The 132940-nt window shown below is 46.3% G+C and overlaps 2 protein-coding genes across 2 annotated transcripts; one reads left to right on the top strand and one right to left on the bottom strand.

Moving 5' to 3' along the window:
* Window positions 1-2170: 2170 nt before the first annotated feature.
* On the top strand, window positions 2171-24202 carry LOC116967436 (MOB kinase activator 1A). Its single transcript, XM_033013993.1, has 6 exons — window positions 2171-2382; window positions 11788-11954; window positions 13305-13398; window positions 15710-15843; window positions 17588-17751; window positions 19512-24202. The coding sequence occupies exons 1-6, from the start codon at window positions 2369-2371 to the stop codon at window positions 19587-19589; spliced, it is 651 nt and encodes a 216-aa protein (XP_032869884.1). The 5' UTR covers window positions 2171-2368; the 3' UTR covers window positions 19590-24202.
* Window positions 24203-36029: 11827 nt separating this feature from the next.
* LOC116967435 (methylcytosine dioxygenase tet3-like) lies at window positions 36030-115841 on the bottom strand. Its single transcript, XM_033013992.1, has 11 exons — window positions 115738-115841; window positions 88886-91198; window positions 88351-88843; window positions 74189-74279; window positions 59212-59305; window positions 53153-53361; window positions 50387-50537; window positions 46420-46509; window positions 44514-44651; window positions 41847-42180; window positions 36030-38828 (listed from the first exon to the last, which is right to left on the bottom strand). The coding sequence occupies exons 2-11, from the start codon at window positions 91151-91153 to the stop codon at window positions 37009-37011; spliced, it is 5688 nt and encodes a 1895-aa protein (XP_032869883.1). The 5' UTR covers window positions 91154-91198; window positions 115738-115841; the 3' UTR covers window positions 36030-37008.
* Window positions 115842-132940: the final 17099 nt, after the last annotated feature.

Genomic DNA, 132940 nt, shown 5'->3' with positions numbered 1-132940 from the left:
AATAGGTGCAGTAGTCGGCCATTCGGCCCTTCGAGCCTGCACCATTCGCCATTCAATATGATCATGGCTGATCATCCAACTCAGTATCCTGTACCTGCCTTCTCTCCATACCCCCTGATCCCTTTAGCCACAAGGGCCACATCTAACTCCCTCTTAAATATAGGGGGGTTGCACGAAAGGTCACTGGGTCATAGGGCTCGACGCACGGAGCCGCTAAATCCAACTGGAAGACATCCGTCACTTCCGGTATATGTTATTAATGCTAGAAACGCGTACCTTCCTACCTGTTTAAAAACCGCCAAAATGTTGCATTTTTGCGCTGAAAAAAAATTGTGGGAGTCGGGGTAAGTGTGAGAGACATGTACCCAACTTCAGAATTCCAAACGTGAAGCGAAATGAAGGTATAGAGAAGCGAGAACTGAAGGGACTACAGCAGCTACAGTGCTTGGTAAACATTGAAAATATTGGGAATTATCGCGTTTGCTCAATGCATTTCATCAAGTAAGGCATTATTTGTGTTTTTTCTTGATTTCTTTGGTATCTAAAAATTCTCAGAAGTGATAAATCTGGCTGTAAATTTTTCTTCAGATGCGTTTTCATTTTGTATGTAAAAACCCACGAGAACCACTTTAAAAAATTACAGCCAGATTTATCACTTCTGAAACTTTTTAGATGCCAAATGTCCCATAATTATTTACAGCGCAAAAATTGACAATTTCAGCGGGTTTTAACGGGCCCGCTACGCTGGAAACAATGGTAAGTACCTACCTGCAGTACATCACGTGTAATCCATTTGGAGTAGCGTAGCAACAGTACGGGTCATGGGTCGTGACCCAACTGCCGTGAAACCTTCCTATAGCCAATGAACTGTGGCCTCAACTACCTTCTGTGGCAGAGAATTCCACAGATTCACCACTCTCTGTGTGAAAAATGTTTTCCTGATTTCGGTCCTAAAAGATTTCCCCCTTATCCTTAAACTGTGACCCCTTGTTCTGGACTTCCCCAACATCGGGAATAATCTTCCTGCATCTAGCCTGTCCAACCCCTTAAGAATTTTGTAAGTTTCTATAAGATCCCCCCTCAATCTTCTAAATTCTAGCGAGTACAAGCCGTGTCTATCCAGTCTTTCTTCATATGTAAGTCCTGACATCCCAGTAATCAGTCTGGTGAACCTTCTCTGTACTCCCTCTATGGCAAGAATGTCTTTCCTCAGATTAGGAGACCAAAACTGTAACAATCTCCAGTCTGGTATCACCAAACCCTGTACAACTGCAGTAAAAATCCCCTGCTTCCGATACGCAAACCTCTATGGCAATAATGTCTTTTCCTCAGATTAGGAGACCAAAACTGTACCATACTCCATTGGGTCTCACCAAGACCCTGTACAACTGCAGTAGACCTCCCGCGCCTATACTCAAATCCTCTCGGCAGAATTTCCTTTCCTCAGATTATATACCAAAACTGTACACTACTCCAGGTGTGTCTCACAAGACACTGTACAACTGCATTAAACCTCCCTGCTCCTATACTCAAATCCTCTATGGCAAGAATGTCTTTCCTCAGATTAGGAGACCAAAACTGTACACAATACTCCAGGTGTGGTCTCACCAAGACCCTATACAACTGCAGTAGAACCTCCCTGCTCCTATACTCAAATCCTTTTGCTATCCTTTTTATTTAATCTTATTTATCCAGACCCAGAACCTCACAAAAACACACCGACCACCCTTTCTATATAAAATATTACTATTCTCTGAAACATTCCCATTAAAGCCCGCCTCTCCCCACCGCTGATAGGTTGAAGCGTTCAAGCTCCCTATTAGTTCGCCAACATGGCAATCAAAACCTATATATATATTTTTTAATTTTAAAAAAAAAATAAAGACGCTCATTTTTTGTGTTTTTTTTGCCTCACGTTTACAGAGTAAAAAAAACGAACCCACTGGGAATTAAATAATTTAACTAAAGTGTAGCTTGTTTCCTCGAGGCCGCCAGTCCCCGCCCCCGCCCTCTTCCCATTGGTGGATCTTGAGCCCCGGGCCGTGAATGGGGGGGCTCCGATTGGCGCGGATGGGTGTCGATCAGTGGGGGTGATTTGCATAGTGGATTTGCATAGTCGCGGTCCCTCCCCCCCCGGTGGGGGGTGGGGGAGGTGGAGTCTCGCGAGGTTTGGCGGCCTGAGGCGGAGAGAGTTGGTCAAGTTGTGACGGGAGAGACTCGGAGTCGTCGCTGCCGCCGCCGCCGCCGCCTGAAGGCGCCTCCCGTCTCCCTAAAGTGGATCGGATTGTAATGTCTACGCTACTTAACACCTTTAAAAAATAACCCCAGACTTTTCCTGCCGATTTCGAGTGGAACAAACTAGCAGAAAATGAGCTTCCTATTGTAAGTATGTGTGTGTGTGTGTCTCTCTCTCCTCCATTCTTCCTGTTTCACTGCTGAACTGTGCTGACTCTGGGCCTGCTCCTTCTCTCCACCTCACCTCTTGTTTTATTTTTCGTTGCTGTCTGTACTGAAGCTGCACCTTCTTCTCCTAGAGCAGAGCGCCACACGACAATTCACCGCACCAATCTTCTGTTGGATTGATTGATTGATTGAAAATACTGTTTTATCAGCAAAAAGAATAATCCCACAATTGGGGCAGACTTCCCTATTTATTTATTTTTTAAACCTCGAGTTACCTTTGATCCCAATTTCTTTCATAGAACAAGTATTGTTTATTTAAATTTTAAAAAAAACACCAAGTGCTGGAGTATTATGGTTTATTTTAATCACTACCTTCATTTGGCAATAAACCGATTCTTTAAACCTCGAGTTATCTTTATCTTTGATCCCAATTTCTTTCATGGAACAAGTATTGTTCATTTAAATTAAAAAAACACACCAAGTGCTGGAGTATTATGGTTTATTTTAACCACGACCTTCATTTGGCAATAAACCGATTCTTTAAACCTCGAGTTATCTTTATCTTTGATCCCAATTTCTTTCATGGAACAAGTATTGTTTATTTAAATTTAAAAAAAAACACCAGGTGCTGGAGTATTATGGTTTATTCAAAAAATAAAGGATTCAATTCAATTATTTTAACCACGACCTTCATTTGGCAATAAACCGATTCTGTGATGTTCGATCTGTTCTGATCGATTGTTGTACCCACAACCCAGAACGTGGTTTGCAATCTCAATTTTTCTCAATTTTTGGGGAAGATGTGAGCTCTACTCGTGAAGCATCGTGTTTGATTACTCCATGTGGGTTCCTTGGTTGTTGTCTGTATTTTTGGTCATATGTTTGCAAGAGTCTTTCCCCACCCTCACCCACCCCCGAATCCCACATCCCCAGCAATAGTATGTTTGCCAGCTGCAACTACCCATGTGTGTTTCATGTTGAATGAATAGACTTCAAAATAATTTACCTCTCTCCTTCATTTTCTCTCTGCCTCCACCAGGAAGGAAAACTGTAGGTTTCAATTATCTTCCTTCATTATTTTCTGCTGTGTTTGCTTCCTGACGTTTACAAATCTTGACTACTTTACAATGACCTTTGCCTGTTACCCATTTTCCTTCGTTATGGTGTTTGCAATTGTTGAAAATAACAACATTAAGCTTTTGATGGTATGGAATGACCGATTGCTCCATGCATTATTTAGAATTTTATATCATAGCAAGTGTACTTGTGTGTTGCAATAACAATTTTGAGATCATATTGTGTCCGAATCTTGATCAGTTTATTTGAAACATTATAGGAATGCCATGGTTTTGGTTAATACATATTACTTTTGCGGGAAAATTATAACTTGTGATGTTTGTCTCGAATGACATACTCTGAATTACCTTCTCGATTTCCTTCTCGATCTCACTGTTTATCATGGCGACTGCTTGCCAATAATAATTGCTTAAATAACTGGTGGCAAGACATGCTTTAATGGAAACGAGATGGCCATTTTAAAGATTGTGCCTCTAAAAGCTTGCTTGTGTGGTTTTATGGTTGCAGACTGTTCCAACTTAGTTCAGGTGAAGTCTCTAAATTTACCAGTAGTTTGCTTTTTTGTGATAGATGTTTGTCTGAATGTGCGTGGGGGAAGCAGGTGTGTATTCTGCAGCTACAGTTTTGAATGGAGATCCCCTCCTCGTGGCAGCCATCATCCGCCTTCGCAGCAGTTGAAATCTTAATTTTCATTTATTCTACTTTTGAGACTTTGGATGACATTTCGTCCAGGGCTGCACCTAGGCCCACGGTCAGTCTGATTTAGCTGAGCTGTACGGCTTCTGAATCTGATTCTGCAGGATAGTACCCGTGACCTTGCCACATTCTCCGCTCATTTATCAGATCACTTTCTCCTCTTTATGTCCTATCCTCACTGCCAATATATTTTTTCTGGAATGAAAGGGTAACCGATGCAGTAAATTACTTCAGTGCATGTCATTGGTAAAGCAACCAGTTCCTAGATTCACCTGACCAACTTGTGTTGCTAGTCTTCTTCCATGTGAAGATTTTGCAAACTGATTATGAAACGTTTGATTTTGAATAGTCAGGCTTTGTTTTCTCACTGGAGATGTATTTAGTAGGAAGGAACTGGAGATGCTGATTATACACAGAAGACAGACACAAAATGCTGGAGTAACTAAGCAGGATAGGCAGCATCTCTGATCCGAAGAACGGTATCGACCCTTTCCTTCTCGCCAGAAATGCTGCCTGGCCTGCTGAGTTACTCCAGCATTTTGTGTGTATCTTCAGTAATTAGTACTTGACTTTCAGCATTGGAATAGAGGTTAAATATTTTCATTCATTGATACCATCTAGGTGTCACAGGCTTCATTGCCATTAACAAGGTGGTGGTGTTGCATTGTAAAATCACTGCAGTCCTTCTGGTGAAGTACTCCCATAGTGAAATAGGCTGGAGAGTCAGGGATTTAGACTTGGTGATAATGAGAAAACATAAGGTGGAAAGTGGTGTTTGGCTTGGCAGTAATTTAGTTAAATTTAGAGATCCAACATGGTCCACCGAGTTTGAGCTGACCAGGAATCGCCCTTGCAATAGTTCAATCCTACACACTAGGATCAATTTACAGAAGGCTATTAACCAACAAACCTGCATATCTCCGATTGTGAGAGGAAACCGGAGCACCAAGGGAAAACCCACGCGGTCACAGGGAGACCGTACAAATTCTGTACAGACAGCGCCTGTAGATAGGATCTAACCGGGGTCTCTAACACTGTAAGGCAGCACCTCAACTGCTGCGCCATCCTGCCATAGGTGTTCCCAAGCACCTGCCTACCTTGTCCTTGGTGCTGGATCTTGTGGGCTTGGGAGGAAGCATGATTGAGAAACTGCAGCTCTTTGTGTAGGTGTACTGTCGTTTGCTGGTTGCAGAGGATGCATGTTTGGGTTGGTGCGTGAGGTGCAGGTCAAGCAAACTACTTTGCCTTGGATTGTGTTGACCTTTGTGGGTGTCATTGGAGTTGAATTTCACCCAGGCCAGTATTCCATCAGTTTCCTTAACTGCTCTTTGTATATTTTGAAGACACTTTGGGGAATTGAAAGTTGAGTCACTTCCTGCAGGATTTATGATGCTGCAGATGTGGCTGATAGTTAGTTATTAGATTATTATGTTGGTATATTCTGCGATCAATGGTTTTTATTGTCCATGCTAGGTAGACTTTCATGACTTTGTCAAGCACTTGAGTAACAGAAGCAGAAGGCCTATGATAAGGTGACGCATGTGAGGGTGCTAAACAAGATAGGAGGCCACGGTATCAGAGGCATGTATAGAAAATTAGTTGACAGGCAGAAGGCTAAGAGTGGGTATATAAGGGCCCTTTCTGGTCGCCGTACGGTGACTGCTGGCGTTCAGCAGCAGTCTTGTGTTGGTCTGTTATTTTTTGCATTATATGTTAATGATCTGATAATGGAATTGTGTCGGAAGGAACTGCAGATGCTGGTTGACACTGAAGATCGAGACACAATGTTGGAGTGACTCAGATGTTTCGGGTCGAGACCCTTCTTCACACTCGGTCTCAGAAACGTTGCCTATTTCCTTCGCTCCATAGATGCTGCCTCACCCGCTGAGTAACTCCAGCACTTTTATCTACCTTCGATTTTCCAGCATCTGCAGTTCCTTCTTGAACATATAATCCTTCAACATTTTCATCACCTCCAACGGGATCCCACCACTGGCCACATCTTCACATCCCCACCCTTTTCTGCTTTCCGCAGAGACCGTTCCCTCTGAAACTCCCTGGTCAACTCGTCCCTTCCCACCCAAACCACCCCCTCCCTGGGTACTTCCCCTGCAACCGCAGGAGATGCAACAACTGCCCCTTTACCTCCCCCCTCGACTCCATCCAAGGACACAAACAGTCTATCCAGGTGAGGCAGAGGTTCACTTGCACCTCCTCCAACCTCATCTACTGTATCCGCTGTTCCAAGTGTCAACTCCTGTACATGGGCGAGACCAAGCACAGGCTTGGCGATCATTTTGCTGAATACCTCTGCTCAGTCTGTCTTAACCTACCTGATCTGACATTTCTGTCCTGGGCCTCCTCCATTGTCAGAGTGAGGCCCAGCGCAAATTGGAGGACCAGCATCTCATATTTCGCTTGGGTAGACTTTGCTAACTTTAGATAGCCCTTGCTTTCTCTCTCCATCCCCTTCCCCTTCCAAGTTCTCCCACTAGTCTTACTATCTCGGTCTACATTCTATCTTTGTCGCGCACCCTCCCCTGGCATCAGTCTGAAGAAGGGTCTCGACCCAAAACATTGCCAATTCCTTCTCTCCAGAGATGCTGCCTGTCTCGCTGAGTTACTCCAGCATTTTCTGTCTATCATTGATGTCGCTGTTGTTTCAATGTTTCCTCAATGTCTAATAATTCTAACTTGTTGCTTTGAAAGTAATATTTTAATTTGTACTTCTTTATAACTTGGCCCAAGTATTTTAATCTGCAGATGAAATATCGAGACTTTTCTTATGATGAGCATAGTTTATTTATCCTGTTCAAAGAGCCTATTCTTCACCTCAGCTTCAGTAGTAACTAATATTCTGTTTTACTTTGGATTGGAATGAGATTTGTTTTTTCTACATTTCTCAATATAAAGTGCGTGCGTTTTGGCAGCAGAGGCTATTGGGTAATCGGGACAGGAACCTGCTGTAGTTTCTTTTTCTCTTGAACATAAAGGTTTGAAGGGCCCCATTCCACTGCTGCCTGCCTGAACTTGCATACGTGCCGAACAACTTTGTCACCTCAGTTCATTTCGTACTCATAGAGTTTTGCTCTAAATTGTGTAAGTCCAACCTAGTCCTGTTCTTGTGTAGTCTGTGTGGATATCTAACTATAGTTTATGCCGTTTCCTGTTGTCACCCATGTGACTACAAGTTTTTTTTAGTGTGTTTTGTCCCTGTGGGTTTTCTGTGAAATTCTATTCCACCCTTCTGGTTGTAGAAACAAGGAACTGCAGATACCAGTTTACCAGGGAAAGATACAAAAACTCAACAGATCAGGCAACATCTTTGGAGAACATGGATAGGTGACTTTTGGGTTGGGGTCAGTCTGAAGCGTGGTCTCCACCCAAAACATCACCGGAGATGCTGCCCAACCCGCTGAGTTTCTCCAGCATTCTGTGCTTGTTTTCCTTTCCTTCATGCACGCATATCCTATTCCTGGGTCCATTTCGCTTTCACCCCCTGACCCCTTACACCTACATAACCATCCTCTGGCTTTACATCCCATTCCTCGTCTCATCTTTTAGCTTCTTTGTCACTTATTCCACCCACCTTTTGCTTGCCAGGCTTTGTCCTACCCCCGCCTTGCCTTTGTAGCTATCTTCCCCCCATTACATGCAGTCTGAAGAAGACCTGAAATATCTCCTGTCCGTTCCTTCCACAGATGCTGCCTGACCCACGGACTTCCTCCACCACTGTTTTCGTCTTTTCCTCCCCCCCCCCCCCCACTATGCTCTGCAGCGTATTCACTTGTAGCATTGTGCTTCACATATGCCTTTTCTCATTGCTCTGCTTCGTTCATTATTGGAGGGTGATTATTTCTCGTCTATCTAATCCACAGTTCAACCAAAGCCTTCTCTTTCTGGCAATCTATCCTTTCACCACTTCCCTTTCTAAAGTCCTAGACCCCAAATTTCCATTCCGGGTAAAACGGTGATTCGACTGCCCTACTTTCATGTTCTATGCTATACAGCTGATTAAAGTGCATTCTGCCTGACCTTTTGTGATTGAAACACCTCCTGTCAGTTTGCTAGTATGACTGCAATGTCTGATTCCTGCACCCTTCAATTCTCCATCATGTGCCCATTAAACACTTAAGGGCTTGTCCCACTTACGTGTTTTTGCCGGCACCCATCATAGCCGCAGCAGGTTGCCGAAAATTCTCAACATGCTGAAAATCCAGTGGCGACCAGAAAAAGGTACGACTCTTTGGGCCACTACTCACGACCAAACAGGCGTCACCCTGCGATGTATGAGTTGTGGCTTGTATCATTGCAAATCTTTTGATTCGGGTTTCTTCAAGCGTGCGTCTGGTGGTTTTACAAGTTTGCATTGTGTTAAAACTTGACCTTCAACAAGCCAGCTGTGAAATGACCACCAAGTGAATTAATGTAACACCCCTATTTCTGGAATGATATTCAACTTAAAGCTTGTACAATTTCTGCCACATGGTGGGCATGTCATTGTTGCTTGTCTTATCTTTAGTTTTTGACACTTTGGCTGTAATTCATCTTACAATTAAAGTTGGGGTGAAAAGTGCTGCAGCAATTAGTGTTGTTGCTTCTCAATTGCAATGGCCAAGGAGTTTGATCCAGATCTCTGATGTTGATTGTATGGAGTCTGCACGTCCTCTCTGTGATCATGTGGGTTCCCTCCACCACAACTTCTGGCCCTTATTCATAGATGTGCTGGGAGGTTAAGTTGTTACTGTAAATTGGTCATCATTGTGTGTAATGGTGAAGGGCAGTTCATGAATATATGAGAGAGAATAATTTGCAAGGCTATGGAGAAGGGGTCGAATGGGACTGATGGCATTGCTCTGCTGGGAACTGGTATAGATCCAATGGGCTGAATGGCCTTCAGTGACATAATAAATATTGCAAATGCAGTGTGAAGAAATATTAAGAGTTATTGTTAAATTATTTCTGTATTAGTTTATAAACTTATTTTTAGATTACACTACTGAAAAACCTAAATAATGTTGAACAGTCGGGTTGTTCCAGGATACAATTCTTAAGGGGTTGGACAGGCTAGATGCAGGAAGATTGTTCCCGATGTTGGGGAAGTCCAGAACTAGGGGTCACAGTTTAAGGATAAGAGGGAAGTCTTTTAGGACCGAAATGAGAAAATCATTTTTTACACAGAGAGTGGTGAATCTGGAATTCTCTGCCACAGAAGGTAGTTGAGCCCAGTTCATTGGCTATATTTAAGAGGGAGTTAGATGTGGCCCTTGTGGCTAAAGGGATCAGGGGGTATGGAGAGAAGGCAGGGATGGGATACTGAGTTGGATGATCATATCGAATGGCGGTGCAGGCTCGAAGGGCCGAATGGCCTACTTCTGCACCTATTTTCTATGATTCTAAAAGTTGATTGTAAGATTGTAGGCTAGTGTTGTCCAGTGCAGATAGAAGAGCTCCAATGACCCAGGACTGGTGTGCCATGGACTGCTTTGATAGTAGCAGACTTCTGTTGCAGTGCATCCAAATGTATTGATCACCCATTGCAAACCTCCCCTCCCATTCTGTGATAAAGAAGGAACTGCAGATGCTGGAAAATCGAAAGTAGACAAAAGTGCTGGAGAAACTCAGCGGGTGCCGCAGCATCTATGGAGTGAAGCAACTGGGCAACGTTTCGGGCCAAAACCCTTCTTCAGACTCTTTTAAGAAGGAACTGCAGATGCTGGAAAATCGAAGGTAGACAAAAGTGCTGGAGAAACTCAGCGGGTGCAGCAGCATCTATGGAGCGAAGGAAATGGGCAAAGTTTCGGGCCGAAACGTTGCCTATTTCCTTTGCTCCATAGATGCTGCTGCACTCGCTGAGTTTCTCCAGCACTTTTGTCTACCTCCCATTCTGTGTGATGTGTTTGAAGGGGAAATATGGCAAGACCAGGGCATGGGTATCGGGACTGGGGAAAGAGAGCTAAGTTTAGAGATTAGGACCTGGGAGAGTTGTGGTTTCTGAAGATCATGTGTACTGGTGTCAGGAGACTGAGACCATGTGGTGTCCAACAGGCTATTGTCAGGGTCTTGTGCAAGAGTCAAGTGTTTTATTGTCACATGTCCCAAAATAGAAAACAATTCTTACTTGCAGCAATATACCAGATATGTGCACATAGTATTCAGTAGATGCCATAATAAACAACGACGTTTAAAATAAATTCAAAGTGCTGGACTAACTCAGCCTCTGTGGTGAAAAAGGGTGGGTGACATTTCTGGTCTTCACCTTTCTTCATACCATTACCCATTATTTTCCTCCAGAGATGCTGCCTGGCAGGCGGAGTTACTCCAGCACTTTGTGCCTATCTTCAATATATACCAGCATCTGCAGTCCCTTTCTACACAACTAAATGTTCAGTGTAACAAAACAAACAAACAATATAGTGCAAAGACAAAAAAACAATGCTCAAGTCACTAGTGCGATCAAGGCAGATTGGAGTTTGTAGTGTTCAGCAGCTTGATGGTTGTTGGGAAGAAGCTGCTCCTCAACTTGGATGTTAGTTTTCAGGCTACTCTACCTTCTACCCAGTGGCTGGAGTGAAATGAGAGTGTGGCCAGGGTGGTGTGGGTCTCTGATGATGCTGGCTGCTCTTCCAATAGATCCCTTTGATGGTGAGGAGGTCAGGACCCGTGATGGACTGGGCAGTGTTAATAAGGCTGGTCCATAAATTAAACGCCCATTTATCCCCCTTTATAGATTTACCAGACTAATTCTTGGGATGAGAGGTCCGTCCTAAGAAACTAAACAGTTTGACCTGTATGCCATGGAGTCTTGAAGAATGAGGGTAGCCTTATTCAAAGTTAAAACCCTAAGGAGACTTGACAGTGTAGATGTCGAGATCTCAGTTGTGAGCGAGTCTTGATCAAGAGGCCATAACTACAAGATATGGTTGTGAGCGAGTCTTGATCAAGAGGCCATAACTACAAGATATGGGGCCAGTCATTTAAACTTCAGGAACATGGAAATTTCTTCTTGCAAAATGAGATTTTAAATGATCTTTTTCCCTCTGGTCTGGAGATTGAGATGGAGTCATAAGGTCAAAATTGGATAGGAGTAGAATTAGGCCATTCGGCCCACCAAGTCTACTCCGCCATTCAATCATGGCTGATCTATCTCTCCCTCCTCCTGCCTTCTCCCCATCGCCATGGGGCCCAGGCATCATCCAGTTTAGTGGGGAAATTATATTCTAATAAATTAACACAGTCCGGTTCAAAATGTTGGACTGGGACGTAGTCTGGGGCAGTCGTCTGTCAAATGAAGCTGTTGCTGCATTATCCATGCTATGAACATGTTCAGTGTTTGCAGCCCTTTAGAGCAATGTGGCCTAATTTCCTGCTAACGTCATTCATGTGTGACTTGAGACTGAAAGGTTTGTGTGTGAATGGAGGTGCTTGGTTGAATTTCTGGAGCTGCCGACTACACCCTGAAAATAGTTGCGATTACATCAGACTCCAGTGTGATTTTTGGCTGTTTCCAAGTCTTTCCTCTTTCCTTTCCCCTGCTTGCCGTTAGGCAACTGTCATACATGTACAATTGCAGTGCTGAAATATAAATAACTTGCTTTAATTGCATTCCAGTGGGAATCGGAGTAATAGAACTTTCAAACCAAAAAAGAACATTCCAGAAGGTTCTCACCAATACGAGTTGCTAAAGCATGCCGAAGCAACCTTGGGCAGTGGTAATCTCCGTCAGGCTGTTATGTTACCAGAAGGCGAGGATCTTAATGAATGGATTGCTGTCAATAGTAAGTTTGGCCAATTTGCACTTGTGGTTTTCTCTCTCTACTTCTGTGAAGTTGTGCCACTGCTGATTATCTTTTCAGCCGCCAGGGTGCAAAATTCGGGAATATTCTGCCCCTTCCATAACATGTTTCTTAACCCCTCCCTGATTGACCAAGTTTTCCTGTAGAAACAAGGACAATTCTAAAGAAGGGTCCTGACCCAAACTGTCACCTATCCATGTTCTGCAAAGGTGCTGCTTGACCTGCTGAGTTACGCCAACACTTTGTGACGACATTTTCCTGCTGTCCTATGACTGCTTTATGGCAAATGTTGTGGTCAAGATGCTATTTAAATTGAGCGTGCGTTCATTTTTATAGAGCAAGGAAAAAGACCATTCTACCCATCTGGTCCATACTAACCATATATTGTAATCCCATTTAGCAACAACACTTGGTCCATTTGTAGCGGCAGATTTTCATATCTTTCGGGAAATTAACTCCCTAGTCGCTATTTGGATGAGCAGGGATAAGGGGGATAACTTCGATACGCATGATACATGACCCTGGCAAGATCTGGCATGGACCCCGCATGGTCGAAGGGTTAAACTTCTCCATAGTCTCTCTAAACTAATCTAAAAACTAAAGAAGGGTTTCGGCCCGAAACGTTGCCTATTTCCTTCGCTTCATAGATGCTGCTGCACCCGCTGAGTTTCTCCAGCTTTTTTCTGTACCTAAAAACTAAACTTCTGCGCAAGCATCTAAGCTCCAAACACGCACAAAATCACGTCATAAATCCCACCCACAATATAACGGACAGTCTAAAATTTAAAGGCGCATGCCATCCTCAATGACGTGCAAAACAGGCCAAATGGCCACTCCACCATTGTCTTTGATCGCAGCCTTATTGATGGCTTTGGACTATTTACTGTCAAGTTACATGTTTGTGCCATTTGTATTTCGACGTCGTCTTGAACCCAAATGGAATTGTGGTTATAACAATCTTGATTTCCTTTTTCTAGTTCCCTTCATGAAAAGTAAAATTGAAAATCATTTTTCGCTTTGGTCTTGTATCAAAGGAGCTGCAGAAATGTGGTTAATGTCCTTTCATCTGTTTCCCTATCCCTCAGCTTTCACCATCAAAGAAAATATGAAACATTTTTGAAGAATGAAAGTGAAATGTCTTGGAATAAAATTGTTAGTGTGCCAAACATGAGATTATTTCTAGTTTTTAGAGACCCATATTCATTTTGTTTAAAGTTCAACAATAACATAAGTGTTCTCGTAACTGATTTAAAATGGGAACAGTCGCTTGAGGATTTGCTTACTGAATGGCATGGAGGTAACAGTGGCAATGTGGCTGTTATTTCTTTTCAGCTGTGGACTTCTTCAACCAAATCAACATGTTATATGGAACAATAACAGAGTTTTGTACAGAGCAAAGCTGCCCAGTTATGTCAGCAGGACCAAGGTGAGAAAGATGTGCTCTCCATTGTTGGGTAAGACTTGTGTGAAGCCTCTAAATAGCAAGGCTGACAACGACTTTGTGGTGTGGGTTTGGTCATGAGTCGGTGTAATACAAATTCACCAGATTGGTGACTGAGGTACGAGGGATTGTCCTGCAATGAAAGTTAGAGTAGGGTTGTTCTAAACTCAAGGGAACACAAACCATTAGGCAATTTCATAGAGGCTCCCTTTTATGCCTGCAGTATTTTTAGATTTTGACAGTGTGCAGAGAGTCTGTTTCCTGTAGCTGGGTGGCTGGGAACTAGGGTGTTCCGCCATCCAGATAAAAGGTAGCTGTAATAATAATAATAATACATTTTATTTATGGGCGCCTTTCAAGAGTCTCAAGGACACCTTACAAAAATTGAGCATGTAGAGGAAAAACATGTAAGGGGAATGAAATAAATAGTAGAGACATGACTAGTACACAAAGTAAAGACAGAATTCAATACAAAACACAGTATGAGGCAATTAATGCACAGATGAAAAGGGACGAGGACGTGGGGCTAAGGATAGGCAGAGGTGAAGAGATGGGTCTTGAGGCGGGACTGGAAGATGGTGAGGGACACGGAATTGCGGATCAGTTGGGGGAGGGAGTTCCAGAGCCTGGGAGCTGCCCTGGAGAAGGCTCTGTCCCCAAAACTGCGGAGGTTGGACTTGTGGATGGAGAGGAGACCGGCTGATGTGGATCTGAGGGACCGTGAGGGTTGGTAGGGGAAGAGGAGGTCAGTGAGATATGGGGGGGCCAGATGGTGGAGGGCTTTGTAGGTGAGGACCAGGATTTTGTAGGTGATCCGGTGGGAGATTGGAAGCCAGTGAAGTTTTTTGAGGACTGGAGTGATGTGATGCCAGGATTTGGTGTGGGTGATGAGTCGGGCGGCTGCGTTCTGGACCAGTTGGAGTCGGTTGATGTAGGTGGAGCTGATGCCAAGGAGAAGTGAGTTGCAATAGTCCAGTCGGGAGGAGATGATGGCATGGATGAGTCTTTCAGCAGCAGGCGGTGTGAGAGAGGGTCTGAGTTTGGCGATGTTGCGGAGATGAAAGAAGGAGGTTTTAATGACATGGCGGATGTGAGGCTCAAGCGAGAGGGTGGAATCAAAGATCACGCCAAGGTTGCGGGCCTGGGGAGATGGGGAGACAGTGGTGCCGTCGATGGTGAGAGTGGGGTTATTGATTTTGCTGAGTGTGGCTTTGGAGCCTATGAGGAGGAATTCTGTCTTTGAGTTTGAGCTGTTGAGTTTGAGCTGTAGATTGGTTTATGCATGTAACCAATCATATATAGGTTAGCATCACTAACCCCGCCTTACTGTATCATTTATATTAACAACTACTTCCTATGCTACGCAGTTCGGTAGCAGACAGGAGTCAGTGACTACTAACATGCCGTTAAGTCTGTATGTGGATTAAAGATGATCTTAAGTTACGTGTTGTGTAGATGTCATATTTACATGGTGTCAGAAGTGGGATGCGAACCCATGCCTCCAATTGTAGATGTCATATTTACAGTAGCCATTTCAGACAAAAGTAATCTTTATTTGTTGGGTGCAAATCTCATTTTATAACAATGGGACGAGAGGGCATTGAGGTAAGTGGGTGGGATTCCTTGAGAAAATAGCGATGGAGTTTTGGGTCAGCAGGCGTAATGCTGAAGAAATGAGACTACTGGCCCTGTCCCACTGTACGAGTTCATTCAAGTGCTCTCCCGAGTTTTAAAAAAAAAATCAAACTCACGGTGGAATTACCGTAGCGGGTACGTCGGAGCTCGGGGACGTCCCTTAGTGGCTCGCAACGCTGACGGAAGATACTCGGGAAGATTATGTGCAAGTGACGGATAAAACTGATATTGATATTGACGGCATCATGGTTTTGGTCATCTGGGTTTGGTCCTTGACCTCCGAGTGGATCACCCCAGTGAATGTCTGGGTTACCAAAGTCATGCTGGTCGGTCGGGGTAGGAAAGTTAATTGGTTACTCTAACTTATCCCCCCCCCCCCCCCTGTAGATTGGATGGTAGAAGAATTGGTGTGAAGTTAATGGTGTGCAAGAGGAAATAGGTTGCATGAGTGGGGAATAAGATTGATCGCATTGTTTTGACTCCCACATTGGAATTGATGGACTTTATTCCATGTTTTAAGAAAATATGACCAAAATAATAAATGGACATGCAGTACCGTCCAACTAATGATCTCAAATGTAGTATCCTAAAAGTTAGTAAAATAGATATTGTAATTCAGTATTCATGCATTGATTTCTTTCTTGCTATCTCTACCACCAAGGTATGAATACCACTGGGCTGATGGCACAAACATTAAAAAGCCAATCAAATGTTCTGCTCCAAAGTACATTGACTACCTTATGACATGGGTACAGGACCAGCTCGACGATGAGACTCTCTTCCCTTCCAAGATTGGTAAGCCATTTTCTCTCAACTGTTTTGGAAATGAAAGCTCTTCGTTGAAAATGAAATTGCAATCTGCGAGAGCGAGAACAAATGTACCTTTTAGCAAGGAGATGAGGAGGAATTTCTTTAGCCAGAGGATGGTGAATCCGTGGAACTCAATGCCACAGACGGCTGTGGAGGCCAAGTCAGTGGGTATTTTTAAAGCGGAAATTGACTGGTTCTTGATTAGTAAGCGTGTCAAAGGTTATGGGGAGAAGGCAGGAGAATGGGGTTGAGAGGGAAAGATAGATCAGCCATGATTGAATGGTTGCGTAGACTGGGGCGAATGGCTTAATTCTGCTCCAATGACTTATGAACATGGATGTAAAATGCTCTAAATGCTTAGCTGAGTCATGAAGTCTGTGGCGAGAAAGTCAACGGATTGTGTTGCTGAGCTGGGAATTGTTAGCGCTAAAGTGAATATTAAGATGCGGAGAAAGTGGAGGGAAGAAGGGAGTAAAGGTAAGGGATGAAAGACTGAAGGTGGTAAAAATAATTGGCATGAATCACGAAATGTGGGTGGGGGGGAGGGGGGTAATGGGAGAAGTAGAGTAACTATTTGGAATTGTCAGAAAGAGGATGGGGAGAGAACTCCCACTTTGATACCCCTGTCTTGGGTTCCAACAAAGCTGAACATGAGCTGCAGGAACCTTGTGATTAGTTACATTGCATCCTTCCTGACCTGATACAATTGGGCCATTTTAATTAATCCAGCATTGACATACTCTGGTTACCAGCATTCCATTTTTTTTCTTTTTAAAGTAATTTAGAGCAAATTATTTCCCCCCTCGGTCTCACCGTAGAATGGTGGGAATGAGAGATTAAATAATTTTTTATCGCCGTTAGAATGTGAGGTGCAGATCCTTGATAAGTGTGCTCACACGCCTTGTTCATGAATCCTGTGCCTGTGAATACCGAGTGTAGGGTCGCAAACATTTAAACAGAGAATTTGCAGCTCAGAGGAAGAAAAATGATCGTGATCATTTTGAAGGACAATGTTGAGTCCTTTTTTTCCTCTCAATACTAAGTTGGGAGCAGGGCTTTGCCACCTGCCAAGTTTTTCTTGGTTACTTTGTGGGTAGGACTTGTTCTGTTCCACCATGGGCTGCATGTCTGCCATGCGAGGCCTGGCCGAATGTAAAGCAAATAATCCCGAGCGGATTAGGGTGACACGGGGGTAGCGCCAGGGACCCAGGTTCGATCCTGACTGCGGGTGCTGTCTGTGCAGAGTGTGCACGCTCGCTCTGTGACGCGGTGGTTTATCCGGGCCCTCTGGTTTCCTCTCACACTCCAAAGGCGTACATGTTTGTAGGTTCATTAGCTTTGGTAAAAATTGTAAACTGTTGTGTAGGATAGTGCTAGTGTACGGGGTGATCGCTGGTCGGCATGCACTCAGTGGGACGGAGGCCCTGTTTCCACGCTGTATCTCTAAAGTCTGAAAGTTCATCCTTGCGGATTAGTGAGGTGATTACACATCTTGGGGCACGAGCAAGAAAAACAAACTAAGAATAGTCTCTGCCTCCATCAATGCTGGCTGACCTAAGAATCTTCAGCCTTAACTTTTATTACCTACAAGATTTTACTCTAGACTTTGGCTGTTAAAATTTGGACAAGTTCTGATGACACCTGAAGTTGAATTTGTCCTTTTTAAGATTTTTTAAATTTGAGTTTGAAAGCTATAAACTTTTTGATTCACCATGTTTATTCATTGCAGGGGTACCCTTTCCAAAAAACTTCATGTCTGTGGCCAAGACCATTCTGAAGCGGCTGTTTAGGGTCTACGCTCACATCTACCACCAGCATTTTGACTCTGTGATGCAGTTACAGGAAGAGGCCCACCTCAACACTTCCTTCAAGCATTTCATATTTTTTGTTCAGGTAAAATATTCTCCCTGCACTCTAGACTACATGGCGAGGCATCTTGATAAAAGTTGTGCCATGTATTTATTTATTCATTTAAATCTATTCATTCGCCTTCACACAGATGTAATTGTGGCATAATGTCATTATGATTCTCACATTGAATCAAAGGACAATTCATGACCAAATTTCATTGCCCTGTACTTGGGCATCTGGGTTTTTATTTTAAGAAATGCAGGCACTTTTCTTCTGGAAACTAGAAGTTTCTCCATTTTCTTTTCTTTATAAATGGGAGTATAACTGTTCCCAAGATGCCTCCTTCTGATTAAGTGAATGATGTTAATTTAATTGGTCATTTTGTTTGTTTCTGGCTACCCTGAACAGTACAACACGATCAGCCACCATCTTGAACATTTATGAAAAGTGCTTGAATAATAACACTTTTAATATACTGAGCCAAAGAAAAGGCATAATTAAATAGTTAAGCCATTGAACTTAAATCACCATAACAGATCACTGCCTCTTGGAGTGCATCGTAGTTTTATATTAAATTAACATGTGCGTCATGTTTTTTTCTATTAGATTAACTTGGTGTTATGTGGGCACTTAAAATAGCTTTAATTAATACCACATCCCTCAAAATCAAGACTATCATTTGCAGTGCCTGGCAGAACACAACTAGAGCTGCTGGAACGTGATTCACTTACTGTACATTAATCTATAATTTTCATTTATAAAGGTACACACAGTACATCAACAACACAAGAATAAGTGTAGGCGCAAAGTGCTGGAGTAACTCGGGGTCAGGCAGCATCTCTGGAGAGCATGGATAGGTGATGTTTTGGGTCGGGACCTTTCAGTCACGAAATGTCACCTATCCATGTTCTCCAGAGATGCTGCCTGACCTGCTGAGTTACTCCAGTGCTTTGTCCTTTTTTTTTTTGAAAACCAGCAACTGCAGTTCATTCTTTCGAAAGGAATAATTGTTTAAGATGGCCTGATTCTTACTGCTTGAAACCAAAGGCCTTTAGCCATGACGGGGAATTCTGTTTTAATAGGGGTATGAAGATTTTCTCAGAGCTTAATATGGTAATTATGCCAAAAGTTAATGAGTTGAGATATCAAGGACTCCTATTCTGTACATTCAACCCTTGGGGTAAAAGTGCAGGAGCAGTAGAGGGTTTAAGCTATGAGGTCGGGCAAACGTAGATCGTTTTCACCAGAGCAGAGAAGGTTTAGGGGAGACCTGATGGAAGTATACACTGTTATGAGAGGCATAGATAGGGTAGACAGTCACAACCTGTTTCCTAGGTAGAGGATGTAGTTTTAAGGTGAGAGGGGCAATGTGTACGGGAGATGTGCGGGGTGATTTTTTTTGCACAGAATGTGGGTGCCTGGAATGCATTGCTGGAGGCATTTTAGATAATAATATTTAAGAGGTATCAACTGTCTCTAGGTACATGGAGACAGTTATGTTGTGTCGTGGACTTTCTCTGTTTGTGCTTTAAAAAAAATAAATGTTTTATTTATTTATTATTTATTTTTATGGTACTTGACTAAGGAAAATCCATTTTGTTGTCTCTTATGAGATAATGACAATAAATTGAATACAATACAATACAAAAAAGATGGCAGGATCTGGATCACGTGCAGGCAGACATTAGTTTCACTTGACGTCATGGGGCATTTTGAGCCAAAGAGCCCGTTCGTTCCTCTGCTGTAATGTTCTATATTCTACTAGCTCTTTTAATAACTTTAATTTTTCTTCCAAATTTCAGGAATTTAATCTGATTGACAGGAAAGAACTTGCTCCTCTTCAAGATCTAATTGAAAAACTTGGATCAAAGGACAGATGATTTGTCTCCATATTTTCCACATCAGCGTGATCTTAGTGCTTCTTTTTTCTACCTTCAAGACCCCCATTTCCTGCGCGTACACAGTATGACGTGTGATCATTGTGAGCATGCTCTGTGGGAAAAATCCATTGTCTCTTGTTAAGTAGTTCTTCGATATTTTTGTGAATAACTTCAAAAAAAATGCACGTCCATGAGTTGTTGGTTCTAGCCATATGTCAGTGTTTTAAGGACCTTGCCCTTCAACCAAATTGAAAGGCCCAAGGTGTACAGATATCCCATCTATTTCATAAAGGACATTGCAGTGTTGATTCTCTGTCCTTGGAAGCTAAGAGTACACACACACAGACTCTGCATTTATCAAAAGCCGATCGTGAAGCAAATTAAAAAAATGCTATTGGGGGAAAATATTGCTGCATGTAAATTGGATTAATTTGGATTCTCGACTGATGGATTTGTAGTCTGGGTTCCTACGTTGTCCGTGTTCCACCTACCTCCCGTTTTGTTTTGTATTCATTTGAGGGAAGATGGAAAACCAATGATTCTTGACCTTGAGCTAGACACAAACTGGAACTTGTGCAGTTTGAATGTATGTTTTAAATGAGTTGATTTGCAGTATGACTGTATGTTGCTCATGCTGCAAATAGGCAAGTTAATTGTAGACTAGTTAAATGAACACAGTCTCTAAATGTACTGTTTGGGTTCAAAAGACAGTGAGCGATTTTGTACTTCTATGTTGGTGCGCATTCTCCTCTCTTGTTGTTGTGTGCGTTTTGATTTGGCCATTTGAGGCGTGTTTGTACATGGAAAGCCCTCACTTTTTCGTGCGATTTGGTCGTCTTGCATTTGTCATTACTTTGATCAATACATCACTTTCTGCGTGTAATAGGTTTCAAACCAGTGGAGAATCTCTTAACTTTTTTGAACAGTGTCGCAACTTAAAACTCTTGAATCCAACACCACACTGCAGGAGGCAACATACCACTAGTTTATTTCCTCTCACCTTCCTCCCCATCCCCTGCCAGGAAAAATCCCCATTGGTTACAGTATTGAACAGTTCATACTGCCTGGTTGTATGAATCCACCCTTCGCTCTGATATGTTTTAAAAATGCTTTGATTTATAACGGCACATATATTTGTCAATTGTGGTTTTCCGGTCACTGCTTGGGTTGCCTGTCTTCTATCCGCAGTTTTGGATTATAACACAGAGCATGTACTGTTGTATGTTGTGAACACTGTGTTGCCTATACTTCTAATGTTATTAGATGCACTTTGGGGACTGTGCCCAGTTGCCTTAACTAGACTACTTTTTTTCAAAACTTGGTCAGTCATGCTTTACTATTGAAAATGTTTTTAAAGTTTTTACACATTGAGGTGAATAAAGGCAACTTTGCGGCATGCTGTAACTTTTTACTTGTGGTTGCATTATAGCAAATAGTTTTGGGGCAAGGGGGGATTTTCTTTTAAATATAGCAATAATTAGCTTAAATGGCCTTTTTATTTTAAGTAAGGTTGGTGACTACTGAAAAAGACCAGTGTCAGATTTAGGGATCTTCATAATTCACGGCAGGCGACTCCTAACTAATTCTATATAACGTTGGAGGAGGAAGGGCAGTTTTGTTAATACAGCCAAGTGGAACTCCTTTGTTCAAATATTGCTGGTTTGCTGTTAGTGTGCATTTATTATGTTCAGTTTGGTACAATGTTGAGCATAGTGACGGGGGGTGGGAAAGTATTGGGATGAGTTTGAACTTTTTTAAGTCTAGTTTTTTTTTTAATGTTGACAGGTACTCCAAATTTCAAGGTAAGATACCTTTCCAATCTCAGCCCATTTATGTCTTCAAGTCAAGAAGCTCCCATGACAACTCTCATATATCCACCTACCAAACACTTCCTTCACGTAGGAATTGGTGGCCCTGGATTGTAATTCTTTGCCCAGAGGTCAAATTTGCACTTGTGTTAGTTTCATAAGGTAGTAAACCTCCAGTTTCAATTGTTCTCAAATGTAGAGGGCTGTAACGATTGTCTAGATTGTCTGAAATACAGGCAAGGTTGGCACAGGAGTTCAGAGTTGACTCCTGAGGAACCTAGATTGATGTTGGCAAAGATGTTCTTACCAATGAAATAACTTAGAAAACCTTTCAAATGGTGACTGACTTTGCGAGTGTTCCTGGTACATTTAGAACTGACTTCTGGAGGCGAGCAAATAAGGGAGAAAGTTGTAGTGCTGACTTTGGAAACTGGGAACAGGATCAGTTTTTAAAGTATTTAATTTCTCATGAGTGTTGGAAAACAGAGTGCATCAGAATCTCTGGAAGAGAGAATATACCATCATATTAGAACTTGGCAGGCTTGTTGAGATTACATTTTTCAATGTCCCTTCTGAATTATTTTATTTTTTTGCCTCCCTTCACTTACCATCAGAGGGAAACTGTAAAATGGACACAAGGAGTTGACTGAATTTTGTGATTGAGGTTTCGTGATTCTGGTTTGGAAAATAACTAGGAAATGGGCTTGCTGACGGTTAGGAGAAGTCTCCTATTTGTTCAAAATGAAGTTTGATTCTTCACTTTTAGATGTTAGCAGTCCAAAATGATTGCATTTCTCATCCATGACCAAGAATCTTAAAACTAAACCCTGTGAGTTTTGAAGAGATTTCCACAAAATACTTTTAAATCTTCGAATCTGTCTTTCAGTTCAGGGAGCAGTACGTTTTTACATATGCTAGTGTAAATTATACAGATTTTTTTTACATTTGAATTTGAAATGCCACTTATGTTTTTGATAAAGTATTTGATAATTGTCATGTTGGAATTTTGGTACACTGTAATTTTAACGGCTTGCTTATGTTTTCTGGGAGGAGGGTGATCTTAGTAGAGACATTATGCACATCTTTAACCAGAGTTGGTTGCACTTGCAGTATACAAACTAAAGTAACAATAAATTGAATTACAGCATGCTCTGCCAATTTATTACCAACTTGTGACTCAGTAGACGAAAGATCCTTGGTTGTATTTCAGTGGTAACTTCAAAACCTTTTTTTCTATTTGAAGGGGAATAAAAATTGCATCCGAAGTCGATGTATACTCCGTCTTCATGTGTTAAATTGGTTTGTGTTAATTTAATTCGAGCTTGCTTTTGATAGATTTCAAATTTTTTTTAAGTAAGATATCCAGAATTAATTTTGCTCGATTCTCTGAAATCAATTAACCTAAATGAGGCTGGGAGCTCGCTGTGCAGGGTAGTATTGTCAAATCCACATCATTATGTAAAACTCCTTGATCCTTCTCGCAAGAAATGATTGTGATGTTATTAATGTTAAATAAAATCTACTCTGCATTGAGAAACATTTTGTTCAGTGGTTTGGCACTTGAGAATGCTGAACCTTAATTTATGACAGATAACACTGGAGTAACTAAATGGCTCCGGCAGCATCAGGTGATGGACAAGCTCTAGCTCAAGAAGGGTCCTAACCCAAAATGCCACTTATCCATTCCCTCCTTGCAATTTCTGTAGGAAGGAACTGCAGGTGCTGGTTTACACCGAAGATGACACAAAGTGCTGGAGTAACTCACCGGGACAGGCAGCATCTCTGGATAGAAGGAATAGGTGACGTTCCAGCTCTCGACCCAAAACGTCTATCCAGAGCTGCTGCCTGATCCGCTGAGTTACTCCAGCATTTTGTGTCTACCCTCCTGGCAATTGCTGCCTGACCTGTGACGTTACTCCAGCACTTAGTGCGCTTCTCAAGATTCCAGCATCTGCAGTTCCTTTTATCTCTATTCTGTTCAGCAAAGTGTGCACTTATATTTTAGCTGCTTGAGGGTAAATAATTTGATTGAAACGCACATCTATGGTTCGTATGGCTGATGGAGGAAAAAAAAACATGCCCAGGTTTAAGATTAGTTAACCGACGCCCCAGAGGAGAGGAAGACGTGTTGTCTCATAATCCCTACTTTGATCAGGTTTGCCATAATCACATTTTGCACAAGTTCCAACACATTGTTTGTGTATCAAGAGACCAGCAGCTTTGCCTTGTTCCTGCCTGCTTCAATGTGGGAACAAGCTTGCTCTATATTGCATCAATATTCACAACCCAAAATAATGGGCTGGCAAACAATGTTAAAATAGATGTGGCAACCATTTGCATACAGAGAGCAATGCTTTGACTGTCCAGTCCAAATGACTTGCACATTTTAGATAAAATTCAGACTTTTATTTAAGAAATGATCAAATTTGAGTTTGGATTTAAAATGTTGCCCTTGTATGAAACTGCAAGATGTGTCAAGTACTGTGGTGTATATATGGAACTACTTATTGAGGGTTGCACAAATGCTTTCATTTATATTTCAATATGTCACTCTGTATGTATGCTGAATTTAAAATCTTTTAAACAATTCTTTCAGATTGTGGCAAAGCTCAAAATGCAAAACTCAGATTCTGTTGAAAGCCAACACTGTAGCTGGTGTGTTTCATCCCCCCCCCCCCCCATGTTTTGTCGACCTTTTACTTGCCTCTAGAGATCCTCCATTTATTTTTTGTGCATACATGATGTAACATAAATTACATTTGAATTTTCATTTTAAGATTAATGCAAATAAAATGATTGAAACCATTTGTCATGTCTTTATTCTTATGCCATTTTCGTATGTTCTAGGAGCAGGCCTGGGTAGTGTGGATGTGGAGAGGATGTTTCCACCAGTGGCAGAGTCTAGGACCAGAGGTCAGAGCCTCAGAATTAAAGGACGTTCCCTTAGGAAGGAGATGAGGAGGGATTTGTTTAGTCAGAGGGTGGTGAATCTTTGGAATTCTTTGCCACAGAAGGCTGTGGAGGCCAAGTTAGTGGATCTTTTAAAGGCAGAGATAGATAGATTATTGATTAGTGTGGGTGTCAGGGGTAATGGAGAGAAGACAAGGGAATGGGGTTGAGAGAGAGAGATCAGCCACGATTGAATGACAGAGTAGACTTGATGGGCTGAATTGCCTAATTCTATGGCTTAAAATTAGGCTATTCAGTCTATCAAGTCTGCCATTCAATCATGGCTGATCTATCTTTCCCCCTCAACCCCAGTTTTATTTTTACAAGGACCAATGCCATTCTCTGGCATATTTTCCTTATTTAGGTTGTTCTATTAGTTTTAATAGCTATTTTTCCACAGCTGGGGTTTGCAATCCCCCTGTCTTGCAAGTAGACAAATGCATGTGACCATAAATTTCATAAACTCCTTGCTAGGCACAAGAATCATGGCCGAGTAGGTCCCAGCACAGGTGGTCGGTCGAACAGGGCCCCTATCACACATGCCAGGCTTTGTCCTGCCCCTAGGATCGACACACAGTATAGTGCTGGAGTAACTCAGTGGATTTTTCTCTGGCGAAAAAAAAAAAAGTGATGTTTTGGGTTGGGGCCCTTCTTCAGACTTTGTCCCATCCCTCCTGTTTTCCTGCATTCTCTGCCTACCCTGCACCACAGTCAGTCAGAAGAATGATGCTCACAAAAATGCTGGAGAAACTCAGCGGGTGCAGCAGCATCTATGGAGCGAAGGAAATAGGTGACGTTTCGGGCCGAAACCCTTCTTCAGACTGATCTCAAGGATGCTGCCTGACATGCTGCATAACTCCATCTTAGAGCAATACGATGCGGAAACTGACCCTTCGTCCCACTGTCTCCCGGCGATAGCGTGCCAAAATGGTCTAACGTAATAGAAATCCCAAGTCATTTACATCTGTAATTGGCCAATGACACGGGTTAACATGTCCTTGTGACACTCTCAAGATGAAGCACAAGTCATTAACTCGGGATATTCTCCAAATGTTTCTCAAACAAATTTCTACGGTGTTTGAGTGATCTGGCCAGCTTGCCTTTCTGGAAGCAAACATTTGTACCTAAGTGGGATTTCTCACAAACCGCTGTACACGTTTTTAAGAAGGAACTGCAGATGCTGGAAAATCGAAGGTAGGCAAAAGTGCTGGAGAAACTCAGCGGGTGCGGCAGCATCTATGGAGCGAAGGAATTAGGCAACGTTTCGGGATCTGAAGAAGGGTTTTGGCCTGAAACGTTGCCTATTTCCTTCGCTCCATAGATACTGCTGCACCCGCTGAGTTTCTCCAGCATTTTTGTCGACCTCCGCTGTACAAGTTGCTGGAGAAACTCAGCGGGTGCTGCAGCATCTATGGAGCGAAGGATTAGGCAACATTTCGGGGTCTGAAGAAGGGTTTTGGCCCGAAACGTTGCCTATTTCCTTCGCTCCATAGATACTGCTGTACCCGCTGTGTTTCTCCAGCATTTTTGTCGACCTCCGCTGTACAAGTTGCTGCTTGTCTCAGACTCAGTGAGACCAAGCGTAGGTTGGGCGATCGTTTCGCCGAACACCTCCGCTCAGTCCGCAATAACCTACCTGACCTCCCGGTGGCTCAGCACTTCAACTCCCCCTCCCATTCCCAATCCGACCTCTCTGTCCTGGGTCTCCTCCATTGCCAGAGTGAGCAACAGCGGAAATTGGAGGAACAGCACCTCATATTCCGTCTGGGGACCTTGCGTCCTTATGGCATTAACATTGAATTCTCCCAATTTGGCTAGCCCTTGCTGTCTCCTCCCCTTCCTTAACTGCAGATGCTGGTTTAAACTGAAGATAGACACAAAAAGCTGGAGTAACTGAGGGTCAGACACAGGGCCGGATTTAGATGAAGAGAGGCCCTAAGCTATTTCACTTGTGAGGCCCTTCCCAATCCCCCACCCCCACAGAATCGCAAGCACAGCACCACCAATGGTAGGTTTTGTAACAGTGCCACTGATGATAGGATTTGTATAAAACACCACTATCTCAAAGGTTTAACACACCTTGGTGCAGCGAGCAGAGGCTCCCCTAGATCTCGAGGCCCTAAGCTTAAGCTTGTCTCGTTTATACGTAAATCCGTCCCTGGTCAGACAGCATCTCTGGAGGAAAGGACTATGTGACGGTTCGGGTTGAGTCTGAAGAAGGGTCTAGACCTGAAACATCACCTATTTTCTCCAGAGATGGTGTCTGACCCACTGAGTTTCCAACTTTTTGTGTCTATTGTGCTAACACTTCTCCCGTTTACGTCTCAGGAAATTACAGCTGCCTCAGAAATATACTGCTAGGGATGCGAGATTTCAAACTTTTTGAATTAGATTTTTTTGATACAGAACATCATAGCCTTGATGTTTTATGACACAAAACATAGCTCAGACATCCTGTAGACATTGTTTGGGGTAAATTGAATAAATTATTTTTCACCTCATCATCAACATACTACTTCAAAAGATTTCTTCAATTATTTGGGAAAAGTGCCCACACAATTAATAGACTTTACTTTAGACTTTAAAGATACATTTTAAAAACAGGCCCTTCGGCCGATCAGTGACCCCACACACCAACCTACACGCATTTGGGACGGTTTTACAACTTAATTAAGCCAATTAACTAACAAACCTGTACATTTTGGATGATCAGCCATGATCATATTGAATGACAGTGCAGGCTCGAAGGGCCGAATGGCCTACTCCTGCACCTATTTTCTCTGTTTGGACCGTGGGAGGAAACCGGAGCACCTGGAGAAAACCCACATAGTCACAGGGAGAACGGACAAACTCCGTTCAGCACCTATAGCCAGGATCGAACTGGTCTCTCTGGCACTGTAAGGCAACAACTCTACCGCTGCGCCACTCGTGACACCACCTGAAATAATTAATAAAACATGACAAATTCTGTGTTTTAAAGAATCAATTAATAATCACAACAAAATTACCCACACTGTGAAATGTGAAATCTGTTAGCGATAAGCAGTATCATGTTAAATAATTTAGCCCTCACATTGATCGACAATTTTAAGTGTCACAAATGGGAACAAAAGCCAGTGATTTGAGTGCAAAAAATAAATATAAAATTTATTAAAACACCCACAATATTTCAAAATGATCAGGAAGAATACATTTACAAGGAAGTTCTTGCAAACAACCTCTCTGTGTACAATACAATGCAATAAAATCAAAAATTAATCCTGGTCTCTGTTAATCAGTGCCTAATGATACAATTATGGACTGTTGAATAAGACCATTGAGGAAATAAAATAAAAGAAAATTTAAAAAATAAATCAACTCAAAATAAAACTTTCAGCAAAATATTTACTGTACTAATCATATCTGTGGTAAAGTACACAATGATCCTATTCCATCCAGATTTTTATGCTACTTTTTATCCATCAAGCTGCAAACTTTATTTCAAGTTGCGGACATGGATGAATTTTTAACAAAGAAAATAGTTTCAAGTAAGGGTTACAAGTTAGCCTCTTGCGCCCGAGGGACTTGTTACATAGTATGTATAACAATTGTTTTTTTTTACAGTTAAAATGAACACCAGAGACAAATTGGAACAATATTTTCCTATATCGTTTTATTCTTTCATGAAACAACTTTTCTCACCTCCAAATTTCTTAAATACATTAGAAAATAATTAAAAAAAGACAATAGGCTTTTAGAGCATTATCCACTACAGCTTCAACTTAATTTACAAAGTTTTATCCCGTTTTGTTTCGTGTGTGTGTGTCACATTTACAACATGGATAGAACTATACTAAGAAAGTAGAATCCCTGAAAGATGGATGTTAAAATAAGCAGAGATGGTTTCATCGCTGTTAAAAGTATCCCTGATGTCAGAATGGAAAGAAAATTAAATTAGGCCACACTATATTCTGTGTTTCTTAGGCCTGCTGTTTAAATTAGTTTGGAACGGAATAGCATTATGATTTTTCTTAAACACAAAACCAAATAAAAACAAATATTTTAATTAAAATCAAATGTGTTTGCACCTTTTAAATGTACATTTTAAATTGAAGCACATCAAAGTGATTTCATTTAGATCTTGCGAGATTTACAGCCAGTGGTTAGATAAAGAAAAACTGCAGCAGTTGGAGTTTTTATTATGTACAGCTAACTGCAGGTAAACTCAACAACTTGGGGTCTTTTAGGGATGGATCAATGAATCAAATCAGCATCGTGAAACTTAGGTAGGAACCAAGGCGAGGTATATATAACAGAGATTTAGGTTGCAAGGGTAATCTATTGAAACGCTCCACTTAAGTTGGACATTTTTGCTGAGAAGACTATTCATTCGTGTGGGTCAAACTCAAGTTCAGGCTTAATTCCAAATCCTTAGTTTTTGTTTTGACAGAATAATTTTAGTTATAGGTAATTATTGTAAAATAATTACAAGCTCCAGTCCATCAATTAAAATTAATCCTTATCGTTCCTCGTGAACTAGGCCACTTACAATTAGAAGTTGTGGTCAGCCAGCCAGTGGTGATTTTTTCCCCCATCGCCCCTTTACCAAACACTGGCTGAAGATAATTTTGCCTCTCTGTGTGAAATTATACTTTTTACTTGCCGCCAACATAGCAATCATGGCCAGAAGATTTAACGCTGACTGGGCAAGATCGGGAACAAAATGCATATTGGCTGCAGAAACAAAATGAGAGTAAGGTACAGACTTGTTAGTTGTAAGAACCATAGCACCAAAACTGTGATGAGATCTGAAGCCAACGAGCTCAGGGGAACCTAAAGTGAACATTGGTAAACAGGGAACAAAGCTCAATAAAGCAAGTTTGTGGACTCTGGTGCAGATTCACTCGAGGCTCAATGGCCAGGTACCATTGTTCTCTACAGTAATTCATCCCCCAGTATGTACTCAATGCACAGTTTGAACGTCTGCAGTTGTATCTCTCACCAGTTTCAGCCAACACAGAGTTGATTGGGAACCATGTTGCCCAATTCACAATTTTTAATGTCTCATTTTGCTTAAGAAATACCTAAACGTATTTCACAGACATTTGAATTTTGATTCTAATATGTCTTTCAACTCAAGTCACAAATGGAAGACCTCTTCAAAACCTGCAAATTGAACTAAAATGGGCATTTTGGGGGCAAATATTGTGTTTACATAAACAATTTCATATTCATTTTTATAACATATGACATTAAGGTTTAGTTTAGCTATTAGTACTGAATTTTTAACAAATGGAATGTGAAATCCCTTACCAATTGCTGTTAACCATCCATTATTGAAAACAATTATTACAGATTATTGATCACATTTTTTTTCTACCTTGTCGGTAGACATATAAGTTATAAAAGATATATAAGCCCAATCACTAAAAAGGAAAAAAAGAGTAATTTTCTATTTACATTAATATACAAAGTGTACAAAGCAGTCTTCAACTGCAGTCATCCTTGCAATATTCATCCAACAGTAATATAGCTTTGTGTACAACAGAATTGCTCGAAACGTGTTCACTGATTGTTGATGCCACAATAATCAGCAGTCTTTGACTACTAGCTAGCCATGGGGGACTTGCTATAAACCCCCACCCACCCCTACCAATAAAAGCAATTATATACACCAGCTCGTTGTAGTAATATCATATTTTCATTGAGAGAGAGAGGGTGTATGCCTCGTCCATTATGCGCACCTTGTGAGATAGCATGCTTTCTTCACGATGATAAAGACAGCATTCTACGGAAGGATAATTGCCTTGTGGGCCACTCCAAAAACAGCCAAGGAAGAGCAAGAAGCCAAAACAAATGTGTTCAAAAGGGAACGTTGTTTGTGTTACAACATTAGTGGAATGAGGGTTGGACACTTTCGGAGCCAGAGTCAGAAGTGAGTTTAGTTTAGTTTAGTTTAGAGATACAGCGCGGAAACAGGCCCTTTGACCCGCGAGTCCATGCCGAACAGCGATCCCCGCACACTAATACTATCCTACACAGGCTAGGGACAATTATACCAAGCCAAGTAACCAACAAACCTGTATGTCTTTGGAGTGTGGGAGGAAACTGGAGCACCTGGAGACAACCCCCGTGGTCACAGGGAGAATGTATAAACTCCGTACGGACTAGCACACGTGGTCAGGATTGAACCCGGGTCCCCGGCACTGTAAGAGGTGAGTGGTGAAGGTGATTTTGTGAAAGCTTGCCCAGAATCGGTTGTCCTTCACCGCTTGCATCCGATACCACAAATCCCAGCATGTGGTCAAAATGTGTTCAGAAAGTTCGTGGGAGTCTCACGGGCCTAAGGAGCATGTTTCACTCTACCTGAAGTTACTTTAAATGCTTAGAAAACACACACTGGTGATGCCCTGTGCATGCAGGTGATCTCATCCATGTGCAACTCTTTCTAGCTCAACAGTGTCATTCAGCCACCGCTTGGCCCAACCCCAATGGGATTCAAACACCATAAAACATTCTCTTATGGTATTGAATGTGCCCTCTCAGAACGCGTTGCTATTCTTGATAGGTTCATTGGAAATCCAGATGTGGCAATATTAATTTTCACTTGGAGATTCGTGGACTGCAATGAATGAAGCGGTCTCTCAAGTGTGGCATTGGGACAAAGTTTCTCCCCTTCTAAAATGTCTGTATTATCTCATATAACAATGGGAAGGGGAAAAACCTCCAAAACAAGAAGGCATCCCATCCCTCTCTCAACCACCCATTTGATCATCCCAAGCACGAAACATGCTCTAATAGTATCTATTGTAGATGCTCTGGTCGGATGCTGGAGTGGCTCCTATGCAGTGTTGTTGGAATCTTTTACCCGTGAATTTTAAGATTTAGTTTCCATGGGAATACCACAGAGTTAATATTCTACATTTTCTGAATCTATCTACCTATCAAAAGGTATACACGTATACGCCCACGATCTTTGTCCTTTTGAAGGATATCGATCTTGCCAAAAACGAGTTATAACATTTAGTTATCAAAATGAAGAAACCATGCCTATAGCGTAGGTATTTTAAAATTCTCTCCTTAAGTTTGGATTTTATGAAAGCCATGCTTATTTGCGTTGTATTACAAGATCGCCCTAATGCTACAGATTTCTAAAGGAATATCAGGAGGGGGATAAAAAACACAGACATCCTAGATTTTAGGACAAGGAAGTCATCAAACAGAATCCAAATTTCTGTACAACCAAAACACAAGCATTTATTAAAAAAAGGGGCAGGATCACCTGACTGGACAAATTCAAATAGCACCTCAAATAAAAACAAAAGAAAATATAAAAGTAATTTGGGAGAAGTTTTAAACATACTTCATATTTACAAATACTGATATACAAAATAAAGCCACAAGGACAAAGCATAAATTTATGGCAACAATTACAGGAATTGCCAGCATTTTGTTGCAAAATGGGTAACAAAAGCTGACATGTTTTGTTAATTGAGGAAACCAGAAGGGTCCTGTGAATTTGAGCTGCCTTGACTCAAGTAACCATAGAAGGTTGCACCAAAAGACATATAGTTAAAATACTTCCCCCTTAGCTGTCACATTTGAAGGCAAGAAACCACAAAGATCAACAAAATGTTAATATTTAAGTTGTATTTATGTATGTAAACTGTGTGCACTCTCAGTGTCCACACGGGCGGGTTTACATACACTCCATAGATACCTCGATGAAAGGTGTGCAATACAACTTGCTAGGAAACTAAACCTAGACGGTGTCGTTTAGTTGTCTAAGGGACAGTGTAATGTAAGTGTTACAGAGATTGATTCTTCTTTCCACTGAGAAATGATGCTGCTATATTGAAAAGAAAACATGCCTACTTCCGAACCCAATTTTATTGGCAATATGGCAACTGTGCCATATTGGAGAATATTGAAGCCCCATCTCAGCAGTTCACATTATAAATGATTGTAATTCTAAGAATAATCTGTTTACTGAACCATGCTCGGCTAAACACTGCATCAGGGTTTGTGTGTCTGAATGCAGCGAGCTCTCCTGGGTTTCCTATTCAAGGTGTCTCCAGACTTGGTGGAGGTACGTGATTCAACGGGTACCAATGTTAGTGCCGCTCCATCTGATCAATGAGAAGCTGGTGAATTTTCAACACTGACACCAGCTATCAACCACCGTCAAAAGTTGGCTTGCACAAATTTGCAAATCTGTAAAGTTATGGAATCCCTTTACCTAATATTTTCACCAAATTACAAATATGAATCCAAATTATTTTTGTAATGTTTGCTCTTCAATAAAGTAGGGGTTTAGAGAGGTGGCCTAAACTTTCCTTGAGAAGGTATAACTGTGAAATTATATCTTATCCTTTGGAGAGGAAAAAGAACATGATATCATATTTGCCACCACATTACAATGTGTGGATACTGTAAAGATGAACTGCAGTGCATTAGTGCACAAGATTTTTTTGAAGCATTTAAAAAACCCCGACATTATTGATTATGTAGGTTAGTTTGGTTCTGTGTTTAATAAATTTGGTATATATTTTAAGATTCTCAAAACTGCACTTGACGCCATTTTGACAAGCGGTTTATCACTGCCAAGCAGTTTGTGTTTTTAGTATCCACTTTGATGGTTTTAGTTTCAATGCCATTCACTGATGGAAAATAGAGGGGATTTTTCCTCATTATGTTCTAACTTTCTCAGCACACTGGAGTTTAATGAGCAGCCCTCAGTTTTGGCTGGACTCGTGCAAAAACCGACATTGTAATTGCATAGAACTTAAATCAGTGGCATTTATATTTAGACTGGGGGAATCTGTCAAAGACAAGTTGGTTTGGAGTTGGAAAGGACAAGTTGAGATTTGGAAAGATTGAGAAATGTAACCAGCATCTACAAGGAACAAGGTGGTACTCTGCAGCCATGGCAAGTTCTGAACCAGTGATAATAGCTACCCTGCATCTACTTCAAGTTATGTCAGGCTATTACAGTGAATACAAATTGCTGGTAGTTCACATTTAGTAATTTATATTTAGCACCCTTTAGTGTTGTTTGCATGTACAGAAACAATTCCTGAGTTTTATTTCCAGGAATTTAAAATTGCCTGCTGCTCGAGTAAGCCGTAAGTTTGCAGTAAGTTGAGTAACAAGGAAAATGTAAGCTGGTAAACGTAACCCTTTATGGATCTGCCTGAGTCTGTGTTAGGGATGAAGGGAAGAATCCGTCTTAATATTAAAACAGTGCTGAAAAGTTGCACAGCGGAAAGCAATACCGATTCTGTTAACCCTTTGAGTGCACCATTTAATTTCACCTACCACGGCAGCCTTTCCTAAAATGTATGTCGAAACTAATAATGATGAATTGTGTATTCTATGGCAATCAATCTTGGGGCTTTCAATCCAAGGATAGCGTGTTTGAACTTTAGCTATTGATTGAAATTTCCTGTCTAGGTCATGAAACAAACACACTGTGTAGGAGAGTTGCCTTTTACATGCAAGACAGAGTTGTGCCTGGAGGGTGGTTAGTCAGATAAATAAATAAATTCTGCTCTGCCAAAACACTCCTCATCCAAGTCACATAGTTAAATGAAATATAGACAATGTGCGTTGTGTGTGTGTGTGTGCAGCTGAAATAAAAACAAAAAGGCTAATATTTTGGTGATGGGATCTGCAGCTAACATTAAATGTGTTTCACCTCCTGGAGCTGAAGCTGTGCCCTACATTATGAGTGCGTAAGTCTAATTGATCTTGTATCACTGTTGATCAGATTAACTCTAATTGATCTTGTATCACTATGATCATATTGAATGGTGGTGCAGGCTCGAAGGGCCGAATGGCCTACTCCTGCACCTATTTTCTATGTTTTCTATGTTTCTATGTTATTACCTGAAAACATTTTGAAACTCTCTTCATGATATTGTAAATTCTGACGTAATCTTCCAATGATTTACGCATTCAGGGGTAAAATACAGTGGGGCTGCAACCTCGTAAGAAAACATACTCAATTCTTGAATAAAGTTGAGATTTGAGGTAGTTTTCCTCTAGCTTAATAATGGCATCTATGACTACACTGTAACATAGCTTTAACTGGTTTCTCAAATGAAGTAGAAACTGTGAGGTGCCTGTTTCTTCTGTAAATGCATGTTCAGATTGTCAGATTGGGGAACAGAAGGTCCAATGGACAATCGTCAATCGGTCTTTTACTAGCACTGCGAGTTTTATTCTGGGGAAGATGATAAAACTCAATTTTTAGTGATTTTATTGATTTGTTTTGGATGTAAAATACTCAATAAAGGCACGTGAATTCATTAGACTAAGACCAACCAAAATTAGAATATTTACAATTCCTTTCCAGGAGCTCAGAGGACATAACATATCGAGAGATACAGCACAGAAACAAGACCTTCGGCCCACTGAGAGTGCAGACCTATCCACCACCTATATATGCCTTTGCCCATTATCTTTTCTTCCAAGATGGTTTATTGTTGCAATGTTTTTCAAAATGAAAGTTGCATTAATAATTTTCTTCTTTTTTTTTTAAGGTTCTAACTATTGCCGGTGAAACATTGCACCAGATGCGAGGGGTTTACTGCCGTTAGTAAGAAACAAAAATGTAAAATGCCATTTTTAAACCATTCCAGTGACTTCCTCAACACCGCAATTGAGCTCAGTGGGAGGAAATTTGGTCAAAATTTTGAAAGCGTTCGTACAAAAAAAAACACAATCAATTTTCATGCAAGTAATTCAATACTCCATGTCAGAAACTCAGAAGATTAACGAAAACATGCATTCTAAAACGTGGGACTGGGGGGAAACACATCTAGCTGTGAGCAATTTTAAGTCTGGATCGTAATGCTGATTTCTGCAGATGCGATTTTAGAAATTGGATCAACGCCAACCGATGTTATTCTGTTCTAAAAGGCTATAAAACTCTGATTTCTACACCAAATTTTACAGCATGTGAATGCTCTAATGTGGCAAAATAACTGGTGTTTCAAGCCAAAGGCAAGTTAACGTTTGGTGTCTGATCAAAAACAAATATTGTAATGATTCCCATGTAATCGTCTAGTTATTCTGGGGCTTTATCAGTGTAAGTACATGGTTAGAATCCTACATTAACAGAATGATTATTTATAAATATTCTCTAAACATGATGGGGGGGGGGGGGGGGGGAGGTTAAAGAACATGATGCTGGAACTTTGAGAAAGATTCTTGCTAAAAATTCTGCAGCTATTTACAGTAGTTCTACCAATATTTATCTGTTAAATAACCTACTTCAAGTTGTCATTTTAAAATCAAGGTGAAAGTGCTTTAAAATGTCTTCTTTTCATATATTTACAGTTTAAAATTGGATATAGAATGCAGGGAAAAAATACACCTCCTGCTGTTCTTCCCATACTAACGTGTAAAAACAAAGAATAGAACAAAAAAATTAAAAAAATTAAAGTCAAAACCGTCAATTGGATGCTGGCACTCTGAAGGGGGGTATCTGAGAGTGGCTCCAATGACAATAGTAATTACAGGCCTAATTCCTAGACTGCAGATGCATTGCCGTTGCTGTAAAACCCATGTTCAGCTCTTAACTCAGAAACACCTGAACCTCACGAAATATCACGACATTCAACAGAAGATAAACGCACCCGGCAATGGTGCTTCGGTGTGTGGAGCCTCGCTCGGTATAAAATTGCAAAAAATCGCCTTCTCTGACTTTAATAAGAGTGCCGAAAGCAGTCCGGAAAATCAACCCGTACAATATCCCAGAAAAACAAAACTGCCCTCACAGGGGGTTCCACTGTAAACGTTCATGAAAAAACGCTTGGTGGAACAGGAGAAGATGATTAGATCATGGAACACCCTTCAGCTTCTATCAAGTTAAGCTGCTCAAAAGATTACAGCAGACACACACACTGCGAATTTCTTTTTTTTTTTTCTTTCCAATGAGATGGGAAGGGGAAACAAGGAGTGGGAGGAGCACCAAGATGTTGATTGCCATTATAATCTACCTCGGAACGGCACAATGGGATTTTTTTTTTACATTTAAGTGCATGTGCTTGACATTTCGACCAGAAATGTCAGGCGAATAAGGTTTTAAGCACCAACAGACAGGCCAGCGGTAATGGCTATACAAATCGAAAATCACCGGGCTCAGAATTGTGTGGGTGATTTTTACTATCGTGACTGAAAATGAACTTTGTTGTAAACTTTTTTGTTTAAAAAGCACCAGTTTCTTCACCTTTTTTAGATTTCTTTTAGATGACATCCTATACATGGAATTCAACAGGCAGAGGTGTTGATATCTGTCAGAATTAACTTGGCCCCTGAAGAATTAGCTGCTTCCCGAACAAATGATTTTTTTTTTTCTTCTGAACAACAGATACAACAAAAGGTGTACAATAAATACTATTCTTCTAGTTTGACATAGAAAGTTCTCTTACCCTTCAAGTAACGATGGGCAGCTATAAGTTCAAAAAACATGTAGGTATATAAATTAGATTACTAAAACCAGGAAAAAAAAATTTCAAACTGTGATTAAAATTCTTTGCTCAGAGTGCAGCTTTCGAGATGATTTGCACTTGAGTGGGATTCTCCCTCGACTGTATATTTAACAGGGGAAAGCACCGTTCAGCAACGGAAAGAGCTGCCTTAGTGAGGTAAGATGGCCGCAAAATGTTGTCTGAGTCTCAAATCCAGCGATTATAGGGCCCTGTTACCTGGGTATAGGCGTATGAAGACACAGTGATAACAGTGTTTGTGGTAATGGTCAAAGCTTGACGTGTGGGGAAGAAGTCCTTCTTGCCGAGGTCAATGTCTGTGGTCAGCGTGCTGCCCCATTTGCGCTTTTTCCCCAGGAGTTTGGAGTTCACCAGCGGTAGGCCCAACCTGGCCGCCTCCTCCTGCCTCTGTTTCGCCCTCTCCGCCAGGATTTTCACCTTGGCCTCCCACAGTGCCAGGCCGTGGTTCGGCTCGTTCAAGTTCTTGTGCTGGTAGAAGACGAGGGATATCCGCGTGGGGTGGGACCGGTTGGGTTTCTTCAACGGCGTGGTGGCGTGAAGCTCCCTGCGGGCGCACTCGATCAAAATGGAGCCGTGAGCCGGCGCCACGGCAACGCCTCCGATGTTGCCGTCCAGAAAGTTGTGTTCGCTGTCGGACCAAACCTCCTCCTCCTCCTCCTTGACGTTCTCGGGGGGCAAGTCGTCCATGTTTTCGTTCATGCCGTAAGGGTCCCAGAGCTGCTCCTGCATGCCCGAACCGTGCAAAACAGGACCGCCCTCGTTGACTTTGTAAAGGTCCCACTGCTTCCCCTCCATGGTTCCTCCCGGGAACACCGCGCCGTTTTCATTCCACACGTTCTCCCGCAGGCTCATGTTGGACGTCGAAGACTTGGAGCCGTTCCTTTTGTACAAATCCCACGTCTTGTCTTGCAGGCTGGAACCCGAGATCACTGACAAGTTGTTCTGTATTTTCACCGGCTCCCATAGTTTCTCCTTCAGGTTAACATTAGATGCCATGGGTGGGGCTTCACCTGACTTGAACGAGTCCCACATTGTCCCCTGGTGGTTCACGCTCTTTATCGGAGGCGTGCCCCTGCTATCAGTGTGTAAATTCCACGGCTTCTCCTGCATGTTCGACACAGGACACCCGTTTGCGCTCCTGTTGGACGTTATCGAGTTCCATCTGTCTTGAACGTTCGTGTTGGCTAACTTGGTGCTGTCGGTGGAATTGTACAGGCTCCAGGGTTTGTCGTGCCCAGAAGTCCCAGTTGACATCAAACTACCGTTTGGCTTGAACACATCCCAGGACTTCCCTTGGTGGCCGAGACCAGGCGACATTTGGACAGGGGGATAGGTATTGTTCACTGGGTGGACGTTCCGAGAAGCTCCGTGGCAGGACTGGGAGTAGGGGACGGGGTCTTCTGGCTCCTGTTTGATGAACCGGTTGATGCTGTTGGCGTTTTGCGACGCTCGTTTGACTTCCTCGGGTAGGTGGGACTGTGCGGACAGTGGGTTCGGAGAAACCAAACCGGTCCCCCCTTGAAACATGGGCTGGTGGCTCTGCTTTGGTGCCATATCGCCGCCTTGCTCAGAGCAGTCGATCCTGTTACTCCTGAGGGCGAGGTTGAAGTTGGCGCACAGCTCCTGAACGTCCGGCTTCTTCTCGAAACCGTTTCCCGCGAAACTCGGCGGCGTGGTGTCGCCGCTGCCGTAGTTGAGGAACGACGGGGGGAAGAGCTGGTTGCTCGGGTAGCCGTAATAGCCGTAGGAAAAGGAATACCGTGGGTGGTAGTTGTTGATGGAAGGCAGGGATGGCCTTGCATAGTAGGAATGATAAGGGTAGGCATTGCCCAGGTTGTAGGCGTTGGAAGGTCTACAGTTCCCAAGCACCGTGTAGCTCTCCACGACAGAATTCCCGCTGTGTTTGTACGAGTTGTAGTGATCCTGCGGCTCGATTTTGATCGAGGGGGTGAGGTGGTGTTGGGGGGCCGCACTTGCCAGCGTCACATCTGCAGGAAACAAGACAAGGTTAGACCAGAATGATTTACTGAAGAAGGGTCCTCACTTGAGTCAAGTCAAGTCAAGTTTATTCGTCACATACGAGGTGTGTGTGCAGTGAAATGAAAAGTGGCGATGCTCGCGGGCTTTGTGCAAAAAGACAAACAAGCAAACTGCAAACAGAATAGAACAGAATCAAGAAATGTTCAAGAAGGAACTGTGCAGGTGCTGGAAAATCGAAGGTAGACAAAAATGCTGGAGAAACTCAGCGGGTGCAGCAGCATCTATGGAGCGATGGAAATAGGCAACGTTTCGGGCCGAAACCCGGAAGGGTTTCGGCCCGAAACGCTGCCTATTTCCTTCAGTCTGAAGAAGGGTTTCGGCCCGAAACGTTGCCTATTCCTTCAGTCTGAAGAAGGGTTTCGGCCCGAAACATTGCCTATTCCTTCAGTCTGAAGAAGGGTTTCGGCCCGAAACGTTGCCTATTTCCTTCAGTCTGAAGAAGGGTTTCGGCCCGAAACGTTGCCTATTTCCTTCAGTCTGAAGAAGGGTTTCGGCCCGAAACGTTGCCCATTTCCTTCAGTCTGAAGAAGGGTTTCGGCCCGAAACATTGCCTATTTCCTTCAGTCTGAAGAAGGGTTTCGGCCCGAAACGTTGCCTATTTCCTTCAGTCTGAAGAAGGGTTTCGGCCCGAAACGTTGCCTATTTCCTTCAGTCTGAAGAAGGGTTTCAGCCCGAAACGTTGCCCATTTCCTTCGCTCCACAGATGCTGCCGCACCCGCTGAGTTTCTCCAGCATTTTTGTCCACCCTAAAGAAAGAAACTATCTAAGAAACAGTCTAATTCCGAACTAGTCTTGTGAATGAGCCAATTGACAATCTATCAGTTGAGAAGCATATAGTAAATAATAATCAGATTAGCAGAGAGTTTTATATAAATATAATCTGATATTGTGTCCAGCACCAGTATTGTGGGCCGAAGGGCCTGTTCCTGTACTGTACGGACCCGCGTTCCATGTTTTAACTATTTGTTGCCTATTTCCTTCGCTCCATAGATGCTGCCGCGCCTGCTGAGTTTCCCCGACCTGAGCTGCCACCCATCCTTTTTCTCCAGAGATGCTGCCTGTCGAGCTGAGTAAATTGATAAGTGATGGTAGCAGAATTGACCCATCAGGTCCACTCCGCCATGCAGCCGTGCCTGATCTATCTCTTCCTCCTAACCCCATTCTCCTGCCTTCTCCCCATAACCCCTGACACCCGCACTAATCAAGAATCTATCTATCTCTGCCTTAAAAATATTCACTGACTTGGCCTCCACAGCCTTGTGTGACAGAGAATCCCACAGATTCACCACCCTCCGACTAAAGAAATTTCTCCTCATCTCCTTCCTTTTTTAAAAATTTTATTTGAAGCAATTGTACAAGAATAAAGCAATCGGCCTAACAATTATACAATTCTTAATGTATAATTCATTTCATTTTTACCATTTTTGTAAACTGATAAGTGAATCGGGGGGGAAAATGAGTAAAAAGGAAAGAGTGCAGAGAGAAGAAAAATAGAAAAAAGAGAGAAGAAAAGACCCCTGAACGGAGATATGCCCCACCATACTTCCCCCCCCCCCCCTCCCCCGCTCACCCAAGCATCGGTTTTAAATTTGTGTTCAACCATTCTATTATTGAAGAAATTCAGTGAAAGGAGACCATGTTTTGGAGAATTGGTCTAATTTATCAGCCAAAACAAGCCTTCTTTTTTTCTAAATGTAGTGTCTCGGTCATTTACTTCATCTCCTTCCTACGAGAACGTTCTTAAAGGTCTAGCTGGAGCTTCGAACTATATCTTTTTTTTCTCTTTTTTTAAAATTTATTAGAAGTACAATATTTACAGTAGTACAAACAACTTCACTGGCTTCCCATCTCCCACCGGATCACCTACAAAATCCTGATCCTCACCTACAAAGCCCTCCACCATCTGGCCTCCCCATATCTCACTGACCTCCTCTCCCCCTACCAACCCTCACGGTCCCTCAGATCCACATCAGCCGGTCTCCTCTCCATCCACAAGTCCAACCTCCGCAGTTTTGGGGACAGAACCTTCTCCAGGGCAGGTCCCAGGCTCTGGAACTCCCTCCCCCAATTGATCCGCAATTCCGTGTCCCTCACCATCTTCCAGTCCCGCCTCAAGACCCATCTCTTCACCTCTGCCTATCCTTAGCCCCACGTCCCCCTCCCTTTTCATCTGTGCATTAATTGCCTCATATTGTGTTTTGTATTGGATTCTGTCTTTACTTTGTGTACTAGTCATGTCTCTACTATTTATTTCATTCCCCTTACATGTTTTTCCTCTACCTGCTAAATTTTTGTAAGGTGTCCTTGAGACTCTTGAAAGGCGCCCATAAATAAAATTTATTATTATTATTACAAGCCACGTATATCTTATTACATTTGTTGTACCCCCTTCATTTTTTGAGCTTTAAGAAAGATAGAAATAAAGGAAGTAAGGAAAGTGAGAAAGAGTCGTGATAGTGCAGGAAAGTGTTGAAAATCAAATCCCATTAGAGAAAGAGTTAGAGAAGAAAGTTAAGAAATAGACCCTAGAAAAGAAAGAGAAACAATTGCACTATTATTAAAAAAACACACAAATAGGGATTTACCAACTTCATATTTTTCATCCCCCATTGCTGCTTCTCACTCCAGAACAAGGGGTCACACAGTTTAAGGATAAGGGGGAAATCTTTCAGGACCGAGATGAGGAAAACATTTTTCACACAGAGAGTGGTGAATCTGTGGAATTCTCTGCCACAGAAGGTAGTTGAGGCCACAGTTCATTGGCTGTATTTAAGAGGGAGTTAGATGTGGCCCTTGTGGCTAAAGGGATCAGGGGGTACGGAGAGAAGGCAGGTACAGGATACTGAGTTGGATGATCAGCCATGATCATATTGAATGGCGGTGCAGGCTCGAAGGGCCGAATGGCCTAATTCTGCACCTATTTTCTATGTTTCTATGTTTCTATAATCAATGAAATAAACAACTACCTTTATTCTGCGGAGTGCCACACTTCAAGTTTTCCGTTTCCTGCTTTAGCTTTCCGGCCAGGAGTTTCTTCTCCTGGTTCCGTTGCTTTTCCGCGGCCCTCTTTGCTTCCAGCTTCTTCTGGCGGGCGGACTTGACGGGCTCGGGCAGCATGCGGACCTCCCTGGGGAAGGCGGTGAGCACCTCGATGGCGCCGGCCTTGAACTTCTCACTCTGGTTGTGCTCGCTGCCGTGTTCGTCGGTGGCGGACACCTTGTAGAGCGGCAACACGTGCAACTGCTCGTCCTCCGGCGTGGTGCCGATCTGCCGGTTGTCCTCCTTGGTCAGCGTGCAAACCTGCGGGCAAACACGCCGATCCGTTACGCCGGGCAATCCGCTCGCTTATTTTTGTTTAACCAAAAATAATTTCTTTACCATAATATGTACAGTTCGAAAATAAATCGAAACAAAACATAAAGTGAAACATATAAGATTGTTAAAGGTTTGGACACGCTAGAGGCAGGAAACATGTTCCCGATGTTGGGGGAGTCCAGAACCAGGGGCCACACGCAGTTTAAGAATAAGGGGTAATCCATTTAGAACGGAGACGAGGAAACACTTTTTCTCACAGAGAGTGGTGAGTCTGTGGAATTCTCTGCCTCTGAGGGCGGTGGAGGCGGGTTTCAAGAGAGAGCTAGATAGGGCTCTTAAAGATAGCGGAGTCAGGGGATATGGGGAGAAGGCAGGAACGGGGTACTGATTGGGGATGATCAGCCATGATCACATTGAATGGAGGTGCTGGCTCGAAGTGCCGAATGGCCTACTCCTGCACCTATTGTCTATTGTCTAAAACCTGCCACCATAATACAGGTCAAACAAATAATACAGATAAACTATGATACAAGTATATCACCATCTTTATTCAGGATGCATTACACCCCCCGCGGTGCCCAGCGGTCCAGGAAATCCCCCAGGGCGCCCCCAATCCTGCCCTTTGATCCCAAACTCTCAGGACACAGCCCAGACCACCACATAAACCAACCTCCCTCCCTTCCATCGAAGATAAACGCACAACAAGCCGGAGTAACGCACGGGTCAGGCAGCATCTCCGGAGAAAAGGAACAGGTGACATTTCGGGTTGAGACCCGTCTTTAGTTTGGCTTAGTTTTAGAGATACAGCGCGGAAACGGGCCCTTCGACCCACAGGGTCCGCACCGACCAGCGATCGAGACCCTTCTTCAGACTAGGAGCAATGTGAGATATAAGGTGTATGCTGGCCGCATGAGTAATTGTAGAGGTTGTGTACTCAATACACGCGACCAAAAATGAATTGCTTATTTACGGGCTATCTTTGCTATAATAATAATAATGGATGGGATTTATATAGCGCCTTTCTAATACTCAAGGCGCTTTACATCGCATTATTCATTCACTCCTCAGTCACACTCGGTGGTGGTAAGCTACTTCTGTAGTCACAGCTGCCCTGGGGCAGACTGATGGAAGCGTGGCTGCCAATCTGCGCCTACGGCCCCTCCGACCACCACCAATCACTCACACACATTCACACACAGGCAAAGGTGGGTGAAGTGTCTTGCCCAAGGACACAACGACAGTATGCACTCCAAGCGGGATTCGAACCGGCCACCTTCCGGTCGCCAGCCGAACACTTAGCCCCTTGCGCCATCTGTCGTCCCGATGCACTATAAGACTGAAGACCCATTCTAAAGAAGGGTCTCGACCCGAAACGTCACCCATTCCTTTTCTCCAGAGATGCTGCCTGGCCCGCTGAGTTACTCCAGCATTTTGTGTCTATCTTTGGATTTTATTTCTTCTCCACAAAGCGGAATTATGAAGATACGGCCATTGCAGTACCGACATTTGTCAGCATGTGGCAGTGTTGTATTGTGAATCTCAGCTGTGAAGTTGTCCTACATCCAATGGCCTGATTTCATCTTCGAAGGAGGTAACAGATCAGCCCTAATTTGAGTGATGTGTAAGAAGGAAGTGTGGATGCTGGTTTAAACCGAAGATAGATGCAGAAAGCTGGAGTAACCAGGCGGGACAGGCAGCATCTCTGGAGAGAAGGAATGGGTGACGTTTCGGGTCGAGACCCTTCTTCAGACTGGTTAGGAATAAGGGAAACAAGAGTCAGTGATGTGGAGAGATTAAGAACAATATGCTTTTTTGCATATCTTTCATTCATTGTTCTTTATCTCGCAACATCATCGTCTATATCTCTCATTTCCCTTATCTCTAACCAGTCTGAAGAAGGGTCTCGACCCGAAACGTCACCCATTCCTTCTCTCCAGAGATGTTGCCTGTCCCGCTGAGTTACTCCAGCTTTCTGCGTCTGTCTTCGGTTTAAACCAGCATCCACACTTCGTTACTGAGTTACTCCAGCTTTTTGTGTTTGCCACAGAAGGTAGTTGAGGCCACAGTTCATTGGCTATATTTAAGAGGGAGTTAGATGTGGCCCTTGTGGCTAAAGGGATCAGGGGGTGCGGAGAGAAGGCAGGGATGGGATACTGAGTTGGATGATCAGCCATGATCATATTGAATGGCGGTGCAGGCTCGAAGGGCCGAATGGCCTACTCCTGCACCTATTTTTTATGTTTCTATGTTTCTATGTTTGAAAGTTCGGCCTGAGGGATAGGCGGAATGAGTTTGGGGTTTGTCGTGGGACTACATACCACAGTGCAGCCATTGTACATGTTATGCTGGTCCTTGTGAGCGTGCGCGCAGAAGTCCATACACGCAGTCACTCCTGAAAACGGTTTCCCTTCTTTCTTCCCCAGTCTGCAGTCTGGGGCTAACTGTTCATTGGTGATCTGCAAAGACAGTGAATTACACAACAGTTCTTTATTTACATTGTTATCACGGTTGCATTACGAGCGGCTCGGAGGCGCAGCGGTAGAGTTGCTGCCGTACAGCGCCAGAGATCCTGACTACGGGTACCTAGTTTGTACGTTCTCCCCGTGACCTGCGTGGGTTTTCCCCGGGATCTTCGGTTTCCTCCCACACTCCAAAGACGTGCGGGTTTGTAGGTTAATTGGCTTGGTATAAGTGTAAATTGTCCCCAGAGTGTGTGTAGGATAGTGTTATGCCCCTGTCCCACTTAGGAAACCTCTGGAGACTTTGCAACCCCACCTTAGGTTTCCGTGCGGTTCCCGGAGGTTTTTGTCAGTCTCCCTACCTGCTTCCACTACCTGCAACCTCCGGCAACCACCTGCAACCTCCGGGAACCGCACGGAAACCTTGGGTGGGGCGCAAAGTCTCCAGAGGTTTCCGTTCAGGTTTCCTAAGTGGGACAGGGGCATTAGTGTACGGGGATCGCTGGTCGGCATGGACTTGGTGGGCCTGTTTCCGCGCTGTATCTCTAAACTAAACCATGCTTAGATTCATACAGCATGGAGACAGGGCCTTCGGTCCAACTTGTTAATGGCGACCAAGTCCTATCTAATTTAATCCCATTTGTATGCATTTGGACCTTGGCCCTCTAAACCTTTCCTATCCATGCATCTGTCAAGTGTCCGTTATAGTCCCTGCCTCAACTACCTCCTCTGGCAGCTAGTTCTATTTATCCATATGCCCACCACCCTCTGAGTGAAAACGTTTCGCCCTCAGCTTCCTATCAAATCTTTCCCCTCTCACCTTAAACTTATGTCCTCTGGTTCTTGATTCCCCGACCCTAAAAAAAAGACTCTACATTCACCCTATCTATTCCCCCTCATGATATTATACGCCTCCATAAGGTCACCCCTCATCCTACTGCGCTCCAAGGAATAAGGTCAACCTCTCTGCCCAACCTCTCCCTGCAGCCCAGACCCTCAGGGGATGAACTGTTCATTGGCAATCTACAAAGACAGTGAACTATGCAGCAGTGTCATTCTTAATACATTACCTTTCTTATCAACATTAATAATAATAATTTTTTTTTTTTTATTTTATTTTTTTTTTTAATTTTATTTATTACATTGCATTCATATTCCACACAATGTTGCTTAGCTGATATTTATTAGTGGATCTATTAATTGAACAATCAGCGACATTGAATGAATGTTTCCCCTTGTTGCTGGATTCCTAAATTAAATACAGGGGCCACACACAGTTTAAGAATAAGGAGTAAGCCATTTAGAACGGAGACGAGGAAACACTTTTTCCTCACAGAGAGTGGTGAGTCTGTGGAATTCTCTGCCTCAGAGGGCGGTGGAGGCAGGTTCTCTGGATGCTTTCAAGAAAGAGCTAAATAGCGGAGTCAGGGGATATGGGGAGAAGGCAGGAACGGGGTACTGATTGGGGATGATCAGCCGTGATCACATTGAATGGCGGTGCTGGCTCGAAGGTCCGAATGGCCTACTCCTGCACCTATTGTCTATTGTCTAAATAAAGGTCTTCAACACAGGTGAGTTGCTGCCTTACAGCGCCCGAGACCCGGGTTCAGGCAGCATCTCCGGAGAACATGGAGAGGCGACGTTTCCCCATTCAGACTAGGTCTGAATTAACTGGGGTGTTTTACTAGCCACGCTACTCTGGCAGTGCAAGAGTAATCTAACCTCATAGCCCTTCTAAACATTATAGGGGTAGATTTTGGTTTACCTGATTGCTGAAGGATTGGGGAGCAAGCTGCTTATAAAGTGGGGCGACCTCTGTGGCTAAGGTCTGCAGTCTGTCCTTTAGTAAATCTTCCTGAGGGAAAAAAACAACACTAATAGTGAACACTTTGCAATATTACAGCCAATGATACGTTTCTTAATGGTAATGGTACTTTATTTGCGATGTGTATCGAGATACAGAGGAATCAATGTTTGTAGACCAGACCAGTACGTATCACTAGATATAAGCACTAGAATAGACATAGAAACATAGAAATTAGGTGCAGGCCATTCGGCCCTTCGAGCCTACACCGCCATTCAATATGATCATGGCTGATCATCCAACTCAGTATCCCATACCTGCCTTCTCTCCATACCCTCTGATCCCCTTAGCCACAAGGGCCACATCTAACTCCCTCTTAAATATAGCCAATGAACTGGCCTCGACTACCCTCTGTGGCAGGGAGTTCCAGAGATTCACCACTCTCTGTGTGAAAAAATTTCTTCTCATCTCGGTTTTAAAGGATTTCCCCCTTATTCTTAAGCTGTGACCCCTTGTCCTGGACTTCCCCAACATCGGGAGCAATCTTCCTGCATCTAGCCTGTCCAACCCCTTAAGAATTTTATAAGTTTCTATAAGATCCCCTCTCAATCTCCTAAATTCTAGAGAGTATAAACCAAGTCTATCCAGTCTTTCTTCATAAGACAGTCCTGACATCCTAGGAATCAGTCTGGTGAACCTTCTCTGCACTCCCTCTATGGCAATAATGTCCTTCCTCAGATTTGGTCTGAGGAATACATCTTAGATAAGCATTAGGTTAGCGATTTAAACAGGCCCGTCGGCCCACCGAGACCATCGATCACCCGCTAACTAGTTCTATGTTATCCCACTTCCTCATCTGTTCATTGGGGTCAAGGAAAGATCGTTCACGTCACAGCCCTGTTCCCACCAACCTTTCCACCACCACGCACAAGAAGCGACAAGACAGACACCATTGTATGCAGATGCCGAGACGTTTGCTCAGCTCTGGCTCAACAACTTGCGTGTGGACTCGATAAGATGAAGAAGTTCCACTCACTCAGGGGTAATTTTACAGAGGCCGGCCAAAACCAACGCGGTTTCAGGGAGAACATGCAAACTCCACACAGACAGCACCCGAGGTCTGAATTGCACCTGGGTCTCTGGCACCGTGAGGCAGCGGATCTACCAGCTGCACCACTTTGCTGCCGTTACAAACGACGCTACTAACGATCCCTGTTAATTCCAGAGGACAAATGACTGAAGGTGAATAGTGAAAGACCTGGATGGAGTGGATGTGGAGAGGATGTTTCCACTAGTGGGAGAGTCTAGGACTAGAGGTCATAGCCTCAGAATTAAAGGACAGCCCTTTAGGAAGGAGATGAGGAGGAATTTCATTAGTAGGTGGTGTACGTGTGTAACTCATTGCCACAGGAGGCTGTGGAGGCCGTCGGTGGATATTTAAAAGGTTTTTTAAGGATATTTTGATAGATTCTTGATTAGTACGGTCGTCAAGGGTTATGGGGAGAAGGCAGGAGAATGGGGTTCAGAGGGAGAGATAGATCAGCCACGATTGGATGGCCAGTAGATCTGATGGGCCGAATGGCCTAATTCTGCTCCTAACACACGAACATAATCTAAGGTCAACAATTACGGAGAGAAAAATAGAATGAACATTTCAGGCTGACGCCCAGAAATATAATTCTCCCCCTACAGGTGCTGCCTGACCTGCCAGTTATTTTCATTATTTTCTGCATTTATTTCTGATTTCCTGAATCAATAGTAGAAACATAGAAACATAGAAAATAGGTGCAGGAGTAGGCCATTCGGCCCTTCGAGCCTGCACCGCCATTCAATATGATCATGGCTGATCATCCAACTCAGTATCCCATACCTGCCTTCTCTCCATACCCCCTGATCCCTTTAGCCACAAGGGCCACATCTAACTCCCTCTTAAATATAGCCAATGAACTGTGGCCTCAACTACCTTCTGTGGCAGAGAATTCCAGAGATTCACCACTCTCTGTGTGAAAAATGTTTGCTGTTTAATTGCGAGCACTGTTGTTTAACAGGCCCTTCGGCCCGACTCGACCCTGCTGGACACGTTTTCCCGACTGAATTGGGGCAGCTGCATTTCAACCTCACGCTGCATGCAGCTCAAGAGATACAAATACAAAGAGATACAGCGTGAAAATAGGCCCTTCGGCCGACCGAGCCCATGCCTGCCTGCCAGCGATCACCGATACACTAGTTGTATCCTACACACAAGGGGATATTTACAGAGGATCAATTTACCTACAAGGCTGCAGGTCTCTGGGATGTGCGGAGGAATCACGCCGGGTCCCGTGACAGCAATAAACATCAAACCAAAGGGTTTAATATTCGCTGATTAACATGAATTGGCCCGTCTGCAGCTATGATCTCCAGTCGTAGACTCTCCCACTAGTGGGAACACCCTCCCCACATCAACTCTATCCAAGCCTTTCACTATTCTGTATGTTTCAATGAGGTCCCCCCCTCATTCTTCTAAACACCAGTGAGTACAGGCCCAGTGCGGACAAACGCTCATCATAGGTTAACCCAGTGGCTCCCAACCTTTTTTAGCTCATGGCCCCCTTTTCATTTTTCTGTGCCTCCCCCCTGACATTATTAGCGGAAAAAAAGTACTATAAAAGTATTATAATACCTTCCATAAAAATATCAGTGTCTACTAATTAGGGACGACAGATGGCACAATGGGCTAAGTGTTCGGCTGGCAATCGGAAGGTAGCCGGTTCGAATCCCGCTTGGAGTGCATACTGTCGTTGTGTCCTTGGGCAAGACACTTCACCCACCTTTGCCTGTGTGTGAATGTGTGTGAGTGATTGGTGGTGGTCGGAGGGGCCGTAGGCGCAGATTGGCAGCCACGCTTCCGTCAGTCTGCCCCAGGGCAGCTGTGGCTACAGAAGTAGCTTACCACCACCGAGTGTGAATGAGGAGTGAATGAATAATGCGATGTAAAGCGCCTTGAGTATTAGAAAGGCGCTATATAAATCCCATCCATTATTGTTATTATTACTAATTGCACATATATTCTCTTTTATTCTATTCCACAAACATCAAAAATATTTCAACTACATAGATTTAAATTTATTAGAACTGAAATATAGGAGGCAGCAGGGTGGTAGCTCTGTGGTCCCCTTCATTGAACCTGTGGCCCCCCTAAATCCCAATTTTTTTTCTGTGGCCCCCCCTGAAATTTGCCCCCGGTTGGGAATTACTGGGCTAACCCACTCATTCCTGGGATCATTCTTGTAAACTTTGTTGAAACCTTAATTTTGCAGCTCAGCCTAGACTCTGACCACGGCAGGGAAATATGTGGCAGGTGCTTTGATGGTTATTTACATACACAAAAGTAAGAAAATAATATATTTGCATTCGCAGGGCACCTTAAAAGTGTGCCCCACCTTCCAGCTCCATACAGGGACTGCACACATGGTGGGAAACACAGCCGACCATTTGTACAAAGCAAGAATCTACAGAGGGCAGTAATATTTGTGACCTCCTACTGTATCTGTGTAGTTACGGCAACTGGAAAAGTTAGACATTTGCCATAACATTGCATAGAAACATAGAAAGATAGAAAATAGGTGCAGGAGTGGAGGCCATTCGGCCCTTCGAGCCTGCACCGCCATTCAATATGATCATTGCTGATCATCCAACTCAGTATCCCGTACCTGCCTTCTCTCCATACCCCCTGATCCCTTTAGCCACAAGGGCCACATCTAACTCCCTCTTAAATATAGCCAATGAACTGTGGCCTCAACTACCTTCTGTGGCAGAGAATTCCACAGATTCACCACTCTCTGTGTGAAAAATGTCACCTAACCTAAACTAAACGCAGTTAGAACAAACCAAATAGTGTATGCATGAATTGGAAATGCAGTCGTGAGATTCAGTGAATGAAACCAACCTCTTTGGGGTTGTCTCCCAGCAGCCTGAACTTGCGGGGGAGCTTGCTGCGTGCATACTTGCATCCGTTGAAGTACATGCTCCAGGAACAGCCAAAGGAGAAGGAGGCACCGCAGGTCTCAGGGTCCTTCCCCTGACATGCACACGTGCGGCTGGAATAAAAGAGGCGCCAAAGCAGTAAATATCATTCATTGCAAGCGGCAGGTCCATTCACCAGACCGACACAGTGTTGTTACTGATTATAAACGTCGGGAAGAAGGTACAGGAGCCTGAAATCTGTAACGTCCAGGGTCAGGAACAGCTTCTTCCCTACAGCCATCTGGCTATTAAACACAACAACCTCAAATAAGCTCTGACAAGAGGACATGACTTCAGAATTAAGGGACAGAAGTTTAGGGGTAACATGAGGGGGAACTTCTTTACTCAGAGAGTGGTAGCGGTGTGGAATGAGCTTCCAGTGGAAGTGGTGGAGGCAGGTTCGTTGGCATCATTTAAGAATAAATTGGATAGGCATATGGATGAGAAGGGAATGGAGGGTTATGGTATGAGTGCAGGCAGGTGGGACTAAGGGAAAAAAGTTGTTCGGCACGGACTTGTAGGGCCGAGATGGCCTGTTTCCGTGCTGTAATTGTTATATGGTTATATATGGTTAACTACATAGACTATTATTGTTATTATTGCACTATGATTGTATGTTTATTTTTTGTGTGTACATATGTGTTTGTGTGTGTATAATACTTTTTACACACACAATTTTACACACACACCCTTCTTAAGGGTCTCGACCCGAAACGTTACCTATTCCTTCGCTCCATAGATGCTGCCTCACCCGCTGAATTTCTCCAGTATTTTTGTCTACCTTCGATTTTTCCAACATCTGCAGTTCTTTCTTAAACCTGGCCCTTAACTCCAAGAAGACCAAGGAGCTCATTGTAGACTTCAGGAAGTCCAGGGGCGGCACGCACACCCCCATCCACATCAACGGGACGGAGGTGGAACGTGTTTCCAGCTTCAGGTTCCTGGGAGTCAACATCTCCGATGACCTCTCTTGGACCCACAATACCTCAACTCTGGTCAAGAAGGCTCACCAGCGTCTCTTCTTCCTGAGGAGACTGAAGAAGGTCCATCTGTCTCCTCAGATTCCGGTGAACTTCTACCGCTGCACCATCGAGAGCATCCTTACCAACTGCATCACAGTATGGTATGGCAACTGCTCTGTCTCCGACCGGAAGGCATTGCAGAGGGTGGTGAAAATTGCCCAACGCATCACCGGTTCCTCGCTCCCCTCCATTGAGTCTGTCCAAAGCAAGCGTTGTCTGCGGAGGGCGCTCAGCATCGCCAAGGACTGCTCTCACCCCAACCATGGACTGTTTACCCTCCTACCATCCGGGAGGCGCTACAGGTCTCTCCATGACTGTATGTATGTAAATAGATTTATTTATTGAAATCATATTTATGTCGCTCTTCCAGGGAGATGCTAAATGCATTTTGTTGTCTCTGTACTGTACACTGACAATGGCAATTAAAGTTGAATCTGAATCTGAATCTGAATATCCAGCTGTCAGGGGCAATTAATTCCATGGATTCACCACCCTCTGAGTAAAGAAATTCCTCCTCATCTTCTTTCTAAAGGCACGTCTTTTTACTATGAGGCTGTGCCCTCTGGTCCTAGACTCTCCCACTAGTGGAAACATCCTCTCCACATTCACTCTATCAGGCCTTTCACAATTTGGATTTACAAAGCATGCCCTCTTTAACGTTCATTAGATTAATTTTGGTGATGAGTTGAGAGAATCCAACGCAGGTGAGAAAATATTCTGCATGGATTTGGAACGCAACAACTCTATCAAGAGAATTTGACCAGTAAATTGAAAGTTGTAGTTGGGTAGATGTTTTGGAACAGAAAATAGACCGAGGGACATCCATGAAATTAATTACAGATGGAATGAAAGGGATGAAGCAGTGGCTGAACAAGTGGAACCATTTACAAGTCCAGCACACAAAGTGCTGGAGTAACTCAGTGGGTCAGGCAGCATCTCTGGAGAACATGGATAGGCGGCGTTTAGGATAGGGGCCCAAATTCAGACATTGAAGTGGGGGGGAGAAAGCTGGAAAAGAGGTGGGAGTGGGAGAAAGCCTGGTTGGCTGACCTGCTGAGTTACTCCGGCACTTTGAGCCTTTCTTTGTAAACTAGCGTCTGCAGTTCCTTGTTTCTCCCAGTAATAGTTGGATACAGGTGGGAGTTTTATTTAAATTAGCAGATGGGTGGACCAAGGCTAGGGATGAAAAGACCAAAGGGCCACTATTGGAGGCATGGTGGCGTATCGGAAGAGTTGCTGCCTTACAGCGCCAGAGAACCGGGATCGATCCTGAGGGTTTCGGCCCGAAACGTCACCTATTTCCTTCGCTCCATAGATGCTGCTGCACCCGCTGAGTTTCTCCAGCACTTTTGTGTACCTTCGATCCTGACTACGTAAGGGCGCTTGTCTGTACGGAGTTTGTATGTTCTCCCCGTGACCTGCGTGGGTTTTTTTCCGAGATCTTCGGTTTCTCCCCACACTCCAAAGACGTACAGGTTTGTAGGTTAATTGGCTTGGTGTAATTGTAAGTTGTCCCTGGTGTGTGTAGGATAGTGTTTGTGTGCGGGGATCGCTGGTCGGTGCGGACTCGGTGGGCCGAAGGGCCTGTTTCCCCACTGTGTCTCCGAAGCTAAACATATTAAAACTAAAAACTAAAAACAAAATTGAGTCAAAACCAGTTGACTTACTCGTCATTCAACCCACACCTCCGGCAGGTAGGGTTCCCGTACTTGGTCAAGGTCTCGGTGAGCTCATCGTACAGCTTGTCACCGAGCGATCGAGGGATACCTTCCCAAGCAAGGATGAGGATAATAACAACCGCATTCTGGCAGTGGTGGCCAGCCCGCTCACGAACCAGACACAGCACTTTCTCCTCTTTGCTCGTTCTTCTTATTATCTGTGCAGGCGCAAGGGAACAAAAGATTCGGTCAGTGTTTCTAAAGCAGTAACGAGCATGCAACGGAACTCCAAGTACCCCGAGCAGCACGGTGGCGCAGCGGTAGAGTTGCTGCCTCACAGCGCCAGAGACCCGGGTCCGATCCCAACTACGGGCGCTTGTCTGTACGGAGTTTGTGACCTGGGGTTAGGAGGGAGAGATAGATCAGCCATGATTGAATGGCAGAGTAGACTAGATGGGCTGAATGGCCTAATTCTGCTCTTATCCCTTATGAACAAACACGATCTTAATTTAAAAAGAGAACTCATGTAGCTTCTGTATTGGAAACAGATGGTGAGACAGGTCTTCTTGTTTCAGGCTATCTAAAAGCATCTTTGCCTCACTTTTATTTGTAATAAGTCCCATATAACTCTTCTGAGAATTTCATGCATGAACTGTCTGAACCTGGGGCTTTCGTTCAACTCTGCCTCCATTCCCCAACTGTGTAATATTTACATTGTGTTGCTCCGACACTCCCGCAAAGCGTGCTTAAAGATGAACAAAGATAAGCATCAACCTTTGGCCACTATTCAGTCTGGAGTCAGTAGAATCGAGAAGGTTGGGACCACCTGTTACAAGAACAATAACATGTGCAGGAAGGAACTGCAGATGCAAGTTTAAACCAGATACGTCACAAAAGGCTGGAGTAAATCAGTGGGGCTCTACAGTGGAGTAAATAGGCAGCATCTCTGGAGAGAAGGAATGGGTGACGTTTCTGAAGAAGGGTATCGAACCATTCTGGCTTCATCAGTCGCAGTATTGAGTATAGAATGCTTAAGAAGGAACTGCAGATGCTGGAAAATCGAAGGTACACAAAAAAATGCTGGAGAAACTCAGCGGGTGCAGCAGACTCAGAGGGTTCAGTCTGAAGAAGGGTTTCGGCACGAAACGTTGCCTATTTCTCCCTACCTCTACTCCGGTTCTCTGCAACTCATTCCTCCACTTTTTCGCTGATAAAATCAGCACCATCTATCAATCTTTATCCCCTGTACCCGACTCCCCAGCATCTACTCCACCACCTACCAAGGCCCCTCCTTTCAACATCTCCACTGACCTCCTTACCCCTCCTCCACACTGCTTCCTCTCCCAGTTTGACCTGGTCACCCCTATTGAAATCTCCAAACTCATCAGCTCTTCCAAACCCACCACCTGCTCCCTCGACCCTCTCCCCACTCCCCTGCTGAAGTCCTGCCTCCCCGTTCTCTGCCCCTACCTCACTAATCTCTTCAACTCCTCATTGTCCCAAGGAATTGTCCCCTCCGCTTTCAAAACTGCTGCCGTTACACCAATCCTAAAGAAACCTGGTCTTGATCCCTCCTCTCTCATTAACTACCGCCCAATCTCAAACCTCCCCTTCCTTTCAAAAACCCTGGAGCGTATCGTTGCGTCACAACTTCATTCCCACCTCCTTGCGTATAACCTACTTGAACCCCTCCAATCTGGCTTTCGCCCCCTCCATAGCACAGAAACTGCTCTCCTCAAAGTCCTCAACGACCTCCTCACCTCTGCTGACACTGGTTCCCTCAACATCCTCATCCTCCTCGACCTGAGCGCAGCCTTCGATACAGTGAACCATAAGATCCTGCTCACCAGACTCAAGGACCTCGGCATTGAAGGCTCTACACTCAGCTGGCTCCGTTCCTACCTTTCCAACAGATCCCACTTCATCTCTCTCCACAACCACACCACTGCTACAGCCGCAGTCACTCAAGGCGTTCCCCAAGGCTCCGTACTCGGCCCCCTCCTCTTCATCATCTACATCCTCCCCCTTGGTCAGATACTCCGCCACTTCAATCTGGACTTCCACTGTTATGCTGATGACACCCAGATTTACCTTGGCACCAAATCCCCCCACAACCCCCCCCTCTCCCATATCAACTCCTGTTTGTCAGCTATAAAAACCTGGATGCAACATAATTTCCTCAAACTCAACAGCGATAAGACAGAATTCCTCCTCATAGGCTCCAAAGCCACACTCAGCAAAATCAATAACCCCACTCTCACCATCGACGGCACCACTGCCTCCCTATCTCCCCAGGCCCGCAACCTTGGCGTGATCTTTGATTCCACCCTCTCCCTTGAGCCTCACATCCGCCATGTCATTAAAACCTCCTTCTTTCATCTCCGCAACATCGCCAAACTCAGACCCTCTCTCACTCCGCCTGCTGCTGAAAGACTCATCCATGCCTTCATCTCCTCCCGACTGGACTATTGCAACTCACTTCTCCTTGGCATCAGCTCCACCTACATCAACCGACTCCAACTGGTCCAGAACGCAGCCGCCCGACTCATCACCCACACCAAATCCTGGCATCACATCACTCCAGTCCTCAAAAAACTTCACTGGCTTCCCATCTCCCACCGGATCACCTACAAAATCCTGGTCCTCACCTACAAAGCCCTCCACCATCTGGCCCCCACATATCTCATTGACCTCCTCTCCCCCTACCAACCCTCACGGTCCCTCAGATCCACATCAGCCGGTCTCCTCTCCATCCACAAGTCCAACCTCCGCAGTTTTGGGGACAGAGCCTTCTCCAGGGCAGCTCCCAGGCTCTGGAACTCCCTCCCCCAACTGATCCGCAATTCCGTGTCCCTCCCCATCTTCCAGTCCCGCCTCAAGACCCATCTCTTCACCTCTGCCTATCCTTAGCCCCACGTCCCCGTCCCTTTTCATCTGTGCATTAATTGCCTCATGCTGTGTTTTGTATTGAATTCTGTCTTTACTTTGTGTACTAGTCATGTCTCTACTATTTATTTCATTCCCCTTACATGTTTTTCCTATACATGCTCAATTTTTGTAAGGTGTCCTTGAGACTCTTGAAAGGCGCCCATAAATAAAATGTATTATTATTATTATTATTTCCTTTGCTCCATAGATGCTGCTGCACCCGCTGAGTTTCTCCAGCATTTTTATTGTGTACCTATTGAGTATAGAAGTTGGGAGGTCATGTTGCGGTTGTCTAAGGGGGTCAAGGAAAGAGCATTCACGTCTCGGCCCTGCTTCCACCAATCTTTCCACCACCGCACACAAGAAGCACAAGACGCCATTGTATGCAGATGCCGAGGAGTGTGTTCAGGTCTGACTGAACAATCTCTCAGCTGGTGATGTGGGCTCGATAATAATAAGTTGTATAAGATGCTGGTGAGGCCGCATTTAGGGTATTGTGATCAGTTCTGGGCACTGTGTTATAGGAAAGATGTTGTCAACCTGGAAATGGTACAGAGGAGGTTTATAAGGATGTTACCAGGGAGAGCTTGAGTAGGCTGGGTCACTATTCCTTGGAGCGCTGGAGGGCGAGAGGTGATCTTATAACGGTGTATAAAATCATGAGAGGAATAGATCGGGTAGATGCACAGAGTCTCTTCTCCAGAGTAGGTGAATCTGGAACCAGAGGACATAGGTTTAGGTGAAGGGGAGACGATTTAATAGGAATCTGAGGGGTAACTTTTTCACACAAAGGATGGTGGGTGTATGGAACAAGCTGCCAGAGGAGGTCGTTGAGGCTGGGACTATCCCAACATTTAAGAAACAGTTAGACAGGTACATGGATAGGACAGGTTTGGAGGGATATGGACCAAATGCGGGCAGGTGGGACTAGTGTAGCTGGGACATGTTGGACAGTGTGGGCAAGTTGGGCTGAAGGGCGGGTGCCTGACGGGTGCCGGCAAGTTGCCGAAAAAAATCCCGTAAGTGGGACAGGCCTTTAAGTATGTTAAGAAGGAACTGCAGATGCTGGAAAATCGAAGGTAGACAAAAATGCTGGAGAAACTCAGCGGGTGAGGCAGCATCTATGGGGCGAAGGAAATAGGCAACGTTTCGGGCCGAAACCCTTCTTCAGGCCCTTTAGTATCTCAGTTTGGCAAAGTTAAAGATAATTTAAAGATCGACACAAAAAGCTGGAGTAACTCAGCGGGTCACGCAGCATCTCTGGAGAAACGGATTAGATGACTTTTCGAGTTGAGACCCTTCTTCAGAGTCTCAGCCTGAAAAAGGGTCTCGACCGGAAAAATCAACTATTCCTTTTCTCCAGAGATGTTGCCAGACCCTTTGAGTCACTTCAGCTTTTTGCGTCTATCTTCAGTTTAAACTCAGCCCGAAATGTCACCCATTCCTTCTCTGCAGAGATGCTGCCTGAGTTACTCCAGCATTTTGGGTCTGTCTGCAGTTCCTTCCTACACATTAAAGATAAATTAGTTAGGGTTCCTGTTAATGTTCAGTATTGGTTGAACAACCGGCAGGGTCGTGCTTCGGTGAATCTTGAGAAAGGCTGTGGATACAACATCTCCCCTCATAAGCAGTTTACCAGACCTACACCAGCTTACCGCGGGCACTTGGGCAGAACTCTGGAGGGCATTCACCTGTTACAGAATGAGCCTTAGCCATGCAAACATCTTCCAGCATTGGTAGAGAGCAGTGATAAACATTAATATTGATTTATTGTGGATATGTGCATTGGATATAAACATGAATATTGGTTTATCATGGATATTTAGTTTAGTTTAGAAATACAGCGCGGAAACAGGCCCTCCGGGTCTGCGCCGACCAGCGATCCCCGCACAATAACACTATCGTCACTATTGGGACGACAGATGGCACAATGGGCTAAGTGTTCGGCTGGCAACCGGAAGGTAGCCGGTTCGAATCCCGCTTGGAGTGCATACTGTCGTTGTGTCCTTGGGCAAGACACTTCACCCACCTTTGCCTGTGTGTGAATGTGTGTGAGTGATTGGTGGTGGTCGGAGGGGCCGTAGGCGCAGATTGGCAGCCACGCTTCCGTCAGTCTGCCCCAGGGCAGCTGTGGCTACAGAAGTAGCTTACCACCACCGAGTGTGACTGAGGAGTGAATGAATAATGCGATGTAAAGCGCCTTGAGTATTAGAAAGGCGCTATATAAATCCCATCCATTATTATTATTATCCTACACACATCAGGGACAATTTTTACATTCACCCAAGCCAATTAACCTACAAACCTGTACGTCTTTGGAGTGTGGGAGGAAACCGAAGATCTCGTAGTAAACCCACGCGGGTTATGGGGAGAGCGTACAAACTCCGTACAGACAGCACCCGTAGTCGGGATCGAACCCGGGTCTCCGGCGCTGCATTCGCTGAAAGGCAGCAACTCTACCGCTGCACCACCGTGACCTCCCAAACTGTCAATATGTGTATTGACAAATTAAAATTAGTATTGGTTTATTATGGATAAGTGTATTGAGATATAAAAATGAGTATAATTCATTATGATCAAGTGTATTGAGATCCGGTGAAAAGCTAATGTTTTGCATGCATCCAGTCAAAGATAATCCTGTACATGTCCAATCAAGTGTTGGAGTAACTGGAGCAGCAGGTTAGGCAACATCTATTGAAGATGTTTCAGATCAAGACCCTTCTTCAGATTAATTGTAGTGGGAAGTTCCCCCCACCCCCCTCCCCCCCTATTACATTCAGTCTGAAGAAGGGTTTGCACCCAAAATGTTGCCTCTCCATCTTCTCCACAGGTGCTGCCTCACCCGCTGAGTTACTCCAGCACTTTGTGTCTTTTTGCTCAAGGTTCCAGCATCTACAATTCCTGTGTCCTGGCACACAGTGGAACAAAGAGAAAAATATCAGCATTGAGAAGGCAGAATATAGTGTTACAGCATTGTAGTGCAGCAGTTCCAGAGAAAAGGCCCAATGTCCAATAAGGTAGGTTGGAAGATCAGGATTATACCCCTAGTTTATGGAAGGTCCATTCAGAAGTCTGGTAACAGAGGGGAAGAAAACGTTTCTGAATCTGGTAAAACAAATCAAACAGAAAAAGACACTTACCCATTTTGCTATTGGACAGCCCTGGGAGCTCTTGCCTTCTTTCCCTGTGTAGATGACTTTCTCGATTCTCACTGCTTTCCCCTTCTCCCCATATCTGCAAAGGAATAACATTTAGGGATAAGTTAAGGCAGTCGAAAGGTTAATAGATCTTCACGAACAGGTCCGCCCAGTTTGGCAAAGAGGCGTCTCCCCTTGCTGGGTGAGGTCTTGTTTGTAGTAGAGCCTTGACTAAAAATAAAAGCATTAAATAAACAGTAGCAATGGGCAGGGTGATCCGACAGACACTCGAGCCTGCTCTACCATTGAACAAGATCACGGCTCATCTTTCACCTCCGGGCCATTTCCCTGTACGATCCTTACAATCGCGTGATCTGCTTAATATCCAGGACTCACTCCTTCTTTGTTGGGAATGCAATCAATGTCTAGGCTTCAAGCCTTAGGGCGGCACAGTGGCAGAGTTTGTGCCTCACAGCGCCAGAGACCCGGGTTCAATCCTGACTACGGGTGCTGTCTGTGCGGAGTTTGTACGTTCTCCCCCGTGACCTGGGTGGGTTTTCTCCGGGAGCTCCGGTTTCCTCCCGCACTCCAAAGACGTACAGGTTTGTAAGTTAATCGGCTTGGAAAAATTGTTAATTGTCCCTAGTGTGTGTAGGACAGTGTCAATGTGCGGGGATCGCTGGTCGGCGCGGGCTCAGTGGATAGAAGGGCCTGTTTCCGCGCTGTATCTCTGTACTAAACTAAACTAAGCCCTCTGTTTGTAGTTAATTCGGTTGTTTGTTTGTTTGTCTTTTTGCACAAAGTCCGCGAGCATTGCCACTTTTCATTTCACTGCACATCTCATCTGTGTATGTGACGAATAGACTTGACTTGACTTGACTGTCGGAAAGAACTGCAGGTGCTGGTTTAAATCAAAGGTCGACACAAAATGCTGGAGTAACTCAGCGGGGCAGGCAGCATCTCTGGTCACCCATTCCTTCTCTCCAGAGATGCTGCCTGCCCCGCTGAGTTACTCCAGCATTTTGTGTCCAAACGATGCCCTCTGACAGACTGAATTCCAGAGATTCAACACCTCCTGTGCAAAAAAAACGTTTCCACATCTCATCCCTAAATGCTTCGCTCCCCAAATATCTTGCGTCAGTGTTTCATAGAAACATAGAACAGATGTGCAGGAGGAGGCCATTCGGCCCTTCGAGCCAGCATCGCCATTCATTGTGATCATGGCTGATCGTCCCCTATCAATAACCCGTGCCTGCCTTCTCCCCATATCCCTTGACTCCACTAGCCCCTAGAGCTCTATCTAACTCTCTCTTAAATCCATCCAGTGACTTGGCCTCCGTGGCAGGGAATTCCACAAATTCACAACTCTCTGGGTGAAAACGTTTTTTTCTCACCTCAGTCTTAAATGACCTCCCCTTTATTCTAAGACTGTGGATGGCGGAACAGACTCGATGGGCCGAATGGCCTAGTTCTGCTCCTGCGTAATTTCCCTCTCAACCCCATTCTCTCCCTGTAACCTTTGAACACCCTTTACTAAATCGATGCTGCCTGACCTGCTGAGTTACTCCAGTACTCTGCTTTGACTTGGCTTGTATCTACCCTGTTAGGCCTTCTAAGGTTACCATTCAGCCGCAGTGATGAAGCTTTAATATATGTTCAGTTCCGTGTAATCGATCTTTCCGCTGGCCTCGTGACACTCTCTTGGCTCTTAGTGTTTTGACTGTAATCATTGGCATGACCTTTCACAGAGTTCAGCGCTTGCTAGAATGCACTCGATGCCCTCTCCTGCTCCCTGCAATAACTCCTGCACTCACTTGTTCAAATCTCAATTCACCATCCATCAGGTATTTGAAATATTTATTGCTGCATTATTGTTTCACGCAGTGTTCCATAAACCCTAATGGGATGCCCTTCGCAACTAATATTTTTTGTAAAGGAGATGCACAAAACTGCATGTTTAAGAAGGAACTGCAGATGCTGGAAAATCGAAGGTAGATAAAAATGCTGGAGAAACTCAATGGGTCAGGCAGCATCTATGGAGCGAAGGAAATAGACAACCTTTCGGCCCAAAACCCTTCTTCAGACTGAAGGAAATAGGCAACGTTTCGGGCCGAAACCCGGAAGGGTTTCGGCCCGAAACGTTGCCTATTTCCTTCGCTCCACAGATGCTGCTGCTGCACCCGCTGAGTTTCTCCAGCATTTTTGTGTACCTTCAGGAGTGTTTCGTTGTCACATGTCCCAGATAGAACAATGGGAATTCTTAACTTGCAGCAGCACAGCAGAATAACGTTAAACATAGTACTCTGTAAACAATATAATCAGTGAGTGTGTGTCTATGGGCCATTCTTTGGAAAGTGAAGCGGCATGTCCCACACGTGACCGAACGGGGGGGAGATGAAAAGAAGAGGTGGAGCCAGTGGGCTGAGGGAGAGCTGGGAAGGGGAGGAGAAAGCAGGGACTACCTGAAATTGGAGAAGTCAATGTTCATACCGCTGGGGTGCAAACTGGCCCAAGCGAAATATGAGGTGCTGCTCCTCCAATTTACGGTGGTCCTCACTCTGGCCATGGAGGAGGCCCAGGACAGAGAGGTCGGATTCGGAATGGGAGGGGGAGTTGAAGCGCTGAGCCACCGGGAGATCAGGTTGGTTATTGCGAACCGAGCGGAGGTTTTCGGCGAAACGATCGCCAAGAATACGCTTGGTCTCACAGATGGTTTACTCTGGAACGCCAAACAAACTCAGTGGGTCAAACCGCATCTAGTTCTCCATTCCCCTACTCCAGGTAAAAGTGTGTGCATTTACCCTCTCTATTTCTCCACTGTTTTTGAACACATTTGAAGGTTTGCCAATTGCAGAGTACGAGGCCATTTTCTTGCGAGGAGCTTATTGTTATTAGCTGATTTAAAGCTGACATCAATTGTTGCCAAGGATGATCTGGGTCAGGGTACGGTGCTGCCAATTGCTTGATATCATTCGCTCCACTGAATGAGTTTAGTTTAGTGCAGAGATACAGCGCGGAAACATGGCCTGCGGCCCACAGAGTCCACTCCAACCAGCGATCCCCGCATATTAACACTATCCTACACACACTGGGGACAATTATATTACATTTATACCAAGCCAATCAACCTACAAACCTGTACGTCTTTAATAATAATAATAATGGATGGGATTTATATAGCGCCTTTCTAATACTCAAGGCGCTTTACATCGCATTATTCATTCACTCCTCAGTCACACTCGGTGGTGGTAAGCTACTTCTGTAGCCACAGCTGCCCTGGGGCAGACTGACGGAAGCGTGGCTGCCAATCTGCGCCTACGGCCCCTCCGACCACCGCCAATCACTCACACACATTCACACACATTCACACACAGGCAAAGGTGGGTGAAGTGTCTTGCCCAAGGACACAACGACAGTATGCACTCCAAGCGGGATTCGAACCGGCTACCTTCCGGTTGCCAGCCGAACACTTAGCCCATTGTGCCATCTGTCGTCTTTGGAGTGTGGGTGGAGACTGAAGATCTTGGCGGTAACCCAAGTGGTCACGGGGAGAACGTGCAAACTCCGCACAGACAGCATTCTTAGTCGGGATCGAACCCGGGTCCCCGGTGCTGCAAGCGCTGTAAGGCAGCAACTCTACCGCTGTGCCACCATGACGCCCATAATAATAAGGCGTTGCCATTCTTTATTATCCAGAATGTAGGATAGAGGTGAGAGGGGTCAAGCTTAAAGCAAATGAGCTGGGCAAATTTTCTTTTAGAGAGAGGATGGTCGGTGCCTGGAACGTGGTGCCAGGGGTGGTGGTGGAGGCAGATATGATAGTGGCATTTAAGAGGCTTTTAGATAGACACATGGATATGCAGGGAATGGAGGGATATGGATCATGGGCAGGCAGAGGAGATTAGCTTATTATAGCATCATGTTCGGCACGGACATTGTGGGCCGAAGGGCCTGATTCTATATTCTATGCGCCAGGCACACACGCGTTTTATCAAATCTGCTCCTACCCTGGGGGTCACAGTGGTGCAGTGGTAGAGTTTCAGGGAGAGCGTTTCAGACAGCGCCCGCAGTCGGGATCGAACCCGGGTCTCCTGCGCTGTAAGGCAGGAACTCTACCGCTGCGCCCCTCAATACTCTGTACATTTGTAATAATACTTGAGTCTGAAGAAAGGGTCCCGACCCGAAACGTCACCCATTTCTTCTCTCCAGAGGTGCTGCCTGTCCCGCTGGGTTACTCCAGCTTTTTTGTGTCGACCTTGTGATAATACCTCACTATTTCTAAGCTCCAAGCACCGTTGAATAAAAGCCAGATAAAAGCCCCTTGTCTTTCCCCCCCCCCCTCTTGCCGCACCTGCCTCGCTAGCTATTCACGCACAAGATGAAAACTCCCGGGGGCTTTGAACTTCTGCATTTGAATTTCTAAGTAAATATAATAATTGTTGCTCAGTTTGACATGGCCATCAGCAGAGAGTGAAGGGACTAGGCTGCTCACGGCTACAGTACCTTAAATGCTAGACAAGCGAATTTATAAAATACAAAACTCTCACAGTTAATAATAATAATAATAATTATTATTATTATTATAATAATAATAATAATAAATACTTTATTGATCCCCTCAGGGAAATTCAGATGTCCAGAAGCCCCCAACCAACAAACCCACAGATTCAAAACGAACGCAAACAGAAAATACATAGAATACAATGTGGACACTACCTGAGAGCAATAAATACTTAAAAAGACCAATAATTAACAATTAAAAATTGCAGAATGCATCCCCCTACAGCCTAGTGGTCCGAATTATAAAATCTAATGGCTGCAGGGGTGAAGGATCTCCTGAACCGCTCCGTTCTACAGGGCAGGGAGAGGAGCCGGTTGTTGTTCCGAGTGCTCTTTTGACTCTCCAGAATTACATGGAGGGGATGCCCGGGGTTTTTCAGGATGACCTGCACCTTGTGCCTCATACGCCTCTCAAGCACATCCATCCCAGTCTACTCTCCCCTCCAGCACTGAGCTAGCTCGTTTAACCAGTTTGACCAGCTTCTTGTTGTTTTTTGCACTAATGCTGTTGCCCCAGCAGACAACAGCGTAGAAAATAACACTTGCAACCACAGTGTTGTAAAACATGTGCAGCATCTCATTACACACATTGAAGGATTTGAGCCTTCTGAGGAAAAAGAGTCTGCTCTGGCCTTTTTTGTAGAGGGAGTCAGAGTTGACAGACCAGTCCAGTTTGTTATCAAGGTGCACTCCAAGGTATTTATATGTCTGCACCACCTCAACGTTAGCCTTTCTTTCCAAACTCCTCAGCGCTTGGAATGAGTTAATAGGATCTTTGTAAAGTTTTTTTTCCTGATCAATGCCCGCAACTTACGCGAAGTTCTCAGAAGGTGTTTTCAAAGTTAAGGGCCTGTCCCACGTATTCGATTTTTCGGCCACTTGCTGGCACCCGTCATAGTCGCGGCAGCTCGCCAAAAATTTTCAACGTTGAAAATCCAGCGGTGACTAGAAAATGGTACGACTCTTTGGGCGACTACTCACGACCATACAGGTGTCACCCCGCGATAAAGGTCGCCTGTACGGTCGCGGTAACGCCTGTTTGGCCGTGAGTGGTCGCCCAAAGAGTCGTACCTTTTTCTGGTCGCCGCTGGATTTTCAACATGTTGAAAAATTTCGGCAACCTGCCGGGACTAGGATGGGTGCCGGCAGTCGCCCAAAAAAATCACCTAAGTGGGACAGGACCCTAAAGACCTCACAGGTACCTTGCAAAGAGGCAGCGGTGATCCCTTTTGCCCCTCCCGTCTGAACCTGCAGACGTAGAAAATAGGTGGACAAAAGTGCTGGAGAAACTCAGCGGGTGCAGCAGCATCTATGGAGCGAAGGAAATAGGCAACGTTTTGGGCCGAAACCCGGAAGGGTTTCGTCCCGAAACGTTACCTATTTCCTTCAGTCTGAAGAAGGGTTTCGCCCCGAAACGTTACCTATTTCCTTCAGTCTGAAGAAGGGTTTCGGCCCGAAACGTTGCCTATTTCCTTCGCTGCATAGATGCTGCTGCACCCGCTGAGTTTCTCCAGCACTTTTGTCTACCTTCGATTTTCCAGCATCTGCACAGTTCCTTCTTAAAAACGTAGAAAATAGGTGCAGGAGTAGGCCACTCAGCCCTTCTAGACAGCGCCGCCATTCAATATGATCACGGCTACAAATTTCTTAAGGGGTTGGACAGGCTAGATGCAGGAAGATTGTTCCCGATGTTGGGGAAGCCCAGAACAAGGGGTCACAGTTTAAGGATAAGGGGGAAATCTTTTAGGACCGAGATGAGGAAAACATTTTTCACACAGAGAATGGTGAATCTCTGGAATTCTCTGCCACAGAAGGTAGTTGAGGCCACAGTTCATTGGCTATATTTAAGAGGGAGTTAGATGTGGCCCTTGTGGCTAAAGGGATCAGGGGGTATGGAGAGAAGGCAGGTACAGGATACTGAGTTGGATGATCAGCCATGATCATATTGAATGGCGGTGCAGGCTCGAAGGGCCGAATGGCCTACTCCTGCACCTATTTTCTATGTTTCTATGTTTCTATCATCCAAAATCACTACCCTGTTCCTGCTTTTTCCCCATATCCCCTGATTCCTTTAGCCCGATGAGCTAAATATAAATCTAACTCTCTCTTGGGTATTAGAGTGCTCCGGGACTTTGCAATGCAGGGAGACGGGGAGCTGGCTTAAGTCTGAGCAGTGGTTCGTGCTTCAAGACACCTCGAAACAAGTTCCCATGCCCCGCTACATAATCGCGGGTGACTGCACCAATACAGCCCACGCTGCCGAGCTCACCTCACAGAGGCCTGCAGACACGCTGCCAATAAATTAAATGGCAGATACGCAGCAGTGGAAGGTTTTGCTCCGCTTTGACATTCTCCAGTCCCCGTTGATACAAAGCAAAGTGCTTCACTGCCACACTCTGGCAGGTGTCATCTATTTTCTTCAAGTAGACGTGTGTGCGTTTTGTTTTTTTTAGTTTAGAGGTACAGTGCGGGAACAGGCCCTTCGGCCTCACCGACCAGCGATCCCCGCACATTAACACTATCCTGGGGTGGGAGATTGTAACCTTCACGTGGTCCGCCCTGTTTCGACCAATGCAATCAACCCGGCGTGCACAATCAAATAAGATCAAATGGAACAAGTTGTCCTACAACTTTAGGCTGTGCACACCATACGCAAGAAGAAGAAGAGAACACTATTCTGCGTAAGGGGGCAATTTTTACATTTATAGCAAGCCAATTAACCTACAAACCTGTACGTCTTTCGAGTGTGTGTGTGTGTGTGTGTGCGCGTGCGTGTGTGTGTGTGTGTGTGTGTGTGTGTGTGTGTGTGCGTGCGTGTGTTTTTGTGTGTGTGTGTGTGTGTGTGTGTGTTTCTGTGTATGTCAGTGTCTGTGTGGGTGTGTTTGTCTGTGTCTGTGAGATTTTGTGTGTGCGTGTGTTTTTGTGTCTCTGTGAGAGAGTGTGTGTGTGTGTGAGAGTGTGTGTGTGTGTGTGTGTGTGTGTGTGTGTGTGTGTGGTGTGTGTGTGTGAGGTGTGTGTGTGTGTGTGTGTGTGTGTGTGTGTGTGTGTGTGTGTGTGTGTGTGTGTGTATATGTGTGTGTGAGGAGACAAATATTGTTCTGTCTGTAAAGCCGAGTTGTGTAGGCTGGCGGGTGAAGCAGCAGGTAGACCGTCGCATGCGATCAGGTGCGTTGTTACATCTTTCAGCGCCCTGGTAGTGTTGCATAAAGGACAGCCGGCAAATCACCATTCTACGCAAGCCTTTATTGTGATGTTCAGGAAGGAACTGCAGATGCTGGTTTAAAGCAAAGACAGACACAAAAAGCTGGAGTAACTCAGCGGGTCAGGCAGCATCTCTGGAGAGAAGGAATAGGTGACGTTTCGGGTCTGAAGAAGGATCACCTATTCCATTTCTGCCTGCCCCGCTGAGTTACTCCAGGTTTTTGTGCCAGCCTTTGATTGTAATGACCCGCTCGCCATGAAGCATGCGCGAGGGTGTTTCAAAGAGACAGGTTTCCAGTGCGTTAAAGCCCCAACAGCTGCAAATCTGCTGCGGAGCCCAAGTCATTGGGTATTTTAAAAGTGGAGATCGATAGATTCTTGATTAATACGGGTGTCAGGGGTTATGGGGTTGAGTGTGAAAGATAGATCAGCCTTGATTGAGTGGCGGAGTTGACTTGATGGACCTAATGGCCTAATTCTTCTCCTATGACATGAACATACAATTTATCTTTCAAAATCTATGACATTGCACCAGCAGTAACGCATTATAAAAGGTACTGGAATAAATGTTATCCTGAGAAGCTCGGGCAGAAGGGCTGTAATCGTAGCTCTTGACAAACGGGGTCAACAACAGACCTGTTGACCATGAATGGAGTTAAACCCTGATTAGTTTAGTGAAGAGATACAGCGTGGAAACAAGCCCCTTCTTGGTCGGCGTGGGCCGAAGGGCCTTTTTCCACGCCGTATCTCTAAAGATAGTGGCAGGGTCAAACCGCACTTTGGTTCCCTTATATAAGGGAACCAAAGTGCGGTTTGACCCTGCCACTATCTTTAGAGATACGGCGTGGAAAAAGGCCCTTCGGCCCACGCCGACCAGCGGCCCCCCGTGCACTGGTTCTATCCTACGCACTCGGGACAATGTACAGCCTACAAACCCGCACGGCTTTGGAATGTGGGAGGAAATCGGAGCGCCCGGAGAAAACCCACGCTGTCACCGGGGGGGGGGGACGTACAAACTCTACGCGGAGATCGCCCGAGATCGGGACCGAACCCGGGTCTCTGGCGCTGTAAGGCGGCAAGCTCTAACGCTGCGCCACCGTGCACCGACTTAGCTGAGAAGCTTTAACGTCAGTTTCTGAAACTCCATGCGTTCATTAGCAAGTTCTTATTGCACAATTATTGTTTGTTTTTTGTGTGTACGCCTGAGTGCGTGTATATACAGTATATGCATATATGTATATATGATCGATATATATATATGTGTGTATTTGTGGGTATGTGTAGGTGGCCCCTTCCTGGTCACGTGTGTGACCCAAAAATGTGCAGTACATCTCTTCCGATTCTGAAATTGTTTCAGAAAAGTGGTGGCGCAGTGGTAGAGTTGCTGCCTCAGAGCACGTCGTTTTGTACTGGGTATATGCGATTCATATTCATTTATCGAGTGAAATATTCATGTTATGCCGACAATCTTTGTTTGGGGGGTCAGAGGCCAAATGACGGCTGGTCACGTGTGTGACCCACCCCACCCCCACACGGCAGCGGGGTTTTTTTTCCCCCCATGAACTCAGTTTTGTCGAACAAACGCTTATGAATTTTTTTTAAAAGCTAGAGCAGTTCATATCTTTAGCAGACGTGCGCTATAGCTCTGTCAGTAGGAATATAGCAATGAATAAGGTCAATCCCTTACAAGGATGTTTTTAATGCATGTGATGCCATTCGGTCACGTGTGTGACATGCCACTTCACTTTCCAAAGAATGGCCCATAGGTACACACACACACTCACTGATTATATTGTTTACAGCGTACTATGTTTAACATTATTCTGCTGTGCTGCTGCAAGTTAAGAATTCCCATTGTTCTATCTGGGACAACGAAACACTCCTGAAGGTACACAAAAATGCTGGAGAAACTCAGCGGGTGCAGCAGCATCTGTGGAGCGAAGGAAATAGGCAACGTTTCGGGCCGAAACCCTTCCGGGTTTCGGCCCGAAACGTTGCCTATTTCCTTCAGTCTGAAGAAGGGTTTCGGGCCGAAAGGTTCCTTCGCTCCATAGATGCTGCTGCACCCGGCTGAGTTTCTCCAGCATTTTTGTGTACCTTCGATTTTCCAGCATCTGCACAGTTCCTTCTTAAACACACTTGACTCTTGAGAATAACAGCGAACAGTCGGTTCACCGGGAGTGTGGGTTGGTGTGTTAAACGCTGCTAGAGCCAGCGACAGCTATAGCCAGCGCAGGCAGACTGGAGGAGTGCCCAACACTGTACAGGCAGGTGTGGGGGGGGGGGGGGGTGGGCTAGTGATTGTGGGACCAGCCGGTGGGACCAGTCGGCCAGGAGGTCCAGGGTTCAAGACCCACCTCCGCTCTCGAGGGAAGCTCGAGAGACACGAGCCAACTGTGGCAAAGTTCACCCTCTTAATCAGCTGACGACATGTTGAAATTGGCAGCCCGCCCCCACACGCTATCTGACAGCGAGCTTGCGGGGGCTTCCCGTGGCTGATCCTTCCTGCACACTTAACCTTTCACCTGCAAGGGATGACACAAATAACTCAGCAGGTCAGGCAGCTTCCCAGGAGAACATGGGCAGGTGACGTTTCGGGTTGAGACCCTTCTTCTGAACAGAGAGTGGTGAATCTCTGGAATTCTCTGCCACAGAAGGTAGTTGAGGCCACAGTTCATTGGCTATATTTAAGAGGGAGTTAGATGTGGCCCTTGTGGCTAAAGGGATCAGGGGGTATGGAGAGAAGGCTGGGATGGGATACTGAGTTGGATGATCAGCCATGATCATATCGAATGGCGGCGCAGGCTCGAAGGGCCGAATGGCCTCTACTCCTGCACCTATTTTCTATGTTTCTATCACCTATGCATTGACACAAAAAGCTGTCTCGACCCGAAACGTCTCCCATTCCTTCTCCCCAGAGATGCTGCCTGTCCCGCTGAGTTACTCCAGCTTTTTGTGTCTATCTTTGGCAGAAATTGGCTGCTAATTAGTGAGTAATAGATCGTGATTCACACAACAATCACATTTAAGAAAATGCATTAATTTTCTTTTAAAATTTAAAAACGCACACTAAACCAGGATTATCTTAAATTGGAAATGATCTATAATCACCTCGATCTCTTGTCTGGATACAAATAGATGGGAGATCGACACAAAATGCTGGAGTAACTCAGCGGGACAGGCAGCATCTCTGGAGAGAAGGAATGGGTAGGTATGGGAAAAATGTTCCCAATGTTGGGCGAGTCCAGAACCAGGGGCCACAGTCATAGAATAAAGGGGAGGCCATTTAAGACTGAGGTGAGAAAAAACTTTTTCACCCAGAGATTTGTGAATTTGTGGAATTCCCTGCCACAGAGGGCGGTGGAGGCCAAGTCACTGGATGGATTTACGAGAGAGTTAGATAGAGCTCTAGGGGCTAGTGGAGTCAAGGGATATGGGGAGAAGGCAGGCACGGGTTATTGATTTGGGGACGATCAGCCATGATCACAATGACTGGCTCGAAGGGCCGAATGGCCTCCTCCTGCACCTGTTTTCTATGTTTCTATGTTTCGGGTGGGGGACCTTTTTTTAAAGTGGTGGCGCAGCGGTAGAGTTGCTGCCTCACAGCGCCAGGGACCCAGGTTCAATCCTGACTACAGGTGTTGTTTGTAACGGAGTTGTACGTTCCACCTGCTGTCGATGCCCCTGGGCATAACTTAGTTGAGTTAAATGTATTTCACTTATCCATCGACTGCCCACAGCATCTGCGGCAGCCTGACAGCCCGAGTGTAACTTTCCTCTCTCACATGTCAACATGACAAAGAAAGTAACACTACTCCGAGCTATTTCCTGATAAACATCGCAAGTGATGAATGTAATATTTTCTGGCGCAAGCAGAATGTCCGTGATTGAGCAGAGGTTTTTTTACACAATCACTGCCATTCCTTGCTGCGCTGTGCTTTCTCAATGTAAGAATTAAGGGCCTGTCCCACTGTACGAGGTAATTCAAGGTACACAAAATTGCTGGGGAAACTCAGCGGGTGCAGCAGCATCTATGGAGCGAAGGAAATAGGCGACGTTTCGGGCCGAAACCCTTCTTCAGGTATGCCGAGGTAATTCAAGAGCTCTCCCGAGTTAAAAAAAAAAATCAAACTCGTGGTAAGCACGGAGAATGAACGTAGCGGGTACGTCGGAGCTCGGGGACGTCTCTTAGCGGCTCGTAACGCTAATGGCAGCTACTCGGGATACGAGGTAAGCTCGTGAAGATTTTTCAACATGTTGAAAAATGTCCACGAGAGCCCCGAGTACCAACGAGCGGCTATTACCGTAAATCTCCGAGTTTGAATCGGGAAACTCGGGAGAACTCTTGAATTACCTTGTACAGTGGGACAGCCCCTTAAGCGTGGCCAGTTAAAGAGAACTCTTTCCATCCAACAATCTGTAAGCAACACTAGGATTTATTTCCCCCTTGCGTTTCATGTCAGCCATTCTCGAAGATAAAGCATGTTACAGGAAATGTAATAAAATGGAACTGCAGATGCCGGCTTACGCCAAGGAAAGACACAAAGTGCTGGAGTAACTCAGCGAGTTAGGCAGCATCCCTGGAGAACTTGGATAGGATTAGCAGTGGTTAGCATGGACTCAGTGGGCCGAAGGGCCTGTTTCCACGCTGTATCTCTAAACTAAACTAAAGAGATACAGCGTGGAAACAGGCCCTTCGGCCCACTGAGTCCACGCTGACCAATGCTCACCCTGGCACGAGTTCGACCCTACACACGAGGGACAATTCACAGAAGCCGACTAACCTACAAACCCGCACATCTTTGGGGTGTGGGAGGAAATCGGAGCACCCGCTGTGGAGAAAACCCACGCAGTCACAGGGAGAACGTACAAACTCCGTACAGACAGGAGCTGCAGTCAGGATCGAACCGGGATCTCCAACGCTGCGATGGCAGCAACTCCACCACTGTGCCACCACTGTGCCACCCCGATGATAAGGTTGGGATTGCCCAAAGATAGTCGAAACACAAAGTACAGGAGCAACACATTGGGGTCAGGTGGCAACTGTACAGGAAATGGATGGGCAAGGTTTCAGATGTGTCGAGTGAGTGTGAGGAAGGATCCTAATGCCCCTGTCCCACTTAGGAAACCTGAACGGAAACCTCTGGAGACTTTGCGCCCCACCCAAGGTTTCCGTGCGGTTCCCGGAGGTTGCAGGTGGTTGCCGGAGGTTGCAGGTAGTGGAAGCAGGTAGGGAGACTGACAAAAACCTCCCGGTACCGCTCGGGCGCAAAGTCTCCAGAGGTTTCCGTTCAGGTTTCCTAAGTGGGACAGGGGCATAACCCTGGAATATTGCCTGCCCGTTCCCCCCACAGCTGCTGCCTGACCTGTTGAGTTACTCCAGCACTTTGTGTTTTGCTGACAATTCCAGAATCCGCAGTTCCTCGTGGCTCTAAATGTTAGTCACATGTGGGTAGACATTAAGAATCATTTACAAATAAATGTAGAACTGAGGAGAAGCAAAATCCCATCTGACGTCACAGTCTACGAGCGATTCTGTGCTGTTCCCAGAGAACCAGTTAGAATCATAGAGACCTGGAGCACAGAAACAGACACTTCAGCCCAACTTTCCCACATTGACCAAGATGCCCCATCCAAGCTCCAACCACTTGCCTGCCTTTAGCCCACATCCCACTAAACCTTTACATCCCACTAATCCATGTACCTGTCCAAGTGTCTTTTAAATGTGGTTATAATACTTACTTCCACTACCTCCTCTGGCAGCAAAACCCAACACCCTTTGAAATCTCATGTTCATCAATTGCAGGAGTAGAATTAGGCCATTCGGCCCATCGAGTCTAGTCCGCCATTCAATCATGGCTGATCCATTTTTCCCTCTCAACCCCATTCTCCTGCCTTCTCCCCATAACCCCCAAACTAATCAAGGAGATTTTTTAATAGGTTTGCGGACTCCACAGCCTTCTGTGGCACGTTTGCCGAGCGGAGTCAGAATGCCGGTGCTTTGGAAGTGGGGCAACAGGAGGGCAGCACTGGGGCATTTGTTGAAGCTCGCTCACATGAGAAGCTCCGGGCTTTCCAGAGCAGAACAAGATGTGAAAGTGCGGCCCATGTGAAAGTAGTTATTTTCAAGCTCGCTGTCTGATCGCTCCGGGAGGGTAAACCGAGCAATGTCGCAACAGGGTTGTGGTTTCTAAGTGGCGGGAGCGAATGAAGGGCCCCCCCCCCCCCCACCCACAAAACCAGGCTCAACTGTAAGTGCTTTTACCCTCATCTGGAATAAAGCCCCAGCTCTTTGAAGTCCTCCCTTGCGATTCCGCTTTCCCAGAGTTTCACTTGCACTCCAAATCTGGCTTTGATTTGGATTCCACTGTTCCAATTAAACTTGTTCAACCTGGAATGCCTGTCGCTGAAATTGCAGGAGTTGAGACCAGGAAAAAGTTTAGATGTGGCTACAAACTCGAACTCGGGATGGAATGCACAGGGGAAGCGTGGCTCAGGAAAAATAAAGTCACCTCGCGAGAAAATAGGCGTGAAAATTTGTTTGAGTGCTTGTAATAACTGGCTGATCTTTTGAGATGGCATTTTGTTAATTTGTTATTCCATTTATTATTGGGTGGCACTTTCAGGCAGTTGGTAGAGCTGTTCCCTCACAGCAACAGAGACCCTGGCTCGAACCTGGCCTCGGGTGCTGTCTGTGTGGAGTTTGCATGTTCTCCCTGTGACCGCGTGGGGCTTCCTCCAGGTGCACCGGTCTCCTCCCACATCCCAAGGACGTTGCTTAATTGGTCTGTAAGTTGCCCCGAATGTGTCAGGAGCAGAAGCGAAAGTGGGACAACTCAGAACTAATGAGTTATTGAGTCATACAGCGTGGAAACAGGCCCTTCGGCCCAACTTACCCGTGCCGACCAACATGTCCCATCAATGGGTGATCGATGGTCGGCGTGGCGGAGATTGATGGGTTCTTGATTAGTAACGGCGTCAAAGGTTACGGGGAGAAGGCAGGAGAATGGGGTTGAGAGGTAAAATGAGACCAGCCATGGTGCAGAAGACTCAATGGGCCAAATGGCCTCATTCTGCCCCTGTGTCTTATGATTGAACTATTCTCACTTCCAGTCATGGTTGGCTTTCACTCATGCTTGCGATGGGTTTCATCTCTAACCTCCCACCTTGGTTCTCATCCACTCCACGAGCCACGCGCCATGCTGAGTTAGCAACCTACCTCTCCTCCATCAGTTCCCTTATTGACGCCACTGTCGGGCCAGATCCCAGGTGAGTGTAATAAGGACCTTCCTCTTTTTCAATGATTTGCTCTGTAACAAACACAAAGACATCAAATAAATTAACAATATTGATCAACCGGCGTCAGTTCAGTTTCAGTTTAGTTTATTGTCACGTGTACCGAGGTACAGTGAAAAGCCTTTGTTGCGAGCTAACCAGTCAGCGGAAAGACAATACATGATTACAATCAAGCCATTTGCAACATACAGACACATGATAAGGGAATAATGTTTAGTGCAAGGTAAAGCCAGTAAAGTCTGATCAAGGATAGTCTAAAGGTCACCAACGAGGTAGATAGTAGTTCAGGACAGCTCTCTGGTTGTGGTAGGATGATTCAGTTGCCTGATAACAGCTGGGAAGAAACTGCCCCAGAATCTGGAGGTGTGCGTTTTCACACTTCTGTACCTTTTGCCCAATGGGAGAGGGGAGAAGAGGGAGTGGCCGGGGTGCGACTGGTCCTTCATGATGCTGCTGGCCTTGCCGAGGCAGCGTGAGGCATAAATGGAGTCAATGGAAGGGAGGTTGGTTTGTGCGATGGTCTGGGCAGCGTCCACAATTCCCGGCATTTTCTTGAGGTCTCGGACGGAGCCGTTCCCAAACCGCGCTGTGATGCGTCCCGATAAAATGCTCTCCACGGCGCATCTGTAGAAGTTGGTGAGAGTTGTTGGGGACTTGCCCAACTTCTGTAGGATAAGGTGCAACATTCTACCGGGAATCCCAGGTGGAGGCACAACAAAACGCAGATGCTGAAATCTTCAGTAAAACACAAAGGAACGGAATAACCTAGCGGGTCAGGCAGCGTCTGTGGAGGGAATGGGCAGCTGACATGTTGCACCAGAACCCTTCTTCAAGGCTGAGGAAGGATCCTGCCCTAAAATTATGCTCCTTCCACAGGTCCTGACTGATCTGCATAGCTGCTCCAGTACTTTGTGTTCTGCTCAGGAATCTCAGGTCAATCATTCCTTCATTTAATAAGGTTTCTATTTGGCCTGAAGTTGCGGGTATCATATTGGCTGTAGTGGGGTCGGTTTAGTTTAGTTTAGTTTAGAGACACAGCGTGGAAACTGCGCCGAATCGGCGCCGACCAGCGATTCTCGCACACTGACACTATCCTACACACACTAGGGACAATTTGTCACAGTCGTAGCAGGTCGCCGAAAAAACGGCGAACATCCCCCCCCCCCACGACAATGCCTACGACAATGCCTACGACAAGCTCCCACCTAGTCAACGGCAAGCTACCGACAAACGGCGATCCATTAGAACGTCCACTTAGGACAACCGAAGACAACCGAAGTCCACCCGAGACACGCTACGACTCTGTGGGCGACAACTGAAGACACTGCAGACAATTCAGTCGCCGGTTGACGTAGGTTGACGTAGGTAGTCGCCAATGGAATTCACCGAAGTCAGCACCAGCCACAACCAACGTCACCTGGCCGACAACCTACGTCACCTGCCGACAACCTACGACAGCACCTACGACAGGGGAAGACAAGCTACGTCAAGCCCACAGTCAATGAAAAGTTTTGAACTTTTCAAAATCCAGCGGCGAGCAGAAAAAAACGTTACGACTCTTCAGGCGACTTGAGGAGACGACTCACGACCACAACCTAGTCGCCGAAAAAATCACCTAAGTGGGACGGGGCTCACGGTACATTTTCCCCATCTACTCTACATTGGCAATCCATCAAACTGCGCTTGAAAAACACGTGCAAAATACTTGGAATTCCTCACTTTGCCTCTACTAAGCATTGTTAGTAGCTGCGGAGAGTTGGGTGATGCTCACCACTCACTGTTTCAAACAAATACATTAGAAACTGGAAAATATTAATACAGTGCAACACTTATAAATGATGACTTCATACTCATAAAAACATATCTACCAGAGCGGTATATTTCTAAACGCAGCTACAGTGGAATGCATTGACATCATTTTTGGCAATAAAAATGTGGGACTTTTTTTAGATTTTAGACATTATATATACAGCGTGGGAATAGGCCACTTAGACCATGGCGACCAGCGATCCCCCCCATTCACTAGTACTATCCTGCACACTAGGGAGAATGTTACAATTTTACTGAAGCTATTTAACCTACAAGCCTGTACATCTTTGGAGTGTGGGAGGGAACCAGAGCACCCGGAGAAAACCCACGTGGTCACGGGGAGAACGTACAAACTCCATAGAGACAGCACCCGTAGTCAGGATGGAACCCCGGGTTCCTGGCGCTGTCCCACTTAGGAAACCTGAACGGAAACCTCTGGAGACTTTGAGGATCCCGTGCGGTTCCCGGAGGTTGCAGGTGGTTGCCGGAGGTTGCACGCAGTGGAAGCAGGTAGGGAGACTGACAAAAACCTCCGGGAACCGCATGGAAACCTTGGGTGGGGCGCAAAGTCTCCAGAGGTTTCCGTTCAGGTTTCCTAAGTGGGACAGGGGCATAAGGCAGCAATTCTACCGGTGACAATGAGGTAGAGCTACTGCCTTACAGCGCCAGAGACCAGGGTTCGATCCTGACCATGGTTGTACGTTCATAGAAACATAGAAACATAGAAATTAGGTGCAGGAGTAGGCCATTCGGCCCTTCGAGCCTGCACCGCGATTCAATATGATCATGGCTGATCATCCAACTCAGTATCCCGTACCTGCCTTCTCTCCATACCCTCTGATCCCCTTAGCCACAAGGGCCACATCTAACTCCCTCTTAAATATAGCCAATGAACTGGCCTCGACTACCCTCTGTGGCAGAGAGTTCCAGAGATTCACCACTCTCTGTGTGAAAAAAGTTCTTCTCATCTCGGTTTTAAAGGATTTCCCCCTTATCCTTAAGCTGTGACCCCTTGTCCTGGACTTCCCCAACATCGGGAGCAATCTTCCTGCATCTAGCCTGTCCAACCCCTTAAGAATTTTGTAAGTTTCTATAAGATCCCCTCTCAATCTCCTAAATTCTAGAGAGTATAAACCAAGTCTATCCAGTCTTTCTTCATAAGACAGTCCTGACATCCCATGAATCAGTCTGGTGAACCTTCTCTGCACTCCCTCTATGGCAATAATGTCCTTCCTCAGATTTGGAGACCAAAACTGTACGCAATACACCAGGTGTGGTCTCACCAAGACCCTGTACAACTGCAGTAGAACCTCCCTGCTCCTATACTCAAATCCTTTTGCTATGAAAGCTAACATACCATTCGCTTTCTTCACTGCCTGCTGCACCTGCATGCCCACTTTCAATGACTGGTGTACCATGACACCCAGGTCTCGCTGCATCTCCCCTTTTCCTAGTCGGCCACCATTTAGATAATAGTCTGCTTTCCTGTTTTTGCCACCAAAATGGATAACCTCACATTTATCCACATTATACTGCATCTGCCAAAGGGCGCTGTGATATTGTCGGGAAAACACGCTGTAGTCAGGACTGCACGTTTGAAAGGCTGACCTGACTTGCACTTGCATGTTTGAAGCGTCCTGGAAGCGTTTCAATCTCCTGTTGACCGACCAGAGTCGGCATCAAAGAGTCCAAAACAAATCCGTTAGGAAGGAGGTGGCTCGTTCAAGTATTTTCCATACGCAGTGGAACCTTCTCAGCTGTTGTGTAACCAGGCCTCGGGAGAGGAAATTGAAGGACACTAAAGAAAAACTGAGGGTGGGCCCAAAGAAAGTGCTTGGCTGCTGTTAAATTATGATCTTGGAGCTGGCAGGCAGGAAGGGAGAATCGTTAGGAGAAAGTAACGTTATTTGGAAAGTCTGAAGAAGGGACCTGACCCGAAACGACCCAAGATGTCCTGCTGAGTTACTCCGGCATTTTGTGTCTACATAGAAACATAGAAAATAGGTGCAGGAGTAGGCCATTCGGCCCTTCGAGCCTGCACCGCCATTCAATATGATCATGGCTGATCATCCAACTCAGTATCCCATGCCTGCCTTCTCTCCATACCCCCTGATCCCTTTAGCCACAAGGGCCACATCTAACTCCCTCTTAAATATAGCCAATGAACTGTTCTCAACTACATTCTGTGGCAGTTCTCCGAGTTCCACAGATTCACCACTCTCTGTGTGAAAAATTATTTTCTCATCTCGGTCCTAAAAGACTTCCCTCTTATCCTTAAACTGTGACCCCTTGTTCTGGACTTCCCCAACATCGGGAATAATCTTCCTGCATCTAACCTGTCCAACCCCTTAGGAATTTTGTAAGTCTCTATAAGATCACCCCTCAATCTTCTAAATTCTAGCGAGTACAAGCCGAGTCTATCCAGTCTTTCTTCATATGAAAGTCCTGCCATCCCAGGAATCAGTCTGGTGAACCTTACCTTCGATTTAAACCAGCATCTGCAGTTCTTTCCTACACACGTTATTTGGGGAGTAAGGTTTTCATCTTGAATTTAAGTGGGAGAGGGCAGGATTTGAAACCGTTGCCTCAGAAAAGGATTATGCTTGAGATAGTGTATTACAGGATGTGTGTAGTGCAATGTAAGACTCCCTTCTGTAAAGTGTGCGGGGATCGCTGGTCAGTATAGACGCAGTGGGCTCAAAGGCCAGTCTCCAGCCTTAACCTTAATTAATCAATTCACCCTAATTAATCAATAACCTGTCGTTTGAGGCAATGTATTCCACAGATTCATCGCCGTCTGCCGAAAGAAATTCCTTCTTATCTCCTTTGTAAAAGGTACGTCCTTTTATTCCGTGGCCGTGCTCTCAGGTCCTAGACTCTCCCACTAGTGGAAGCATCCTCTCCACATCCAGGACTTTCCCTAATCGGTAAGTTTCAATGAGGTACCCCATCATCCTTCTAAACTCCAGGCACAGGCCAAGGGCCCGTCAAACGCTCATCGTACGTTAACCCACGCATTCCTGGGATCATTCTCGTAAACCTCCTCTGGACCCTCTCCAACGCCAGTGCATCCTTCCTCGGAAAAGCATCTTGTCCGGAAACATCACAATCTGGTTTGGGAATTGCTCTGCCCAGGACAGGAAGGCTCTGCAGAGAGTCGTGCGTTCGGCCGAACGCACTATGGGAACTACACTCGCCCCCCTGCAGGACCTATACATCAGGAGGTGCAGATCCAGAGCCAGCAACATTATGGGGGACCCCTTCCCCCCCCCAGCAACGAACTGTTCCAGCTGCAACGGTCAGGCAAACGCCTCCACTGTCACGGTGTGAAAACAGAGAGGATGAGACGGAGTTTCTTCCCACTGGCCATCAGGACCGTAAACTCTTATCTCACCAGGGACTAACTTACTGTTGTGTTGTGTCTTTTTAAAATTGCTGTTTTTTTTCTAATATGTAAATACTGATCCTGTTCCATTCTGTTCTGTAGTTTTTGCACAATCCACAGGCATTGCCACTTTCATTTCACTGCACATCTTGTATGTGTATAGACAAATAAAGTTGACTTGACTTGATATAGGCCCCATAACTGCTCACTATAGTGCAGAATGAATTTCTAAGCAAGCATCTGTACCTTTGGGTGGCGTTTGGGCGGCGCGACTCACCCGTTGCAGCGGCCCCTACAGCCTGTCTGTCTTTTTTTTATTTTTTGTCTAGTTAAATGTAGTGTTTGTGTTTTTTGATACTGGTTTTAAATGTGTATATGTGGGGGGCGGGGAGGGGGAAACTGTTTAAAATCTCTTCCCTGTCTGGGAGACCCAACCTTTTCCCTGTCGGGTCTCCGTTGTCGTTGGGGCCTAGCACCGTGGAGCGGCCTCCAGCCTGAACGACCCGGGGGCTCGGGAGACTGCGGAGCTGCGGACTACTCACCATCGTGGGGCTGGCCGGCCTCGGAGCGTGGGGAGCGGCGGTGACTCGCTGCTGCGACTCGACTCCTCCGCAGGTCCGGTGGACCGGGACATCGGGAGCTTGCGGGTCCGGGGGGAGAGAGAGACCGCTTCCCGGAGCTCCCGCAACGCGACTTCTCCAGCCCGTGTCGCGGGGTTGGAACGACCTGGAGCGGGGACGTACATCGCTCGGCGCGGCTTCATGGCCGTGGGACATTACAGCGCCCGCCGGGGGCTCCAACACTGACTTTCAGACCGGGAGCGGGGCCGTAAATCGCCCCACGCGGCCTAAAATGGCCGTGGGACTTATCATCGCCCGCCTGGGGCTTGCACATCGGGAGAGACATTGAGAACAGGGGAGAGAAAAGACTTTGCCTTCCATCACAGTGGGTTCACTGTGATGGATGTTTGTGTGAATTTAATTGTGTGTATGTCTGTAGGACATTCTCTTTGTTTGTATGGCTGTGGAAACAAAATTTCGTTTGAGTCTCACTGAGGCTCAAATGACAATAAATTTGTATTGTATTGTATTGTACCTTCTGATATTTTATATGGCGCAGAAGTAGAGTGATTGCCCTACAGCGCCAGAGACCCAGGTTTGATCCCGACTACGGGTGCTGTCTGTGCAGAGTTTGCACGTTCTCCCCGCGGGTTTTCTCCAAGATCTTCGGTTGCCTCCCACACTCCAAAGACGTATGGGGTTTTAGGTTAATTGGCTTGGTAAAAATGAAAATTCTCCCTAGCATAGTGTTAATGTGCGGGGATCGCTGGTCGGTGCGGACTCAGTGTTTCCACACAGTATCTCTAAACTAAACTAAACTAAATAACCATGGGTAAAAACTGCAGTAAACAGGGGTTAAAATACTAGCGGCAAGATAATGTTGTAGATATTATTATCAAGGTACGTTGTCCATCTGGTATAGAATGCTTTTTCCATGACCTTGCCTTGCCTTTGATTAAGATTCAAACTAAATGTTGCCTCCTTGGGACTGCCAATACATGGTTAACCAAGTAGGGAGTTGTCAGGAAGTAGATGGAAGCACACGGATTTCAACATCAAAATGTAGGCAGTGAACATGTTCGACAAGTAATGATACAAGTAATGATAGATCTGTGCTCTATCTGGCCACTGGTTCCTGTTTTGGTTGCCTGTTTGCCCAAAGCTGACTTTATTTTACTCCTTAAATATGGACACAGACTTGACTTCACTTTAGTTCTTGTCTGGGTCCAAAGTCCACAGAAAGGGCCACATGTTCGGCTGTTTTTACCAGCTGTAACCTGCAGCCTTAAACGTCAACGGCTCAAATGCTCGATGAGTACTGCCAGCGGTGCACAGCGGTAGAGTTGCTGCCTTACAGCGCAAGAGACCCGGGTTCGATCCTGACTATGGGCGCTGTCTGTACGGAGTTTGAACGTTCTCCACGTGACATGCGTTGGTTTTCTCCGGTTTCCTCCCACACTCCAAAAAAGCCCAGGTTGTAGGATCAATGGCTTCTGTATAAATGTGAATGTTCCTCGTGTGTAGGGTGGGGTGGAAGATTGCAACCTTCACGTGGTCCGCCCGGTTTCGACTAATGCAATCGACTCGACGTGCACAAACGGAAGATCAAATAGAACAAGTTGTCCAACAACTTTAGGCTGTGCACAAGCCACACGAAAGAAGAAGAGTGTAGGGTAGTGTTAGCGTGCGGGGATCGCCTGTCGGCGCGGCACCCGGGAGAACGTGCAAACTCCATATAGATAGCATCCGCAGTCACGATCGAACCCGGGTCTTTGGCGCCGTGAGGCAGCAACTCCAACGCTGCCTCACCACGCTGCACTTGTATCGACTTTAATATTGATATTGGCCCAGTTAAAAGTAACTACAAGATTGTGAAAGGGAATTCCTTTCTTCTCTTCACCTTCGTGGGAGGAGGCGGGTAGGACTTCATTCCCAAGAGACCTGGCTTTAATTATTTGACACTTATCCCCCCCCCCCTGCCCTAAAGCCCAGCTGACACACACTGAGTTTCTCTCTATCTCTCTGTCACATCTGTTCCTCATTCATCTCAAACAGTTTAATCAAACCACCTCTAACCTTCGACATTCCAGAGAGCACAGTCTGCAATTCAATTCCTTCAGAGCCCAAGTAACATTATGGAAAAGTACTTGTAAAAGAAAAGCAGAAGATGCGACCATTCGGCCCATTGAGTGAGTTTCTTCCCAGGGTATAGAAGTGTAAAAACACACACCTCCAGATTCAGGGACTGTTTCTTCCCAGCTGTTATCAGGCAACTGAACCATCCTACCACAACCAGAGAACAGTCCTGAACTACTATCTACCTCATTGGTGAACCTGGGACTATCTTTGAATGGACTTTACCTTGCACTAAACGTTATTCCCTTTATCATGCATCTGTACACTGTAAATGGCTCGATTGTAAGCGTACTGTCTTTCCGCTGACTGGCTAGCACGCAACAGAAGCTCTTTCACTGTACCTCGGTACACATGACAATAAACTAAACTAAACTCAGGTAGATAAAAGTGCTGGAGAAACTCAGCGGGTGCAGCAGCATCTATGGAGCGAAGGAAATAGGCAACGTTTCGGGTCAAAATCCTTCTTCAGACTGATTAGTTTAGGTAGTTTGGTTGAGCGTCATGTATGCCGAGGTACAGTGAAAGCTTTGTTGTAGTGTGGGATTAAAACCCACACGTTTGTAGGATAATTGGCTTTGGTAATGATTGTAAATTGTCCCTAGTACGTTGGATAGTGTTAGTGTATGGGGGTCACAGTGGGCCGAAACTAAAACTCTCAAAAACAATTGTCTATTCATAGCAAAAGGATTTGAGTATAGGAGCAGGGAGGTTCTACTGCAGTTGTACAGGGTCTTGGTGAGACCACACCTGGAGTATTGCGTACAGTTTTGGTCTCCAAATCTGAGGAAGGACATTATTGCCATAGAGGGAGTGCAGAGAAGGTTCACCAGACTGATTCCTGGGATGTCAGGACTATCTTATGAAGAAAGACTGGATAGACTTGGTTTATACTCTCTAGAATTTAGGAGATTGAGAGGGGATCTTATAGAAACTTACAAAATTCTTAAGGGGTTGGACAGGCTAGATGCAGGAAGATTGCTCCCGATGTTGGGGAAGTCCAGGACAAGGGGTCACAGCTTAAGGATAAGAGGGAAATCCTTTAAAACCGAGATGAGAAGAACTTTTTTCACACAGAGAGTGGTGAATCTCTGGAGCTCTCTGCCACAGAGGGTAGTCGAGGCCAGTTCATTGGCTATATTTAAGAGGGAGTTAGATGTGGCCCTTGTGGCTAAGGGGATCAGAGGGTATGGAGAGAAGGCAGGTACGGGATACTGAGTTGGATGATCAGCCATGATCATATTGAATGGCGGTGCAGGCTCGAAGGGCCGAATGGCCTACTCCTGCACCTAATTTCTATGTTTCTATGTTTCTATGTTTCTATTAGTTGTATAATTAATAGACAGTCTCGGTGGCGCAGCGGTAGAGTTGCTGCCTTACAGCAAATGCAGCGCCGGAGACAAGGGTTCGATCCCGACTACGGGTGCTGTCTGTACGGAGTTTGTGCGTTCTCCCCGTGACCACGTGGGTTTTCTCTGAGATCTTCGGTTTCCTCCCACACTCCAAAAACGTACAGTTTGTGGGTTAATTGGCTTGGTAAATGTGCAGGGATCGCTGGTCAGCGCAGACCCGATGGGCCTGTCTCCGCACTGTAAACATATAAGACCGTTAAGGGCTTGGACACGCTAGAGGCAGGAAACATGTTCCCGACGTTGGGGGAGTCCAGAACCAGGGGCCACACGCAGTTTAAGAATAAGGGGTAAGCCATTTAGAACGGAGACGAGGAAACACTTTTACTCACCGAGAGTTGTGAGTCTGTGGAATTCTCTGCCTCAGAGGGCGGTGGAGGCAGGTTCTCTGGATACTTTCAAGAGACAGCTAGATAGGGCTCTTAAAGATAGCGGGGTCAGGGGATATGTGGAGAAGGCAGGAACGTGGTACCGATTGGGGATGATCAGCCATGATCACATTGAATGGCGGTGCTGGCTCGAAGGGCCGAATGGCCTACTCCTGCACCTATTGTCTATTGTCTATTGTCTGTACCTCTGAACTAAATAAACTGAACTACAACTTGACTCAATGCAAGTTATAATATCATTGAAGACTCTGGGATTATCTTTAATCGGACAATCGGACTCTATCTTGCACTAAACGTTATCCCTCTTCCCCTGTATCTGTACACTGTGGACGACTTTTTAATCTTGCACAGTCTTTTCTCTGGTTGGATACCACGCAACAAAAAAAAGTTTTTCCTACTCTAAAAATAAACTTTGCATTTTCACGCCAACCTCCATCTGCCTGGCTTGCCCACTCACTCAGTGTGTCTACGCTGTCATCTTGACAGCATCATCCATCCTCCTCACAGTCTGTGTTCCCACCTCAATTTTACATCATCAATAAACTTGGGAACGCTACACTCAGTTCCCACCTCAGAGTCTTATATTTGGATTGTAAACAGCCGAGGTGAAAACACTAAACTGGGCGCTGGTTACCTGAAGGGCTTGCTTCCAAGTTATCTTAACTTACGGGCCCCAGTTCAAGTAACAATGTCCGTTGTTACTCTGTTCTCGAGTTTTAGTTGAGGGGGCTTCAGCCCACCGAGTCCACGCCGACCAACGGTCCCCGCACGCTAATGGCCCTGTCCCACCGTACAAGCTCATTCCAAGAGCTCTCCCGAGTTTAAAAAAAAATCAAGCTCGTGGTAAGCACGGAGAATGAACGTAGCGGGTACGTCGGAGCTCGGGGACGTCTCTTAGCGGCTCGTAACGCTAACGGCGGGTACTCAGGAAGACCCGCTAACGGCAGATAAGCACGGGAAGACTGGTGAAGATTTTTCAACGTGGTGAAAAATGTCCACGAGAGCCCCGAGTACCGACGAGCGGCCATTACCGTAAATCTCCGAGTTCGAATCAGGGCAAACTCGGGAGAGCCTCAGTAGCCTATTGAGCCACACAGCAAGGTAACAAGCCATGTGGTCCATGGGATGTGCACTGCTCTTTGAGCACCAAATGCCACTAATTCTACATTAATCCAATTTTTTTTAAATTACAATAAACAATAGACAATTTTTATCTAAATGGCGTCAAGTTGGGAAAAGGGGAAGTACAACGGGATCTGGGGGGTCCTTGTACATCAGTCCATGAAAGTAAGCATGCAGGTACAGCAGGCAGTGAAGAAAGCGAATGGCATGTTGGCCTTTATAACAAGAGCAGTCGAATACAGGAGCAAAGAGGTCCTTCTGCAGTTGTACAGAGCCCTAGTGAGACCACACCTGCAGTATTGTGTGCAGTTTTGGTCCCCTAATTTGAGGAAGGACATTCTTGCTATTGAGGGAGTGCAGCGTAGGCTTACAAGGTTAATTCCCGGGATGGCGGGACTGTCATATGCTGAGAGAATGGAGCAGCTGGGCTTGTACACTCTGGAGTTTAGAAGGATGAGAGGAAATCTCATTGAAACACATAAGATTGTTAAGGGCTCGGACACGCTAGAGGCAGGAAACATGTTCCCGATGTTGGGGGGAGTCCAGAACCAGGGGCCACACAGTTTAAGAATAAGGAGTAAGTCATTTAGAACGGAGACGAGGAAATACTTTTTCTCACGGAGAGTGGTGAGTCTGTGGAATTCTCTGCCACAGAGAGTGGTGAGTCTGTGGAATTTTCTGCCTCAGAGGGCGGTGGAGGCCGGTTCTCTGGATACTTTCAAGAGAGACAGAGAGAGATAGGGCTCTTAAAAACAGCAGAGTCAGGGGATATGGGGAGAAGGCAGGAATGGGGTAGTGATTGGGGATGGTCACATTGAAGGGCGGTGCTGGCTCGAAGGGCCGAATGGCCTACTCCTGCACCTATTGTCTATTGTCTATTGTGACAATTAACAGGAAGCCAGTTGTTGCAGCCATTTTGTGGCAGAGCAATATCTTGCCACGCTGACTTCCCTTAAAATGATTGTGTAGACAGGACTGCCGCAGTGATCAATATTAATGGAGTTGGCAGCATTTTGAACAGAGCATTTTGCGGCAGAACCCTAAATAAAAGGCGCTTTTAATTATAATTCTTGCGATTTATCCTTCATATTAATCGCAGTCCATGCTGGTCGTTCTGCAGCACCGATCTGATCCAAGCCCCCTCTGTTGCCATGGTGACGGCGTGCAAGCCAGCGAGCCCGATGCAGTGTGGGGAGATTAAAGAGACCAGCTCATGCCAAGCGCAAGGGTCTGGCGGGGAGGCAGACAAAAGTTCCAGCCTGGTTTTGGAACAACGACCGGCGAGAAACGATCTGTGTGCCTTTCTCATGCGTAGCACGTCTTAGCCGCTAAGGTGCGGAGGGGGGGGACATCAAATGCAGCCCATTTGGACCCTTGCCACATGGGCACACAGCAATCGTTCGACCACAAAGCAACACGTCTGATGTTATTGAAGCATCTGACTCATGAGACACCAGAGAAAGTGTTAAAAATGGTTTGCTTGACTCCTTTGTCTTTTCCACCACAGAGAAGTCAAATCCTACTGAACAAAATCTCAACACAAATACTACATGCAAAAAATGACAAAAGGATCAAACTTAGTTTACACCAGCAGAACAGGAAAATAATGTCCAGACTTTGACTTGAGAATTAAGGGACAGAAGTTTAGGGGTAACATGAGGGGGAACTTCTTTACTCAGAGAGTGGTAGCTGTGTGGAATGAGCTTCCAGTGGAAGTGGTGGAGGCAGGTTCGATTTTATCATTTAAAAATAAATTGGATAGGTATATGGACGGGAAAGGAATGGAGGGTTATGGTCTGAGTGCAGGTAGATGGGACTAGGGGAGAATACGTGTTCGGCACGGACTAGAAAGGCCGAGATGGCCTGTTTCCGTGCTGTAATTGTTATATGGTTATATGGTTACATGGGCTTCTCTCTCTCGCTCTCTGAGTGCTTTTTTTTCTCCCAGGAATCGTTCGTGCTTGGTTTCCTCCACAACTTGTGTGGAAACCAACCCCAGTCTGAGAACATAACTGCATTATATTGCTACCAATCAGCTCAACTTAAAAGGATTAGGCGGAGAGGCTTTGTGGAAAGTTAGAAAAAAAAAACCCCCCCAACAAAAGTGGGCTTAGACTCTGCACAGCGTGTGTCCACATTGGATCACTCTTCAACAATGTTCCAACCGGAGCTGTAATCTTTGAAAATTATTAGCGAGAGAGACACAGACAGACGGAGTGAAAGAATATGAGAGAGGGAATGAGAGAGAGAGAAACGGAGACAGAGGCAGTCAGAGAGGAAGAGAAAGGGAGGCAGACAGAGAGGTAGACAGAGAGAGAGAGAGAGAGAGTGAGAGAGAGGGGGGGGAGGGTGAAGAGAGTGGGAGAGAGTGTGGGGAAGAGGGACAGAGTGTGGGGGAGAGGGGGAGAGAGGGAGAGAAGGGGGGAGGGGGAGAGGGACAGTGGGGGAAGAGGGGGGAGAGGTAGAGAGGGGGAGAGGGGGAGAGGAGAGAGGGAGAGAGGGAGAGGGGGAGAGGAAGAGGGGGAGAGGGGGAGAGGGGGAGAGGGGGAGAGGGGGAGAGAGGGGGAGAGGGGGAGAGGGGGAGAGGGGAAGAGGGAGGAGGAGAAGAGGGGGAGAGGGGAAGAGGGGAAGAGGGGAAGAGGGGAAGAGGGGAAGAGGGGGAGAGGGAGAGGGGGAGAGGGGGAGAGGGGGACAGAGTGGGGGATAGGGAGAGAAGGAGAAATGGGGAGACAGGGGAAGATGGAGAGGGGGAGGAGAGGGGGAGAGGGGAGGGGGTGAGAGGAGGAGGTGAGGGAGAGGGAGAGGTGAGGGAGAGGGAGGGGGGGAGACAGTGGGGGGAAGAGGGACAGAGTGGGAGGAAGACGCGGAGAGGGAGGGAGAGCAGGAGAGGGAGGGGAGAGGGGGGAGAGAGGAGATGGAGAGGGGGAGAGGGGGGAGAGGAGAGGGAGGGGGGGAGACAGTGGGGGGAAGAGGGACAGAGTGGGAGGAAGACGCGGAGAGGGAGGGAGAGCAGGAGAGGGAGGGGAGAGGGGACCCAAAGCGTCACCCATTCCTTCTACCCAGAGATGCTGCCTGTCCCGCTGAGTTACCCCAGCGTCTTGTGTCTATCTTCTGAGAACTGAATAAGTAGCTGAGTTGGTGGGAATACCTGGGCAGGTGACACAGTCAGGAGAGCGGGCTTGTGAAAACGGCCAGGATTGACAACAACAGAATCACACTTCAAGTTATATTGCGGACGATCATCAAATAAATGGAAGGTTATCTCCTTAAAAACTTACCAACACAATCACACGTTGGAAATTCCATTTGGGCCTTTTTGGACGGGGTGTCCAGCAAGCTTTTAGTCGGGGTGTTGAGATATTTCAAAGGAGAATCCAGAAAGCCACTGAGCGATGGGTTGAGAGGGGTGTTTTTTGTGGGGGTACCTTCTTCAGACTGCGCCTCCATATTCTCCCCGGAATAAACAGCGGAGAGAACTGTAATAGCACCAGAGGATTCGACTTTGATGTGCTTCGAAGACCCGCTCAGGAAAGAATTGTTAAAACACTTTGTATTTTCCCGCAGTGTGTCGTCGGCCTTGGCGGCAGCCTCTGGCGGCAGCGGCTTGCACCCAGACTGCTCATGAGGAATCCGCTTGTGGCTGCTCGGAGCCGAGGGTGCTTGGCGGTCGAGAAGGTAGTGGTGCAGGCCGGCCGAGGGCGTTTGGTTTCCGTTCGTTTCTACCTGAGACGTTGGGTGGTTGTGGCCAGGGAACTGGGGCTGCTGCTGCTGATGCTGCTGCTGATGTTGCTGCTGATGCTGCTGCTGATGTTGCGCTGCAGAGTTGCATTCAAATTCCGCCTCAAACTGCTTCAAGAGCTCCTCGATCTTCTCCTCGAAGGAGCGGGGGCTGTGCATGGGCATGTCGCCTTGCTGGAGTAGGGGCGGTGCGGGGGGCTCAGAGGCAGCACGGGTCTCCGGCTGCCGAACGGGGCTGCTCTTCAGCGAGGGCGACTGAGGGTGCCTGTGGCTGCAGGAGAAGGGATCTGGCTGGAGGGCGCACATCTTTGGGGGAACAGACCCGTCGAAGTTGGGCGACCCGCAAGGAACGCCGGGCTTGGAACTCTCCGGCTGTTTCTGGAGGGGACCGTCAGAAGTCGGGTGAAGCCCTGACTGCATCGGGCAGTCCTTGAAGAGTTGGAGTTGTGGATTCTCGCCGGCCACATAGCTGTTGTGTGTTGTTCCCACCTGCTGGTACCCTTCAGGAACCTGCTTCGCCTGAGGTAAGGGTTGGCACTGCGGGTCCTGCTGTTGCTGCTGCGGTTTGCCCGGTTGCATTTGTTGGAGCTGGTGCATGAAAAGCTGCTGCTGGATGTTGTGCGCCTTGTGAAGCTGCGCTGCATCCTTGCGCTGCTTCTGCGGAGGCTGCAGCTTCCTCTTCTCCTGTACCGGCTTCTTTTGCTTGGGCCTCTTCAGGTGCGGCTGGTGGTGGGACCACCACTGCTGCTGCTGCTGTTGCTGCTGCTGCTGCTGCTGCTGATCCTCCTCGTGGTGCAAGTGGTTCTGCTTCGGGTTCTGCTCCTGGAAGAGGTTGCGCTTGTGGTGCAGGTGTTGCTGCAAGGCTGCCTGCGTCTTCTGGTGCTTGCTCCTCTGGTGCATTTGCAGTTGCTGCATAGATTGGAGGGACTGCTGCTGCTGCTGATGCTCGGGGAACATCCCGTAGAAGCCAGCGCCCGCGGGCAAGTTGGGGAACGGCAGGGGCAGGTCTTGCTGGGTTTTGGCGGCGGTGAGGTCCTGGTGCTCGGCGGCGCTGGGCGCTCTGAGCCGGGCCGCGGGGTATTTGTTCCCGTTGTTGCCGTCCAACAGCTGCTTCAACTCACTCATGGGGTCGTGCAGAGGGGCGACGGGCTGGTCGGCGTTGCACGCCTGCCCTCCCCCCTCACCGCCGGGCCCCTCGTTCCCGCGGCTGGCCCCCGCATCATCGTGCTTTACGGCGGCCACCGAGTTGGAGAAGTCGCTGAAGGGATCCTGCAACGTTTTCAAGGCCGCGGGAACATAGTGCGCTTCACTGGGGGCCGGCTTCTTGAGGTGGTCCCATGGAGTTTGCTCGTGGGCTTGGAATTCTGGGAAGGCCTGGTGACCCGGAAGTGGTTGCTGGAGCACGGGATTCTGGGACGGGGGCCGTTGCTCGGGGCGACGATCGTCGTGCAGTTCATCGGTGGCCGCTAGGTTATCGTCGATGGAGCTGGAGGAAGTATCGCCGGTCTGCGAGGTGATGTTTATCTGCGGCGAGGACTCCAGAAACGGCTGCGGCAGGGTTGAAGACAACTGCGTAAGTGCTTCGATAGCGATGGCCGTCTGCAGGCTGATGTTCTTCTCCTTCGCGATGTTTAACGCATTCTGAGAATACTGGGGGACATCGGAGGAGTCAAAGAGGAGGGTCTCCTCCAAACCTAGCATGTGATTTTGTAGAGCACCATTTTCCACAGGCATTTCATTGGCTTTGTCAGACAGTTCAGAAGTCCTGTTCTCATCCACATCTATCACAGCTTTGATTTTCCTCTCAAACCACTCGAGATAGTCCGGGCCATCGCAAGTGTAGGGCACCGGCTTTTTCCCATGTTTATTTGGAAGACCCCATGTAGAAGTCAAAGTGCTCAAGTCATCATCGGGAGGGCATTCATCGCTCATCGGGAGGATCAACTGCACTCGTTCAAGGCTGTTGTTAATCTCTGCGTTGCATTTCTCGGCAAGGTTCATCTTTTGCAAAGGCTGAGGGTTGTGTGCTGGTGAATTGTACAAAGGTAAGCTCACTGCCGTCTCGGGGAAGGGGGATAGCTTCCTGTCGTCCCCCAGGAGGCCGTTGTCCCCAGAGGCTCCGAGGTCTTCCTTGACATGGTTCCGAACTTGGTTCACCACTTGAGTCTCGTCCCAGCCGATGTTGCCGTTGGTGTGTTGAGGGAATCTCGGATCTTCCATCCACTCGCCAGAGTCGACTGCAATGGGCTGCCCTTCTTGGCTGCATATTCCATTCACCAGGCTCGGAGCCATGTCTAACCTCAACCTACTTTCTCCAACATGGTCGGTTGGCCCCTCTTCCATTTGGCCTGTTCTGGGGCCATCCACTGAGCTCCCTTCTGAACCTGTCTACACAATAGATGAAGTATATATGTTAGAGTTCACAGCATAGTGACATATCTGAAGTGACATAAACATCAACGGTTAACACAGAAAAGAAACACAACACGGTCTCTCACTTAGTTTGGTTGAGTTTAGAGATTTACAGTGCGGGAACTGGCCCTTCGGCCCATCGAATCCCTGCCGACCAGCCATCCCTGCGCACTTACACTACCCCAACACACACACGGGACAATTTACATTCATACCAAGCCAATTAAGCATAGAAACATATCAAATAGGTGCAGGAGGAGGCCCTTCGGCCCTACGAACCTGTCCGTCTTTGGAGTGTGGGAGGAAACCGGACATTCCGAAGTAAACCCATGCATGAATATTAATTAATTTAGTGCTATTTTAAAAATATATAATGAATTATCTGTGAGTATTGTGTTATGTGCTTGTTAAGCTGCTGCAACTAGGAACTTAATTATTTAATTAGTTGCAGTGAACTCATCTTTGTGTGTCTTCTCTGGATTTTTGTGTATCTGTCAATATTACAGCTTTGAACCTAGATGAACTGTTCAAATCTTTGATGCCTTGCTAAAGCCCAAAGCAGTTTATATTTTGCCCCAAGGCAACAATATAAACCTGATTTTGTCAATGTTTTCATTCATTTTACATGATTTAAAAAAAAAAGTCAAGGAATTCAAGAATTGCCGAGTTTGCCACAGTTAAATTTCATAAATGGTTTGACTTTGGCTGGAGATTTAAAGGGGCCTGTCCCACTTTCATGACCTAACTCACGGCCTCTGCCGAGTTTGCCCTTGGCTCATACTCGCAGCATGGTCGTAACGAGGTCGTGGGTAGGTTCGTAGCAGGCCGTGATGCTAGTTGTAGGTACTCGTGGCATCAAGTAGGTCGGGGCATTTTTTCTAGCCTGATGAAAAATGTCCACGAGTAAAAAAAGGTTGTGAATTGAGTGGTGAAAGTGGGACAGGCCCTTTAATTAATGCATGTGTTGTGGTCTGTGCAAAAGTATGACTTTTGCTGAGTGATGAGACTCAGATTACACCAATAACTTTAGTGAGTGCTTCTCTGTACAAGAGCAAATGCTAAAGCTATCTTGCATGGCAGTATTTTTATACCCTGCTGTTTGAATAGCATTTGCTCCATAAAGCATTAATACTACTTTTCACCCATTGTTTTTCTTTGTATGAATGTGCAAACTAATGGCCTCTAAAATTAATCCCATCATTTAAAAAACAATTAACACAGGACTTGTATACACAGGTACACAAAAATGCTGGAGAAACTCAGCGGGTGCAGCAGCATCTATGGAGCGAAGGAAATAGGCAACGTTTCGAGCCGAAACCCTTCCAACGAAATACATGTAAACACAGTATTTGTACCTGGGTAGCACGGTGGCTTAGGGGTAAAGTTGCTGCATTGCAGCGGCAGAGACCTGGGTTCGATCCCGACTATAGGTGCTGTCTGTACGGAGTTTGTACATTCTCCCTGAGACCACATGGGTTTTCTTCAGGTGTTCCAGCTTCCTCCCGCACGCCAAAGACGTGCAGGTTTGTAGGTTAATTGGCTTCGGTAAATTGTAAATTGTCCCTGTTGTGTTGGGTGGATCACACTGTATGTGGGTGATCGATGGTCGGGCAAGAAGGGCCTGACTCGATGGGCCGAAGGGCCTGGTGCCACGCTGTATCCTAAACTACAGTTTAGTTTAGTTGAGAGTTACAGTGCGGAAATAGATTCTTCTGCCCACTGAGTCTGCACTGACCAGCGATCCCCGCACATCAACACACGCCTACACACATTGGGGAACAATTTACACTTATACCAAGCCAATTAACCTACAAACCTGTACGTCTTTGGAGTGTGGGAGGAAATCGAAGAACGCAGAGAAAACCCACGTGGTCACGGGGAGAACGTACAAACTCCGTACAGACAGCACCCGTAGTTGGGATCGAACCGGGGTCTCTGGCGCTGCAAGCGTTGTAAGGCAGCAACTCTACCGCTACGCCACCCTACACTAGACTGTGTCTTCGGTAACACTGCGGACTTTGGTTTTGCGCTATAATGTTCACCTGATGTTATTGTTATTATTGTATTATTGCTCATTATCTATTCACCCGTGTGTCAACAAGCCTGATAAGCTGCAAGCAAGTGCAAATGTCACAGTTCCAGTGCTGGGACTTACTGCAATTAAACGCCCACGACTAGATTCTTGTCCGTTTAGAAACAGTCAAAAGTTGGTTGCCGAACAATAGCCCGCTTTATAACTTGTTATATTTTTGTTTCCATTGAGGAGAATATTAAAACTGGCTCGCATATAAAACACGAGGTCAGGCACCAGATGGAATCAGATTTAATGGATGGGTCCAAACCCTGTTCTGACGAAGGGCTTGGGGCCAGAGATGTTCTTTGACCACGGATGCTGCTTGACCAGCTGAGTGTATCCATAATTGTTTCAATTACAGATAGAGTCATACGGAACAGAGATGCTGCCTGTCCCGCTGAGTTACTCCAGGATTTTGTGTTGATATCCAGTTTGTGTTGCTGGCTGGGTTGGAATGCAAACGCCCTCCCCCTCCCCCCTCCCCCCACCATCCTCGCCCTGTCTTAAGCAATAGCAGTGTGTGTGTGTGTGTGTGTGTGTGTGTACATGCCTTACAGCCTGTGTTATCCACGGGATCTGCTCAGTTCTGCAGCCCAGTGATAAGCAGTGAAAGGCATTGGAGTGAGAGGCCGGAGTTATCAGTCTGACGAATGCCGGGTGCAGATCCACAGGCAAACATGCAGCTCGTCCTGGACACATTCCAGATGAAGAGGCAGCTTTGGCAAACCCGAGTCAAGAGAGGAACCACAAGCTGCTCCTTCCTGACATCAGCATCTGTAACTAGTCGGGTCGCCAACTTTCTCACACTCCCAAATAAGGGACAAACGGTCAAAATACGGGACAAATTCCCCGACGGCAATTCGTTGACCGACTCGGCCGTAGCTGGGTGAATGATGAGTTGGCCCGGGGTGCTGGACTGCACGCAAAGCCCAGCCGGCCAGCGGGCCAGCTGAGGAGTCCGGCTCTCCATCCGACTCATGAACCGATGATCGGCCATGAGAAGGAGGGGTGGTGGTGGTGGTGGTGTCGGCGGTAAGCGAAGGTCCGAAGGTCGGACCGACCGACGGGGCCACGGGCGAGGTGCTGCTGCTGCACTCCATGGGCTGCACTACGTCGGGACTGGTGAGGCGGGGCCGTTCGCAGCACTCCGACCCGACAGTCCCCTCGACCCGAGCAGCAGCAGTCAGATACGGGTCAAGGGCGGTCCCGTACGGGACAAACCAATTTAGCCCAATATACGGGATGTCCCGGCTAATACGGGACAGTTGGTGACCCCAGTAACTGGATACCTGTCACTAGTGGAGTTCTGCAGGGGTCGGTACTGGGGCCACCACTTCACCGAAGCCAATTGACCTACAAACCTACACATGTTTGGAGTGTGGGAGGAAACTGGAGCACACGGAGAAAACCTGTGCAGGTCACGGGGAGAACGTACAAACTCCGTACAGACAGCACCCGTAGTCAGGATTGAACCTGGGTCTCTGTGCTGTGAGGTAGCAACTCTACCACTGCGCCATCGTACTGCCGCATACAGTAGCGCATCAGTTGTATCCCTTGCTGTGAATCTCCCTCTGGCCTCCACACCAGCCTTCCCTGGTCTTGTGCCCCCAATATAGATCCTGACCCTAATCCAACCCGCCACCAAGCTCAATAGTAACTGAGGCAGTGTTTATTAGTTGGCACCCATACAATGATTTTTTTTGGACACATGTTTCACTTCCTTATTCGGCTTCAGGCAAACTATTTCAAAAGCCATGTGACACTCGTTTTTTTTTTCTCTGGAATCTCCACAGAGTTTTTATATTAAAAAAGTATTTTTTCCTATTAAAAGTCGCCCGCCATATCGTTGCGTTGGCCCTGGCTGCACATGAAGCAGTGAAAACTGCACTCACGGAGAACAGTACAGCACGAGAACAGGCCCTTCGGCCCACAATGTCCGCGCCGAACATCTACGACTGTATGTTGACTGAGAGAACTGCAGATGCTGGTAAAATCGAAGGTTGACACAAAATGCTGGAGTAACTCAGAGGGTGAGGCAGCATCTATGGAGAGAAGGAATTGGTGACCTTTCTGGGTCCACACCCGGAATGTCGACAATTCCTTCTCTCCGTAGATGCTGCCTCTCCCGCTGAGTTACTCCAGCATTTTGTGTCCATGTACGACTGTATCTCAGGATGTGGATCAATATTAACTTAACACCAATACAAATTCACGATAAATCAGACTGAAGAAGGGTCACCCACTCCAGAGATGCTGCCTGAGTTACTCCAGCGTTTTTGTGTCTATTCCCAGCAACATAGACTCCCTTTCTATCATCCCACTAACCAATATTCCTCAAGTGTTTTCACACGAGTTACATCTTCATCCCACCAGACTTCCCTCATTACCTCCCTCTCACAGTCTCCCAACGCCTCCTGCAAGTGTGGGGACCCAACACAGACAGTGGAATACATAGTCACCAGTTGCCCCGAACACCGGCCACCGAATGGTGAACGAGGTCTAATTGACCTGGATGATGGCACGTTAGCTGGGCTCGCCTCAACGGAGCTGCAGGTCTAAAAGACTGGATAGACTCGGCTTGTACTCGCTAGAATTTAGAAGATTGAGGGGGGATCTTATAGAAACTTACAAAATTCTTACGGGGTTGGACAGGCTAGATGCAGGAAGATTATTCCCGATGTTGGGGAAGTCCAGAACAAGGGTTCACAGTTTAAAGATAAGAGGGAAGTCTTCTAGGACCGAGATGAGAAAATCATTTTTTACACAGAGAGTGGTGAATCTGTGGAATTCTCTGCCACAGAAGGTAGTTGAGGCCACAGTTCATTGGCTATATTTAAGAGGGAGTTAGATGTGCCCCTTGTGGCTAAAGGGATCAGGGGGTATGGAGAGAAGGCAGGGATGGGATACTGAGTTGGATGATCAGCCATGATCATATTGAATGGCGGTGCAGGCTCGAAGGGCTGAATGGCCTACTCCTGCACCTATTTTCTATGTTTCTATGAAGGGCCGAATGGCCTACTCCTGCACCTATTTTCTATGTTTCAATGTTCTATGTTTCTATAAAAGACATACGACAGAAGAAGGCCCTATGCTCAATAGACAATAGGTGCAGGAGGAGGCCATTTGGCCCTTCGAGCCAGCACCGCTATTCAATGTGATCATGGCTGATCATCCACAATTTGAAGTAACGGACTTCAAATGTGGTGCGTTCTTCAGAAAATATCTACTTTGTCCGAGTTTAATACAGACCCAGCTCTGATGCATTCCTTGCCTAATTGCAACTGAAATAATTCAACTATATTATGCAGAGACAAAATGCCACGATTCTTCCCTGCTGTAAGTACAACTGTTCTGAAGAAAGAATATACCAATTCAGTACAAGAATGGAGTACTGTACGATCTGCACTGGGTACTCTACCAGTTCAGATCATGGAATACTCTTTGAAGTTGGTTAGTAACAATCGATGACTTTTTGCAAATTATCTGTCACGAGATTTAAGGAAAATGTTTGCAAAATTGGGAAGAGAATCCTCCATTCTGTTCGATTTCTCTATCTTGAAGCAATCTCCCCATGAAATAATATACTTCAATTGCACTATTTATGGCTGAACAAACAGACCCTTGCAACCCTGTTCCATCACCTGATACAAACAATGCATCTTTAGAGAGTCACAAACTCACAAGACTAGAAATCCTATTGCTTTGGTCCTCTCTATACAGCTTTATTGTGAACTTAATGGATTATACTTACCCTAGACATCATGTACACCACATTGTATTAGGCTAGAGTCATAGACTCATGGAGCATGGAAACAGGCCATTGGGTTCAACTCGTTCATGCTGACAGAAATGCCCCATCAAAACCTCTAAACCTTCCCTATCCATGTACCTGTTCAAATGTCTTTTGATTGTTGTTATTGTACCTGCTTCGACCAAAGATGTGCACAGTGCTGGATTGATTCAGCAGGTCAGGCAGCATCACTGGCGAATAGGGTTGGGGGGCTTTACAGTCTGAAGAAGGGTCCCGACCCAAAATGTCACCTATCCTTTTTCTCCAGAGATGCTGCCCGACTCGCTGAGTTACTCCAGCACTTGGTGCCTATCGTTGGCATAGAACAGCATTTGTTCCACCAATTCTGGCAGCTTGTTCCATACACCTACCACCCTGTGTGAAAAAAAATTCCCCTTGGGTTCTGTTAAATCTTTCCTCTCTCACCTTAAACCTATGCCCTACAGCTCCTAGTACTTTGGGTACTTATGCAGAGGTGACCCAGATATGCCCAGTTTAGTTTAGTTTTGTTTTGGTTAGAGTTACAGCGCGGAAACAGGCCCACGGTTTCTGCGCCGACCAGCGATCCCCGTACACTAGCACTATCCGACACACTGTGGACAATGTGCCATCCTTACTGAAGCCAATTAACCTGCAAACCTGTCCATCTATGGAGTGTGGGAGGAAACCGAAGTACCAGGAGAAAACCCACGCGGTCACAGGGAGAACGTACAGACAGCACCCGAGTCGGGATCAGACCCGGGTCTCTGGTGTTGGAAGGCTACAACTCGGGACGACAGATGGCACAATGGGCTAAGTGTTCGGCTGGCAACCGGAAGGTAGCCGGTTCGAATCCCGCTTGGAGTGCATACTGTCGTTGTGTCCTTGGGCAAGACACTTCACCCACCTTTGCCTGTGTGTGAATGTGTGTGAATGTGTGTGAGTGATTGGTGGTGGTCGGAGGGGCCGTAGGCGCAGATTGGCAGCCACGCTTCCATCAGTCTGCCCCAGGGCAGCTGTGGCTACAGAAGTAGCTTACCACCACCGAGTGTGACTGAGGAGTGAATGAATAATGCGATGTAAAGCGCCTTGAGTATTAGAAAGGCGCTATATAAATCCCATCCATTACCACTGCGCCACCCTGCCACAGGTATAAAATGTCCAAAATTTGTTGCCACCTGTAAATGGTACAGTTACTCACACCAAAACTAGTTCTTAGAATGCCTCAGAAATGTAAACTAAACAGCAACTGGCCTCAGTCACCTTGATATCCAGTCCATCTCGCTGATAAAGAAGTGTAGGAAGGAACTGCAGATGCTGGTTTAAATTGAAGGTAGACACAAAATGCTGGAGTAACTCAGTAGGACAGGCAGCGTCTCTGGAGAGAAGAAATGAGGGTCTCGACCCAAAGCATCACCCATTCCTTCTCTCCAGAGATGCTGCCTCTCCCGCTGAGTTACTCCAGCATTCTGTGTCTCTCTTTGGTATAAACCAGCATCTGCAGTTCCTTCCTACAGGTTGCTGTGGACAGTCCCTTACTAGGTAATAGTGGACAATTGGCAATAAAGGATATCCTACCCCTCTACTCTTCATTATAACTAGAGTTTACTGTATTTGAAAGGTCACCTGACGGTCATTTCCTCCTCTGGAATCTCCACCGATCTTTACAGTGTATTGAAAAAATATTTTGCTTTCAAAAGTCTCTTCACCCACCCTGTCCTTCCACTGGCACTGACTACACAAAATAAGTGAAATCTGCAGAGCGCAATCACATAGAACAGTATAGCACGAGGACAGGCCCTTCGGCCCACAATGTCTGTGCCAAACATGATGCCAGGACCAACTCTTATCTGCCTGCACATAATCCATATCCCTCCATTCGCTGCATATCCATGTGCTTCTCAAAAAGTCACTTTAAATGCCACTATTGTATCTGTAATACCACTATTGTATCTGCAATACCACTATCATATCAGCAATGCCAGTATCTGCAATGCCAGTATCATATCTGCAATACCACTATCATATCTGCAATGCCAGTATCATATATGCAATGCCACTATGGTATCTGTCACTTGTACATACCAGGGGACTTGTGCTTTACGTGGCCACGGACAGGGACAGCGAGACCTGGGTGTCATGGTACACCAGTCATTGAAAGTGGGCATGCAGGTGCAGCAGGCAGTGAAGAAAGCGAATGGTATGTTAGCTTTCATAGCAAAAGGATTTGAGTATAGGAGCAGGGAGGTTCTACTGCAGTTGTACAGGGTCTTGGTGAGACCACACCTGGAGTATTGCGTACAGTTTTGGTCTCCAAATCTGAGGAAGGACATTATTGCCATAGAGGGAGTGCAGAGAAGGTTCACCAGACTGATTCCTGGGATGTCAGGACTGTCTTATGAAGAAAGACTGGATAGACTTGGTTTATACTCTCTAGAATTTAGGAGATTGAGAGGGGATCTTATAGAAACTTATAAAATTCTTAAGAGGTTGGACAGGCTAGATGCAGGAAGATTGCTCCCGATGTTGAGGAAGTCCAGGACAAGGGGTCACAACTTAAGGATAAGGGGGAAATCCTTTAAAACCGAGATGAGAAGAACTTTTTTCACACAGAGAGTGGTGAATCTCTGGAACTCTCTGCCACAGAGGGTAGTCGAGGCCAGTTCATTGGCTATATTTAAGAGGGAGTTAGATGTGGCCCTTGTGGCTAAGGGGATCAGAGGGTATGGAGAGAAGGCAGGTACGGGATACTGAGTTGGATGATCAGCCATGATCATTTTGAATGGCGGTGCAGGCTCGAAGGGCCGAATGGCCTACTCCTGCACCTAATTTCTATGTTTCTATGTTTCTATGGGACTATCACAATGTTTAAGAAATATTTAAACAGGTACATGGATAGGACAGACTACTTCCTAGACAGAACATTTTTCCCCAACATGGAAATATCAAAGACGAGAGGGCATAGCTTCGAGGTTTCAGATTTAATTGGTAAATAAAATGGGAAATTCCCAATACGACTGGATTAGTAATTCAGGTCTTTTCTTTAATATAAAACTCTATTTGCAATTACTGTAAGTCATATGGAATTTTTATTTTGCCTTAAGATTGTTACATGCACTTTCAATATGCTATTATAGCCCACTGGCCAATCCCATTTGTTTCTGATTTCATGCTTGGCGTGTGGCAACGACACATTTAATCGTGTAATATGATCTTCGATGTGAACATATTGTTAACACTCCTGTATAAAACACAAAGTGCTGGAAGAACTCAGAAGGTCAAGAGGCATCTGTGGAGGGAATGCAACGAGGATGTATCGGGTTAGAGCCTTTCTTCAGATTGGGTCTGAAGAAGGGTCCTGAGCCTAAACGTTATCTACGAGTCCGAAGAAGGGTTGGGACCCGAAATGTCTTTGGTCCAATTCCCTCCAAAGATGTTGCCTGATCTGCTTTGGTTTAGTTTAGCTTAGCTTAGAGATACAGTGCGGATTCAGGCTCTTCAGAGTCCATGCCAATCATGGACAATTTACAATTTTAACCAAACCAATTAGCCTGCAAACCTGTACGTCTTTGGTTTGTGGGAGGAATATCGCGGGGTGATGCCTGTATGGTCGTGAGTAGTCTCCCAGAGAGTTGTACCTTTTTCTGGTCTCCGCTGGCTTTTCAACGTGTTGAAAAATTTTGGGAACCTGCTGCGACTATGACGGGTGGTGGCAAGTCGCCGAAAAAGATCGCACAAGTGGGACAGGCCGTTAACTCTTGCTTGACTGTTTCGGAGTTGCCCCACAGGCAATTATCCTTTCTCGGCTTAGTATAAATATTGTCCCTAGTGTGCATTAGGGTAGTGTAATGTGCGGGGATTGTTGGTCGGCACAGACTCTTTGGGCCAAAGGGCCTGTTTTCGCATTGTATCTCTAAACTAAACTGTGTACACAATATGCCAGGTGCGGTGTCCCTAGGCACTATGTAAATGCTGTGGCACATCTTTATTCCAGTAGTCAAATGCTCTCATAATGAAGCCGACATACCGATTACCTCCCTATATCGGCAGGTGAGCTTTCAGAATACAAAGTGTATCTTCTTAGCCCCCCTTCAGTCGTGGCTGACCATGGGTGTCTCCAGGGTGCTGTTCCCTATATGGAGGACGCCAGTGCGTGACTTTGTTTAACGTGGGGAGACTGGTGCACAGACAGCCACCCCACGGTCCTTGACAGATCTGGGTCAGGATCCAGTGGCATGGAGTCCAAGACGACCGGAGACCCTTTTCTGCTGCAGCCTTCATCCGCCTTCCCAGCCGTTGTGACGCTCCACTAAAGTCAGCCATCGTCCTCCGCCTGTTCCACCCTTGAGGTCTTGGTTGGACTGCTCTTTGTCAGGGACCTCCCCCTCGACCTTGGGTGGTCCCACCAGGAGCATAGCTCCAGACGGCATCGCTCTCAGGATCTCAGGACCACACAAGCTTCTCCACCACGACAAGGTGACAATCCACGGAGAAAGGTCTACCTGCATCCCTGTGGACAACATTACCCAGTCTCCCTCAAAATTCAATGTCTTACACTTTTTCCCTGCACATTTTGTTCCATATAATATTCGATCTGCCCTGTTATTAACCAAACAGCTCGCCTGTATCCATCCCCAAAGCCTCTTCACATCCTCCTTCCTCCTCACAATCCCACCTAGTTTCAATTTGTGATGCAACAGGGGAAATAGGCCCTTCGGCCCATCAAGTCCATGCTAACCCAACCATCACCTACTCACAAAGAAGAAGAAGGAGGAGGTCCAAAGATGGGTCTCGACCCGAAACGTCGCCCATTCCTTCTCTCCAGAGATGCTGCCTGTCCCGCTGAGTTACTCCGGCTTTTTGTGTCTATCTTCGGTTTAAACCAGCATCTGCAGTTCCTTCCTGGTTCTGTGTCACTCCACTTTCTCATCAGCGCCCAACATGTTCTCATCAGCGCCCAACATGTTGGGAGAAGTGGTCACTTCATCCACAAACCTGCAGGTCTTTGGGATGTGGAAGGGAAGGGCAGAAGCCCTTGGGTTCACTGGGCGAACGTGCATGCAAACTCCACAGAGACAGCACCCGTAGTCAGGATCGAACCCGGGTCTCTGGCGCTGCGAGGTGCCAACTCTACCGCTGGGCCACTGTACTGTCTAGATTTGGCCGGAAGGAAGGTCTGGGGTTGATGCTTCTGGGGACTGATGCCGGAAGATAACCCCTCAACACCTGCCAAGGAAATCATTTTGGAACATTGCTCACAAACCACGATGTCTTGCTTCTCTTCTCCTGTCCCCTGAGCTAAGGGACCAGCTGCACCACTGCATCACCACTTAAATTTGCATCGTCGGTAAGCTGGTCCCTTGATGTAGAGTGTGAGTAGTCAGGTATCACAATTGCTGCGTAAAAAGGATTCAATGAGGGACGAACGGGGTCCCGATAGATCGAGGGGGGCCGCTGCCATTTACGGCAGCAGGCAATAGATAGGACTACAAAGGTAGACACAAAATGCTGGAGTAACTCAGCGGGTGAGGCAGCATCGCTGGAGAGAAGGAACGGGGATGTTTCAAGTCGAGACCCTTCTTCGAGATCAGTCTGAAGAAACATAGAAACATAGAAAATAGGTGCAGGAGTAGGCCATTCGGCCCTTCGAGCCTGCACCGCCATTCAATATGATCATGGCTGATCATCCAACTCAGTATCCTGTACCTGCCTTCTCTCCATATCCCCTGATCCCTTTTGCCACAAGGGCCACATCTAACTCCCTCTTAAATATAGCCAATGAACTGGCCTCAACTACCTTCTGTGGCAGAGAATTCCAGAGATTCACCACTCTCTGTGGGAAAAATGTTTTCCTCATCTCGGTCCTAAAAGATTTCCCCCTTATCCTTAAACTGTGACCCCTTGTTCTGGACTTCCCCAACATCGGGAACAATCTTCCTGCATCTAGCCTGTCCAACCCCTTAAGAATTTTGTAAGTTTCTATAAGATCCCCCCTCAATCTTCTAAATTCTAGCGAGTACAAGCCAAGTTTATCCAGTCTTTCTTCATATGAAAGTCCTAACATCCCAGGAATCTACCTGAAACATCGCCCATTCCTTCTCTCCAGAGATGCTGACTCACCCACTGAGTTACTCCAGCATTTTGTGTCTACCTTCGATTTAAACCAGCATCTGCAGTTCTTCGTTACACAGTAGATTGGACTGTTTGGTGAACTTTTGAAACTATGTCGGCGTCAAAACCTGGCGACACTTGTGTACTGCTCAGGTGAGGTCTGCTGCACACAAAACAAAACATGTCACTGTACCTCGGTACATGTGACAATAAAGTATACTTGTTTAAGAAAGAACTGCAGATGCTGGAAAAATCGAAGGTAGACAAAAATGCTGGAGAAACTCAGCAGGTGAGACAGCATCTATGGAATAGGTGATGTTTCGGTTCGAGATGCTGCCTCACCCGCTGAGTTTCTCCAGCATTTTTGTCTACCTATAAAGTATACTTGAATCTTTGAAGAATCTTTTTTTTTTTGTTTGCTATCCTTGCAGGCAAAACACAAGGAATTTAATCCACAGATACAGCAGGAAAGGCAGAAAGGTGAATCGTGTGCAGACAAAATTGCTGGGGAAACTCAGCGAGTGAGGCAGCATCTATGGAGCGAAGGAAATAGGCAACGTTTCAGGCCAAAACCTTTCTTCGGAACGTTTCGACCTGAAACGTTGCCTATTTCCTTCGCTCCATAGATGCTGCCTCACCCGCTGAGTTTCTCCAGCAATTTTGCCAACCTTCGATTTTCCAGCATCTGCAGTTCCTTCTTAAACAAGGTGACTCGTGTGTTGGACTTTATGGGAAAACAGCTGGAGCCAGAGTGTGTTGCTTTGTATACCTACACAGCTGGGGCACTGGGTGGAATTTCAGTCTCTGTCCTCAAGAAACAAACACTCTCTCTGCACTCACCGCTGGAACTGAAGCAATAACAAGGAGGGTATGAGCATCATGCCCAATAGTCTCCAGGGTTTAGAAAGATGAAAGCCAAAACAAGCAAGTATAATGTCATCCACCTCTCACCCGCCTGGTTTTGTCCTACCCCCACCTCTCCCCCAGCTTTCTATCCCCGACCACAGGTCACAAATTGCCGGGTTCCCCTTGGTTCTGGGCAGCAACCCCATTCACCCCTCTTCGAATACATCTGATGCAGCAACTCTGATACCTGGCTGCTCACACTCTACATCACGGAGCAAGCTTACTGACGATGCAATTTTAAGTGGTGATACAGTGGTGCAGCTGATCACCTGAGCTCAGGTGACATGAAAGGAGGTGCATCACACATCAGCTTTCTTTTGCAAGTTACCCAAAGAAATGAGATACACCATAGATAGATAGATACGATCGGTTCAAACTCAAGTACAATGGATAGAGCAAAGGGGAACACAAAAATGCTGGAGAAACTCAGCGGGTGCGGCAGCATCTATGGAGCGAAGGGAAGATAGAGTACAGAATATAGTTCTTAACCCTCTATACCCAAGCTGGATGTTAAATTTTAGTAGGCACGAAACGCTGATGTAACTCAGCAGGTGAGGCAGCATCTATGGAGAGAAGGAATGGGTGACGTTTTGGGTCGAGACCCTTCTTCAGTCTGAAGATGGGTCTCGGCCCGAAACGTCACCCATTGATCAGTCCGAAGAAGGGTCTCGAACCGAATATTCGCCCATTCCTTCTCTCCAGAGGTGCTGCCTCACCCGCTGAGTTACTCCAGCATTTTGTGTCTACCTTCAATTTAAACCAGCATCTGCAGTTTTTTTTTTACACATGTTAAATTTTAGAATTCCACTTGCAAGGATATCCAAACCTTGAATCAAAAGTTCCATCTCAATGGAAGAGAGTGAAAAACTAAAATGTATCAAGTTCCGAGGTCAACTTTGGTTATTTAACATCTCATACTTTCTCAGGATATGGAAGACGGCCATTCAGCCCATCAAGTCCATGCCAGTTCTCAGAGCAATCCCTTCTATCCTCTTGCACTTTCCCATCAGCATCCGTCATTTCTCTATGGAACTTCTACAGGTGTGCTGCAGATAGTTCAGAACCAGGGGCCACACACACAGTTTAAGAATAAGGAGTAAGCCATTTAGAATGGAGACGAGGAAACACTTTTTCTCACAGAGAGTGGTGAGTCTGTGGAATTCTCTGCCTCAGTGGTGAGTCTGGTGGAGGCAGGTTCTCTGGATGTTTTCAAGAGAGAGCTAGATAGGGCTCTTAAAAATAGCGGAGTCGGGGGATATGGGGAGAAGGCAGGAACGGGGTACTGATTGGGGATGATCACATTGAATGGCGGTGCTGGCTCGAATGGCCGAATGGCCTACTCCTGCACCTATTGTCTATTGTCTAAAGTATTTTATCGGTATAGATGACAGCATGGTTTGGGAACAGCTCCGTACAAGACCCCTAGAAATTGCAGAGAGCTGTGGACATAGCCCACGCCATCACACAAACTAATCTCCTTTCCATTGACTCCATCTGCACTTCATGCTGCCTCGGCAAGGCCAGCAGCACAATCAAGGCCCAGTCTCATCCTGGTTTCCCCTTCTCCCATCAGGCAAGAGGTACAGAGGCCCCACAGCAGAAGCGTCCACATCGCGGGGCTGGAAACTGGAAGTATCCTGAGCTAATTCTGCTACCACCATCATCGATTGCAACAAGTGATGGCTCCCACTGATTGTCGGCGGAAGCTTGCGTCCTTTTCAGGACGGACGATGGCAGCGAGGCCAACATTTGTAACATGGAAGATGGACACGAAAGAAGAAGAGGTACTGAAGTTTGAAAATGAGTACCACCAGATTCAGAGACAGTTTCTTCCCAGCTGTTATCAGGCAACTGAATATCCTATCACCAACTCGAGTCCTGACCTCATTGGAGTCCCTCTGACTATCTTTAATCAGACATTACTGGACTTTATCTTACACTAAATGTAATTCCCTTTATCCTGTATCTGTACACTGTGGATAGCTTGATTGTAATCATGTATAGTCTTCGCTGAACGGATAGCACGCAACATAAAAACATAGAAAATAGGTGCAGGAGTAGGCCATTCGGCCCTTCGAGCCTGCATCGCCATTCAATATGATCATGGCTGATCATCCAACTCAGTATCCTGTACCTGCCTTCTCTCCATACCCCCTGATCCCTTTAGCCACAAGGGCCACATCTAACTCCCTCTTAAATATAGCCAATAAACTGTGGCCTCAACTACCTTCTGTGGCAGAGAATTCCACAGATTCACCACTCTCTGCGTGAAAAAAAAATTCTCCTCCTTATCCTTAAACTGTGGCCCCTTGTTCTGGACTTCTCCAACATCGGGAATAATCTTCCTGCATCTAGCCTGTCCAACCCCTTAAGAATTTTGTAAGTTTCTATAAGATCCCCCCTTCTAAATTCCAGCGAGTACAAGCCGAGTCTATCCAGTCTTTCTTCATATGAAAGTCCTGCCATCCCAGGAATCAGTCTGGTGAACCTTCTCTGTACTCCCTCTATGGCAAGAGTGTCTTTCCTCAGATTAGGAGACCAAAACTGTACGCAATACTCCAGGTGTGGTCTCTCCAAGGCCCTGTACAACTGCAGTAGACAAAAAAGATTTTCACCGTACCTGGGTACACATGACAATCATAAACTAAACTAAACTCTTTCAGTCTACATACACTGGAGATTATTTACAGTGACCATTTAACCTCCCAAATATTTGACAGACCTGATCAGGCAGTGACTGGATCAGGAACAGGTTAAGTGCACATGGACAAACCTCTTACACCAACGAGGGTTTACTAGAGTAGCTCCACAGACGAGGGAGTCCAGTCATGTCACGGGTCTGCAGCAGGTGAGGCTGCTTTAGAGACTTTAGATAGACACAAAAAGCTGGAGTAACTCAGCGGGACAGGCAGCATCTCTGGAGAGAAGGAATGGGCGACGTTTCGGGTCGAGACCCTTCTTCAGACTGAAGAAGGGTCTCGACCCAAAACGTCACCCATTCCTTCTCTCCAGAGATGCTGCCTCACCTGCTGAGTTACATCAGCGTTTTGTGTCTATCTAAAATTTAACATACAGCTTGGTACACACAGTATCTCCAGGTTCCTCCCACACTTCAAAGACGTGCATACTTGTAGGTTGATCGGTTTGGTGTGATTGTAAATTGTCCCTATTGTGTGGGAGAGTGCTAGTGTGCGGGGATCGCTGGTCGGCACGGACTCGGTGGGCCGATGGGCCTGTTTCCGCACTATGTCTCTAAACTAAACTAAATTAGGAAGCTCATCTCACACAAATGACACACGGCCAGCTGGAGTTCTCGTGACTGAGAAAATATATGTTTGTAACACAGGATGTGAATTAAAAGCAGGAAATTGTTGCAGGTCACATACGATTGGATGAAGTGTTGGGATAGGTCTGGAGGGGCTGAATGGCCTCTTGTTGTTCCTAAAGTCAACATTTCTTCAATGTTTTGCATTTGTTTTCATCTGAAGAGTTCGTCAAATCTTTGATATTCTCACACAACTTCCTGGTTTCCAATGCTCCCCGGATTGTTGCAACAACAAGTCATTTCACTTTTGCCATTTCGTGTGTCTATGACTAAAATAGTCTTTCAAGCAAACGTTAACAATGAAAGAGAAGGGTCTATATTGGAAACACCATCCACCAGTCTGAAGAAGAGTCCCAGCCCAAAATGTCCCCATTAAATTTGAGGAAGGTTCCCCATCCAAAATGTTACCAATTGAATCTGAAGGGGGGGGGGGTCCCCACCCGAAATTGCTTTGGGATGTGGGAGGAAACCGGAGCATCCGGAATAAGCCTTCGCGACCACAGGTAGAATGTGCATCGAATATTAGAACAGCGATCCAAAATGTTGCCTATCCATGTCTTCGAGAGATGCTGCCTGACCCGCTGAGTTACTCCAGCGCTTTTTGTCTTTCTTTGTAACAATAAGAGACTCCCTACGCTACATATGAATCAATGTTCTGATCATCTCTAAAGCTGAACAGTTTTCTCGACTGGATTAAAATTCTCTTTGGTCAAGAGTTAAAATCTTTGTGTCAGGCAGACGTGGCATTTCACACTCAGATTCGACCACTCACCTGCACATTGAGGACAGATGAATCGAGCTACCAACCAGCCCTTCTCAGCGGAAGGGTCTCGACCCGAAACATCGCCTATTCCTTCTCTCCATAGATGCTGCCTCGCCCGCTGAGTTTCTCCAGCATATTGTGTTTCCCTTCAATTTTTCCAGCATCTGCAGTTCTTTCTTAAACAAGGTTCTACATTTTGATAGGCATGGACAAGTTGGGCTGAGGGGCCACTTTCAATGCTCTATGACTCTGAGAGTGAACTTGTGAGATGCGTCTTACAAACATAGGAACCAAAGTGCCTTTCATTAATTAATTAATTCAAAATTCATCTGAAGAAGGGTTTCGGCCCGAAACGTTGCCTATTTCCTTCACTCCATGGATGCTGCTGCACCCGCTGAGTTTCTCCAGCATTTTTGTCTACCTTTGCCTTTCATTAAAGATAGATACAAAATGCTGGAGTAACTCAGCGGGACAGGCAGCATCTCTGGAGAGAAGGAACAGGTTGCTTTTTTTTTGGTTGGAATCCTGTTTCAGACCCGAATAGTCACTTATTCTTTTTTTCCAGAGATGCTGTCTGACCCGCTGAGTTAGATTAGATTAGATATAATTTATTGCCACACAGCCAGGCTGGTGGAAATTTGGGTTGTCTGCAGCGATACAATAATAAAGAACACACAACCACAATAAAACTGTAACACAAACATCCACCACAGCATTCATCACTGTGGTGGAAGGCACAAAATTTGGCCAGTCCTCCTCCATTTCCCCCCCGTGATCAGGACCAGAGTCCAGAGTCAGTCCAGGATCGGCTCTTCCTCACCGGAGACCGCGGCTTTAAGTTGTTGTGTTAAGTGTTAAGTGTTACTCCAGCATTAAGTGTTACTCCAGCATTTTGTGTCTATCTTTGGTATAAACCAGCATCTGCAGTTCCTCTTTACACATTCATTATCCATGTTGCCCTGCTCATTCCCCTTAGTTTTTCAGGTATCCCCTCACCTGCCCCCAACAAATTAGCATAAAGTTGGTGAGTGAGATTTCATTAAAAAATATATTTGTTTAATTAAATTTTCTTAACTTCATTGTGATTTAATGTAAAGCTTCGTCTCTCGGGTAATTAGGTAACCAGCTGGAACTAGTTAATTGAAGTCATGTGATTCAAGTACAATTAGCTGGGACAATATTTTTTCTCACAGAGAGTGGTGAGTCTGTGGAATTCTCTGCCTCAGAGGGCGGTGGAGGCGGGTTCTCTGGATACTTTCGAGAGAGAGCTAGATAGGGCTCTTAAAAATAGCGGAGTCAGGGGATATGGGGAGAAGGCAGGAACGGGGTACTGATTGGGGATGATCAGCCATGATCACATTGAATGGTGGTGCTGGCTCGAAGGGCCGAATGGCCTGCTCCTGCACCTATTGTCTATTGCCTATTAATATCTTCGGTGTAAACCAGCATCTGCAGTGTCTTTCATTAAAGATAGCCACGACGCCAAGGACAAAGATAGCTAATGACATCAAGAACAAAATATAGATTTTTCAGGGAAGATTAAAAAAAAATTGCAAAGCTTAATATGGATTCCATTAGAGTTATTAAATCCAGTTTAACCTGATTGGCATGAGTCATCTGCCAAGAGTGAACACACAGTTGGAATTACCCAACCCTAACCCTGGCTGTAAAAGTGAATGGACTAAATGTTTCATAAACAGATTGCTGTTGCATCACCAAACACTTTCTTGGAGACCGACCCTGAGAATGAAGTTATAACTATGTTGACAGGGGTGGTGTTATTGGGACTGTACAGGAAGGAACTACAGATGCTGGTTTAAACCAAAGATAGACACAAAATGCTGGAGTAACTCAGCGGGACAGGCTGCATCTCTGGAGAGAAGGAATGTGTGACGTTTCTGGTCGAGACCCTTCTTCAGGCTCAACCCATTCTTTCTCCGACTGGATAGACTCGGCTTGTACTCGCTAGAATTTAGAAGATTGAGGGGGGATCTTATAGAAACTTACAAAATTCCTAAGGGGTTGGACAGGAAGATTGTTCCCGATGTTGGGGAAGTCCAGAACAAGGGGTCACAGTTTAAGGATAAGGGGGAAATCTTTTAGGACAGAGATGAGAAATATTTTTTCACACAGAGAGTAGTGAATCTGTGGAATTCTCTGCCACAGAAAGTAGTTGAGGCCACAGTTCATTGGCTATATTTAAGAGGGAGTTAGATGTGGCCCTTGTGGCTAAAGGGATCAGGGGGTATGGAGAGAAGGCAGATGCAGGATACTGAGTTGGATGATCAGCCATGATCATATTGAATGGCAGTGCAGGCTCGAAGGGCCGAATGGTCTACTCCTGCACCTATTTTCTATGTTTCTATGTTTCTTCAGACTGATCTCGAAGACGGGTCTCGACTTGAAACATCCCCGTTCCTTCTCTCCAGCGATGCTGCACCTATTTTCTATGTTTCTATCCACAGATGCTGCACGGGAGTGTACAAAATTTTCGGAGACCCTCAGACTATGGTCACAAACGGTCAGAAGAAGAGAGGTCTCGACCCGAAATGTCACCTATTCCTTTTCTCCAGAGATGCTGTCCGATCCGCAGTGTTACTCCAGTTATTTTCACGCACGTAATTCCAAATTCCAACAGTTGTCAGCAAGGGAAGAGCTTCTCCCAGCGGCTGAAGAGCATCTATTGATTCAACACCTGACTCTGTGAACTGCAGCACCTCATCTATTCTTCCTTACAGCTATAAACAGGATCCATTACCTCTGCCCTTCAATTGCCTCATTCTGCAAACCTTTGGGAGATTTACCAAATGGATACCATTCATTCCCCCCCCCAGCATATTGTACCTTGTCGACATGGTTTAAGATGAAAGATTTTAAAGAGTTGCTGCCTTACGGTGCCAGAGACCTGGGTTCGATCCTGGCCCTGTCCCACGGTACGAGTTCATTCCAAGAGCTCTCCCCGAGTTTGCCCTGATTCGAACTCGGAGATTTACGGTAATGGCCGCTCGTCGGTACTCGGGGCTCTCGTGGACATTTTTCATCATGTTGAAAAATCTTCGCCAGTCTTCCCGTGCTTACCTGCCGTTAGCGAGTCTTCCCGAGCGCCTGCCGTTAGCGTTACGAGCCGCTAAGAGACGTCCCCGAGCTCCGACGTACCGCCACGTTCATTCTCCGTGCTTACCACGAGTTTGATTTTTTTTTAAACTCGGGAGAGCTCTTGGAATGAACTCGTACCGTGGGACACGGCCATAACTATCGGAGCTGTCTGTACGGAATTTATACGTTCTTCCTGTGACCTCCGTTTTCTCCGGGAGGTTCGGTTTTCTCCCACACTCCAAAGATGTGTGGGTTTGTAGGTTAATTGGTTTCTTGGTGTGTTGGATAGTGCTAACATACAGTGTGATTGCATGGACTCGGTGGGCCGAAGGGCCTGTTTCCACACTGTATCTCCAAGACTTAAACTAATCTAAAATTCACCGCTGTAAACTGATCTATGTTGATTCTGCAGTTACTACCTCCAGCACTCACTGAACTCAACTGCAATGTTTTATTAATAATATTTGCTAAACCCTTATATTGACTGTTAGACTGTGTCCCACCCTGCACAAACCAAATATATTATACTGGGGGAGAACTAGAGGTTTAGGAAATGTCTTCCGAATGCATGTAACTTCCAAGATAGACACAAAAAGCTTGAGTAACTCGGTGGGACAGGCAGCATCTCTGGAGAGAAGGAATGGGTGACTTTTCGGGTCGAGTCCCTACCACAGACGTAGGGTCTCGACCAGAAGCACCACCCATTCCTCCTCTCCAGAGATGTTGCCTGTCCCATTGTTGCTCCAGCATTTTGTGTCTCTCTTCGGTTTAAATCAGCATCTGCAGTTCCTTCCTACACATGTAATCTCCAGCTGTTCTGAATCGCTCCTATCCATCCTGTAATCCATCCTGTACAAATCCTTGCTATAATATATATATGTGGGTTTGAATCAAGAGAGTTTATTGTCATGTGTCCCAAATTCTTGCTTTGCTTCAGCACAACAGAACATAGTAGACATGAATACAGAACAGATCAGTGTGTCCATATACCATTGTATAAATATATACACACATGAATAAATAAACTGATAAAGTGCAAATAAACTGATAATGGGCTATTAATGTTCAGAGTTTTGTTTGAGTTGAGTTCAATAGCCTGATGGCTGTGGGGAAGTAGCTGTTTCTGAACCTGGGTGTTGCAGTCTTCAGGCTCCTGTACCTTCTACCTGAAGGTAGTGGGGAGATGAGTGTGTGGCCAGGATGGTGTGGGTCCTTGATGATGCTGCCAGCCTTTTTGAGGCAGCGACTGCGATAGGTCCCCTCGATGGTAGGGAGGTCAGAGCCGATGATGGACTGGGCAGTGGTTACTACTTTTTATAGTCTGTGCTTTTCCCCATCTATTTGTTCCCAAAATGTTTCCCTCTGACGTAGGAGGAAGTCATACAGTCCATAGTGCCAATGCCAATGCCAACTCTCAGGGAGGTTGCACTAACTTTCTCTTCAACCTATTCTCCCCTGGTTCCCCTGGTGGATTCTACCATTCATTAGAATCAACTGACAGTGGTCAAGAAACCAATTGACCGTCATTTGTTTCAGATGCGGGTGAAAAGTGGTTCGCCCAAAGAAGATCTCACTCGGTCACATAGAGACTAGACTCCTGATGCTAGTCGAGTACCTACGACCTTGTGATGACCATGCTGCGAATATGAGTCAAGGGCAAACTCGGCAGAGGTCGTGAAAGTGGGTCAGGCCCCTTTACTTGCAGCAGCACAATAGAACAGAATATGTAACCAGCAAAATAGAATCCAAAACAAAGCTCTACACTGTACCTTGGCACATGTGACAATAATAAAAACAGACCCAACTGCAAACCGCCCAGGACAATCCATAAATGACGTATGCAGCAGCATCATCAAGGACAAGTCGCACCCCGGCCACTCCCCCTTCTCCCCTCTCCCATCAGGCAAAAAGTATATAAGAAGGAACTGTGCAGATGCTGGAAAATCGAAGGTACACAAAAATGCTGGAGAAACTCAGCGGGTGCAGCAGCATTTATGGAGCGAAGGAAATAGGCGACGTTTCGGGTCGAAACCCTTCTTCAGACAAAAAGTATAGATATGCGAGAACGCACACCTCCAGATTCAGGGACAGTTTCTTCCCAGCTGTTATCAGGCAACTGAACCATTCTACCACAATCAGAGAGCAGAACGGAACTACTATCTACCTCATTGGTGACCCTTGGACTATCCTTGATCGGACTTTACTGGCTTTACCTTGCACTAAACGTCATTCCCTTATCATGTGTCTGTACACTGTAAATATCTCGATGGTAATCATGTATTGTCTTTCTGCTGACTGGATAGCAAACAATAGCTTTTCACTGTACCTCGGTACACATGACAATAAACTGAACAGGACATAAATAAGACAACATGCCCCTGTTCATGTTGCCTCAACTTTTTCTTCCATTTATAAAAAACAAAACTATCTCAGCAGGACGAGCGAATAAAAACTTTTCTATTCCTCAACCGCCTGGGTATAACCGCTACTTGACCACCAGTTATGCTTGCCTGGTTTTTTTTTTGCTGAGGTTGCGTTCGTAATGTTAAATAGTTCGGGAGTAACTCTTTTAATCCTGCACTCTGCTCCAGAAACACCATGGGAACTTAGTGGCTAAAAAGGAAACCAGAAGTCCAAGTGTAATGAAGAGGAAGCTCATTCTGGTGCAATATATATATATATATATTAAAATATATATTTATAAGGGGGGGGCGGGGACTGTAAAAATCTCATCATTTTCTGAATGGATTAATGGCATTTTAAATAAAATGTATCAGTGGTAGGTTTCTCCGACCTAATCTCCATATTGTGTGTCTGTCAGGAGCCTTGAAGCAGATGAATGCCCTGTTACTGTCTTCCAGACAAAGGATTCGTTGCGGGGGGGGGGGGGGGGTGTTGAGGACACTGTAGAGGTCCCTCTTGACCCGGCCCATTTCTGCTTGTGCTGCCACTTCGTTTTTCTATCTGACTAAGCACCAAGTCTGCTTGGATGTTCCTGCCTTCTCCATGCGATTATAGCCAGCATGGAGAGAGAGGGAGGGGAGAGGGAGGGGAGAGGAGAGGGAGGGGAGAGGGGGTGGGGAGAGGAGGGGGGGAGGTGAGAGGGGGCAGAGGGGGGGCAGAGGGGGGGGCAGAGGGGGGGCAGAGGGGGGAGAGAGGGAGGGAGAAGAGAGGGAGGGGGAAGAGGAGGGAGGGAAGGGGGGGAGAGGGAAAGGGGGGGAGAGAGGGAGAGGAGAGAGTAGGGGGGGAGAGAGTGGGGGGGGAGTAGAGGGGGGAGACAGAGGGAGGGGGCAGAGGGAGGAGGGGAGCCTTTGACAATGGGAGCAGAATGTCATCTTTCTGACTGCCTTTTTTGCAGCAGCTTCGGCAAGAAACGTCTCATGCCGACACCAGTAACCTCGGGGACACTCACTCACACACACACACACACACAGAGAAAAACTATTACAGTTCATCATTAGCCCAGGCAAAGCCCGGTAAGATTCTCGCTTGATCGGATCTATGATAGTTCAACGCGTTTTAAGCATATGACCGTCTCAGTTTCCTTTGTCTCATTAGATTACTCACAGAAGGCATTTCATAAACACACAACATACTCGAGGCGTAATCTCTGCAGTTAAAAACTGCCTTCACGTTGCCTTATTTTATGGTGAAACAACAGCAAGCCTCTTGTGGCCATTGGAGCCAGGGCTAATAACAAAGTGGGGGTAATTTCAATAATTTAGCAAGATAATTTAATCATGCATCCAGCCCCCGTGTACTTCTAACAAGCCAGCGTTGCAGTGAGAGGCAGCGTGCAGTGACCTGCGGGGTTAGACATGGCTGTGTAACATTCCAGAAATAAAAAAGTTATTTCATTGTTGGTGTTGCCCTTTTGACAGTTCATTTCTTTAAGCCGGGGGCAGACTGGAGGGGAGTTGAAACTGTACCAAGGGCATCATCCCACGTCAGTTGTACCCGGGAAGGTCATGAAAACTAGCAGATTATTCCCCCCCCCCCAAAAAAAAAACCCCCATGCTAAATTGGCCCCTATCAAATGGAGCAAGCAGGTCAAAAGAAGTCCACATTCCTAAGGCATTTCTCTTTTTTTTTTAAGAAAAGCAAAGCCTCGGGATGTAAAACCCCAAATAAAACAAAATGTTGGAGGCGATGTTATTTCAAAATAAAAGAGGACTTCAAACTCCACGTTAAATAGTGCAACTGGGATTTTCACATGTCAGGGTTTTTTTTTTTTAAACACAAAGCTGCCTTGGAAGGTTTGCAGCAGATAAAAGCATTGACAGACACAAACACAACAGCACTCAACATGGCAAGCATTTAAATCGCCTGTGGTTTCAGTGAAAGCAGCGGTGAAACAGGTTTTAGCACTAATTTCCCTTTCCTGCAGTGGATGTGTGTGAGAGAGGGCGAGAGGGAGAGGGCGAGAGAGAAACAGGCTGGGTAAAATAAAGGCGAGTAACAGCGTACTTACATATTACAAGTCCACAAAAAAAGGATTACAAAATGAAGGATTGGAAGGAAGCTGAAAGCATGTAGGCTCCCTGGGTAAACGTAAAGCCACAATTGAGAGCAGAAAGCAGGAAGCAGTGATATGCTTAGTTATTCAGCCTGAAAACGCCTCCCCTCCACCCCCTCCTAACAGCTGGCGGGGCCATTATCCCTGTCACACAGTGCACGTACAGAGTCCAAAGCAAACTACTCCTTTTCCCCAACTACAGAGCGGGAGGGGGGGGGGATAGGGAAAGGGGAATTTCACAAATCCACTATTAGGTTGGATGCGAGTGCAAGGGCTTGTCTTTGGCTGCTGTTGCAACGGTGTGTCGGTGTGTGTGGGTGTGTGGGTGTGGGTGGGTGTGTGGGTGTGGGTGGGGGTGTGTGGGTGGGGGTGTGTGTGTGTGTGTGGGTGTGGGTGGGTGTGTGTGGGTGTATGTGTGGGTGTGTATGTGTGGGTGGGTGTGTGGGTGTGTGTGTATGTGTGGGTGGGTGGGTGGGTGGGTGTGTGTGGGAGGGTGTGTGTGTGGGTGTGTGTGGGTGGGTGGGTGGGTGTGTGTGTGTGTGTGTGTATGTGTGGATGTGTGGGTGGGGTGTGTGTGGGTGTGTGTGTGTGTGTGTGTGTGTGGGTGTGGGTGTGTGTGGGTGGGTGTGTGGGTGGGTGTGTGTGGGTGGGTGTGTGGGTGGGTGTGTGTGTGTGTGTGGGTGGGTGTGTGTGTGTGGGTGGGAGTGTGTGTGTGTGTGTGTGTGTGTGGTTTCTTTGGTTTTCCCCTCCCCCCCCCCGACCTCGGGTTGTTAAAATGCTCAGAGAGACAGAGGGGGGGAGGGAGATAGAGATAGAGAGAGAAAGAGGGAGGAGATAGAGAGAGAGAGGAGATAGAGAACGAGAGGGAGATAGAGAGAGAGAGAGAGATAGAGGGGGGTTGGGAGGGAGGGAGAAAGAGAGAGGGGGAGAGAATGAGAGATAGATAGATTGATAGTTAGAAGGGGGTTGGGGAGGAAGAGGAGGGAGGGGAAGAGGAGGGAAGGGGAGGGAGAGGTGGAGGAGGAGGGAGGGGGGGGGGAGAGAGAGGGGGGGGGGGGAGAGGGAGTGAGAGAGAAGCCCCTGTGTGTTTAAAGGGCCAGTGAGTAGGAGATAGAGCCTCTATCTACACGCTCAGTGGGACAGGGTGGAGATGCAGGTGGGACGGGGTGCAGATGTAGCTGGAGACTCAGCACTCCAACCACTGCCATCATTCCCTCAACACTAATGGACACTACACCAAAAAAAATCCCATAAAAAAAAATGGAGCTTCGCAACCGCTCTGAAGTAACCGCTGAACGCACAACAGCTGATGCAAAAGGAATCCACTCAAGATGCCGAACATGAATATAGTCCCGCTGCCTATCAACAAACTGTGGCGTGTTTTAGCACCACACGGGCCTGCGCCTCTTTGCTTTCTAAAGATGAAAAGTTCGACTGCCGTTAAAGCCAAAAAATAGGTCCACGTTTTTTTTTGCATTTCCTGAATGTGGTTTGGATTTAGTTCCTGTAGACACAAGGAACTACAGACAGACACAAAGTGCTGGCGTAACTCGGCAGGTCAGGCATGTATCTCTGGACAACATGCATAGGTGACTTTCTTCAGACCATCTTATAGAAACTTACAAAATTCTTAAGCGTACACAAAATTGCTGGGGAAACTCAGCGGGTGCAGCAGCATCTATGGAGCGAAGGAAATAGGCGACGTTTCGGGCCGAAACCCTTCTTCAGACTTCAGAATTCCTTCGCTCCATAGATGCTGCTGCACCCGCTGAGTTTCCCCAGCAATTTTGTGTACCTTCGATATTCCAGCATCTGCAGTTCCTTTTTGAACAAAATTCTTAAGGGGTTGGACAGGCCCCGATGTTGGGGAAGTCCAGAACAAGGGGTCACACAGTTTAAGGATAAGGGGGAAATCTTTTAGGACCGAGATGAGAAAAACATTTTTCACACAGAGAGTGGTGAATCTCTGGAATTCTCTGCCACAGAAGGTAGTTGAGGCCAGTTCATTGGCTATATTTAAGAGGGAGTTAGTTGTGGCTAAAGGGATCAGGGGATATGGAGAGAAGGCAGGTACAGGATACTGAGTTGGATGATCAGCCATGATCATATTGAATGGCGGTGCAGGCTTGAAGGGCCGAATGGCCTACTCCTGCACCTATTTTCTATGTTTCTATCCTTGTTCTCCCGAGATGCTGCCTGACCCGCTGAGTTACTCCAGGACTTTGTGGCAATCTTTGGTAATATACAGCATCTGCAGTTTTTTGTTTCTATACTAGGAACTGCAGATGCTGGTTCCCCACCCCCCCCCTCCTCAAAAAGGATACATTGTACTGGAGTAACTCAGTGGGACAAGCAGCATCTCTGGAGAACCAGAACAGGTGACATTCCGGGTGGGGATCCTTTGTCAGACAGATTGTAGTCATGGATAAAGTTGGAAGAGAGATGAGGTGGAACAAAGGCTGGCGGATGCCGTTTACAAAAACAATAGTCAATAGGTGCAGGAGTAGGCCATTCGGCCCTTTGAGCCAGCACCGCCATTCAATGCGATCACGGCTGATCAACCCCAATCAGTACCCCGTTCCTGCCTTCTCCCCATATCCCCCTGACTCCGCTATCTTTAGAGCCCTATCTAGCTCTCTCTTGAAAGTATCCAGAGAACAGGAGTAACTCAGCGGGGCAGGGAGCATCTCTGGAGAACGTGGATAGGCAACACTTTGGGTCTGAAGAAGCTGGATATAGGCAAGAGTGGGGGGGGAGGGTGTGGGGGTCTTTGATTAGCAGATGGCTGGACAAAGGCCAGAACTAAAAAGATAACAAGTGTGAGATAAGGATAGAAAAGGCAGGAAATGGGAAGACAGGGGAAGGAATATAGATGGGAGGGGGAGGTAGGAAGGGAAAAGAGAGAAATGGGTCTACATATACTTATACGACCACTTTTACTGTTTGTCTGTTCATCTCTGGCCCCCCTCCCCCCCCGCACAAATATCCACCTATCTCTTCCCAGACTTTGTCCCACCCCCCACCTCTCTTCCAGCTCTCTCTCCCCACCAAAATCAGTCTGAAGAAGGGTCCCGACCCGAAATGTCGCTTATCCATGTCCTCCAAAGATGCTGCCTGGCCCGCTGAGTTACTCCAGCACTTTGTGTCTTTTTTTTTTTAATTGTACACCAGGCTCTGTGGTTCCTTGTATCTAGACTTGCTGAATGCCGCTTGGTTTTAGTTGCCGACTGCCTTCACTGAGCGGCAAGTGCAGAGTTGACTTGCGGCTTCTGCTCAGTCTGTAAACCATTGACTCTTTCCAACCAATAACTTCTCCCAGAGAGTGAGTGTTCGTAGAAACATAGACAATAGGTGCAGTGATGGGCCATTCAGCCCTTCGAGCCAGCACCGCCATTCAATAAGATCATCTGCAGTTCTTTCTTAAATATGATCATGGCTGATCAGCAAGAATCAGTACCCCGTTCCTGCATTTCCCACCCTTGATTCCGTTAGCCCTAAGAGCTATATCTAACTCTCTCGAATACATCCAGTGAATTGGCCTCCACTGCCTTCTTTGGCAGAGAATTCCACAGATTCACAACTCTCTGGCTGAAAAAGTTATTCCTCATCTCAGTCCTAAATGGCCGACCCCTTATTCTTAAACTGTGTGACCCCTGGTCCTGGACTTCCCCAACATGGGGAGCATTTATCCTGCATCTAGCCTTAAGGATTTTATATGTTTCTACAAGATCCCCTCTCATCCTTGTAAATTCGAGTGAACACAAGCCCAGTCGATCCATTCTTTCACCCTGGGAATTAACCTGGTGAACCAACGCTGCACTCCCTCAATAGCAAGAATGTCCCTCGTCAAATTAGGAGACCGAAACTCGTATTGCAGCCTTCAACGGCACACGATAAGTGTTTGGTGCATGCGTCCGACACGCAAGGCGATGAACAGCCCTTTTCAAATATAATATGTGGGTCCCTGTAAAACACTTCATTGCAAAGCTGCAGTTTCAGGATTGAAAGGTGTGTAGCATTTTTGTCATATTATCCATTCTGCTCTGAGAGAGAACTGTTGCAATTCATGTTATCTCTCCACTCGCTAATCACATTTATGATACAGAAAACACACTCCTCAAAATACTTCTGTAAAACTTCAGTGGCCATTACAGGTAGACATGATAAGCTGGTAATTTATGTCAGATCTCCTTCTCAATCCAGGTAATTGGAACTTATACCCTCAGGAAAAATGCTCAGTAATATAAACCAGTGTGGATGAAATATGCAGGCGTTTCAACTTATTCTATTCGTACAGTCAACTGCTGCGTTAAGGGCCTGTCCCACTTTCACGACCTTTGCCGAGTTTGCCCTTGACTCATACTCGCAGCATGGTCGTCACGAGTTCGTAGCTTGGTCGTAGCAGGCCGTGATGCTAGTTGTAGGTACTCGTGGCATCAAGTAGGTCGGGGCGTTTTTTCAACACGATGAAAAATGTCCACGAGTAAAAAAAGGTTGTGAATTAGGTCGTGAAAGTGGGACAGGCCCTTGAGGCGGCAATTCTACCACTGCGCCACTTAGGCTCTTTAGGATTAAGATGAAGAGAAATGTCTTCAGGAAGAACTTGAGCGCCCAGGGGCGGAAAAGACTACAAAAAGTAGTAAACACTGCCCAGTCCATCATTGGCTCTGACCTCCCTACCATCGAGGGGATCTATCGTAGCCGCTGCCTCAAAAAGGCTGGCAGTATCATCAAGGGCCCACACCATCCTGGCCACACACTCATCTCCCCGCTACCTTCAGGTAGAAGGTACAGGAGCCTGAAGACTGCAACGACCAGGTTCAGGAATAACTACTTCCCCACAGCCATCAGGCCATTAAACTCAACTGAAACAAATCTCTGAACATTAATAGCCCATTATCTGCTTATTTATTGATGTGGGGAGGAACCCAGATCACCTGGGGAGAGCCCACGTGTTCACAAGGTGAACGTGCAAACTCCACACAGACAGCAGCAAAAGTCAGGATTGAAACCCAGATCACTGGCACTTCTGTGCCACCCACAAGTAACGTTGATGTTGCTATGGCACTTTCTGTTATCACAGTTGCAGATAGATCCCCATTGTTTCAAATGCCAATAGTTACAGAATATAAATACTGGCTGTGTGAAGGTCATCTCGATCTAAAAGAAACATTTAACTCCTACAGGAGATTTCACAGAAGGTCTCCTCCATTGTCAGAGTGAGGCTCAACGCAAATCGGGAGGAACAGCATCTCATATTTCGCCTGGGCAGCTTACAGCCCAGTGGTATGAATATTGATTTATCTAACCAAGTAACCCCAGCATTCCCTCTCTCCCCATCCCTCCCCCAACCCAAGTCGCACCAGCTTCTCGTTATCACCCAACAGCTAACAATGGCCTGTTTAGTTCAACATTGTTACGTTTTTGCATTGTTCTTTATCTCTCTACATCATCATGTATATCTCTTGTTTCTCTTTTCCCTGGCTAGTCTGAAGAAGGGTCTCGGCCCTTTCCTTCTCTCCAGAGATGCTGCCTGTCCCATGATCACATTGAATGGCGGTGCTGGCTCGAAGGGCTGAATAATAATAATAATGGATGGGATTTATATAGCGCCTTTCTAATACTCAAGGCGCTTTACATCGCATTATTCATTCACTCCTCAGTCACACTCGGTGGTGGTAAGCTACTTCTGTAGCCACAGCTGCCCTGGGGCAGACTGACGGAAGCGTGGCTGCCAATCTGCGCCTACGGCCCCTCCGACCACCACCAATCACTCACACACATTCACACACATTCACACACAGGCAAAGGTGGGTGAAGTGTCTTGCCCAAGGACACAACGACAGTATGCACTCCAAGCGGGATTCGAACCGGCTACCTTCCGGTTGCTAGCCGAACACTTAGCCCATTGTGCCATCTGTCGGCCTACTCCTGCACCTATTGACCCGCTGAGTTACTCTGGCTATTTTGCATCCATCTTCCATTGAACAACGATATCTCAGTGGCAATGTTTTGCATTTAACCCATCCTTCCAGTACACCACAGATTCCAATTCGTCACAGACCAGCATCCAGTGTCTTGTTCACCCAGTAACACAACAGGAGACACCACGAATAAATCATACACTTACGTCACCATCTCAGCATCAGCACGACCTGGGCACTATGTCCACTTATCCTGTGATCACTGGCGAATTTTATTTAATTATTTATACATTAAAAGCCTGTTTTCATCCCTTGTAACAAAGTAACTTTGGAAACGAGTCTCGACCTCCCCGAGTGTGCGCAGGGCTGAGGAACCCATTTCATCCACAATGGCATGGAGCCAAGATCGTTCACCGCCCAACAAGGCACAACGCTACGATGCCTGGTCACTTTCACTTTCAGTTTAGTTTATTTAGGCAGTCACGGTGGCGCAGCATTAGAGTTGCTGCCTTACAGCGAATGCAGCGCCGGAGACCCGGGTTCGATCCCAATTACGGGCGCTGTCTGTACGGAGTTTGTACGTTCTCCCCGTGACCTGCGTGGGTTTTCTCCGAGATCTTCGGTTTCCTCCCACATCCTCTTTAAGAATAAGGGGTATGCCATTTAGAACAGAGACGAGGAAACACTTTTTCCCCCACAGAGAGTGGTGAGTCTGTGGGATTCTCTGCCACAGAGGGCGGTGGTGGCGGGTTCTCTGGATGCTTTCAAGAGGGCTCTTAAAAATAGCGGAGTCAGGGGATATGGGGAGAAGGCAGGAACGGGGTACGGATTGGGGATGATCAGCCATGATCACATTGAATGGCGGTGCTGGCTCGAAGGGCCGAATGGCCTACTCCTGCACCTATTATCTATTGTCTATTGCAAAGATGTACAGGTTTGTAGGTTAATTGGCTTGGTAAAAATGTAAAAAATGTCCCTAGTGGGTGTAGGATAGTGTTAATAGAAACATAGAAAATAGGTGCAGGAGTAGGCCATTCGGCCCTTCGAGCCTGCACCGCCATTCAATATGATCATGGCTAATGAGTGGGGATCGCTGGTCAGGGCAGGCCGAAGGGCCTGTTTCCGTGCTGTATCTCTAAACTAAACTAGAATAGTCACATCGACCGAGGTACAGTGAAAAGCTTTTGTTGCGTGCTAACCAGTCAGCGGAAAGACAGTACATGATTACAATCGAGCCGTTCGCAGCGTACAAATACAGGATAAGGGAATAACGTTCAGTGCAAGGTAAAGCCAGTAAAGTCCGATCAAAGATAGTCCAAGGGTCACCAATGAGGTGTTTAAGAAGGAACTGCAGATGCTGGAAAATCGAAGGTAGACAAAAGTGCTGGAGAAACTCAGCGGGTGCAGCAGCATCTATGGAGCGAAGGAAATAGGCAACATTTCGGGCTGAAACCCTTCTTCAGACTGAAGGAAATAGGTAATGTTTCGGGACGAAACCCTTCCGGGTTTCGGCCCGAAACGTCACCTATTTCCTTCGCTCCATAGATGCTGCTGCACCCGCTGAGTTTCTCCAGCACTTTTGTCTATCTCCAATGAGGTACCGTGCTAAATTGGGACGACAGATGGCACAATGGGCTAAGTGTTCGGCTGGCAACCGGGAAGGTAGCCGGTTCGAATCCCGCTTGGAGTGCATACTGTCGTTGTGTCCTTGGGCAAGACACTTCACCCACCTTTGCCTGTGTGTGAATGTGTGTGAATGTGTGTGTGAGTGATTGGTGGTGGTCGGAGGGGCCGTAGGCGCAGATTGGCAGCCACGCTTCCGTCAGTCTGCCCCAGGGCAGCTGTGGCTACAGAAGTAGCTTACCACCACCGAGTGTGACTGAGGAGTGAATGAATAATGCGATGTAAAGCGCCTTGAGTATTAGAAAGGCGCTATATAAATCCCATCCATTATTAACCAGTCAGCAGCAAGACTGTACATGATTATAATCGAGCCGTCCACAGTGTACAGGCACAGGATAATGTGAATAATATTTAGTGCAAGCCAAAGTCCAGTAAAGTCCGATCACAGATAGTCCGAGGGTCACCGTCGAGGTAGATAGTAGTTCAGGACAGCTCTCTGGTTGTGGTAGGATGATTCAGTTGCCTGATAACATAGAAACATAGAAACTACTGCATTTCGTTGTCTCTGTACTGTACACTGACAATGACAATTAAAGTTGAATCTGAATCTGAATCTGAAACATGGAAAATAGGTGCAGGAGTAGAGGCCATTCGGCCCTTCGAGCCTGCACCGCCATTCAATATGATCATGGCTGATCATCCAACTCAGTATCCTGTACCTGCCTTCTCTCCGTACCCCCTGATCCCTTTAGCCACATCTAACTCCCTCTTAAATATAACAGCTGGGAAGAAACAGTCCCTGAATCTGGAGTTGTGCTTTTTCACACTTCTATACCTTTTGCCCGATGGGAGAGGGGAGGCCAGGTTGCGCCTCGTCCTAGATTGTGCTGCTTGCCTTGCCGAGGTATAAATGGAATCAACGGAAGGGAGGGTGGTTTGTGTGAGGGTCTGGGCTGCGTCCACAATTCGCTGCAAATGTGTGTGTGTGAAGTCTCCGCTGCTGGAGCTGTTCCTCATGTTCTTTACAGACTTGGGCCCACGGAACAATTGTGCTGTCGTTCCCCAGTGATCTCTCCGGAGGGAAGAGAACAGAAGCACAAAGTGATACTTTGGCTGGTGCTCAACGTCTCCGACTGCCCTGGCTTCACATCGCATGACACACCGAAAACCACCTACTCACACGCTCAGCTCCAGCACGTAGAAAAAGCTTTGTCGGAATTTAAAGAGGGAGTAATGAGAGTTGTGGGCAGAGAGGTGGGTGTGGATGACACGATGTTCTGTTGGAGTGGATCACCTGCAGCCGATGATGCATCGTGGCTGAGAACCCAAGTAGGAGCATTTATGTGTAGGAAGGAAATACTGGTTGACACAAAAACTGTCGACACAAAAGCTGACATCCCCCCCCCCATGCAGGAGTTTGGTCGCCCCGACTCGGAGGGCCCGACCACCGGCTACGGGAGCCAAGATCGCCCCATCAACGGAAGGCTCCAGGCCCCCCGAGAACAAAGGGAAGAGATTGAGCTTTTTTTTGCCTTCCATCACAGTGAGAAATGTGGAGGAGTCATTGTGGTGGATGTTTATGTTAAAATGTATTTTGTGTGTCCTGTTGCTTTGTATTGGTATGACTGGATGGGACATCAAATTCCTCGAATGTTAAACAATGATCTCCTTACTTCTTATTCTCTTTTTCCTATTTTCTTTTCCTCAACTTTCTTCACTCATCCGCCTTTTTTCCTCTTCTTCACACACTATATATCTCACGTCTTTCTATCCTTTACTATCTATTTTTTTTTTCGTATTCTTATCTTTCTTTATTATAACAAAAAAAAATAAGAAGCTGTACGTAAAATGTATTATGAAAATATATATTAGGCACTTTGGTGCCATATGATTGGACTGGCTTCTAGTAAAATATAATATATTTTTTTAAATAAAAAAAATTAAAACATTCCTCGAATGTTGCAAAATATACTTGGCTAGTAAAATATGATTATGATTGTGAAAATGCTGGTGTAACTCGGTCTGAAGAAGGGTCCAGACCCAAAACATCACCCATTGAGTCCTTGAGACTCTTGAAAGGCGCCCATAAATAAAATTTATTATTATTATTCCTTCTCTCCAGAGGTGCAGTGGCCTCGTTCAAACAGAGCGAAAATGCACAGAGAATTAGGCATGGTGGCGTAGTGGTAGAGTTGCTGCCTCACAGCATAGCTTTAGACTCTGAGGGTCTGAAGAAGGGTATGGGACCCGAAACATCACCCGTTCCTTCTCTCCAGAGATGCTGCCTGTCCCGCTGAGTTAGGCCAGCATTTTGACAACAGCATCTTGGGAACATTCATACGGTCGATGCCACAAGCAGCCGGTGGAATTGGTTCGCCCACAGCTCTGACCACAGAGGGAACAGTGGCCATCCTCTGGTGTGAGGTCGCGGAGTTGCAGTCGTCACTGGAGGAGGTGCCCTTTGCTCTCTCGCACTCCTAGAGTTTCTCGGCTTCAGGCACGTTCGCTGGGTGAGGTGTAGTCAGCAGAGATTGGCACTAGGTAAAGCACAAAGTGCTGGAGCAACTCAGCGGCTCAGGCAGCATCTGTAGTTTAGAGGTGCAGCGCGGAACAGGCCCTTCGGCCCATCGAGTTAGCCCCATCCAGCAATCCCCGCACATTAACGCCACCCGACACACACTAGGGACAATTTACGTTTCTATCTAAGCCAATTAACCTACAAACCCGTCCGTCTTTGGAGTGTGGGAGGAAACCGGAGATCTCGGAGAAAACCCACGCAGGTCACGGGGAGAACGAACAAAGCCCGCACAGACAGCGCCCAGTTGGGATCGAACCCGGGTCTCTGGCGCTGCAAGGCAGCAAATCTACCGGTACCGGGGGGTTTGGGGTGCAAGAAAGCTGGAAGAGAGGTGGAGGGTGGGGGAGGGGATACATAACTCGCTAGAGGCAGGTTGACACATGTAACTCATGGTTTCATCAGCAGATGGGTGGACAAAACCTGAGATGATAAGAAGACAAACGGGTGGCAGGGTCAGGAGAGAAGGGGAGTGGAATGTATAGCCAGAGGGAGGGATATAGGTGGAGGGAGATGGAGGGGGGCTGGATAGAGGGGCAGTGTCGTGGGGGAAATGGGTGCAGACTGGGGCTGTGTGGTGGTTTGGTATCAGGTTATCATTGTCTAGTGTACCGAGATAGTGCAAAACTTTGTTTGTTTGCTATCCAGCACAGAAACGTCCTGAAGTTCCTGTGGCACGTGGAAAACAGGAGGTGCAGTGGCCTCGTTCAACCAGAGCAAAAATGTAAAGCATTTGTCACCGTGGTGTAGCTGTAGAGTTGCTGCCTTACAGCACAGCACAGACTCTGAAGAAGGGTCTCCACCCAAACGTCACCCATTCCTTCTCTCCAGAGACGCTGCCTGGCCCGCTGAGTTACCCCAGCTTTTTGTGTCTATCTTTGGTTTAAACCAGCATCTGCAGTTCCTTCACACTCATTCCATATCAACTTCTGGCAGCAGTCCAAGGCTGGGCCCATCACAATGAGCACTGAGAGAGGGAAGGGTCTACTGCAGAACCGTGACCCAGATCACAGCAGTTGGTAGAGTTGCTGCCTTATGCCCCTGTCCCACTTAGGAAACCTGAACGGAAACCTCTGGAGACTTTGCGCCCCGCCCAAGGTTTCCGTGCGGTTCCCGGAGGTTTTTGTCAGTCTCCCTACCTGCTTCCACTACCTGCAACCTCTGGCAACCACCTGCAACCTCCGGGAACCGCACGGTAACCTTGGGTGGGGCGCAAAGTCTCCAGAGGTTTCCGTTCAGGTTTCCTAAGTGGGACAGGGGCATTACAGCGCCAGAGACCCGGGTTCGATCCTGACAACGGGTGCCGTCTGCACAGGGTTTGTACGTTCCCCCCCGCATGGGTTTTCTCCGGGTGCTCCAGTTTCCTCCAAAGTCGTACAGGTTTGTAGGTTAATTGGTTTGGTATAATTGTAAACTGTTCCTAGTGCGTGTAGGATAGTGAGAGTGTGCGGAGATCGCTGGTTAGTGCGGACTCGGTGTATCCACGCTGTATCTCTTAAACTAAACTATTCAGCATTGAGATTTATTTACAATCGGGTCAACGGTGCTTTAATTGTTACCTGTGCAACTGCACAGTGAAGTTATTTTAGAATATTTACGTGATCGGGTGCCGCCATGTTTTTACTGCCATTTCCAAAGTCCAGTCATTTCCCTCAATTCGATTGTTGTATTTCAGTTCAGTTTTATTTGTCATATGTAGGTTAATATAGGGCCAACGGTCAACTTTGTCACCCACACAGAAGCAGCGATTTGCGGCCTAATTAATGCCAGCAACCATTTCACATTTCGGGTTTTTATAGAATTTTTATATTTCGTAGCAATTTGTGGGTTTCACAATGAAGGTAAAATGCAGAAGTTGAAGACAAATTAAGATTTCCTTCACCAGCCACATTTAAAAAAAAAAAACCTTCTCTTAGTTTTACATCAAAGATTGTACAGATGGAAAGATATTATTTCAAAGAATTATTATTTCCTGTCAACTATAAATGAAAAAAAAAATTTGACATCTATATCTCTGCAGCAAATTGCTACGAAATATAACAATTCTACGAGGGGCTGAGATGCACATAATTGCATCTGCATTTCATTCTACACATAAATAGGTCAATGTAAAATCAAGGTAATTTGACCATGTAATTTATAACTATGAAAATATATGTTAATGTTTCCATATGAGAAAAAAATGAACCATTATAATATGATGTCATAGAGCGATACAGTGTGGAAACAGGCCCTTCAGCCGAACTTGCCCACAATGGCCAACATGTCCCAGCTACACTAGTCCCACCTGCCCGCTTTTGGCCCATATCCCTCCAAACCTGTCCTATCCATGTACCTGTCTGTTTCTTAAATGTTGGGATAGTCCCTGCCTCAACGACCTCTTCTGGCAGCTCGTTCCATACACCCACCGCCTTTTGTTTGAAAAAGCTACCCCTCAGATTCATTTTAAATCGTCTCCCCTTCACCATAAACCTATGTTCTCTGGTCCTCGATTCACTTATCCTGGGCAAGAGGCTCTGTGCACCTACTCAATCTATTCCTCTCAGGGTTTTATACACCTCAATAAGATCTCCCCTCATCCTCCTGCGCTCCAAGGAATAGAGTCCCAGCCTACGCAACCTCTCCCAAAAGCTCAGACCCCCTAGTCCTGGCAACATTCTTTTAAATCTTCTTTCTACCCTTGTGTCGGAAGGAACTGCAGATGCCGGTTTAAACCGAAGATAAACACAAAATGCTGGAGTAACTCAGCGGGACAGGCATCATCTCTGGAGGGAAGGAATGGGTGACATTTCGGGTCTGAAGAAGGGTCTCGACCGGAAATGTCACCCATTCCTTCTCTCCACAGACGCTGCCTGTCCCGCTGAGTTACTCCAGCGTTTTGTGTCTATTCTCTGTACCCTTTCCAGCTTGACAGCATCTTTCCTATAACATGGTGCCCAGAACTGAACACAATACTCTAAAATGCGGCCTCACCAACGTCTTATACAACTGCAACATGACCTCCTACACTCAATCCCCTACTCTGAATCGGAAACATAGAAACATAAAAAATAGGTGCAGGAGTAGGCCATTCGGCCCTTCGAGCCTGCACCGCCATTCGATATGATCATGGCTGATCATCCAACTCAGTATCCCATCCCTTCCTTCTCTCCATACCCCCTGATCCCTTTAGCCACACGGGATACATCTAACTCCCTCTTAAATATAGCCAATGAACTGGCCTCAACTACCTTCTGTGGCAGAGAGTTCCACAGATTCGCCACTCTCTGTGTAAAAAATGATTTTCTCATCTCGGTCCTAAAAGACTTCCCTCTTATCCTTAAACTGTGACCCCTAGTTCTGGACTTCCCCAACACCGGGAAGGATAAGCAATCATGTTACAAGCTGGTGTCGTTAGCACAGACGTTCCGTGGCTAAGGAAACATGCATTATTCACAAAGTGAAGTACTTACCCACAGACATGAGGGAAAGGAATGGAAAGATGGCTGTGCTTGAAAACCTCTCCGATACATGAGGCTCCCTCTCTCACGAAGATAAAGATTCCCCGACAACTTACACCTGCTAAATGTCCCGCTGAAAAGTTATGGTGCCCAATCGCTTCTCATTAAAAAAAAGATTGGCTCTCACGAGGCCAGCGGAGATGAAGAAGGAAGTGGTGATATCTCTCCGATGCATCGAATGGCAGAAATATTTAATCTACTTTATATTCACACGTGCAGCAGGTTTGATTTTCCAATATCGATCGTCATCTTAATGTTCCCTTAAAACCTGTGATTCACACATTTCAGACTCTGGTCCTTGTTACGGTAAACGGTGTGCTCAGCTGGATATTACATCACCACAAGTCCCTCCCCCCACCCCCCTAAGCATCAGACGAGGAGATAAAGGGGTTCTCTTCGTCTTGTGATGTTCGTGCTTAGGCGTAAGCGTGCAGACCAGCGGCCGTTCTGAACGTACGCGAGTGCCTTTGGATTGGACTGAGTAGGTCCTAACCATTGCTATGAGGCACCAGCATGGGCTGTAACATTGTCAGCATTTCCTGCCCCCTGACTCAGCCTAGCCACGGAGAGGAAGAAGGGGGGGGGGGACGGGGACGAGGGGACTTCCCCGCCTCGAGACGGAGACTGCTCTCCGCGCACACAGTGTGTGTGAGACTGAGCGTACGCAGCTCAGCGCCTCCACTCATCATTTACAATCAGGAGCAGCGACGTTTCCGAGCCGACCTCGAGCCATAAGCCGCAATGTTTACTATAAACGCCACACCTTCCAGCTACCACACCGGCTTGATGTGTGTGTGACATCAGGCAACGTGGAGCTGAGCCTTCAGAAACCATCAGGGGGAAAATGTGAGGCGACTTTCCGAAGCCATTTACCCCAGCCATTTAAGGCCATAGGAGTAGAATTAGGCCATTCGGCCCATCATGTATGCTCCACCATGGCTGATCTATTTTTCCCTCTCAACCCCATTTTCCTGCCTTCTCCCCAAATATTTTGGTAACCAGCCCTTTGATTTTTTTTTCCAGCTTTTTGTGTCTATCTTCTGTGGAACTAGTTCCCTCATGACTTTATACACCTCCAGAAGATCACCCCTCAACCTTCTGCTATAGCTTGCCTAAACATTCCCTGTAGATCATGTCTTCGAATCCTGGCAAATAACTCTTCAAGGATTGTCTGAATTTTTTTAACGTTGCTGTCTTATGCCCCTGTCCCACTTTGGAAACCTGAACGGAAACCTCTGGAGACTTTGCGCCCCACCCAAGGTTTCCGTGCGGTTCTCGGAGGTTTTTGTCAGTCTCCCTGCCTGCTTCCACTACCTGCAACCTCCGGCAACCACCTGCAACCTCCGGGAACGGCACGGAAACCTTGGGTGGGGCGCAAAGTCTCCAGAGGTTTCCGTTCAGGTTTCCTAAGTGGGACGGGGGCATTACCTGCCTCACCTATTGCCTCTGGCAACTGGTTACATCTAACCCCACCTTCTGTGTGAAGAAGTTGCCCCTCAAGCCTCTCCCTACCCTGGGTAAAAGACTCCACGCATTCACATCTCTTGTGTAAGGTATTCTGCTGATTTAAGGATTGAATTTAATGAGCTGTAAACTCTGTAAAGTTTACTCAACTTATACCTGGAATGAGAGGGTTGTCCTGGGGGGAAAGGTTGGATGGGCAAGGTTGGCACCCATTGCGTACCGACCCATGAATACACTAAAATAGCCCTGTCCCACTGTAAGAGTTCACTCCAAGAGCTCTCCCGAGTTTAAAATAATCAAACTCGTGGTAAGCACGGAGAATGAACATAGCGGGTACGTCGGAGCTCGGGGACGTCTCTTAGCGGCTCGTAATGCTAACGGCAGGCACTCGGGAAGACTCGCTAACGGCAGGTAAGCTCGGGAAGACTCGTGAAGATTTTTCAACATGATGAAAAATGTCCACGAGAGCCCCGAGTACCGACGAGCGGCCATTACCGTAAATCTCCGAGTTCGAATCAGGGCAAACTCGGGGAGAGCTCTTGGAATGAACTCGTACAGTGGGACAGGGCTCTAAGGAGTCTTGACTGTCTGGATTTGGAGAGGCTATGTCTTCTTGTTGGAGGATCTAGAACTAGGGGTCCCTGTTTGAAAATAAAAGAGTCACCCAATTTAGACAGATGAGGGGAAATCACTTCCCTCAGTAAAGGATGGTGAGTCTGTGGAACTCTCTTCCTCAAAAGACCAGAGTACTCAGAGTAGGGAATCAAGAACCAGAGGGCATGGGTTTAAAGGTTTAAGAGGTTTAAGAGGGTGGTGGGTGTGTGGAAGGAGCTTGAGGAGCCAGAGGAGGTTGTTGAGGTAGGGACGATGGCAAGACCTATAGGCAGGTGCATGGATAGGGACTGTTGAGAGGGATGTGGGCCAATCGTGGGCAAATTGGGTTGGCTTGGATGGGGCATTTTGGTCGGCATGGACAAGTTGGGCTGAAGGGCCCCATCTCAGCCAATGTTTGACTCCATGACTTGACATGGTCTCCACCTGTGCCTTGTTTAATTGCATGTTGTGCAAAACCGCAACCTTTTAACAGGTGGATCAGCAGGTCACCTGCTGGGACACTAACATACAAAGGTGTGTGCGTGCGTGTGCGTGTGTGCGTGTGTGTGCGTCTAGCATGGCACATCACCACACGTGTTCTCTGATTGAAATCTAAGTTGGTTTGGTCCATAGGTAGGAATTGCAACAGACAGGTTCGTGTGTAGGAATGAACTGCAGATGCCGCATTACACTGAAGATAAACACAAAATGCTGGAGTAACTCAGCAGGACAGGCAGCATCTCTGGAGAGAAGGAACGGGTGACGTTTCGGGTCGAGACCCTTCTTCAGACCCAAAACGTCACCAATTCCTTCTCTCCAGAGATGCTGCCTGTCCCGCTGAGTTACTCCAGCATTGACAGAATCTTGATTAGTGAGAGTGTCAAATTTTACGGGGGAGAAGGCAGGAAAATGGGGGTGAGAGGTTGCTTGGCAACTCCTGCGGCAGATACCCACAATGGGTGCTTGTGCTGCACAGCTGCATGGTTCCGAGCACGCAACAGCCACGCCAATCCGCATGCTAAATCCATTTCACATTGCAGCTGCAACACTAAAGCATGACCAACACAAGGGGCCTGGCCACAACACTAGATCCCAGCAGAAAATGACAGCCCATCCTGGAGAACCTTAAAGGGACAGTCCTTACTGACGTTGGGGCAGGGTTGTGCAGCGGTAGAGTTGCTGCCTGACAGCACCAGAGACCCCGGTTCGATTCTGACCACGGGTGCGTGTCTGTACAGAGTTTGTAAAGTCCTCCCCGTGACCTGCGTCGGTTTGTAGGTGAATTGGCTTTGGTAAAATGGACCGGAGTGTGTTGGATAGTGCTAGTGTGCTGGGATCGCTGGTCGGCTCTTGAATAAGTACTAGTTGCAGGGTTTATGGGGAGAAGGCAGGGGAATGGGGTTGAGAGGGAAAGATAGATTTGGATTAGTTTAGTGTTTAAGAAGGAACTGTGCAGATGCTGGAAAATCGAAGGTACA

The sequence above is a fragment of the Amblyraja radiata genome, chromosome 39 (assembly GCF_010909765.2).
Source record: "Amblyraja radiata isolate CabotCenter1 chromosome 39, sAmbRad1.1.pri, whole genome shotgun sequence".
NCBI lineage: Eukaryota > Metazoa > Chordata > Chondrichthyes > Rajiformes > Rajidae > Amblyraja > Amblyraja radiata.
The sequence above is the reverse complement of the archived record's forward strand: the minus strand, read 5'-3'. Positions and strand labels throughout refer to the sequence as shown.

What these genes read in the sequence shown, in the direction of transcription:
- LOC116967436 (XM_033013993.1), top strand. An exon ending in TGAATGGATTGCTGTCAATA is followed by an intron (nt 11,955 to 13,304) that starts GTAAGTTTGGCC and finishes ATTTCTTTTCAG; the next exon opens with CTGTGGACTTCTTCAACCAA. An exon ending in ATTTCATATTTTTTGTTCAG is followed by an intron (nt 17,752 to 19,511) that starts GTAAAATATTCT and finishes TCCAAATTTCAG; the next exon opens with GAATTTAATCTGATTGACAG.
- LOC116967435 (XM_033013992.1), bottom strand. Translation starts at nt 91,153, where the DNA reads ATGGAAGAGGGGCCAACCGACCATGTTGGAGAAAGTAGGTTGAGGTTA. An exon ending in AGGGAACTGATGGAGGAGAG is followed by an intron (nt 59,306 to 74,188) that starts GTAGGTTGCTAA and finishes ATTCCTTTGCAG; the next exon opens with ATATGGGGAGAAGGGGAAAG. An exon ending in TGTACAATGGCTGCACTGTG is followed by an intron (nt 42,181 to 44,513) that starts GTATGTAGTCCC and finishes GTTTGCCCGCAG; the next exon opens with GTTTGCACGCTGACCAAGGA.